Below are 144,179 nucleotides of genomic sequence, written 5' to 3' on the forward strand. Positions count from 1 at the left end.
GAGATCTTGCTGACTAGAAAATTCCCCTCATCCAGAGCATCCCTTATATCCTTTTGTTCTTTCTTTAGTTCAGATCGGAGCTCATTCAACTTCTTCACTAGAGCTATATTAAGAGCTTTTTGATTCTCCTTTTTGACATTTGCCTCTGCTACCTCTTCTAGGCTCTGCACCTAATCATCCACTACTATGCATAGGAGCTTAAGTTTAGCTAGTGATGAATCGGTGTTGGGAAGATTTGTACTGGGTATCAAACCTGTAAGAGTGTCCATAGCCGCTTCAATTACATCCTGCTCCTTCTTCCTTTGAATGATTTCAAGGCACTCTTGAGCAACCTTGATGCTCTGCATTAGCTCTATTTCACTTGCAGACTGGAGATCGATAGAACTGGTGAGATCAGCCAGTTTGGCTTGACTCTTGGTTGCCTTCAAAGTTTCCATCTGGGTGCTCTTCTCCACTTCTCCTACCCTATCCTCTTCCACTTTCTTTTTCTCCACTTCTCTCCTCTTCTCCACTTCCTTGTCCTCCTCAGCCTTTTTCTTTTCTTCTTCCTTCTTCTTCTCTTGTTCCTTATCTTCCTCTTCTTTCTTCTTCCTCTCTGCTTCCTTCTTTTTCTCATGTTCCTTATCTTCCTCTTCCTTCTTTTTCCTCTCTGCTTCCTCTTGCTTCTTTTTCTCTTCTTCATCTTTCTTCTTCTTCTCCTCTTCATCCTTTTTCTTTTTCTCTTCTTCATCCTTTTTCTTCTTCTCTTCTTCTTTCTTTTTTTGCTTCTCTTCTTCATCATTTTTCCTCTGCTTGACCTCTTCCTTTGCTGCTTCCTGTCTATCCTTAGCTTGCTTATCAACTTGTTTAGCCTATTGCTCCTATCCTATTGCCTCAGATGGCGTTTCCTGAGTAACATCCTCTATGTCCAGAGCATCGACATCAATGGTGTTGATTGGTTCAACAATCGAATTTCCTTCATCATCAAATACTTCATCCAGTTTGGATATAATTGGTTCTTTTTTAGCTTGTCGATTGGCTAGATGTGCTTTGTGAGACTCGACAATAGTTGTCATATAGTGATGAGTGTCTTTTTCGACATCATCAACTCTACCTTCTAACAGCCAGAGTCTTCTTCTTCTAGTGAAGAAGAGTCCTTTATTTTGGTCAATAATATCAAATAATTTAGAATTTGACAGGTCGAGAAATTATTGTGCAAACACTTTCTCCCTAATTTCCTTTTCCTTTTCTATGGCAATGTGCCATCTATTATCTAATTACATATATAAAGAATCAAGTGTCTGAGATTTAATCTCAGAGGGTGACTAGTCATTAACACATAAATACTAAATTATTTCCTTTTCAACCACTTCCTTTTCATCATCATTAAAGTCATCAAAACACTCAATTAAGTCTTGTAGCACTTTTCTCCTAATATTCTTTATTGTTCTTTGACAATGTGTCAAAGGTTTATAGGAAGAGATATCTATATTTATCGGTGTAGATGATGTCGGTTCATTCTTTGTCTTTCTCTTTGCTTGACGTGTTTTCTTTGGCTTTTCCTCAGACACATTTTCTTCTGAGTCTGGAGAGGTATTCCTTGTTTTCCTCTTTCTCTCGAACACTTTAGTTGGTTTTGCTTCCAGTTTCTTCTTGTCGAGTGACTGCTTGGTCACTTTTGGAGCTGCAGTAGTAACAGGTGCTGATGCTGCAGGCACTGCCTTTCCCTTCTTCACTGCAGGTTCTTTTCCTTTCTTTATAGAGGGTTCCTCGACCGATGTAACCCTTTCCATATAGGTTCCGGTCCTCTTTGCCTTAGGATCAAGAGGTGAGGCAATAAGGGTAGAGGCACTACCCTTCCATCATATCGTACATCACCTCATAGCCCATTGGCTCCACTTCTTCCTGTCTAGGCTCAACAGCCTCCATTATGCATTGATCCACCTTGATGGTGAAATAGATATTGTCCTCATATTTCTTGACAATGTCACCAGATATTCTCATTCTTTCGCTCATTTTTCATCTAAACTCATCAAAATACTTGTTTAGAACATCAAGGTAACTGGTTCCAATTGCTTCAATGCTTTCCTTGATTTGCTTGGTCACTGGTTGGTCAACAGACCACTAGACATATCCTACTCCTGGAAAGTAGCCTTGGAAATAGAAGAACAAGCCAACCAGTAGTTGCCCAAACTTGAACCTTAGTGCATTATCCTGTTTGATCGACTTCAGATTCAATAGGATTTGTCTCTGCATACTAGTGCATAGATCAAATGATGCATCCTCCTTTATCATCCGGTAAGCGGTATTTACTGCTGCAGCAGATATAGAGTTAATTCTGCTGGCTGAGAATGTCCTATATCCAATCACCATACATGCATACTTCACCAGATCATCCTTGATAGAATTGACTGTCATGCCTCATGAGTCGCTCATTGAACCGGTGAGCTTGGACATTTTAGTTTTGCTTACCGTCCTTAGGGCTAGCACTTCCCCTATGTTGTAGAATCCAGTGACTGTATGAATTGCCTGCGGTGTGATATCATGTGTTCTCTCCAGGTACATCTTGTCACCATGGACTTTGCTCAGAATGATCCTTATATGATCCTCTGTGAAGTCCTCCAGGAAGTAAATAGCATTGTGGAGCTTCTTCTTCTCCAAAATATCATACTCCAGTTTTATCTTCTTATCCTTTCCACAAAATAAACCTAAATGGGAGTGGATGGTTAGAGACCCTAGGTCTTCAATCTTGCAATCTATGTAGTTAGAAATTCCCTCTTCTACTATCACACCAGCTAGAACTTGTGATAACGCATTATATTTAGACTTGCGTTGAATAAAACTTGTAGACTCGACAGATGCACTAGAACTGGTATGAGATGCAGAAGCCATGATAGAAATTTCAAAAACTCGAGAAATACCTTTTGAAACATGTGAATTTAGGGCTTGCTGAGTCTCCTTCACTTCACACTTCGTCGGTTGCTGAATCATCGCTTTGTGTTCTCCACTTGACTGTTTGCAATTTGAATTTGAATCTCCTTTGTGGTTTCTCAATTTCTCAAAATCTCAGCTCAAATCGCCTTTTCATCACTCTGCTCTTTGAAAAACTTTTCTTTGCTCGAAAAATGATAGTGAGAAATGATTTGAAAAATCCTTTTAAGTATGTTTCTCACCTACCGTCATTAATGCTCCTCCATTAGGGTGTGAACCCTAATTTTCCTTTTTACCATTTTTGGTCTTCTACCAAATGACAGGTATTACATACTGATTAAAGTCTTTTACCGGTGTAAACTGGGGGTTCGAAACATTTTGCCATTTACTCCCCCTAAGCTTTTCTGAAGCTTAGTTTTCCACACTAGGTGCAGAAACTGATTCCTCTTGTAACACCGCTGGTTTCTTCTTCCAGGTTTTGTTCATGTCTACTTGAATAGTGTCAACATCAATGTGTCCTTCCGGAGTGACCGATATACCATCAGATATGTCCTTTCTTGATCTACAGAATCCGGCAATGTGACCCAGTTTGTTGTAGTGATAGAAGACCAATCCAGGTGCTTGTTGGTATTTTGGTATGGTTTTGTCATTGATGACAACACCTACTTTGAAGATCTAGCAACATTCACTGGCAAGCAAGTAAACTGTGCAACAGTTATTGGTATCACCGGTAGGATATATTGTTCACCGGTACCTGGAATGATATGGAAGACACTTGGTAATGTCGAAGACATCGTGTGGACACTTTGTTTTGAAGAAATAATCATTGGTATATTCATATTTGCATATTTGCTTTTACTGGCAAATAGGTCCAGGTTATCTAGGGTTACACCGGCAGGTTTATCTTTTCCAGATCAGCATGGCACGCTATGGAGATGATTTATTATTGTTGTAAATGCATTAAGCCGACATGTTTAATTGGTTATTGCATCGGATATTATATTGTTTGTAAAATGTTTTATTGTAATATCATGTAGAGCTGACCTACTAAAATTGGTCTTAGGGTATGGTATAAATGTAAGATCTTATTTGTAAGATCAAGTGTGGAATGCGAAAAAGAATTGAGTGAAGGTATATGCGAGATCAAGTAGGGATATACATGAAGACATCATTTGAAGGTGAAGCTAGGTTTTTGTATAAGCATATTAGCATTATACTGGTACTGAATCTAGCATATGAAGATGCTATTTTGTACAGTACATTCTTATTGGATTTAACCATCCAACTGTAGTCAGTGTGACTCCCATTTTGTGATTGAGCAATGAGCTCTAGGCTGTTGGCCTTTCTGCATGTGCAGACCCCATTTATGTACACTTACTATCTGTAGTAGTATCATCTAATTGTGGGTAAGGTTTCCCACCATGGTTTTTCCCCTTACAGGGTTTCCACATACAAATATTGGTGTCATGTGTTGTGGATGACTTTATGTTTATGTTTCATGTATTAATCCTTACCAGTATAACAATTTACTGTTAACATTGTCTACCGGCATACTTAACTGGTTTACCAGTATTAAGCATTAAGTTGGTTAATAATTTTTTGGTTTGAATTTATTAGACAGCTGATTCATCCCCCCCTCTTAGTTGTCTCTGGGACCTAACAATTGGTATCAGAGCTTAGTCCTCTTTTGCAGAAGTTTAACAACTTGAGGAGATCCAATGTCTACTAATTATTTTAGGAAGGACAGTCCTAAACTTGATGGAACCAACTATGGGATATGGAAGATCAGAATGGAGACACATTTGAATTGCATTGGTAAAGACATCTAGGAAGTTACTAAGAATGGTTATACTGCTGTTGTAGCTAGTCAGACTGCTCCAACTACCTTAGCTAAAGATGAAGAAAATGATTGCAAAGCAAGAGAAGCACTTTTGAACGCATTATCAGATCAACAAATCATGGGATTATCAGATAGGTCTACTGCTAAAGATATTTGGGATCACTTGGAAACACTGAATGAAGGAGATTCCACAGTCAAAATTGCAAAACTTGAAAGCTTCTGAGTTAGGTATGAACATCTGAAAATGGAAGAAGATGAAAGGATTTCTGCTTTTATGGAAAGAGTAAATGAAATTGCTTTGGGTATTAAATGTTGTAGAGGAACCTTGAGTGAGGATGAAATTGTTTCAAAAATCTTAAGAGGTTTTCCACTGGCATATAAAATGAAGGCTACTACTATAAATGAGTTGAGAACAATGCCTAATACATTAGTAACTAGGGATACATTAATTGGAAAACTTTCAGCCTTTGAAATTGAGGAATTTGGTCCTATTGCTACTATAAAGACTGATTTGGCCTTTAAAGCATCAACATCATCTGCTCCATCATTTGACAAATCAGACTAGAGAGCCTTTTATGCAAGAGAACTTGAAGAATCTAGAAAGGAGAATAAAGAGCTTGAAGAACTTGAAGCACTATTTGCAAGGAAAATGCCAAAAGGTCCAATTGGAAGTAAATATGAAGGTAAAGCACCCTTTAAATGTTTTAACTACAATAAGATTGGTCATATGGCTTCAAGATGCCCTGGTAGACATGCTAGACTAAGAGAAGAAGATAGAAGAACATACAAGCCTAATCCTGAATATCAGAGATACAGATTTAAAAAGAACAAAGATAAATCTTGTTACATTGCTGATGAAGGTGTGACTGATGATTCTGATGAGAATCCAACAGAGAATGGACGAGTTTTTGTTGCTATAACAGAAGATCAACTGGCACCTACTGCTCAACCAATAGAACAAGCCCTAGCAGCTAAAGTTGAAGGAAAGGATGAATGGATTATTGACTCAGGATGCTAACATCATATGACTGGAGACAAAGGTAAATTCTTGAACTTTGAAGAATACAATGGAGGTTTAGTAAGATTTGGAGATGACAAAGCATGTTCAATCAAAGGTAAGGGTTCAATATCTCTTAATGGTAAGCATAACATTGACAATGTCTACTATGTTGAAGGATTAAAGCATAATCTTTTAAGTGTTGGTCAATTAGTTGAGAAGAAATTTTAGTTACAATTTAAAAATAGAAAATGCAAAATCATGAATAGAACTGGTTTGGAAATTGCAACCGATAATCAGACTAGAGGCCATATCTTTCATTTGAATAACATTGAAAAGGCATGCTTAATTGCACATATAGATGAAAGTTGGTTATGGCATAAGAGACTATGTCATGTAAACTTTGATTGCATGGTAAAAATCAGTACTTCTAAGGCAGTTAGAGATCTACCTAAAATTGTGAAACCTCATAATACAATTTGTAAGGAATGTCAATTTGGAAAACAAGTTAGAGCTAGTTTCAAAAGTATTCCAGACAAATCCAATAATGCTCTTGATTTAATGCACACTGATTTATGTGGTCCAGCTAGAACTAGAAGCTTACAAGTTGATAGATATTTCATGCTAATTATTGATGATTATTCTAGAATGTGTTGGGTTCCTTTTCTCAGGGAGAAATCAGAAGCACTTGGAAAGTTCAAACTATTCAAAGCAATGGTTGAAAATGAAACTGGTAAGAAAATCAAATGTTTAAGATTAGATCAAGGAGGAGAATTCACATCTAAGGACTTTAATACATTCTGTGAAGTAAATGGAATCAGAAGACAGTTATCAGCACCTCGGACACCACAACAAAATGGAGTTGTTGAAAGGACAAACAAAACTATCTTGGATGCAGCTAGAGGTATGTTATCAGAAGCAAATCTACCACATGTGTATTGGAGAGAGGCAGTTAGCACTGCTGTCTATACATTCAACAAAGTTCACATCAAAGGTGAAATCAGTAAGACCCCTCATGAACTATGGTTTGGTAATACTCCTACTCTTAAATATTTCAGAATTTTTGGAAGTAAATGTTATATTAGAAGAGATGAGTATATTGACAAATTTGATCCTAGTAGTGATGAAGGAATATTTCTTGGTTATTCATCTAAGAGCAAGGTATATAGATGTTTTAATAAAAGATTGCAGAAAATTGTTGAGAGTACAAATGTGAAGATTGATGAACAATTCAGAGGAACTTCAAGGTATATAGACTCTGAACCGGCAATAGAAATTTTGACAAATGAACCTATACTGAATCCACTGGTACAGAATGAAGATCCTGTTACCCCAGTATCATCAAAAGATTCCACAATATTTGAAGAACAACAGCAAACTAAGACACCTTGGTATGTAAGATTGAATCATTCTGAAGCTTAGATAATTGGAAACAAATTCAAGGGAGTTATGACAAGAGGAAGATTGGCAAATGAAGAGGTATGTCTTATTTCTCAAATTGAACCATCATCTATTAATGAGGAATGTGAAGATAAATTTTGGAATAAAGCTATGGAAGAAGAATTAGGACAAATTGAGAAAAATAATACTTGGACATTAGTTCCCCGGCCTAAAGATAAAAATGTAATTGGAACTAAATGGGTATATAGAAACAAACTTAATGAAGATGGTAAGGTTGTCAGAAATAAAGCAAGACTAGTGTGTAAGGGATATTCTCAAAAATAAGGAGTTGATTACAATGAAACCTTTGCACCGGTAGCCAGAATTGAGGCAGTTAGATTATTCTTGGCTTTTGCAGCTCACAAGGACTACAAAGTCTATCAAATGGATATTAAATGTGCATTTTTGAATGGAGATCTTGAAGAAGAAGTATATATTGAACAACCTGATGGATTTTCTTTGACAGATGACAATGATATGGTTTGCAGGTTAAGAAAAGCTCTGTATGGATTGAAACAAGCCCCAAGAGCTTGGTATGCAAGGCTGGATAAGTATCTTTTGAAGATTGGTTTTACTAAAGGAAATGCAGATAGCAATTTATATTACAAAATAACTAATGATGAAATCTTGATTATTGAAGTATTTGTTGATGATATAATCTTTGGAGGAGAAGATGGATTATGTAAGGAATTTTCACTTGAAATGCAACAAGAATTTGAAATGTCTATGATTGGAGATATAAAATTCTTTTTAGGTTTGCAGATTTCTCAGACTGATAAAGGTATATTTTTGAGTCAATACAAGTACTTAAAAGAATTACTAAAGAAATTTGGGATGGAGAACTCTAAACCGGTAAGCACACCTATGACTACAAATGACAAATTATCTCAAAGGGATGAATCTACACCTGTTAATCCAACTAGATACAAATCTATGATAGGAGGTTTACTGTATTTGACACAAACCAAGCCTGATATTATGAATGCAGTATGTATTGTTTCTAGATTTCAGAGTAATCCTAGGGAAAATCATGAATCAGCAGTAAAAAGGATTTTTCGGTACTTACAAGGCACATCAAATCTTGGATTATGGTATCCTAAAGATGAAAATTTTGATCTATGTGCATACACAGATGAAAATTGGCCAGGAGATGTAGATGATAGAAAGAGCATCACTGGAGGAGCATTCTTTCTTGGAAAGAGATTAGTTTCTTGGTTAAGCAAGAAACAGAGTTGTACATCTTTATCAACAACAAAATCAGAATATGTTGCAGCAGCAACTAAGTGTACATAGGTATTATGGCTTAAGCAAATGTTGAAAGATATAAAGGTAAAATGAAAGGAACCTATTACTATATACTGTGATAACACTGCAGCAATTGATATATCTAAGAATCTAATATTACATTCTAAAACAAAACATGTTTCTATCAAACTGAATTTTCTAAGGGAAAAAGTTGAAGAAAAAGAGATAAAATTGGTTTATGTGAATACTAAATAACAGCTTGTAGATATTTTCACAAAACCTTTGCCTAAGGAGACTTTTGAATATCTCAGAGATCAGCTTGGAGTCATACCACCATCGGTAGAGATTTAGACAATTGATGATTGTCATCAACAGACAGAATTAAAAAGACAAATCTTTTACTCTGGTATTTGATGAGGAAGCTACTTCTCAGGGGGAGTAGTTGGTATATTGAATTGGTTGGTATTTTGTATGAACTTGACTTTTTGTGACTTTGGCATTTGATGTCAAAGGGGGAGAGATATCTATGGAAAAACACATTATCCTTTTAGGGAGAGATTTTGAAAAACACATTTAAGGAGATTGGTATGAGAAATTGGTATGAGAGATTGGTATTGAAAATAAATCTTTGGATAAACACATCTTACTCCCAGGGGGAGAAGTAGAGATTGTTGCTTTTTGTATTTGGCATTTCTATTTTGGCACTTTGATGGTTTTTCCATCTTGTGTTGCCATCAATGCCAAAGGGGGAGATTATTGGTATTTTGGTATGGTTTTGTCATTGATGTCAACACCTACTTTGAAGATCCAGCAACAGTCACCGGCAAGCAAGTAAACTATGCAACAATTACTGGTATATGGTTCATCGGCAGGATTTATTGTTCACCAGTACCTGGAATGATATGGAAGACACTTGGTAATGTCAAAGACATCATGTGGACACTTTGTTTTGAAGAAATAATCATTGGTATATTCATATTTGCATATTTGCTTTTATCGGCAAATAGGTCCAGGTTATCTGGGGTTACACCGGTAGGTTTATCTTTTCCAGATCAGCATGGCATGCTATGGAGATGATTTATTATTGTTGTAAATGCATTAAGCTGACATGTTTAATCGGTTATTGCATCAGATATTATATTGTTTGTAAAATGTTTTATTGTAATATCTTGTAGAGTCGACCTACTAAAATTGGTCTTAGGGTATGGTATAAATGTAAGATCTTATTTGTAAGATCAAGTGTGGAATGCGAAAAAGAATTGAGTGAAGGTATATGCAAGATCAAGTAGGGATATACACAAAGACATCATTTGAAGGTGAAGCTAGGTTTTTGTATAAGCATATCAGCATTACATCGGTACTGAATCCAGCATATGAAGATGCTATTTTGTACAGTACATTCTTATTGGATTTAACCATCCAACTGTAGTCAATGTGACTCCCATTTTGTGATTGAGCAGTGAACTCTAGGTTGTTGGCCTTTTTGCATGTCCAGACCCCATTTATGTACACTTACTATGCACAGTAGTATCATCTGATTGTGGGTAAGGTTTCCCACCATGGTTTTTCCCCTTATAGGGTTTCCACGTACAAATATTGGTTTCATGTGTTGTGGATGACTTTATGTTTATGTTTCATGCATTAATCCTTACCGGTATAGAAATTTACTATTAACACTGTCTACTGGCATACTTAACTAGTTTACCGGTATTAAGCATTAAGTTGGTTAATAAGTTTTTGGTTTGAATTTATTAGACAACTGATTCACCCTCCCTCTCTGTTGTCTCCGAGACCTAACAGTGCTCTCCAAGGTCCATTGTTCATGTTTCCATTCTTCCTTCTGCATGTTGCAGTAGTGTGACCATGACCATGACATACCATATAGTTTGCTCTCCATCTAGTTGCCGCTTGATAGCCACCGCTTCTTTGTTGATTATTGAAGGCATTAAACTAGTTGTGATTCTGGTTCACAAAAGGTTCAGGACCAACTCCTTGGGTCCTTTGAGGATATCTTCCAGTGTTATTCATAATAGACCTGCATTCAGATGCTTTATGCCCATACTTGTTGCATTCATAACAGTTACCATCAAATCTATAGGATCTAGGCTTATCATTTAGGAAATAAGGAAAATTGTTGTAAGCCCTACTCCTACACACATTTGCAGTATGTCCTTCTTTTAGACAGTTAAAGCAAATGGGTTTAAACTTTTTCTTACCTTTATCCTTTGATGTCATTTGTTTCTTTGATGTTCCAGCATTTGTACCAAAGGTTTCACCTTCCTCATGATCGGAATAACCAATTCCATTGGTATTCTTGACCGGTTTGGCAGATTCAATCTTTTGCTCTATCTTGATAGTGCTCTTATTGAACTTAGCAAGTATTTCCTTTGACTCAGAGAGTTCTTTGGAAATAGCAGCATTTGTTTCCAACAGGTTTTCATTCTCAGAGATGGCAATGTTCAATTCTCCTTACATGTCTTCCTTTTCCACTTTGCTTGCATGGAGTTGAGTAGTTAGGGCACTGATCTCTTGTTTCAGCTTGGAGATCTCATGATCTCTTTCTTTCACTAGATCTTTAGCTTTCCTCCAGTTCTCAATCTCTTGACACATCCAGATAGTCAGTCCTTCCAATTCCTTTCTTAGGTTGGAGTTTGACTCATTCAACTTATTTACTTCTGCAATTAGGGCTTCCATGTTTGCTTCATCTGAAGAACTATTTTCAGATAGCTCCATCAGCTTTTTTGCATGTTCTCTCCTTTTTGCTTGAGATGCCTTGTATTTGACCATAAGATCATCATAGGTTTGCTCAGACTGAGTGAGCCAATGAGTAAGTTCCCTTATAGAGTATTCCCCCATATCTCTTTCCAAGTGGTTAAACTTATAGAAAGGTAGGCTCTAATACCGATTGATGAATACTAAGAGGGGGGATGAATTAGTATGCCAAAAATGTTTGCACTTAAACACTTTACAAGACTGACAGTAAACCAGTAAAATAGTTTAGCAGACAATCCAGTTAGCACACATGCAAACCAAATAGAAAATAATGCATTCACCCACAGAAGCACAAACACCATAACACATAAGATTTTGATGTGGAAACCCAAATGGGAAAAACCATGGTGAGATGGAACTCACAAGTAACTATCTACAGAATAGGAACCAGACCAGTTTAGGTTAGACCAGTTAAGATCTTACAATGTTCTTTACCAAAACCAATCCTGTTGGGAATCTAAATCTTTGTTAGGAGATAAGTCCGATTAAAGACTACCTTGCTAGAGGATTTTAGATCCACAGATGTGAACCACCTTGTTAGAGGATTTACAAAAGGCTTTTGGGCCTACCTAGTTAAGGGCTATAGACTTGTCAAACATGTGAGTAATGAACAAGTGTTTCATCTAGCTAGTAGCACAGACTGCTTGGTTAGATCCTTGGTAGCTCGTTCCTAATGCACTCTAGCATTACTTCGGTCTTCTACACATTTATATTCTCTCCAACTCCTCAATCACCTTAAACCCTAGCAACAACATAAACTTTCAATATATCCACATCACCAACCTAAAACCCTAGACATGATGTCCTTATAAAGGAATCTAATTTCATGTCAGTCCAATAGGATTACATAAAAATTTCCTAGGTTCAATGAACCTGGACATACTTGGTACCACAACACAAAAAAGCATCATTAAATTGTCGGCACCATCAAACAATCGGTGGATGGTAACTCATCACAAAATGTCGGTTGGTAACTCGTCACAGAGTATTACCAGTTCATACAAAATGTCGGTTGCTAGTTTGACAAAAATGAAGACTGGTAAAAATGTGTTATGTCACTTTAGTCCCTCGTACCACTTGGTATCCACGAACCGCTTGGGGTCAACATGCCGCTTCAGACCGGGAAACACATTCTGTGAGACACCAATAGTCTAAAGACTATAATACAACATACCGGTTGGAACAAATACCAGTTGTGCTCAAACTCATACATATAAAGGAGATCTCAATGCAAGTGTGTGTCCATCAATGACAATCACAACATAAACATCAAAAAATGCCAACACTAATGTCTCTCTACATCTATAAATTTTCCTTGCCCTTTCATCAATAAAATTATCTTTCTTGCCTTTATTTGATTCTAGCAATCTATGTAAGTGTTTACCTCTTTGCTTGAATTCTTTCTCCTTTGGTTTTTTGTAGCTTAAGTGACTGTGTTGATTCCCAACCTCCACTCACACTTAGATGGCTAAGTAGAATAGAATTTTGTGCATCCTTGGGTAGTTTTCATTAATGTTTTGTGTAGCTATAGGCAGGGATGGATCATTATTTTAGTCTGGGTGCAAACCCTTTCTCCCTTCTTTCCTGCAACCCTTTCCTTTGTCCCTTTTCCTTGTTAAACCAAAGATTAGTTTTATCAGTGTTGGATTGGTCCAACACTTTGCATTCAGATTGAAGAGGAAGTCAACCTTCTCTTGAGATTCAACCTCCCAACAGTGCAAGGTCCCACACTTGAGAGGTTGATTCAATGTTTCACAAGGTTGGTGGTCAAGCCTGATCACCAGGGGTGCAAAATTTTGTGTTAACAATTTTTGGCATGCCTGGTGGGATAGATCTTTAAAGCATTCAAGAAGAAATCTAGTTCCATTCCAAGACACCGGCCATACCATAGTTTTTGGCACGCCCAGTGGGATAGATTGAACCAGCTTTGGTTCAAGCTTCTTACCATTTTTTTGATGGTTGGTGTGTCCATCAGCAAATTCAGCCTTTGGAGGTAGCATCCTACACACCTGGCGACTCTACAACAATTTTTATTGGTGAAGCAGTTCCATGCTCAAAACACCTAAAGACTTGGTGTGCTCTTTAGTATCTTGCCTTTGGAGGTAGTCACATCAGCACCTGGTGACTCTGAGGATCAGATCTAGGCTCTTGTTCAGGATCAACAACCATTTCACATCAAATAGCCAAACAAGAGCTCCTTCTAGAGGTATTTTTCTCTGATAATATGAACTTTCAGATTCTAAAAGTAGAGGGAGTAGCATAAAAATATGGCTATCCCTAGAATGCATACTTTTGTCACATTTAATGGTGGCAGCCCCTTAGCTCTATCCCAAAAAGAATATCATCCCGGTTGTAGCCTTTAAGGTTGTACCATTTCTTACTCGGGAGACCTCTATCACCCCAGCTGAGCATATTCAAGATGCAGTAGGTATCTACTTTATCTTTGACATTACAAAGGATAACATAGAAGGGAGGCTTCTTGCCTCTTCTTTCAAGGGAAAATCCCTACAGTGGTTTAGGGATCTTCCCTCTAGTTCAATTCATAGTTGGGATGAGCTGGGGGAGAAATTGTGCAAGGAGTTTGAAGACAAAAGTGACCCTTTGTCACTAGTTGAACAACTAGCAACCATAAAGAGAGCCCCTTATGACTTTATGGTAGGTTTTAATTACAAGTTCCAGAACACTTGGGATAGGATCCCTGCTTTGGTTAGGCCATCTACTAATTGGTCATTTTTATACTTCCTAAGAGCTATTAATAGTGACATAGTTGTGATGATCGAGTCATTGGGAGGGTATAACCTTCCAAAGGCTTATGACACTACCATCAAGGAAGAAATTTTTTTAATTCAAGTAGGGAAGCTTCCTCCTAGGCCTTCAATTCCCTTACTCCCAATGGCTCTTTCAGGTTGAGAACATGTACCTACACCTTTGCCACCTTCAGAGATTAAGGGGCCTAACAATGAGTTGGTTTTAATCATAAGGCAACAATCTTAGGACAACAAAACTTATCAAAAACAAAGTCAAGGCTATCAGCATCAGAGCAATCTTGTTCAAGGGACAAATTGGAGTAATCATGTTGCGCAAGACACTTGCAGAAATGAGAGTACCCCTTAGGCCTTAGTTCCGTATAGAGAATTTTTATTTTCAAATTGGCAGGAGGATGAGGAAGAGGATGCTCCTACGAGGAGGCTGCCACATAAGTTTCAACAGACTAATGTTGAGGTGGCCGTAGGTAATTTTCCTTCTACAGAACATAACATGATAGAGGTTTCTTGCCAAGAGCCCAAGGTTGTTGTAGTTTGTTGCCAAGAAGAAGAAAGAATAGAAACAAAGAGACAATTTGAAGATTTTAAGTCTTCTTGTGAAGTGTCTCATGAGCTTGAGATATGTGTTGATGAACCAAATATCGACACATGTGATTGCGATGTATGTCGGTTCTCCCATGTCCCTAAATGTAATGATGTTGAATATGAGGGCCTTCATTTAGTGTGAAGATGTTTCATTCGGCATGAGGGATCAGGTGCTTGAGCTTGAATCTTTTACTTGGGGCCAACATACCAAGTTTAATGTGGTTGAGAAACAACATGTTGATCATGTAGATAGTCTCTTGGTTGCTCAACCTGACAGTGCACCTAAGCTTCAAAGTTTCCAATTTGATATGTCTAAGGAGCCTCCTCATTCAGATCAAGACAAAGATATGGTATACTTATCATCCTCGTGTGAGTTTGAGTCCTTATCCTTTGGTTTCGACTCATACCAGGAGTAGGGCAGTTGTGATAGAAATGACTCTCTCTTGCATTAATTGATTTCTTCCTCTTTTACAAGGGTTAATTCTTCTGATACTGGCCTCCTCCTTGAATACTCTTCCCTTGTTGTTGAATGCGCATTTGATATGCCTCCATGTGCTTCAGATGCTTATCTCATGTGGATCCCCTTCAACAACAAGGTAAATGGTGAGATTTCTTTTCACCACATCAGCGGCTTGTATGCTCTATTGTATGCATGCAAAATACTTCAATTGTTGCAGTTGGCTGATGAATACAACCATGAACTAAGGGAGATTAGCTCCTTCAAAAGTACCATTTTTGATAAAGGAAAAAACTTTCATTCACCTCTTATTGTAACAATGTAAATATTAGTTAGTTTTTCCCAACTTTCCAAGAAGTGCGCGTGCACATGCTATTCTTCAGAATGGCAAAATTTTGACTTTTGCTGGGGTAGAGATTATCTTTTTGCTTCAGGTTTTTAATCTAAATCCAATGGACATCTAAGGCCACTAATCAATGTGCCAAGAAGGCTTGTCATCCCCTACGAGTCGCCATAAATGTTGGCAATTTTTATGCCAACCTTGCAGAGATTAATTCTAGGAATTTAGTGTAGCTAACATTTCGTGTTAGTCAATACCAGTAACATGTCATTTTATCAGTCTCAGTGGAGTTAGCTACTTCTTCATAGTTTTTAAAAGTCATATAACACAAGGGTTATATGATGTGTCAATAATAGGTCGTGTTATTGACCACCGACTAGAGGGGCTCTTGCTCATAAGCAGGCTCCAGTTCTTTTTTTTTACCAGGTCAATCGGCCAACTCACTTAGGTTCAACTGGTTGGAGGGGTTCCTAGTCATCAGCGAGCTATTTTCCCACTTCCTCTTATCGGTCACAAGATTTTTAGATGCAACAAGCAGAGGTTGTGAGATAAGAATTTTCAAAGGTGAGGAAGTATTCCTCCTTATCCCATGGAGTGGAACGATGACAATAGATGGGTTGCAAGATAAGAAGCCAAAGAAAAAGGATTTCTTCTTATCCCATGAGGTTAGAACAAGACATAGCTAATGTCGTAGGATAAGATACAAGGGGAATAAAGGACCCTTATCCCGCAAAGGAAAATGAATACAAGAGAGATCCTGTGGGATAAGGAGCAAATAGAAACTACAAAGCATTTTCCTTATCCTGTGGGGTAAATTTAAGGCATCAAAGGTCCCATGGGGTAAGAAAACAAGAGTAAATCAAAGAAACTCTTATCCCCCAAGAGGAAACAAAGACACAAGTGGTCCCATGGGATAACAAAAGCAAAGCAGAATCAAAGAAAAATTCTTATCTCACGAGGTTAAAAGGGACCTATAGAGATGCTACGGGGTAAGAATACAATGCAATTAGTGGTCAACATAGCCAAGGAAGCATGGACCTGAGGTGCCATGTCAGCCACCCATAGCAGTTGGATCTTCATAGAGCCCAATCCAACGATGATGTTTTAATCTTCGATTGGGATTTTGAGTGCGCTTGAATGGCGAGATCTCACATGTCCATCTGTGTGCAAGATCTCAGATCAATGACCGATTTTCAAACTTGTAATTGTCATTGGCATGTAAACTCTTTTGTAGGCGGTGGTTGTCGACTTGATGGTTGAGGTCATTTTTTGCTCAATCAATGTCCAATTTTGGACCCGATCTCACAGCAACCACCAAATTTTGATGCCATAATGCCAAACATGATGCCTGCTTATGATTCCAAATACAACCCATGCCTCTTAAATGTGGTTTAAAGATATTTTTGTGCCTACAGATGCCATCTAGTACACATAGATGCATCCAGATGTAGGATTTTCCTTGATTTGTGGAATTTTTTCTCTTCTAGGGGCAGAGGACATTCCCAAAGCTAGCTATAGTACGACATCAGATCTCAGATCTAATCTCTCATTCTCCTCTAATATTTTTGTAACTTAACCTAGGCAAGGTTAGAGTTTTCTCAAATGTAACCATCTAAGTTATGTCTAATCTATAAAGGCAATTTTGTAACATTTGGTTTGTATCTTCTCCCTTCTTTTCTCATGAAGAATTATTATGTCTCTCTACATCTATAAATTTTCCTTTCTCTTTCATCAATAAAATTATCTTTCTTTCCTTTATTTGAATCTTCCATTCTGTGTAAAAGTTTACCTCTTTGTTTGAATGCTTTCTCCTTTGGTTTTCTGCATTGTAGGTGACCGTGTTGATTCCCAGCCTTCACTCACACTTAGAAGGCTAAGTAAAATATAATTATTTCCATCCTTGGGTAGTTTTAATTAATTATTTGTGTAGCTATAGGAAGGGATGGATCATTATTTTATTCTGGGTACAAACCCTTTTCCCTTCATTCCTGCAACCCTTCCCTTTCTCCCTTTTCCCTATCAAACCATAATATTTATTGTATTAGTGTTGGGTTGATCCAAAAATCTGCATTAAGATTAAAGAGGAAGCCAACCTTCTTTGGAGATTCAACTATTAGACAGTTTAAATAACTGAAAGACAACTGAGAGGGGGGTGGGGGTGAATTAGTTTTCAAAGATTACCAAAACATTTAGCAATTAAAACATTAATATTGAAACCCAAAACATTAATACCGAAATGCTTAAACAAAATACCAAAATAGAAGTTAAACCAATTAAGCATAAACAATAATCATAGAATAAATACCATCCACATGACACCAAGATTTATACATGGAAAACTCAGTAAAGGGAAAAACCATGGTGGGAAGCCTACCCATAGTCAGATAATACTTCTGCAGTAAGTATGTGAATTATAATTGAGGGGCTTGCACTTGCAAGAAGGCCAACAACCTAGAGCATACTAGTCATCACAAAAGGAGTCTCACTGACTACATATAAATCTAGACTACAATCTAGAAGAAGGAATGAACTACAAAGATAGCATCTCCTATGCTTGAGTATAGTTCAGGTTAAGCTCAATATCGAAGGACTAAATCCTCTTACATAAACCCAATTTGATCTCCAATGATCGACCAAATCCTCTACCTGAATGATATTACGTTATTCCCACATTACACATCCATATCCATTCCCTGACCTTATACCTATGGTCTAATTCCCATGTTGATCTACAATGAGATCTTACATCATATATATACAAACCCTTGAGCATAAATAATCAGGTCAACCACCAGACAATAAACCAATTACATAATTACAAAACATGTCTGCCTTAGACCAAACAAATAGTATCTAGTACATAAGACATCCCAGAAACACAGTGAGAGGTCTAATCCACATGTTACATTAAGCTAGTCCATAACCTAGATCAACCGGGACCCAATATAGGTCCACATTCTAAAGCAATGGTCTCCATCCACCAAGTCTCAAACATGATCACCAACAACATCCTGAATCTCTACCAGAAGATGCACCAACACCACTTATGCATATCATCAAAGTGTTAGATGTAATGATAGTCTCAAAGACACCGAGAGGGGGGATGAATCAGTGTCTAACTAGTTAATGGAATATTTAAAATTATTTATAACTTTGCAACTTAAATTAATGTACCGGTAAACAAGAAATAATGTAGTAAAGAGAAATAACAGAGATAGCATAAATGCACACCATAACACAAGATATTTTGGCAAGGAAACCCGATGTGGGAAAAACCTCGATGGGATTTGTGACCCACAATATTTAATCACTAGCCAATATGAATAAATATTACTTACAACATGGGCCTACACATGTAGGAAGGCCAACAACCTAGAGCTCACTGCTCAATAGAAGAGTCTCATTGACTACAAAATGGATAATTAAATCCAATACAATGTACTGCTCAAAATAGAATCTCTAATGCTTGGTTCAGTACCAGTTTAAGCTCAGTAAGATACCTTAACCAAAACCTTTCACTATATTTACATAATATCCTTCTATTTCATGCTATTACAAAAATGTCCATACATATATGAGTCTTTACAATACATCATGTTGGCTTAAAAATAATTAATTACATTTACAATACAATTCATATAAACAAAACTTTGTCTCATGTCAGGTTGAGAGATGATATACTTCATTGCCGGTGTAATCTGGATGCCGGTGAATGTGCCTTCCGGTGTCGGTTCCTGCCGGTGTATGATGTCTACGATGCTGGTGGACCTAATCAACCTATTACCGGTTGGTTGCCATCAATGACAACATCAACCATATTCTCATTGAGTGTAGAATTCCAACAATCTCCCCCTTTTGCATTTATGGCAACACTCATGAGAAAAATCCAAAACTATTATCCAAAAATGAAATCCAAAATCTTATCCCAAAAGGAGTGTGCTCCCCCTGAGCATGTGATCTCTTCTATGCATTTATTTTTCTCCATACTACTCCCCCTTTGACATCAATGGCAAAGGATGTCAAAAAGAATCAAAGAATACAAAAATGCTACCTCATAGCCAGTAACCGGTTCTGTACAAGTTGAAAAATGTCAGCCAAAATTAGATTCAGGCTTTGCATGATTTTTTTATTGTCAAAAAGAATTATTTCTGTTTGTTGGATCATGTCGGTCAGATAGTGCATCTGGTGCTCTGGTGACCATTCTCCTTGAATTGTTGCCTTAGATAGCTCAACCCATTAAGTAATAAGACTGTCCAATCTTGGACCAATTTTTCTTTTCAGTTCCTAAGCCTTTAACCTTATCCTTTCTTTCTCTTTCTCAAGTTTTTCTAACTTCTCCTAAAAAATTGCCATTTTCTATTCAAAAACTGAGATAAGTCATGAAGAACCTATCATATTATCCGCAATGTCATCTATCTCCTTTTGTGTCTTCTTAATTTCCTCATCATTATCTTCAGTCAGGTGGTGAGGCTTGCAAGCTTCTCTATACAGCTCCTTATATTCCAAAATTGTTGAGTTAAGTACCGGTAATAGTGAATCCATGTGCTCAATACAGTCTTTGATAGTTTTCTCAAAGAATTCACCTTTCTCTTTATCTACTCTTTCCTTTACAGTTTCCTTATTCACCTTATCTATGGTTAGAACATTTTTAGCAATAAATTTGGACAATGCATCCAATTTACCTAAAGAATCCTCAATGTAATCTATCTTATAGGTTGGTGCAATCACCTTCAAAATACGTAATGTGTCATCAATAGCCTTAAATGGTAAGGCATTGCAGTCTGTTATCCTTGTAGTAAAATCCAATAGAACATCTATTACATCAGTGGGTTTGAATTCTCCAGTAGATGTGCTTGGTTTTGCAATAGATTTCCTTTCAACATATACTTGCCCAATTGCCTTAAATATTTCTTCCTTATTTCCATCAATTGCTTCCTCTTTAGTTACATTTTCAGCTGGTTTCTCTATCTATGTTATTACCTCTGCTTCATTTGGTTTTTCAGTCTGTGTAAGTACCCTTGCAACTGTTAGTTTCTTTGTCTCTAGTTTCTCAGTGTTAGTTACCTTATCCTCTATTGGCTTCTTAGTCTCCGGTTTCTTAGCTTGTGTCGGTATTTCAATGTTCTGAGAGTCAACAGTATGTGTTGGTGACTCAGAGATCTCATTGTTCTTAGCATCAACTACCTTAACCTCTGCACTCTCTTTATCCACAACAATGTTAATATCTTATGTATCTACATTCATGGTGAAAAGAATTTCAGAATCTGGGTTAGTGTCATCATATGTAACTTCTTCAGTTGCCTTATCCGGTTGATTATCTGTATTTGCCAGTGTAGCTGAAGTTATTGGTGGAGTATCCTGTGTTGGTAGAGGAATGTTATCCGTGACCTTTATAATAGGTATACTTCCAATTTTTCTTTTACGTTTTTCCTTCTGGTATAACTTAGCAAAAGATTTGTCCATTGTTTTTCTCTCCCTTTCCTCTTTATTTTCTTTTTCAACAAAGAATATGTCCCATTTGTTTGCAATTTCATCAGCAATTTCTTTCATTGTCCTAGCCATTAGGCTAACCTGCTGGTGTCCACTCACAAAAATTGACCGGTTTGCTTCATAAATTAGTTCATCAATTTCCTCTTTAGAACTTACAGGATGTACTACTAATAATGCTTCAACTTTTAACTTTTTGTTTAATTCCATTACTGAAATTCTTTTATCTTCTAATATTAAATACAAGTCATTCAGTAGATCATCTACAACTTCAATCAAAACCTTCTCATAGATGTCGCAATGCAAAATAATAGTAGCCTCTATAGTGTCCTTGTCAGAATATTTGAATGAATGATACAATTTGTTTACATTGTGAAGATTACCATCTTGTGTTATCTCATTTACCAGTTCCTCTGGTGTAAGGGTATCTGATGTCTTAGGTTGTTTCTTCTTTGGGGTTAGTTTCTTCTTAGGCTCCCTTACAACCTGTTGCTTTTTCCTTAATGTCCTTTCCTTTTTAGGAGAAGGAGAAGGTATCGGTGAGGGTTTTCTCTTCTTCCTCTCTACTCTCTTGAACTCGGCAACTTTTCCACTATCTGTATCCGAAGAAGTGAGAACTGCTTAAAAATGAGCTTCTGGTTTTAGTCCTTCCAGTTCACTAGCAGATATACCACTCAAGTTCATTACATTTTCCTTAACCTCCTTATCCATCTTGGATGCATCTCTGATAAACTTCTGTCTTCTTTTTCTCTACTTCTGCATCGAAACAACACTCTCAATGGTTTCAACACTACCAAAAATTTCTTCAGATGGTTCCTTAGGTGCATCAAGAAGTGTCTTAGCATATGCTTCAAGAATATTCAGATCAACTTCATAACCCATTTATGTTATCCAAATAGTTCTAAGAGTAATAGCTTCCATCCATGTTTCATCTTGTTTTATTACAAGGTAGATTTGCTTATCATACTTATCTACTATGCTCTGTGGTAACCTTTCTCTAGCTTTCATCTTAGTTTGGAAATTTTGGAAGTAGTTTGCTATAATGTAATCACTGTTAGAGCCCATACTAGTGATAACTTCCATGATTTGTTTGCCTATCGAGATGTCATATCCAAAGTTCTTATGACCATTGTCGGGTATCTCTTTGGTGAAGTAAAGCATCAAACACACAAGTAGGTTGCCAAAATGAAATGTCCCCTTCTTGTCACCCTTAATCTTTTTCAGGTTATCTATCAATTCATCCTTAAGCCATTCACAGATATCAATCCTAGCATTGTTTTTGACCATCTCATATGCACTATGAATACATAAGCTGGAAACAAAGTTTAATCTATTTGTATGAGTTACTCTATAGCCAAGTACCATGCTCACATATCTCACATTTGTATTAGTAATTTCATTAACCCTAAGAGATATGTTGTCAGATGTAGCTCTAGTTAGGTCCATAGCACCCTTGTTAGGTATCTTCTTAGTTTTGTCGGGCCTACTATCAGTTGAGGGTAAACCAGTAACTGCCTTGATTGCTTCCTTTGATATTTTAAAAATAGAGTCAAGCCACATAAAATCTCCATGAACTCTTCTCAGTACAAGATGAATTACCTCCTTGAAATTCAGGTATGTTCAAAATTTCAACAAATCCTAGGTCTCCTATAATCTTGTGCTTCAGTTTAACCAAACCTTGTTCATCAGTAATAACATCATTGTACATGTTTTTCAAATCATGAGTCCCTAAATTTTCTTTGTTGCAGTGAATGTAAATTCTAGGGTCTTCAGCAAAAGCGACTCTCTTCAGAATTTTCAAAAAAGCTCCAATAGAATCATCTTGCTTGGCAATTTCAGGGATGATCTTAAACACAGGCCTAGGGAGCTTAATATTTTCTACCATAGTAGGGTTTCCAATAAACTCAGGTGCAGAAGATGAAGATGTCATTTCAAAAGATAAATACCTCTTGCTTGAAATCTTGAATTCTTGAAAATACATTGCTTCTTTGCCTTAGGATGCCTTTTCTCAACTTCGCGCTCTCTAAATGCTTGGATTCTTGGTGGATTGAAATGAGGGTTACATGGTGCTTTACAACCAAAAATTTCTTCAAAAACCACATTAAATACTTTTCAGTTAAGTGAAATCTTACCACATCTCCCGACAAAGAATAAATGTGTCTTCTTACCATCAACTGAGGGTAGAATGCATGATTTTTAACTCACTGCCATACCCCCTAAGAATTATACCTTAGTCAGATGAAGAATCTCCTACCGATGGAGGGTAACTTTGTTCTACTAGTGCAAAGTGTTAGGTCCTAGAGACAACTGAGAGGGGGGGGTGAATTAGTTGTCCAATAAATTCAAGCAAAATTAACTTAACCAAAAATTAATGCTTAATACCGGTAAACCAAACTTTATGTCAGTAGACAGTCTTAACAGTTAATTTTAATATCAGTAAAGATTAATGCATGAAACAGAAAGACAATAACATCCACAACACATAACACAAATATCTATACGTGGAAACCCTGTAAGGGGAAAAACCATAGTGGGAAGCCTTACCCACAATCAAATGATACTACTGCAGATAGTATATGTGTACAATATGGATTCTGCACATGCAGAAAGGCCAGCTGCCTAGTGCTCATTGCTCAATCACAAAATGAGAGTTACACTGACTACAATTAGATGGTTAAATCCAATGATAATGTACTGCACAAAATAGCATCTTCATATGCTGGATTTAGTACCGGTTTAGTTCTAATTGCCTTCACAAAATCCTTCCTTCAACCTTCAAATGATGTCAACATGTATAGCTTTGCTTATTTTTGCATATACCTTATTGCAATCCTTTTCACATTCACATATTAATCTCACAATTGAGATATTATATTTATACCATAACCTAAGACCAATTTGAATAGGTCGGCTCACTAAAAGATATTACAATAAAAGCAATTACAAATAAATCAATATCCAATGCATGATGTCGGCTAAATTCATTTATAATAATAATAAATCATCTCCATAATGTGTCATGCTAATCTGGAATAGGTATACCTACCGATGCATATCCTGGACCTATTTGTCGGTAACAACAAATATGCAAACTTGAATAAACAAATAACCAAATCGCCAAAACCAAGTGATCGAATAATGTCTTCGACATAAATAAGTAGTCTCCAAGTCATTCCAAGTGTCAGTGAACAATAAAATCTGCCAATGAACCAAATAATCTGATGGTGAACCAAATACCGGTGACTGTGCATAAGTCTCTGACTTGCCGGTGAACATAACCAAAGATCTCCAAGTGCTGATAAGTGTTGACAAGCAATGACAGGTGTTGACATCAATAACAAAACCATATCAACATATCTAAAATACCAACAATCTCCCCCTTTGGCATTGATGGAAACATAAGGTGGAAAAACCATCAAAGTGCCAAAACAAAAATGCCAGAAACTAAAAACCAACAATCTCCCAAAGAGATCATTAACCAGAAATCAAAATACATAATATCTCTCCCCCTAGGAATAATCTCTCCCCAAAAGAAAATGATAATGTGTTTTTCCATATCAATATCTCCCCCTTTGACATCAAATGCCAAAGAAATACAAAGCCAAATATAAAATACCAACTTATTATACCAACTACTGCCCCTGAGAAGTAGCTCTCCTCATCAAAAGCCAGAATAAAATATCTCTATTAATTCTGCCAGTTGATGACAAACATCAACTGTTTAAGTCTCTATCGGTGGGGGTAGGACTCCAAGTTTTTCTCTGAGATAATCAAATGTTTCCTTAGGCAAAGACTTTGTTAAAATATCTGCATTCTTCTCTTTAGTATTCACATAAACCAATTTCACTTCTTTTGCTTCAACATTCTCATTTAGAAAATTGAATTTGATAGAAACATGTTTAGTCTTAGAGTGAAATACTGGGTTCTTTGATATATCAATTGTTGTCGTATTATCACAGTAGACAGTTATAGGTTCCTTGCATTTTACCTTTATGTCCTTCAACATTTGTTTGATCCATAATACTTGTGTACAATTAGTTGTTGCTGCAACATATTCTGATTCTACTGTTAATAGACTTGTACAACTCTATTTCTTTCTCAACCATGAAATTAGTTTACTGCCAAGAAAAAATGCTCCGTCGGTGGTTCTTTTTCTGTCATCCACGTCTCCTGCCCAATTAGCATCTATGTATAAACATAAATCAAAATTTTCATCTCTAGGATACCATAAGCCAAGATTTGTAGTTCTTTGTAGGTACCAAAAAATCCTTTTCACTATTGATTCATGATTTTCTTTAGGATTACTCTAAGATCTTGAAACAATACATACTGCATTCATAATATCAAGTCTTGTTTGTGTTAAATACAATAAACCTCCTATCATATACTTCTATCTAGTCGGATGAACATGTGTAGATTCATCCTTCAAAGAATTTATCTCTTGTAGTCATAGGTGTGCTTACCAGTCTACAGTTTTCCATGCCAAATTTCTTTAGCCATTCTTTCAAGTACTTAGATTGACATAGGAATATACCTTTATCAGTCTATGAAATCTGCAATCCTAAAAAGAATTTTATCTCTCCAATCATAGACATTTCAAATTCTTGCTACATTTTGTTAGAAAAGTCTTTACACAAACCATATTCTCCTCCAAAGATTATATCATCAACAAAAACTTCAATAACCAAGATGTCATCATTAGTCACTTTATAGTATAGATTGTTGTCAGCATTACCAAGCTTCAAAAGATATTTATCCAATCTAGCATACCAAGCTCTAGGAGCTTGTTTCAATCCATATAAAGCTTTCCTAAACTGCAAACCATGTCTTTGTTATCTGTCAAAGAAAATCCATCAGGTTGTTCAATATAAACTTCTTCTTCAAGATCTCCATTCAGAAATGCACATTTAACATCCATTTGATATACTTTGTGTTCTTGTGTGCTGCAAAAGCCAATAAAAGTCTGACTGCCTCAATTCTAGCTACCGGTGCAAAGGTTTCATTGTAATCAAATCCTTCTTTCTGTGAATATCCCTTACACACTAATATTGCTTTGTTTCAAATTACCATACCATCTTCATTAAGTTTATTTCCAAAAACCCATTTAGTTCCAATTACATTTTTGTCTTTAGGTCGGGGAACTAATGACCAAGTGTTATTCCTTTCAATTTGTTCCAATTCATCTTCCATAGCTTTAATCTAATATTTATCTTCACATGCCTCATTAATTAATATAGGTTCAATTTGAGAAATAAGACATACCTCTTCATTTGCCAATCTTTCTCTAGTCAAAACTCCTTGAAATTTGTTTCCAATTATCTGATCTTCAAAATGATTCAGTCTTACATACCGGGGTGTTTTTACTTGTTGTTGTTCTTCAGTGACTGTTGAATCTCTAGATGATATCGTTGTCACTGGATCACCATTATGTACTAGTGTATTCATAATAGGTTCATTTGTGATTATCTCTATTGCCAGTTTAGAGTCTGTGTACCTTGAATTTCCTCTAAACTGTTCATCAATCTTCACATTTGCACTCTCAACATGTTTTTGTAATCTCTTGTTAAAACATCTATATGCCTTTCTCTTAGATGAATAACCAAGAAATATTCCTTCATCACATCTAGGATCAAATTTTCCAATATACTCATCTCTTCTAATATAACATTTACTTCCAAATATTCTGAAATATTTAAGAGTAGGAGTATTACCAAACCATAGTTCATGTGGGGTCTTATCGGTTTCACATCTAATGTGAACTCTGTTGAATATATAAACTGTTGTATTGACCACTTCTCTCCAGTATATATGAGGTAGATTTGTTTTAGATATCATACTTCTAGTTGCATCCAAGATAGTTCTGTTTTTCCTTTCTAGAACTCCATTCTGCTGGGGTGTCTGGGGTGCTGATAACTATCTTCTCATCCCATTCACTTCACAGAATGTATTAAATTCCTTAAATGTGAATTCACCTCCTTGATCTGATCTCAAACATTTGATTTTCTTGCTGGTTTCATTTTCTATCATCACCTTGAATAGTTTGAATTTCCCAAATGCTTTAGATTTTTCCTTGAGAAAAGTAACCCAACACATTCTAGAATAGTCATCAATGATTAGCATAAAATACCTATCTCCTTGTATACTTCTAGTTCTTGCTGGACCATATAAATCAGTATGAATTAAATCAAGAATGTTTAACAATCTTAGGTAAATCTCTAACTGCCTTAGTAGTATTGATTTTCACAATGCAATCAAAATTTACATGACAAAGTCTCTTATGCCATAACCAAATTTCATCAATATGTGCAATCAAACATGCTTTCCCATTGTTGTTCAAATGAAAGATATTACCTCTAGTCTGATTACCGGTTGCAATTTCCAAATCAACTCTATTTAAGATTTTGCATTTACCATTCTTGAATTGTAACTAAAATCCTTTCTCAACTAATTGACCAACACTCAAAATATTATGCTTCAAACCTTCAACATAGTAAACATTATTAGTATTGTTCTTACCATCAAAAGATATAGTACCTTTTCCTTTGATCAAACAAGCTTTATCATCTCCAAATCTTACTAGACCTCCATTGTATTCCTGAAAGGTTAAGAATTTACTCTTATCACCAGTCATATGATGTGAACATCCTGAATCAATAATCCATTCATCCTTATCTTCAACTTTAGCTACCAGGGCTTGCTCTACCAGTTGAATAGTAGATGTCGGTTGATCTTCTGTTATAGCAACAAAAGCCCATCCATTGTCTGTTGGATCCTCATCAAAATCATCAGCAACTCCTTCATCAACATAATAACAAGATTTATCTCTATTCTTCCTAAACTTGTATTTCTGATAGTCAAGGTTAGGCTTATATGTTCTTTTAGCTTCTTCTCTTAATCTTGCATGTCTATTAGGACATCTAGAAGCCATATGACCAATTTTATTACAATTAAAACATTTAAAGGGTGCTTTACCTTCATACTCTCTTCCAATTGGACCTTTAGGCATTTTCCTTGCAAATAGTGCTTCAAGTTCTTCAAGTTCTTCATTTTCTCTCCTGCTTTCTTCAAGTTCTCTTGCATAAAAGGCTTTCCAGTCAGATTTATCAGATAATGATGATGATTCTATAGTTGATGATGATGCCTTGAAAGATAAATCTATCTTGATAGTAGTAACAGGACCAAATTTCTCAAGCTCAAAAGCTAAAAATTTTCCAACCAATGTGTCTCTAGATACTGATGCATTAGGCATTGTTCTCAATTCATTTATAGTAGTAACTTTAATTTTATATGCTGGTGGAAAAGCTCTTAAAACTTTAGAAACAATCTCATCTTCACCTAAGGTTCCTCCACAACATTGTATACCCAAAACAATTTCATTTACTCTTTCCATAAAAGCATAAATTCTTTCTTCTTCTTCCATTTTCAGACTTTCATACCTGACCCAGAAGCATTCAAGTTTTGCAATTTTGACTGTGGAATCTCCTTCATTCAATGTTTCCAGTTTGTCCCAAATAAATTTAGCAGTAGATCTATCTGATAATCCCATGACTTGTTGATCAGACAATGTGCTCAAAAGTTCTTCTCTTGCTTTGCAATCATTTTCCTCATCTTTAGCCAAGTTAGGTGGATTAGGTTGACCTTGAGTAGGAGTAGTATAGCCATTCTTTGTAACATCCCATATGTCATTTCCAATACAATTCAAATGTGTCTCCATCCTGATATTCCATATGCCATAGTTAGTTCCATCAAGTTTTGGGACTGTCCATCCTGAAATAGTTAGAAGACATTGGATCTCCTCAAGTTGTTAAACTTCTGCAAAAAGAAGACTAAGCTTTGATACCAATTGTTAGGTCCCATAGACAACTAAGAGGGGGGTGAATGGGTTGTCCAATAAATTCAAGCAAAATTAACCTAACCAAAACTTTATGCTGGTAGACAGTCTTAACAGTTAATTATAGTATCGGTAAAGATTAATGCATGAAACAGAAAGACAATAACATCCACAACACATAACACAAATATTTGTATGTGGAAACCCTGTAAGGGGAAAAACCATGGTGGGAAGCCTTACCCAGAATCAAATGATACTAGTGCAGATAGTATATGTGTACAATATGGATTCTGCTCATGCAGAAAGGCCAGCTGCCTAGACTCACTGCTCAATCACAAAATGAGAGTCACACTAACTACAATTGGATGGTTAAATCCAATGATAAAGTACTGCACAAAATAGCATCTTCATATGTTGGATTCAATGTTGGTTTAGTTCTGATTGCCTTCACAAAATCCTTCCTTCAACCTTCAAATGATGTCTACGTGTATAGCTCTTCTTATTTTTGCATATACCTTATTGCAATCCTTTTTGCATTCACATATTCATCTCACAATTGAGATCTTACATCTATACCATAACCTAAGACCAATTTGAATAGGTCAGCTCACTAAAATATATTACAATAAAATCAATTGCGAATAAATCAATATCCGATGCATGATGTCGGCTAAATGCATTTAAAATAATAATAAATCATCTCCATAATGTGTCATGCTGATCTGGAATAGATATACCTGCCGGTGCATATCCTAGACCTATTTGCCAATAACAACAAATATGCAAACCCGAATAAACAAATAACCAAATCACCAAAACCAAGTGATTGAATAATGTCTTCGACATAACCAAGTAGTCTCCAAGTCATTCCAAGTGCCGGTGAACAATATAATCTACCGGTGAACCAAATAATCTATCAGTGAACCAAATACTGGTGACTATGCATATGTCTTTGACTTGTCGGCGAACATAACCAAAGATCTCCAAGTGTTGATAAGTGTTGACAAGCGATGACAAGTGTTGACATCAATGACAAAACCATATCAACATATCCAAAATACCAACACAAAGATAGATTCATCAACTCTCTGATCTCTCTTCTTAATCCATTATTTTGAAAATTCTTGCTTTGTTTCATTTATCTTTTCTTTTCCCTTCTCATTAGATCCTTTATTGTTCGCCGGTATAGTCTTGCTTCTACAAAATTTTGCAATATGCCCAATCTTGTTACATGCATAACAAGTTACATTATTCCTCTGGATAGCTTTTCCATATCCTTGACCGGTTTGTGTTCTACATTTATTAGATAAATGTCCAAATCTACCACAAACATAACATTTCACATTCATTCTACAATTTTCTAAATTGTGACCAACTTTATTGCATTTGGAACATTGACCGGTGGGTGAGTTTGTATTCTGATTATTTCTAAATCTGCATTGATTTTATCTATGACCAAATTTGTTGCAATTTAAATATTTCCCATTAAATTTATAAGCATTAGGTTGTCTTATTGGTTTACTGTGATCTTGATTTTTTGCAGTCCCGGAACTTTATCCATGTTCAAATCCAAGTCCAATTGTGTCTCCATCAAGTTTTTGTCTTTTCAGCATGTCATCAAGCTTTTCTAAACTTTTCTTGAATTTGTCTTTGTGTTCATTTGCAGTGATCAACTCATTTTCCAGAATGCCAATTTATCTCCTAAGCTCCTCTTTATCATGTTGCATGTGAATCAGATCTGCCTTTAGCATACCATTCTCATGAAAAATTCTCTGATTTTCATTTGCTCCATCATTGAGTCTCCTAGTAAAGTCTTCTTCATTCTTCTTTCTGTCTTCAATATCCTTATATAGCCTCATGGTTAAATCTTGCATTTTCTTCCCCATGTTAGCATTCTCTTGCCTCAACTTTTCTATAATATCACTAAGAGTTTCCTTTTCATCATCATGTTTCTGCAATTGCTCATGAATTTCCTTCCTCTTGTTTTGTGATATAACCAAGTTCTCCTGAAGCCCTTTAATGAAATCCTTAGCAGCCCTCAGATCATCTTCAATTTTGATATTCTTCAATTTTTTTGCATCAAAATCTTCAAGAGCTCCTTCCAACTATTTTCTCAAACTCTCCATCAGTACCGGTTTCAAAATCTTCCTCAAGCTATTAGGCTTTTGCAAATAGAGGACCAAGCTCTGATGCCAATTGTTAGATACAATGACAATCCTAAAGACACTGAGGGGAGGGGGGTGAATCAGTGTCTAACCAGTTAATGGAATATTTGAACTTATTTATAACTTTGCAACTTAAATTAATATACCGGTAAACAAGAAATAACGTAGTAAAGAGAAATAACAGAGACAACATAAATGCACACCATAACACAAGATATTTTGGCAATGAAACTTGGTGTGGGAAAAACCTCAGTGGGATTTGTGACCCACAATATTTACTCATTGGCCAATATGAATAAATATCACTTACAACATGGTCCTACACATGCAGGAAGGCCAACATCCTAGACCTCATTGCTTAATAGAAGAGTCTCGCTGACTACAAAATGGATAATTAAATCCAATACAATGTACTCCTCAAAATAGCATCTCTAATGCTTGGTTCAGTACCGATTTAAGATCAGTCAGATACCTTAACCAAAACCTTTCGTTGTCTTTACATAATATCCTTCTATTCCATTCTACAAAATAATCTATTAGATCTCATACATATGTGAGTCTTTACAATACATCATTTTGGCTTACAAATAATTAATTACATTAATAATACAATTCATATAAACAAAACTTTGTCTCATGTCAGCCTAAGAGCCGGTATACTTCATTGCCAGTGTAATCTGGATGCTCGTGAATGTGCTTGCCAGTGTATGATGTCTATGATGCCAGTGGACCTGGTCAACCTGTTACCAGTTGGTTGCCATCAATGACAACATCAACCATATTCTCATTGAGTGTAGAATACCAACACGAATATCTTCAACAAAAGCTTTTCCGGTGAAACCCTCGCCGAAACCACAAGCCAAGCTTCCAAGCAAACATGATAGCATCTGATTACCAGACCAAAACCAACTTATAGAATATGAACATGAATATCATGATTAATCCAATTCCATAACCAAACCATACCGGAGCCTACCGGATCATGTTGGATCAAAACCAACCAAAAACTACTCAACCTATTGGGACCAGAAGGGTGTTGGTAAAGCATCCAAAATAGCTAGTGTTGACATCAATGACAATACATCAACACATAATCAATTTCTCCAAATTGCCATCAATCTCCCCCTTTAGCATTGATGGCAACACTAGATGTGAAAAACATTTAAGTACCAAGAAATTCCAAACAAGTCTCCCCGAATGGAAGGCAACCAATAATCTTCTGTATAAAGATATAGCAATGAAGTTCTAAAACAAGGACCAAAATCCCCCTCTGAATGATATCTCTGTAAAGCTATGAATTACACATATATCTCTCCCCCTAATGTATTCAACTCCTTAAGTTTTTCTTTTTCATATTAATATCTCTCCTCCTTTGACATCAATGCCAAAAATCTAACAAAAATATCAAAGCAAAAATATAAACCACTGAATCACAAAGCTGACTACTCCCCCTAAGTACTAGCATCCCCTTATCAGTGCCATAATGAAAAATATCTCTGATAATTCATATCGGACTGATGCCAAAAAGCATCAATCAGTTCTCTATCGGAGGGGTAGAAACTCCTAACCTGTCTCTCAGGTACTCAAATGGTTCTTTAAGCAAAGGTTTAGTGAAAATATCTGCAATTTGCTCTTTAGTGTTCACATAAACCAATCTGACTTTATTTTCTTCTACCTTCTCCTTCAAAAGATTATGCTTGATAGATATTTTTTTTGTCTTAGAGTGAAATACTGGATTCTTTGATATGTCAATAGTAGCAAAATTATCACAGTGAATAACTACCGGTCCAGTGCAATGCAGTTTGATATCCTTCAACATTTGCTTCATCCATAAAACATGTGTACATTTAGTAGCAGCAACAACATACTCAGCTTCAATAGTAGATAAAGAAGTACATGACTATTTCTTGTTGATCCATGAAACCAACTTCTTTCCAAGAAAGAAAGCTCCATTGGAAGTACATTTATGGTCATTGTAGACATCTAAAAATGGTCAACGCTTGTGGAGTCATACTTTAACATTTGTGCATTGCCTTATTTTAGGGTTCTTGCATCGCATTAACATCTCTTCTATGTTGTGCACTTGGTCTTTATCATTTGCAAGCATCGAGTCCTTCTTCTGCATTCCTCATTTTTCTCGCTTTTGAATTAATTCTTGTTGATAGCAATCTTCAGTCATGATTTTGGTCGATCTTATCCTGTCGCATCATGGTGTGTGCTCATTTATCATCATTTTGGACATCGTCAATCCTAATTGATGATAGAATTAGGATTTTGTCCTCTTGTCAATCTTTCAATCATCTTTAGCTTGTTAGTAATCATTTGCGATTATCAACTTGTCAATCTTGTCATTTTGCGATCGATTCGTCATAGATCCTTGTCCTTGTTAGCCTTGTCATTTTGCGATCGATTCGTCATTCATCCTTGTCCTTGTCAACCTTGTCATTTTGTGATCGATTCGTCATTGATCCTTGTCCTTGTTAGCCTTGTCATTTTGCGATCAATTCATCATTGATCCTTGTCCTTTTCAATCTTGTCATTTTGCGATCGATTCATCATCAATCCTTGTCCTTGTCAATCTTGTCATTTTGCAATCGATTCTTCATCGATCCTTGTCCTTGTCAATCTTGTCATTTTGCGATCGATTTGTCATCGATCCTTGTTCTTTTCAATCATGTCAATTTGGATCGATTAGTCATCATTCCTCATCAATTGGCACCTATCAATTTGATCTCCTTGTCAATCTTGGTCAATTTGTCATTGATTTTTGTCAACCAATCTCAATCATTTATCAACATTGGTCCTTTGTCAATCAGAGTCATGATCGAACCTACATTAATTTCTTGTTGTCTTGACCTAATTCCTTGTCCTCTTATTTCTAGGGTTTTATGATTTGTTCATTTAATCCTTTTCTTCTTCTTTGTGGGTTAAATAAATCTATTTATTTAGTCCTAGGTCTCTTTCATGAATTAATTAATGGATGAAAACCTATTAATTAATTCACCTAATTTCTATTTCTCCTATTTTCTTTAATTTTTCTAATTTTTCCCCTAATTTCATTCCCTCATTTTCTCCTATGTTTATGCTTCCATTTGTTGCAATCATGGAGGCTATTTTCTCTCTTCCCTTTTATCATGGGAATGGCATTTCAATCTTGTCATAATTTGTCATAAATCTTGCATAGAAATTGTCATACATTTGTCATAATTTTGCCACTCTTGATTTGAATTTCCTTTCAAATCTCTTCATGCTAATCTTGTCCTCTCTCCAATTTGTTTATAAATTGGATGAGTTTCTTCAATAAAGGAATCGATCACATTTTCGAGTAACCTTATGCTACAAATTTCATCTTTCAACAACTTGCTTTCCACTTGCATTTTGCACTTGTAGGTGAGATCCACATCAAATTTGAAGGTGAAAGAAGAACAATGGAGCCACATGAAGGAGATATTTGTGTCGGTTTGCTTCAATTTCATTTGATTTGAATATCTTGTCTTTATGTCTTCATTGATTGGATTGGGATTGCTTTCATAGTAGCTTTAGGTTTTGTGGTTGTCCTAATTGCTATTATTGTTGATGATTTTCAATTTCCTGATCTACAGTCATCAACATCTCCATCCCAATCAGCATCTGTAAATGCGCATAAAGTAAAGTCATCATCCTTAGGGTACCACAAACCATATTCTCATGTACCTTGTAAGTATCTAAAAATCCTTTTCATGACACTCTCATGATTTTCTCTAGGATCACTCTGAAATCTAGATTCAATACAAACAACATTCATTATGTCAGGCCTAGTCTGAGTCAAATAAAGTAGACCTCCAATCATAGATTTGTATCTTGTAGGATTTATCATGCAGAAACATCTTTCCTTGTCAATTTCTCACTTGTAACCATAGGATTACTTACCGGTTTAGAATCTCCCATACCAAATTTCTTCAACAATTCCCTAGCATACTTAGTTTGATAGATGAAAATGCCTTTGTCAGTTTGAGTAATCTGCAAACCTAAGAAAAATCTCATTTCCCCAATCATAGAGATTTCAAATTCTTTCTCCATATTCTTAGAAAATTCCATGCACAACTTATCTTCACCTCCAAAAATAATTTCATCAACAAATACTTCAATAATTAGTATATTGTCATAAGTGATCTTATAATATAAATTACTGTCAGCATTACCCTTAGTAAAACGAAGCTTCAAATGATATTTATCCAGCCTTGCATACCAAGCTCTAGGTGCTTGTTTCAATCCATATAAAGCTTTCTTTAACCTACAAACCATGTTTGTATCATCTAATAGTGAAAAGCCATCAGGTTTCTCAATATTAACTTCCTCATCAAGATCCCCATTAAAAAATGCACACTTAACATCCATCTATTAAACCTTGTATTTTTTATGGGCAGCATAAGCAAGAAATAATCTTACAACTTCAATCCTAGCTACAGGTGCAAAATAATCTCCATAAACAATTCCTTCCTTCCGAGAATATCATTTACAAACCAATCTAGCCTTATTCCTTACAACCTGACCATCCTCATTCAATTTATTTCTAAAAAACCCATTTAGTTCCAATAACATTCTTATTTTTAAGTCGGAGAACCAAAGTCCATGTGTTATTCTTCTCAATCTGATCTAATTCTTCTTCCATAGCTTTCAACCAATATTCATCTTTACATGCCTCAATTACTGATACTGGTTCAACTTAAGAAATTAAACATACCTCATTAGTTGCTAGTCTTCTTCTTATCATCACTCCATTGTTCTTATCCCCAATGATCTGATCTTCTGAATGATTCAATCTCACATACCTAGGAGTCCTCTGACTCTCTGTTCCTCTTCTATGTTCTTCAATTATTATAAAATTTTCTAATACTATCAGAGTAATTGTTTCAACACTTTGTTTTGGTAAAGGTGCTACTGGTTCAGATATAATCATTTTCACCACTAGTTCCTTCTCATAAACTCTAATTTGACCTCTATTCAACTCATCCACCTTGACATTAGCACTCTCCAAAATTCTCTGCAATATCTTATTATAACATCTATATGACTTTCTTTCATTAGAATAACCAATAAATATGCCTTCATCACATTTAGGATCAAATTTTCCAATGATATCATCTCTCCCGATATAACATTTACTACCAAAGATTATGAAATACTTAACTGTAGGTGTATTGCCAAACTATAATATATAAGGTGTCTTACCGGTTTCTCCTTTGATATGTACTCTATTGAATGTATAAACTGCTATTCTCATTGCTTCTCTCTAGTAGATATGAGGTATACTAGCTTCCATCATCATTGTTCTAGCAACATCCAAGATAGTTATGTTCTTCCTTTTCACAACTCTATTCCGTTGAGGTGTCCAGGGAGCAGAAAATTGTCTTCTTATACCATGCTTCTCACAAAAGTTATTAAACTCACCAGATGTGAATTATCCACCGTGATATAACCTCAAACATTTAATCTTCAATCCCGTCTTAGTTTCCACTTTAGACTTAAATATTTTAAACTTTTCAAATGCCTCAGATTTCTCCCTTTGAAAAGTAACCCACATCATTCTAGAATAATCATCAATGATTAGCATGAAATATCTATCACCTTGAAAACTTTTAACTCTAGCAGGACCACACAAATCAGTATGAATAAGATCAAGAACATCATTAGATTTATCTTGTATACTCCTAAAAGAGGTTTTGACCTATTTATGCATTTGGAATTCTTTACATACCGGATTATAGGGCTTCACAATCTTAGGTATATCTCTAATTGCCTTAGTTGAACTAATCTTCACAATGGAATCAAAATTCACATGAAACAACCTTAATTGCCATAGACAACTCTCATCAATTTGTGCAATCAAACATGTCTTCTCACCATAATTCAAATTAAATATATTACATTTTTTTTGTGTACCAGTTGCAATCTCCAAACTAGATTTGTTAATGACTTTTCATTTTCCATCCTTGAACTGTAATTGAAATCCCTTATCCACCAATTGTCCTACACTCAAAATATTATGCCTCAAACCTTCAACATAATATAAATTATTACTATTGTTCTTACCATCCAATGATATAGTTACATTTCCTTTGATCATACATGCTTTCTCATCTCCAAATCTAACCAGACCACCATAAAATTCTTGCAAATATAGAAACTTCTCTTTATCTCTAGTCATATTATGTGAAAAAACACTGTCAATTACCCATTCATCCTTGCCTTCAATTTTAGCAGCAAGTGCCTTCTCTTTAGGTAGATTCTCTTCCAATGCCTAAACATCTTCCTTGATAGCCAATAACACCCATTCCTTCCCATTGTAGGAACCACTAGCAGATTCTTTTGTCGGTTCATCATCAGAATCAGTAATGCCTTCATCATCTGCTATATAGCATGATTTGTCTCTATTTTTCCTATAATTATACTTGTTCAGATATCCAGGGTTAGGCTTAAATGATCTTCTAACTCTTTTTTCAAATCTTGAAATCCTTTCAGGACATCTAGATGCAAAATAACCAATCTTATTACATGCAAAACATTTAAAAGGCGTTTTTCCTTCATACTTACTTCCTACCGGTCCTTTAGGTACTTTTCTAGCAAATAATGCTTCAAGTTGATCAAACTCATCATCTTCTCTCTTCATATCATCCAATTCCTTTACATATAAATCTTTCCAATCGTGCTTAGCGGTTGTTGATGTAGATGCATGAAAAGCAAGTTCATTCTTCATAGCTCCAAAAGGTCCAAGTTCTTCAAGCTAAAAAGCAGATAATTTCCCAACCAAGGTATCTCTATTGATAGATGTATTAGCCATTGTTCTCAACTCATTAATAGCAGTATCCTTCATCTTGTAAGCCAATGGTAGGGCTCTCAAAACTTTAGAAATAATTTCATCTTCACTCAGACTTCCACCAGAACATTGAATTCCCATAACAATCTCATTTACCCTTTCCATGAATGCAGTAATCCTTTAATATTCTTCCATCTTCAGGTTTTCATATCTCACCCCGTAACCATCAATTTTAGCAATCTTCACTGTAGGGTCACCTTCATTAAGATTCTCCAACTTATCCCATATAGCTTTTCCAAATCATTTGTCGGTTAATCCCATTATTTATTGATCAGAAAGGGCACAGAAGAGGGCTTCTCTTGCTCTACAATCATTCTCAAGCTCCTTATCCAAGTTTTCTGGAGGAGGATTTTGAGATACCAGATTATGAGGTGTAACACCATTCTATGTGATCTCCCAAATCTCCTTGCCAAGACATCTCAGATGAGTCTCCATCTGAATCTTCCATACAGTGTAATTTGTTCCATCAAGCCTAGGAATATCTCTCCAAAAGATAGCTCCAGATGAACTAGATGAACTTGAACTATTAGTCACCATAGGATCTTCCTCAAGTGGTTAAGCTTTCTGCAAAGAGGACCAAAGCTTCAATACCAATTGTTACACAATTCAAATAATCGGAAGACAACTGAGAGGGGGGGTGAAACAGTTGTGAAAGATTATCAGAACATTTAGCAATTAAAACTTTAATACCAGAACCCAAAACATTAATATCAGAATGCTTAAATCCAATACCAGAATAGAAGTTAAACCTATTAAGCATAAACAATAATAACAAAATAAATACCATCCACATGACACCAAGATTTATACTTGGAAAACCTAGTAAATGGAAAAACTACGGTGGGAAGCCTACCCATAGTCAAATAATACTTCTGCAGTAAGTATGTGAATTACAATTGAGGGGCTTGCACTTGCAGGAAGGCCAATAGCCTAGAGTGTACTGCTCATCATAAAAGGAGTCTTACTGACTACATAGAAATCTAGACTACAATCTGGAAGAAGGAATGAACTGCAAAGATAGCATCTCCTATGCCTGAGTATAGTTCTGGTTAAGCTTAATACTGGAGGACTAAATCCTCTTACATAAACCTAATTTCATCTCCAATGATCAACTAAATCCTCTTCTTGAATGATATTACATTATTTGCACATTACACATCCATATCCATTCCCTGACCTTATACCTATGATCTAATTCCCATGATGATATACAATGAGATCTTGCATCATATATATACAAACCCTCAACCATAAACAATCAGGTCAGCCACCAGATAATAAACCAATTACATAATTACAAAACATGTCGGCCTTAGACCAAAAAAATAATATCCAACACATAAGACATCCCAGAAACACATCGATTGGGACCCAATATAGGTTCACATGCTAAAGCAATGATCTCCATCTGCCAAGTCTCGAACATGATCACCAAAATTATCCCGAATCTCCACCAGAAGTTGCACCATCAGCACTTATGTATATCATCAAAGATCTTCAACAAAATCTCTACCAGTGAAATCCTCGTCGGAACCACAAGACAAGTTTCCAAGAAAACATGATAGCATCCGATCACCAGACCAAAACCAACTTACTAAATATAAACATGACTATCATGAATAAGACAATTCCTTAACCAAACCATACCATAGCCTACCAAATCATGCCAGATCAAAACCAACTAGTGTTGACATCAATGAAAAAACATCAACACGTAATCAATTTCTCCAAATGGCCAACATCAATCTGACAATAGCTCAAGGTCCCACACTTAAGAGGTCAATTCAATGTTTCGCAATGTTGGTGGTCAAGCCTAATCACCAGGGGTGTAAACTTTTGTGTTAACATTCACCTCTAGAGTAATTTCCCGATGGTTGAATGTAGAAAGGATCTGACTTCAAGGGTTGACTAAGAAAAACAAGTACCTCGATCATCAGGTTGACAACCACCTTCTGTAGAAGAATTGAATTCCAATGACCACCAAGAAAATTAAATTTCAGCCATTAGTTGAGAGATCTTGCATGTAGATGGACACACAAGCTCTCTCCATATAAGTGTCCAAAAGAGACCAATGAAGGATTAAAATGTAGTTGTCTGAAGGAATCATTATGAAGATCTGACAGTGGAGATCATGCTTGGAAGGTCAATCCCACCACATGAGTCACCCACAAGCATGTTGCCCTCTAGCTCACAAAATGGAAAAGGTATCGCTGGAAGAGTTTGTTGGGAAACGGGGAGGGAAAAAAAAATCCTTGCATGACCGCATAGACAAATAGAGAAACCAAAAGGACCATGCAGGGAGAGAATAACATGCCCCTTGCATGCTTGTGCCACATAACAAAGCAGCTGGAAGGAACTCGCGGGGAAGAGGGATCCAAAGAAACAAGCCTCCTGCATGCCCACACCATCATCCTGGAGCAGTTGTAAAACCATGCAAGGCCATAGGTAAACTAAAACGATAGCCCGTGGGCCCGCAACTAAAGATTGAAAGAGCAAAAGGACCCCGCACAGGAGTAGGAGCCATAGGCCACTTCCCGCTCGTGCACAAGACAAAAAGGAAGAAACAAAAAGGTCTGTGGGGGCACAAGAGCCATAACAAGCTGATCGCCAGCCAGTGGAAAACAAAGGGAAATTGGCCCGCATATGAATTGGAACCCTCCAAATAGCGGAAACTTAAGTGATTTGACTGGCTGGAGGAGGTCAACACAAAATTAGAATTAGATCCCAGAAAAGAAAAGTTTTCATTCTACAGAAAAATGTACATAACATGAAAGTTATGCAAAACTATTAGGCCAACAAAAAATGCATAACATGCAGGTTATGCAAAACTCTGGATTTCTCAAACAAGTTATCTTTAGGGTAAGTTGACAGAAAAAGGTCAACATTTTGGTGACTTAGTGGGGGCCCTAAGCCTTCTTAGGGAAAGACTAGATGTCCTTGTGTATATCCATTGGGCATGAGTCAAAAAAGGGGAAAAACAAAGAAGGAACCTCTCACTGCATCCTCCAAAATTTTCAGACTTTGTCATTTTGGAGGATTGACCTGTGCTCAAGCACTTCATGGAAAACTAAAAAATCTTACCAAAGGGTATTTAAAAATATTTACAAGGCTTAAAGTCACCCTAAGTACATGCTTTGAGGTGTATATTATTGACTGCAATTGGGAGGTCCTCACCATTTATCCTGGTTAGATTGAAAGAATTAGCCTCCTTACAACCTATAATCACATAGGGGCCACTCCATATGGCATCAAATGTTGAATTCCTTCTTGGTTTTTCTATGTTAGCATCCCATTTTAGGAAAATATATCCAAATTGGAAGGTCCTCAAAATGGCTTTCTTATCAAACTACCTCTTTACCTATCTCTAATGGACATTTGAGGTTTGCTTGGCTTTCTCTCTGACCTCGTCAAGCTTTATAAGTTCAGCACACCTCACTGATAAGGCATCATTTTCTAAGAGCTCCAACTGATGTGCTAGGTCTAGAGATGGAAACTCAAAGGATAAGGGAAGCCTTTCTTGCCTTCCATATACTAGCATGAAAGGTGAGTTTCCCAAATCTCTTTTGGGAGTAATTCTATCATCCCATAGGGTTATTCCCAATTTTAGGTGCCATGACCTCTGATTGTCTTCAAGAGTCCTCCTAATGATTCTAATGAGGTTTTTGCTAGAGAACTCAGCTAATCTGTTACCTTGGGGATAGTAACTTGATGATATTTTTAGAAAAACATCATGATAGACTACCCATAGACTGATCTGGGATCCCACAAAGGCCTTAGCATTGTTTGATATAATGGTGGAAGGAGCTCCAAATCTGGTTGCAATCCCCTCAAGGAATTGAAGCACTGAATTTTTAATTGAATCCTTCAAAGAATCTACCTCTTTCCACCTTGTGAAATAGTCCATGGTGGCCAAAATTAACTTGTGGCTCACACTTGATACTGGATTGATAGGGCCAATAAAATCGAGTCCCCATCATGAAAAGGGTTGATCAATAGAGATGTGATGAAGGGGTAAGTCTGCTAATCTTCATTTGCCTACAAAGAGTGCACACTCCTTGCACTTCCTAAACCACTTGTGGGCATCACTAAATAAGTAGGGCCAATAATAGCCTACCCTAATGATTTTCATGGTGGTGGTCCTTTCTAAGAAATGGCCACTTGAGGATCCATTATGAAATTCATTTAGCAACTTATTGGTCTAATCTCCATGGATACACCTTAGCAGGACACCATTTACGCCCCTTTTGAACAAAATCCCATCTATTGAAGCATAGGGGATAGACTGTGACCTAAGATGTATCCTTTTAGTTCTATCAAAGTGAGGAGGGTATCTACCATCCCTTAGGAAGGCGATCATATTCTGGAACTAGTTAGATTGCACATTTTCCTGGTTTTCAATTTGTTCTCCCCTTGTAGCAAAAGGGAGACCTCTAAATCTTTTCCAAAAGATTAATTTAAATTATCATGAAGTCTTCTTCCCCTCACTAACATTTTAATTTATATTTCAAGGTCATACTCCATGACCTTGATCCATCTTGCTCTTTTCTCACCTATGTCCTTATTGAGAAGGAAATCCTTAACATTGGCATGTGAAACTAGGAGCTAAATCTTGTTGTTTGAGAGCATGTGCCTAAATTTTTTTAATTCTCTCACCACTATGATGACTTGATTATCTACATAGTTGTACCTAAGTTTATATTCCTTTAGGCCTTCATTGAAAAAAGTTATGGGTTGCTCCAATCCTTCCCAATTGAACTATGTTAGGACAACAGATATACTTGCATCTCCTCTGAATGTATAAAGGATGAAATCCTTCTCATAGTCTGGATTTACTAAGGTAGGAGCCTAAGAAATGGCCTACTTGATCTAATCAAATCCCTCCTTCCCTTCATTGGTCCATCTGAAAGGAAGATCCTTCTTAAGCATGGTGGTGAGAGGCTTGACCAAGGCTCCAAGGTGTGAAATAAACCTTCTAACAAAGTTGATTCTTCCTAGATAACTTTGAAGGACTTTCTTGTGATATGGAAGTGGAAGAGACACAATAGCTTCTACTCTCTTTGGATCTATGGCTAGACCATCTTTGGATACAATGTGTCTAAGTAGTTTTCCCTGATCAATTGCAAATACACACTTGTTGGGGTTCAAAGACACACCATATTCTTTGCATTTTTTGAATACTTTCTCAAGGTGAGTAAAGTGGTCTATTGTATGCTTGGAGTATATAGTGATATCATCAGGATGTACTAGTACAAATTCTGTTAATACTCCCTTAAAGGTCATATCCATGGCTCTTTGAAAAGTTGCACTTGCATTTGTTAGTCTTAAATAGTAAATGTTGTCTTAAATTATTCTGATTCTTGGACTAGGATCTAATTATAGCCTGAGTATCCATCCAAGAATGAAAATATTTTTAAACAACTAACTTTGGCTAAAATTTGTTCCATAGAAGGGAGGAGATAATGATCTTTAAGAGAGTCTCTATTGTGGTCCCTAAAGTCTAAACACAATATGATTTCCCCATTCTTCTTCCTAACTGGAACAAGATTAGCTACCCAAGAAGAATGCTTGATTGGAAAAATAAAACTAGATTCTATAAGCTTGGATAGCTCTTTTCTCATCAAAGGATAAATTTTGGGGTTTATAGGTTTTTGTTTTTGTCCAATTGGCTTTGCATTAGGATCTAATTCTATGGTATGCTCAACTAAACTAGTGTCAAACCCTTTTAGATCCTCATATGTAAAAGAAAAAATATCATTATACTATTGACAAAGGTTGACAAAAGTATCTTGATCAGTTTGGGAACATACGTTTCCCAAGCTGAGAGCTCTCCCATCAGATATAAGGATTGATTTGTAGTCTCCTTTCTATGTGTCTAGGTTCATTGTTCTCCCTTTCATCTGTTCATCAATGTTGAAGATCCCCTCCAAGGTGATCAATCCCTTGGGAAGCTTGTTTGAGCTTAGCTGCATAATCTAGTCTCCATAGTGGTCTTGCAGCATGCTTTACTTCTTATGTGAGAACTCTGCTTCATCTTGTAGTAAGCTCACAATCTGTTGATCAGAGTCAAATCATGCTCTTTATTTGGAGTAGCCACCTTGTCAGGGGTCGTTGGCATTATAGTCTTCATGGAATCATGTGGAGTTTGAGTTATTATGGTAGAAGAAACAGTAGGGTTCATGGCCCTCTTTTTTTATCTTGTATTGTTGGCCACATTGTCCCCACTTGTTTGATTTATTCCATGAAAATTATCCTCCTGCCAATTCATAAAGGTTGTATCTCCTTGTGGATGACCTTAACAATCAACACATTATTGTTGTATTGATGTTGTTGGTTCATTTTGTGCTACTAAGGCCACAAAGAACTCACCATTCTAGCATGCACCCTGATTATGTGGCTGACTGCATCGGATACACCAATCTTGATCCTAAGAAAGATTATTCTGAATTGGCACTATAGGCTTTAAGGTACTTGCAACTGAGGGATTCAAGCTATTCAAGGGCCTAACATTACTCTATTCATTCTACCCTTGAAAATTGTATCTTTGATGCTGATAGTTTTGATTTTGCTACTAGTAACGCTTATTGTTTAGAAATTGTTGCCTCTTCAAGGTCACCAACTCATTGCTAAGTCCCTACATCAGAGTCTTAAGCTCTTACAACTCTAATGGTGATGGAATAGGTTCTGGTGTAAGTAGATGTCTTGTTGATGCCACTGGAATAGGAGCCAAAACATGCTGTTAGGTAGGAGCCTCTGGAAATAAGGGCATGGAGGCCTAGGAGACAACTTTCCTGCCTATATTAAGCAATTTTCTTCCCTTAAGGCAGTATCATATGCCCCTGGAAGATTATCTCCTCCCATGGACTGAATCATAGTAGCAATATCATTGTTTAAATCCTTAATAAAATATAGAAAGTGATGGTTTGATGAAGGCTTTACTTATGATGGGATTATATCCCATGTCTTTTGAAACCTATAGTTAAAATCACTGATGAATTCATGGGGTGCTCTTTTGATTGTAGTTAGCTGCTCCATAAGTGATAGTTTTGGAAACATGGTGTCTCAACCTTTCATTTGCATGAGGTTACTATTTATAGTAAGTTTTCATTTGAGAACAAAATGTTGTAACATTCTCCCTAGAGTTTCTAGTTGGCTAGATAATAATTTTGGTGAAGTTACATCACAAGATCACAACTAGTTGTGAAGATATTAAATATTTCATTTTGGAGGGGTCTAATGAAAGGTTTAAATTTGGTTTTGAGGACTTTATGTTGGCAATTGAAACTCAATTGGTTGGTTTCACTATGTTGTCATTGATGGCAACATGGCAGCTTATTCCGACTTTATATTTTGGGTTAGTTGTGTACCAGCAGGCACTTCACCAACACCGGCACCGACAAGATGAAAGGATTTCTTTGGTTACCGACAATGCAGGCCAACATGGTTTAAGTATTGGAGGCCGACATATTTTGGATCTGGCATCAGCAATTGTTTTTGATAGTCATGTATTTATGTTATCTAGTTGACATGTATATTCATATTGTAAATATCTTTGTAAGCCGACATAAGGCATTATAAGTTGTATAGGGTATATAGGTCAGTTGGATTATATCATTTTGATATGGTAATATAGAGAAGTGGATGTGATATGATGCAAATATGTATTAGGAAGGAGATGTGAAATATAATAGAGAGATTATATATGTGAGGAGATTTATGTAAGGGTTATTCTAGTAAAGGGTTTAGGGTTTTAGATCAGAACAAACAGAGCTTAACAGGAATTGTATTCAGGCATAGAAGATGCTATCTTTTGGAGTTCAACACTTCTCTGGATTGTAGTCTATATTTGTATGTAGTCAGTGAGGCTCCTTTTGTGATTGAGTAGTGTGCTCTAGGCTATAAGCCTTCCTGCAAGTGCAGGCCCCTATATTTTGTATGTATGTGAGGAGATTTATGTAAGGGTTATTCTGGTAAAGGGTTTAGGGTTTCAAACCGGAATAGATAGAGCTTAACTGGAACTGTATTCAAGCATAGGAGATGCTATCTTTTGCAGTTTAACACTTCTTCAAATTGTAGTCTGGATTTGTATGTAGTCAGTGAGGCTCCTTTTGTAATTGAGTAGTGTGCTCTAGGCCGTAAGCCTTCCTACAAGTGCAGGCCCCTATGTTTTGTAATATCTCTTCATATGGTCAATGAATTGATATTGTGGGTCACAAATCCCACTGTGGATTTTCTCTTTGAGGCTTTCCACATATAATTATATGTGTTATGGTATTCATTTATGTGATTGTCTTATTGGTTGCTTTACTTCTTTCAATTTTGTATGTATTGGTATATCGGTTGGTGTATGCATGTTTTAATAAGGCTAAAATTGATAATTCCAGTATAAAACTGATTCACTCCCCCCTCTTAGTGTTATTAGATTCCAACAATTGGTATCAAAGCCTAGTGCCTTGGAGGAAGTTTAATATCTTGAGGAGGATCCTGAATCCGGAATCCATTGATATGGGTTTGGAAAAGCAACTTGAGATGGCACTTGAAGAGCTTAAAGATACAAGATGAATTGAATTCTGCTAAGGAATTCATTCTTGTCCTACATGAGAGGTTGTCATCTATTCAAGCTAGGAGGAAGGAACTTTTGCGAAATTAGGATGATGAAGAGAAAGATGCACTTAAAGAACAGTGTCAGAAACTGAGTCAGGAGAACATGGTCATGAGAAATGAAATGCAAGCTATAACTATGAAAATGTCTAAGGATATTGAAGACCAAAAGAAAAATGAAGATAATCTTGTTGTATCTTTGAAGAACAAATTTGAAGAACGTGGTAGGTTGGTTAATGAGAATGATACGTTGAGAACTGATTTAGTACAATCCTAGAGTAATGAACAAGATATTGAGAGACAAATGATAATTCTAAGAGAATATCTGACTATTTCAAGTGAGTATAAAGAGAAATTCAAGATTAGTTTAGCACAGTTAGATGAGTTATTGAAGAGACAAAGGCATAATGGATATTCTAGTGGACTTGCATTTGACCAAGGATAGAGTTCCAGTCTTGCTAATGAAGATCAAAACCATAAGGCACTGGTAAGATGGTTTAATGCTTATAAATTTAATGGTAGATGTTTTGTTTGCAATAAATATGGTCACATGGCTAGACAATATAGAAATAGTGCAAATTAGAACCTTGATTCTGCTCTCGGTCAATGTTCTAAATGTAATAAGTATGGTCATAAGACAGAGGATTGCATAATTAATGTTAAATGTTATGCATGTGGAAAATTTGGAAATATGGCTAATCATTGTAGGTCAAGAAATTATACCGGTTTTAGCAAAGCAATTAGATAGAACAATGTTACATGCTATGCATGTAATGAGGTTGGACATATTTCTGAATTCTGTAGAAGCAGAAATCCACTAGTTGGTAATGGAGGATCAAATGAGAAAGGGAAAGAGAAGATTAATGAAATTCAGCAAGATCATACCCAGAGATGGGTCATGAAGACTGAAGATCGATCTATAGATGGGAATGCATTGATTACTTATCCAATAGAAGAGGTTGCTCCTGCACCAACAGGAAGCTCATTCGATAACTGAGGAAGATGCCTTAGTGGTAGGGACAATTCAATAAGATGTTGCATATGCCCCGGGAAGAGGTTTTGAAAGATGTTCCAGACATTGGAGATTCTTATCCGACATGGATATATTTTGTTCGAGATCCGGTATCTTTCACCAGAAGTCATTGATATCAATGAAAGATTAGGGCTTTACTTGGAGGATATAAGGTTGAATCTACTTCATTTTTTATCACCTTGCATTTAGAGCAATTCAACGCAATTAAAGGCGATTCAATGCGATCAAAAATCTTCTTGAGAGATTTCATTGATGATTGGAAGAAGTTTTTAGGGTTTTTCACCGGAATCTATTAATAGGTACTTATCTTTAATCATGGAAGTGGGATCATCATCTGTTCCCATCTCTGTTGAAAACCCAACTGTTGTTGAGCTCAAGGACCATCTCAGGCCAATTTTCAAGTGGCATCTGCATGTGGCTACCCTAGAAGATTTGGTTGGAGCATTTTCCTATATTTCAGAAGGAGTTGTATATGTCAAAGATGTTAGGGCATACATACACTATCACATTGAGGATTTGGGAACATCTAACATAAAAGGCATGTACATGAGTGAGCTAATGGGAGATTTTAGAAAGATCAAACCTGAATACAAGCACATTGAAGACTTAGGTTTTACTGACATTCTGGACATTCCAAAATTTGAAGATGAAATAGTTAGGTATGTTTTAAGTAGAGTACATGGGGAATTTATCTAGTTGGACAGACCTTACAAGATCACCAAGGAAGCCATCAGGGCACTCACCGGTTTACCACAGGATGGGCAACGTCTAGATAAGAAGGTTTCTAATGATTATGTAAATAAAATTACAGGTGCAACATCAGATAGGCAATCTATGAAAATAAGAACTATTACTAACACAGACATCAGATTTGGTAGCATGGTCATCGGTTATAAGGTAACTCAATCAAACCGACTGAATTTTATTTCTAGCTCCTGCATTTTTGCGGCTTATAAGATGATGAGAGAAAATGAGAAATTGGATCTATGTGGTTGGATGTTAGATAAATCACTGATAAACCTAGGAAAGATTAAAGGAGAAAAGAAAGGAACTTTCCAGTATGGAAACTTAATTGTCTTTTTAATGTTGTTTTTCATGAATGAGACTCCCAGTTTTGGGAAAAGGCAATAGGAATTTGATGTCCCAATAGGGAGACAATTAAAATAGTCAATTGCTACATTAGATAGTCAGAGAGATGACAAAGTATGGGGACATTTTAAAGCATTCTAGAAGGCTATGAAATCTAGAGAAAGGGTTCCTATGCACATTGTTGAGAAATACTCAACTAACATATGCTTCATGGTGAAGAAAAATGAAACACTCATGGAAGAGGTTGTTGGTATTATAGATGTGTTACTGTTGGTGTTAATAATTATTCATCTTGGATATTATTACACTTTACTTAAGTTTACTTAGGAAATGCATTTCATAGTAGTTTGGGTATGAGACACTTGGGTGTTTGTGCCACATTGGAATAGTGTGTGTAGGAGAAATTCCACCTTTTATGGTGTTGATCTTGTTATTACACTCCACATTCAGTGGATGATCCACCTCATGTGGACTATTATATTATTTCTCCTACCTACCCACACCTATTTCCTACCTACCCTTGTTTCTTATTGAGCCACATGTCATGTTTGTGTGCTCACATATCCCTAGCCTTTCCTATATAAGCAAGCTCATCTACATTGTTAATTGATTATTGATCATTTTCTATTGATGAGAATACAGCTTATTCTTGTCCTATATTGTGTCTCTATTTTGTACATTTCATTGATCTCTTGATCTTGGCAAAATCTCACATGGTATCAGAGCCATTGGGGCTTCATTTATTTGTCTTGAAGAGGCATTATTGCAATGTCAAGAGGTAGATCTGAGGAGTAGCATCTTTTGGAGGCATCCTAGACCAGATCCGACCCTGCCATTGCGTCCAGAAGGCCCTTTCCATGAATTTTGGTTATAAAGTCGGCCTATTTTGGTGAGAAAATTTTTTTCACCAATTTTGCTAATATTGTATGAATTTCGATATTGTTTTATTTTCCAAAAATAAAATTCGAAAAAAAATTTCGTCAAAAAAAAATAAAAAAAAATTTCGGAAAAATTGAAAAATCGAAAACAAAAAAATTAAAAAAAAAAAAAAAAAAAAGTGTTTGGGGGTTCGCAGACCCCCCCGTACCTGTAGTGGGTGTACTGCAAGTTGTAGGTGCCGCCATACCTATCAGAACCAAGACCCTGCCACGTATAGAGACCCGTGCCGCGTACAAGTCACCCGCCATCGCCGTCGTGCAGGTCCACGCGTCGCTGCCCGCTGCACTGTACCGTCCTCTTGGCTCCGCACCCCGCTGCCACCACGTCATGTATGCTCTGGCCATCCTTCTCCTGTGTCTCCCCGATAGCAGACTCCCTAGCGTAGATTTCCACAGCTCCTCCCGTCAACCGCTCCGGACGCCGCTCCTCCTCTCCGGCCAAAGACCCCACCACGCAGACACCCTGTCAGCAGGAAAACCGGTGAATCTGTGTCCGCCATGTGGCAGGCGGCCACTGGCCCGCAGGTACAACCCGTATAGCTCAGTCATCCGTACAGCTACCACATCATCAGTCAAATCAGCTTGCCACATCAAATTTCTATACGCCACCGTACAGTGTCACGTCAGCAGTCCGTACAGTATGGACGCCCAGTCAGTAGGGGCGAAGTTTTTGCGACGTTCATATGGCCGTCAAATTTAACACAGTGACTTGCAGACATTAGCGCCACATCATCATTTTTCAAAAAATTTGTAGGCCCCTCTCATTGAGCTTTTTGATTTTGCAGTTCAACTTCAAATGGCCATAACTTGCTCATTTTTGCTCTTTTTTGAGTGCAACGTTTTTTGAAATGGGCTAGAATTTCGTGCTCTCCACAGTGGTGAAGAAATTTTTTGATTTTGATGCACTGATTTTTCAAAAAATGCAGTTTTTGGTGACTGTACCTGAGTAATCCCAGTTTTTGCAACTTCAGAGGCTTCGTTTGGGGTCATACGACCTCCTTTTCAGGTGCCATTTTTTTTGAAAGTGCGTATTTTTTTGTCTACTTTCACATGATGCTATCAGATTGGCCATTTTTGGCTCTCTTGGTACTTGTATATTTGCTTGAATCTCAGTTAGATTCATTGCACTATTGATTGAAGTCTCTTGTATCTCATTTGAGAACTTGTAAAATTTGCATCATAAGTCCACTTTGCCTTGTTTTGCAAGTGGCTCATTGTAATCTCACTAAGTATAAAGTGCCAAAATCATCACTTTGGGGGGGGTACTTTGATTGAGTGAATTTGGGGGGGTGTCTCTTGTGCTTTTGTGCTCTTGTGTTCCTTTCTTTTTGCTGCTATGGGTTCTTCTAAGTTTCCTCTCTTAACTCCACATAATTATGCTACGATGCATGGAGTAAACTTATGGAAAAAGGACTCACTCATTACATTGATGGAACTATTGTTGCTCCCGCTGACCCTAAGGTTGATCCAATTGGTCACTTGGATTGGCTCACTAAAAATATCATGGCAATTGGTACCTTAAGAAAGTATGTATCAAAGGATCTCATTTTTCATATTGAGAAGTGTACTCTAATCAAGGATGCTTGGCAAAAGTTTCAAGACTTGTATGGTCAAGTTGATGAGATTAGGGGATATCAAATTGATAGTGATCTCACCATGTTAGATCCCAAGAACTTTGATACTATACAAGATTATGTCACTAAGGCAAATGAGTTGAGGGCACAACTCAAAGATTGTGGCATTGATAAGAAGGATACTCAATTGATATTCAACTTGATAGGCAAGCTTCCACAAGAATATGCAGCATTTGTTTCTAGTTTCCAAACCCATAGGATGACAATGGGTTCAAGCTACAAAATGCCTACATTTGATGCTTTCAATAAAATGTTGATGATGGAACAAACTAAGTTGATAAGCATGGGCATTCTTAAGGCTTCTAAGTCTCAAGCATTAGTAACAAATCAAGGGAACAAAGGAAATCAAGGAAAGGACAACTCAAACAAGAAGAAATGGCAATCAAAGCCTAAAGAAAAAGCACCATCTTCTCCACAACAAGGAGATTCATCCTCTTCCAAGAGAGATAATTCACCAAAGAGGGAAAGACCTACTTGTGCTTATTGTAAAAAGATTGGTCATGAGGAGCATCGTTGCCATTCTAAGAAGATTGATGAGCTCACAAATATCATCAAAAAGCATAACATTGATTTGCCTAAAGTCTACAAGAAGGATGATTCATCAACTTCCACTTCCTCACATTCAAAAGAAAAAGGGCAAGCATTCATGGCTTCTACAAGTGGAAAGACTCACTCTTTTGGAACAAGAAAAGGAAAAGCTCTATGTGCTACTATCAGTCATGATTCAGAGAGATGGCTTCTAGATTCAGGGGCTTCTCATCATATGGCATCTTCACAGTCTATGTTCTCTACATTTGAGCCTTACACCATGCCACAGATTTTGATGGGCAATCATACATTATGTTCTCTACATTTGAGCCTTACACCATGCCACAGATTTTGATGGGCAATCATACATACATGGATGTGATTGGGAAAGGATCTATTGACATTGGGGATAACTCCTTCAATGATGTGTTGTGTGTACCCCACTTGACAAACAATCTCCTTACTATCTATCAAATCACACATGGCACAACTAAGAGAGTTGTGGAGTTCACACCTGACTCAGTTTTCATTAGAGACTTGGAGACTAGAGCTATCATTGCGACTGGGGTGGTTGATCATACATCTCGGTTATACTCCTTTTCAGATTTTGTTGATGATGATGATTTCACATTTGATGATTCTACACATTATGATCACACTTCTTGTGATGGTTCAGATTTTGAGGAGAACTTTGGGCACTTGAACATGGGGATTCTCACATGTGACCCCGTTCTTGAGTCTTGTATTTCATCTCCTCATATTGATATCACATCACCTATTGCACCTGATGATGCGGATAGTGTGACATTTTTGCCTTCATGTGATTCAGTGCAGCAGGATATTCATTGTCTTCCAGCTTCAGATTCATGGGATGATTACTTGACAGATATTGTAGGTTTGTTTGTGGAATCCTACATTGCAGATTTGGGAGACATCATTGATGACATTCATCTTCTCTTTGATGAAGGTGATCCTTCTTCAATTGTTGCGAGGGCACACTCTAACCCTCTTGTTCATTCTCTACATGATCATTATTTTGAGGTTGACGTGATTGTGGATACTTATGTACAGCAGTTGGAGGAGGTCTCTTTATTTTTGGAGGAGACATGTGAGTCTTTGGGACATGTTCTACATCCATCTCCACTAGATCTTGGAGTGCCTTTTTCAGTAGTGTGGCACTTTTTACCACCTTTGGAGGGGGTATCTTTCAGCATCGACATGGGGACACTTGAGAAGTTTTCAGAGATTCCATTCATCATGAGTTTTCTTCATACATCTTCCCTTCATGATTGGGGAGACTTCATGGATACACCTTTGGTTTTGTTTCTTCCTAAGGGGAGGAATGTTGTTCGACGTTTGTGGAGCAGTTTCTTCATACATCGAGCTTCTATCATTGGTGTAGATTCCACATTGAGGGGGGGCTTTCTAGCTTCTCTTCTTCTCTCATATGGGGGGGACTTTTTCCTCACATGGGGTTTTGTCCTTCACATTCTTCTATGAGAGTTCTCTTGTATAGCTTTCATCTCTCTTTTGGGGGAGGTTTTTTTCCCATTGGGTTTTTCTCTCTTTCCCCACTTTGTGAGAGATTTTATTGCATTGGTTTGCATGCATTTGCATTTGGACATGGGTACCTAACATGGCCTCGTAGCCGGGACCCATCTTGCATTGCTTAGTTGCATTGTAGACTTAAGTGCATTCCCCTAAGTTGCACTTAAGGGGGGTTGTTGGTGTAAATAATTATTCATCTTGGATATTATTACACTTTACTTAAGTTTACTTAGGAAATGCATTTCATAGTAGTTTGGGTATGAGACACTTGGGTGTTTGTGCCACATTGGAATAGTGTGTGTAGGATAAATTCCACCTTTTATGGTGTTTATCTTGTTGTTACACTCCACATTCAGTGGGTGATCCACCTCATGTGGACTATTATATTATTTCTCCTACCTACCCACACCTATTTCCTACCTACCCTTGTTTCTTATTGAGCCACATGTCATGTTTGTGTGCTCACATATCCCTAGCCTTGCCTATATAAGCAAGCTCATCTACATTGTTAATTGATTATTGATCATTTTCTATTGATGAGAATACAGTTTATTCTTGTCCTATATTGTGTCTCTATTTTGTACATTTCATTGAGCTCTTGATCTTGGTAAAATCTCACAGTTACATTAGTTTTTGTCATTGATGTCAACACTTATCAACACTGAAGATCTTTGGTTATGTTCACCGACATGTTCAGTGACTTATGCACAATCACTGGTATTTGGTTCACCGACACTTTCGATGATCTGTTATCATCTAGAGATTACTTGACTATGTCAAAGATATCGTTTGGACACTTGGTTTTTGTGATCTAGTTATTGCTCTAATCAAGTTTTCATATTTGTTGTTACCGACAAATAGGTCTAGGTTATGGACCAGTAAGCGTTATCTATTCCAGATCAGCACGACACATTATGGAGATGTCTTATTGATTGGTTATTATTGTAAATTCATTGAGCTGACATGATGCATCACATATTGATTCATTTGTAATTGATTTAATTATAATATTCTTAGTGAGCCGACCTACACATTTGGTCTTAGGTTTTGGTATATATGTAAGATCTCATTTGTGAGATTATGAAGAAGGTGTGAAAGGAATGTAATAAGTTATTACAAGGTTATGATATTCAGTATAAGCAGAGCTATACAAACAGACATCATTTGAAGATTCAAGGAAGGTATGAAGAAGATAATTAGAGCTTAACCGGTACTGAATCCAACATATGAAGATGCTATTTTGAGCAATACATTATCATTGGGTCTAACCATCCAATTTTAGTCAGTGTGACTCCCATTTTGTGATTGAGTAGTGAGCTCTAGGCAGTTGGCCTTTTTGCATGTGCAAACCCCATTTGTACACACATACTATCTGTAGTAGTATCATCTGATTGTGTGTAAGGTTTCCCACTGTGGTTTTTCCCCTTACAGGGTTTCCACGTACAAATATCCATGTTATGTGTTGTGGATGTTATTTGTCTTTCTGTTTCATGCATTAAACTTTACTAGTACTGTTATTAACTATTAAACTGTCTACCAACATTAAGTTTGGTTTACTGGTATTATACATTAAGTTTGATTAAGCTATATTTGGGTTTAAATTAATAGACAACTGATTCACCCCCTCCCCCTCTCATTTGCCTCCAGGTCCTAACATAGGTCAAGCCTCGAAAGATCTAGATTGAGGAAATGGGCTATGAAGTTGATGGACAGATTTTAGATGCTTATGCAACAATGTTGATTGATGCGCCTATTGATGAGGCTAAGAAGCCCTATGGTACTGCAAAATAGAAGATGCAAGAGGTTGAAATAGAGTTCAACCGGAAGAAGAGAGAGAAGTAGGAAGTCAAGGAAAGTATGTTTGTGGAGAAGGTCTCATAGGACATTAAAGCATTGATTGATGTTGTCCCGGAGAAAGGCAGGAAGAGAAAAGAACCAAAAGTGTTCATTGAGTCTATTACAGTAGAGTCTACATCTGAGGATGACACACCCCTTACTTTCAAAAGGGTTATAAGGAAGAAAACATAGGAAACCAAGGTAGAGGCTAAAAAGAAACTAGTTAGGAAATTTACATTCAAGTTACCGGCACAGAAGCAAGAACCAAAAGTAACATCATCAGCTCCATCTGGTACTGCGAAAAGGAAGAAGAAGAATGACATTGATATGACAATTCAATCTAGTACTGTAAGTATCATTCCACCAGAAACTTGTGCAGAGTTAGTAGATAAAATAACTAAGGATGACATGTTAAATAATGCATAGGAAAATGTTGAGATACCGACAAATATAAAGAATGTAAAGGTTGATAATGTACATGATACTAATGTTGAGGATAACAGTCCTTCTAATATAGATGTATAGGATGAGGTTATAGTTCCTACAGAGGAATCGACAGTTATAGAGACTGCACCAAGTGGCGAAGCCACTGGTGCAAGTGAGGAAGCTATAAAGGATAAATCATCAGAGGAGAAGAAAGGGGAATCCAGTAGGGAACTGGTAGTAGGTCCATCATTGTTTTCAATTGACACCTCACAGGTTGAAAAGAAAAACGTGACTAAGATGAGTCCTACTAAACTCATGATGATGGCTACATAGAAATTGATGAAAGAGGGATCTATGGATAAAGGGATTATTGATCAGTCTATCACTATTTTGCATAGGCTACTCCTAGAGTGCAAGTTTGACAAAGAAGCGAGCCCATCTGGCAAGCTTAATACAATTACAGAGCACATTTCAAAGGATTTTCAATCCTTGTAGTAGATTTCAAATAGGCAAGCACTGGAGAGATTCACACAAGCTAAAAGAGTTGCATTTGATCAAATGGTTGAGTCCGAGAGAATGGAAATTGATGAGAAATTGAAATTGATAGACAATTCTATGAAGTAGTATACAAATATATACAGAGTATGTTGTAACATAGATGCTCTTACATTTAATCTGGATAAGAATATTAAGGAATTCTAGGAGAAAATTGCAAGTATAGCCAATTCTTTTGATGGATTGAATTCATTGATTACATCCATTGATGGTCAAATTTTGGTTTTCAAAGCTCAATGTTTTGCTCTTGAGAAAGAAAAAGACAAAATCATAAGAAGAGCTAGAAGTCTGAGAGGTTTGGTGAGTCCTCGGTTGGATTAACTCGGTGTATGTAAGGAGTGTATAGATTTGGTTGGAAAGCCCACATCGACAAAGCTAAAAGAGAAAGACTCCTTTGCCCATATGCTAAATGGACTCGTATCTATTTCCAACACTTTCCAATCTAGTTGGGATACTTACCTTGAGCTTTTGGAGAAGGCATACCCAAATATTTTCAAATATATTAAGCTCTGGTAAGATATTTTTGGGATATTCATTGTACAGTATCTTTCATTCTTTGTCCCAGTTTTGGATCTTTGGCATTCTTTTTGAAAATTTTGATGGCATTCATGTCAAAGGGGGAGTGATAAAGATGTGAAAAAGAAAGAAGGAATTGTATACATTAGGGGGAGCTATGAAGATATGGGAGTATGGAGTATTTTCAACTCAGGGGGAGTAGGTTTAGGATGAAATTGACATATGAAACCAAGACAATTTTTCACATGAGTGTTGCCATCAATGTCAAAGGAAGAGGTTGTTGGATATTGACACTCAATTGGTTGGTTTCCCTATGTTGTCATTGATGGCAACATGGCAGCTTATTCTGGCTTCATATTCTGGGTCAGTTGTGTACCTGCAGACACTTCACCGATAGGATGAAAGGATTATTTAGTTACTGGCAAAGTAGGCTGACATGGTTTTAAGTATTGGAGGTTGACATCGTTTGGATCCGGCATCAACAATTGTTTTTGATATTCATGTATTTATGTTATCTAACCGATATGTAAATTCATATTGTAAATATCTTTGTAAGCCGATATAGGTCATGATAAGTTGTATAGGGTATATAGGTCAATTGGATTAGATCATTTTGATATGGTAATATAGAGAAGTGGATGTGATATGATGAAAATATGTATTAGGAAGGAGATGTGAAATATATCAGAGAGCTTATGTATGTGAGGATATTTTTGTAAGAGATATTTTGGTAAAGTGTTTAGGCTTTCAAACTAGAATAGACAGAGCTTAACTGAAACTGTATTCAAGCATAAGAGATGATATCTTTTGTAGTTTAACACTTCTTCATATTTTATTCTAGATTTGTATGTAGTCAGTGAGGCTCCTTTTGTAATTGAGCAGTGTGCTCTAGGCTGTAAGCCTTCCTACAAGTGTAGGCCCCTATATTTTGTAATATCTCTTCATATGGTCAATGAATTGATATTGTGGGTCACAAATCCCACCATGGATTTTCCTCTTTAAGGTTTTCCATGTATAATTCTATGTGTTATGGTATTCATTTATGTGATTGGCTTATTGGTTGCTTTACTTCTTTCAATTCTATATGTATCGGTATACCGGTTGGTGTATGCATGTTTTAATAAGGCTAAAATTGATAATTCCAGTATAACACTGATTCACTCCCCCCTCTTAGTGTTATTGCATTCCAACAATTGGTATCAAAACCTAGTGCCTTGGAGGAAGTTTAATATCTTGAGGAGGATCGTGAATCTGGAATCCATTGATATGGGTTTGGAAAAGCAACTTGAGATGGCACTTGAAGAACTTAAAGATACAAGATGAATTGAATTCTGCTAAGGAATTCATTCTTGTCCTACAGGAGAGGCTATCATCTGTTCAAGCTAGGAGGAAGGAACTTTTGCAAAATCAAGATGATGAAGAGAAAGATGCACTTAAGGAATAGTGTTAGAAATTGAGTTAGGAGAACATGGTCATGAGAAATGAAATGCAAGCTATAACTATGAAAATGTGTAAGGATATTGAAGACCAAAAGAAAAAGGAAGAAAATCTTGTTGTATCTTTGAAGGATATTGAGGACTAAGGGACTCCCACCATTAAAGGTGACAAAGGTGTGTGCTCTAGGAACCACCATGGCAATTAGTGGCCTATTGATATGAATGGCAGGGCCTCTAGGCTTAAAAAACCTTATAACAGGAGGGGTAGAGAGAGAAATTAGGGGTGTGGATACTTTTCTTGGGTTCCCCTGACAGGTGACAAAGAACACCTATCCCTTGTACTCCTATAATTTGAAGGAAGTTGGATAAGTTGAAAATCACCTCTTGATGATGATCTGATTTGTCTTCTTGGCATAAAGTTGCAATTGGTAGCACCAAGAGTTTGAATTTGTCCTTAGAGTCACCAAGTGCTTGAATTAATTATCTCCAAAGGAAGGGATTCTAAGAGCAGCACTAAATCCTTACCATGAGTGTTGAAATGGATTTCTACTGGGTGTGCCAAAAAATAATATCATAAAAGTTGCACCTTGTGATGAAGAACCTTGATCATCAACCTTATGAAACATGGAAACAACCTCCCAAGTGTGGGACTTGCAAAAGTGAGGTTGAATCTCTAGAGAAGGTTGACTTCCTCTTCAATCTAATGAAATAGGACCTAATCTAATGATACTAACAGGGAAAAGGGAGAAAGAGGGAATACTTGAAAGAGGGGAGAAAGGTTCACACCTAGACTGAAATGATCTTCTTGCCTGTAACTGCACAAGACATGAATGAAAATCAACCAAGAATATGCACAACTTCCTATCCTAGTTAAGTTCCCAAAACATGAATGGAGGTTAGAATTCTTATGAAAATCAAAAGGAGTTGCACTTAGCTCACAAATGAAGTTCTAAGAAGGATAACCATAGTCACACATACTCAGAAAATAGACAAGAATGCATTCAGCCAAAAAGGTAAAAAAATATAACACAAGTTATCCAAACTGAAAGTAGATAAGATAACTAATTTCATTAGTGCAAAGGAAAGGCAAATTTTCATAAAATTATTGAAAAAAATAATTTTCTACCAATGAAAAGAGAGAAGAATATCCTTTTGAAAATTACAAAAATTTCCTTTATAGTTGAGGCATAACTCAAAAAGGAAAACTACAACAGGAAACCCTAACCCTCCTAGGGTTACGTTACAAAAAATCTACAAAATGGAGGAAGACCAGGTCAATTGATTTGATCGACAAAAGGGATCATATTGTGTGTTGAATGTCATCCCTTAAGATGTCCTTCAACTCTGGAATGAGGTAAAAAGGGGTGCAAGAGAAGATGTCTATGTGTGCAAGTGCATCATGATGCCTTGGCAGAGCCAAAAAGTCTTTAAAATGCATTAAAGAGGCATGGGGTGGCATTTGAGATCAACCTCAAGGTCACCTCTAGAGTAATGATGAAAATCTATGGTGGTTGAATTTAGAAAGGATCCAACTTGGAGTGCTAACTGAGAAAAATAAGGACCTTGAGCATCAGGTCAACAACCACCTTCTGCAGAAGAATTGAATTCCAACAACCATTAAGAATATTGAATTTCAGCCATCGATTAAGAGATCTCGCATGCAGATGGATGCATGAGATCTCTCCACATAAGCATCCAAAAGAGCCCAACAGACGATTAAAATGCAACCATTTGATGGAGTCATTATGAAGATCTAACAATGGAGATCATGCCCAGAAGGTCAAGCCCATTGCACGAGTTGCCCGCAAGCATGTTGCCCACAAACCCACAAAGGGGAAAAGACATCACAAAAAGAGTGCATGAGGAAGTGATGAGGGAAAAAAAGGCCCATGCATGCCCACAAAGACAAATGAAGCAACTAAAAGGACTGCATGGGGAAGCAAGGAAGGAATAACATGCCCCCCACATGCCCGCATCACATAACGGAGCAACCAAAAGGATCCCATGGGGAAGCGAGAGCCAAAGCAACAAGCCTCCTACATGCTCGTGCCATCATCCTAGAGCAGCTGAAAGACCATGCGGGGGCGCGGGTAAACCAAAACATCTGCCTGTAGGCCTGTAATAGAATATTGAAGGAGCAAAAGGATGCCACAAGGGAGTGGGGGCCATAGCCCACTACCCACTCACCCATGAGACAAAGTGGAAGAAACAAAAAGGTCTACGGGGGTGTGGGAGCCATAACAAGTTGATTGCCAATCGATGGAAAACAAAGGGAAACTGGTCCCTAGATGAATTCAAACCCTCCTGCCAATGGAAAATTAAGTGATTTGACTGGCTAGAGGAGGTCAACACAAAAATAGAATTAGAGCCTAGAAAAGAATTCCATAGAAAATTATCATAACACAAAAGTTATGCAAAACTATTAGGCCAACAAAAAAATGCATAACAACAAGGTTATGTAGAACTCTGGATTTCTTAGAACCGGTTATATTTAGGGTAAGTTGATAGAAAAAGGTCAACAATCAAAATTGTTAAATTTGTTGTCAATGGATTCATGCCCCCCTTAGTTTCCCAAATATTCAATAAATATAGTTGATGAGGAACAGGAAGAGAAATACGATGATGAATTATTGCTAGAAACTCCAAGAGAATTTCAAACTGAAAAGACACAAGGGTCCATTTCTTAGGTATCAGATCTTATTCCAACTACTACACCTCCACGGGTTTCTACCCCTAGGTTTGTGTCTTTCGAGTCTACTATTTCATATACTTCAATTTCTCCTAATGTGGTTACGTATAATATCCCTTCCTCTACCACTAGTGAGTCTACTCTAGACACTCCACAAGAAAATATTCAAAATTTATTTTCTTCTTTCCCAAATTTATCTGAAGTGTCTACTATAATGAGTGATGATTTTGACAAATTTATGTCAAAAAATGGACCCATTTTAAATGTGTCAACCATAGAGATTCCATCTACTATTTTAACTTTAAGTCCACCTATTGTAACCATTATTATACAAGGAAAGGAAACTTCTTCTCAAACATTGGTTGTAGGTGCTAAAGATAATTCTTCATTGCCACCTTGGCTATTTTCAAATACTCCCAAGTGGAAGAAATGGGTTGTCTCTCTAGACAAATTTGACTTCAGCCAACTTGTTCCTATTAAGACAAACACTGCAAAGAAGGATAAGACCATTTCAAGGGTTAAGGTGAACAAATCTAAGAATAAATATGTGGAGATCGTTGTGCCTCCTCCTAGAAAGAGAATAGATAATATTCAACCCACTAATTATACAATAAGAAAAATTGAATTGGGAAAATAGACTCATGAGAGTGCTAAGGAAGATGCTCAGGCAACCTTTGATGCCCTTGTGGCAAGGTATATTGAAGATACAATAAAAAAGGATAAGCTTAAGGCACAAGTGGAACAACTCACCACCATGCTAATTAAGATAACTAAATGTTCTGAGATAATTGAACCAATGACTTCATTAGTGGATGAGAAAGCCATAAAGAAAGCTAAGTTATTCACTTCTAGAGGAAAAGAATTTGGTGGATGGTTAGACATGATTCTTAGCCAAGGGACACATCTTTTGAGCTCTAGTGTCACATTAATCATCAATATATAAAGTGTGAAGTCTAAAGTGCATAAAAAACTAGATCTTCTTTCTCAAGAGTTGTAAACACAAGAAAAGGAATTTGATGCATGGTTGAAGTTGGAGGACTTTGAATTGAATGTTCTAGTTGACAATGGAGTACTTCCCACTTTAAAGATGTACATTGAACATCAGGAGACCTTGGAGCATAACATGAGTACTTTGGAAAGGCGCATCAAGGATATACAGAAAGAACAAAAGGAATGTAGTTATAAGGGAAAATATCATCAAAGAATCTAGTCTACTAGTAAGTGCAAAAGCTAACAAAGAGGATTTATCCATATTCTCAATTGACAAGCTAGTAGATTTTCTAGTAATTATTGATAATTTGGGATCTCTCCTGAAGGAAACATAAGAAATTCTATATTGGTTTGGAGGATTCAATTACTCGGGTTCAAGTCATTACCAATCATACCCAAGTACCTAATGAATCCCAAATGAAGATTGCATTGCCGAAGTTTGAAGAGATTTTGAAACAAGACGAAAATGGAAAAGAAGTGTCTGATGACACTTAGTCAATTTCATGATTTTTAGTTGTAGTTGTATTTTTGTAGTTTGCAATTGATATCTTAGATATCTTTTGGTATATACAATTTTACACATGGGATTGCACAAGTCCTAAGTTAAATAGAACTCTACTTTTGACTAGTCATAGTTAGGTGAACTTTTTCCTATTTTTTCTCATAGAACCTTTCCTATATATATGAGGGTGCTCATTGTAAATATTGATTTGTATGCATAGCAACAAAACTCTACCATTTAGTGTAGCATTTTTAGACTTTGAGCTTATTATGAAAATCAATTTCAATTTAAGAAAAAGAGCAATTGTGCATTCAATCTTTGAGTTGGAGCATTTTCTTATCTAATTTTGATAGTATTTGAGCTACAATATTGGGTTTAGATATAGTAATTAGTAATTTAGTTGAAGATAATTTGAAGTATTTGAGCTACAAATTATCTTATCTTTATAATTTTAAAGCTTTCAATATACATGTGAGTCTTTGTAATGTCATATATTGTAACTTTGTCATTTAGTCTTTAAAAGGGTTGTAGAAGTCTTTGAGCTTGTGCAAATTCCTTAATCATACTTTGCACTAGTGCTACACGGGGCTATTATTTTGTTTAATCTTGTGATATTAGTTATTATTGTTTATTACCATTCATAGTTGTAAGTCTTGAAAGAAGAAATTATTTAGAAACAAGAGAATAAGGAGAGCGTTAATCCTGAAATAAGAGGAATTAATAATGTAACATCCAGTTCATTAGTTTAGTTTTACTTCCTAATCAAGAGTTATTGGGTAACAAGAAATAAGAAGGAAGCCTCCCCTCTTAGAAGAGAGATTTAATCTCACACACTATGGCTGAAACTACAATTTTGTAAACCCTTCTAGTTTACAAAATTTTCACCCAACACCTTCAACTTGATAAGAACATAAAAAGATGAGGCAAGAGGACATCCCTAGAAAATGTACCAATGGATCCCAAAAGTTGTGGACTGGAAATAATTTATGGTGATGCACATAGGGGAATCCCTAAAAATCATTTGCAAATATTGAATAAATTTCATGTCAAAACCAAGAGCATCTAGCATGGCCAAAATAAACAGCCACTAAATGCGGTCATAGGCCTCGACAAAATCAATTTTTAGTAAAATGGCTTGTTTATTATAGAATCAAGCTCATTCCATACCATCCTAAACAACAATAATATTATCCAAAATGAATCTAGATTTAATGAAGATTTTTCATTCTAGATGAACAATCTATAGGAGCAAATGATAGATTTTTTGAGCCAAGGTATTGGATATAATTTTGTAGGATATATTGAGTAGCATGATTGGCTACTAGTTTCAAATGTCCTCTAGGTTGCTAATTTTGGGTATGAACTTTATGTTTCCTCTGTTAATAAATTTACCTAATGAATGGTTATAAAAAGATTCAAGATAGACCTTATGAAGGTCAAAACCCACATAAGGATAAAGAGCTTTGTAGAACTTGTACTGGAAACCATCACAACCAAGGTTCCTGTCATCTATCATGGAGTTGATAGCCTTTTTTAGGTCATCAAGGGTATAATTTTCTCACAAAAGGTATGTTGAGCTTCAAAGAGCCGACATAAAAAAAATCTAAGCAATCCTAGAGAGCTATTTCTTTCTCAAGGGACCCATCCTAAGCAGTGAAAAATTTCTCATGATGGCACACAAAATCTTGGAGAATATTTGGTAGCTCAAAGAAATTATATAGCCTTCATTATTTTTTTTTATGCTTGGAGAGGAGTGATGAGCACAAAGAGTCAAAAAAAACTCTTTAGAAGCTCAATCACAAAATTTCAACTAGTGTAACTTGGCTTTGATTTGATCCTCTATGAAAGCATAGCATTGGCAATTTTTATCTGATGATGTAATTGACCCACCTTGAATTGCAAAATTGGAGAGAAAGGATTAGTAGTAAGTGCTTCCTTATCACAACGAAGATCCAAGTTGGTAGCCTCATAAGACTGTTGATGAAAAATGGCAATTAGGTGCCCATATATACAAAGGAAGCATGGCATGCACTAGATAGCATAGTTCTACCAAGCAATCTACCTAGACTATAGAGTGGGATGGCATTCAAGGTTCTAAACTCACTTGATGTGGGTCAATGTAGTCTTGTTACTGAAGAAATAAGTATTTAATAAATAACATTTATAAGGTCATGCTATACCCACTTACTATTATATGCCAAACTTAATGGGATAGTGGTTTGAAAAGGTAAGCTTGAGGAGAGGCATAACTAGAATATCTTGATAGGAGGCAAAAGAAAAAATAGAGTGTGTCATAATCATGGCACAATCAACTTGTTTAGAGACTATCATTTTTTCCCAAAAACTACTCCACATATACCATACTATATGAGGATGGTGGTGATGTGAATTGGGGTCATAAAGATCCAATTTATTGCACATATAGAAACACACTTTCCATTCACCAACTATCCAATCAAAAGGAAATAGTCCTTCTTTGTTACATGCCACCTCAATCATTTTAAAATATCTACATAGAACCCAAATGGCAAGGGGAATTGAATCCAAAATCCATCACTAGAGGGTAGATCATTCAAAAAAATTATTAGGGGTACAAACATTAATGTTACCAAAAGAAAAGAAATTGATTGACATGAGCATACACAAACTAATAAGTGGGGTCATAACCATGATCCACCACACAAGATTGCAATTGTGGTGCAAGAAGGGTGACAACCCCACCATGACTAGCCTCATGTTTAGAGGCAAAAACTAAGCTAGTTAGCCAAATAACCCAACATCTTGCATAAAATATGAAAGAAATAATCATAATTTCTTGAAGACATAACACATAATTAATATGATATTTATTTTGAGTATCTTGCAGGAATTATTTCCTAGCGAGGTCAGTGAGACCTTGGACATTTCATAAGATAAAATTCATGATTGAAACTCTTGCATACCATCTTTGTCCTGAAGAGATGAAAACTTATTTTGCAAGAATTTTGAAGCCATCTAAAAACTAAGCAATCTATTCCTTCTTCTTTTTGTAACAATCTCCTCTTACTCCACATGCCTAGAAGGGTTGTGAGATGGTGTAAGTGATGAAAATAGGGTAGCCAATTGAGAGGGGGGGTGAATCAATTATCTCCAAAGCCTGTAACAACTTACTTTAATCTCAGATATGATAATTAACAGTGAAATCATAAATCAACAACACAACATGAACACACATAACACACAAATTTTTGATGTGGAAAACCTGGTCAAGGCAAAAACTATGATGGAAACCTACACACAATATGATGATACCCTAGTAGAAGTATATGAAATATTAAAATGGGGAATGCACATGCATTCAGACAAACTTCCTAGAGTTGACTGCTCAAAAACAACAAAGGGAAACAACCCTAGGAAGGCTCACTACCTTACAAATAGATTTAGATCACTTCTAGAAAATCATGAACTAAGAAATAGCATCCCCAATGTTAGTTACAGTTCTATTTAAGCACATAATATGTCCCACACTTCAACATACTTTTTCTCTGCTTCCAAATGATTAGTACATTATTCGCACACACACTCATCTATGACACACTCAATTACAAAGATGTTACATTTCTTTATACATGGCATCAACCTTGGATCAACATGATCAAGGTCAGCTCAATGCATATCTCCTAATTACAAAAATATAACCAGACACACTACAATATCACATGCAAACCAAAACAATGTCAACTAAGACATAGGATGGACCTAAATCACCACCTTTAATATGAAACACCTCCAATAATTATGCATCAAACATATACAATATGCTACAAGCATCATATCGGCCAAGAATATGAAGAACACCACTATATCAAATAAAATCATGAATAACATTCTCACCGATCAATGCAAACCACCAACACAAATAGAAAATGATCTAGAAACATCCACAAGAATCATGAATTACCACAACAACATCTGCACCAACTCACACAACTAAAATCATTGTTATCATCATACCGAACTTCAAGAACATTAACTGAACTAACTGTCAACCTGGAAAATCACTTGTAGAGATACAAACCATGAATAAATTGAATTGAGGACAAACATAAACATCCAAAACATAATTCCAAATCCACAAATCAAGATATTACAATGTGGAGTAATGTAGATCAAAATAATGAACATTGGAAATACTAAACAACACAAAAACTAGCTACAACACAAATACTCATAACTCACAACTTCATGCAGGCCACTGACGCTTACACTAAATCAACTAGAGATATCACTCTAGAAACCCTTTAATATGCAAACATTGATCATCAACATACAACATAAACCAACTAACTGAACTTCACTGCATCACTGCACTAGACAGAGAAAGTATGTTGACATCAATGGCAACACCTCTCAAATGCTCAAAGATATCTCATAAGCACATATTTTCAGCACTAATCCAACAATATCCTCATAAATCCAACAATATCCCCCTTTGGCATTGATGAAAACATACGATGTGAAAAACAATCAATGTCAAAGAAATCAACAACTCTCTCAGATAACTCTCTCCCACTACAAATATTATCATCCACATAAATCACTAGATAATTTTCACATGAATCTCTCCCCCTTTGATATCAATGACAAAGACAAATTTGTAAACACACAATCTCACAAATCTAAACATCTGACTACTCCCCTTGAGTAGCAGTCACCCTATAAATATGGATCACAAGAAATGGATGTGAAATGCATCAAAATGACGCATACCAATGCACCTTAGTTTTGATCAAGAGGGGAAATCACCCCTAACTTCTCTCTAAGATATCCAAAAATATCCTCAAGCAAAGGCTTCATGAAAATATCTACAATCTATTCCTTTGTGGATATATATTCCAATCTAATTTCTTTCTCATTTACTTTCTCTCTCAGAAAATAAAAATTGATAGATATATGCTTAGTCTTTGAATGCAACACCAAATTCTTAGAACTATTAATAACACTTGAATTATCATAGTAAATAGCAATAGGCTCATCATACGCAATTCTGATATCCTTCAACATCTGCTTCATCCAAACCACCTGAGTATAATTGTTAGAAGCAACAATATACTCTACCTGTACAGTAGATAAAGAAATGAAATTATGCTTCTTACTGAACCATGAAACCAATCTCTTGCCCAAGAAAAATGCACCACCACTAGTACTCTTCTGGTCATCAACATCTTCTACCTAATCAACATTATTAAAGGCATTCAAAGTAAAATCATTACCTTAAGGGTACCATAAACCAAAATCAACAGTTCCCTTCAGATATCTAAATATTCTTTTAACAACAACAACATGAGATTTCTTAGGATCATCTTGAAATCTAGAAACAAGACAAACAAAATTCATGATATCTGGCCAAGTCTAAGTCAAATATAACAATCCACCAATCATAGATTTGTACCTAGTCTAATTTTCTCTAGGGGAATAATCATCCTTAGTCAACATATGTCCGATCACCATAGGGGTACCAACTAGCTTTGAATCTTCTAATCCAAACTTCTTCAATAATGCCTTCGCATACTTTGACTGAGATACAAAGATACCTTTATCTAACTAAGTAATTTGCAATCCCCAAAAGCATTTCATCTCACCAATCATGGATATCTCAAATTCATTTTGCAATTCATCAGCAAATTTCTTGCACAAACTATTATTACCTCCAAAATTAATGTCATCAACAAAAACTTCAACATTCAAAATGTTATCATGATCAATCTTGAAATATAGATTACTATCAACAATACCTTTGTAGAATTCTAGCTTGAGCAGATACTTATCTAGTCTAGTATACCAAGCTTTGGGGGCTTTCCTCAATCCATACAAAGCTTTCTTCAGCTGAAAAACCATATCTTTTTCATTAGTCAATTCAATTCCATCTAGTTTCTCAATGTACACTTCCTCTTCCAACTCACCATTTAGAAATATTGACTTGACATCCATCCGATAGGCTTTTAAATCCCTGGCAGTAGCATAAGCAAGAAATAATCTTACAGTTTAAATTCTTTCCACCAGAGAAAAAGTCTCCATAAAATAAATTCCTTTGATCTGTGAATGTCCTTTACAAACAAGTCTTTCTTTATTCCTAACTTCACCTTCCTCATTCAATTTATTTCAAAAAACCCATTTAGTTCCAATTACATTTTTGTCTTTCGGCCTAGGTACCAGATTCCATGTATTCTTCTTTTCAATTCGATTCAATTCTTCTTCCATCACTTTCACCCAATTTTCATCTTTACATGCTTCACTCACATCCTTAGGTTCAATCTTAGAAATCAAACAATACTCAACTTTATCTTCAACAATTCTTCTTCTAGTATGAACAATTTTATTTTTATCTCCTATAATTTAATTTTCTGAATGATTTAATCTTACATACTTGAGAGTCTTAGGGTTTTCTTTATTTTTAGATTCTTGTGTTCTTTCTTCTGCACTTGCACCAGTTTCTTCATCTTGATTCACTGGATTCGTCGGAACAATCTAAACTTGCTTACCTTTATTAGAGCTATCATTCTGATCATTTGAATCATATCTAGAGGATGTTTATTGTCTCGCCATACCTTCATCAATTTTGACTATAGCACTCTCAACTATCCTCCTCAATCTGTTATTATAGCACCAGTAGGCCTTGCTTTTAGTAGAATAACCAAGAAATATTCCTTTATCACTTCTAGCATCAAAATTTCCTAAATCTTCATCCCTTTTGATATATCATTTACTTCCAAAAATTTTGAAATATTTAATAGTAGGTGTATGACTGAACCATAATTCATAAAGATTCTTACCAATATCACCTTTGATATGTACCCAGTTAAGAGTGTAAACAACAATACTCACAACTTCTCTCCAATAGACATGCAGAACATTTCCTTTAGTCTTTATTATTCTAGCAGCTTCCTGAATGGTTCTATTCTTCCTTTCCACAACTCCAATTTGTTGAGGGTTTAACAGAGTAGATAACTATCTCTTTATCCCATGCTCTTCATAAAATTTATTGAACTCACTAGAGATGAATTCACCACCTCTATCAAATTTTAGAGAGTTCAACTTCAATCCTGTCTCTATCTCAACCATAGCTTTCAAAATATTGAATTTCTCTAAAGCTTCAGAGTTTTCCCCTAAGAAAGAAACCCACATCATCCTTGAATAATCATCAATCAGGAACATGAAATATCTCTCTCCTTGCAACCTTTTGACTCTAAAGGGACCACATAAATCAATATCACAAGATCTAACAATCCATTAGAAAAAAAAAATTACTTTTGAAAGAAACTCTGGTTTGCTTCCCCAATTCAAATTCTTTGCATATAGAGTTAGTAGGCTTCATCAATTTAAGAAGATCTATTACTGCCTAAGTAGAACTTATCTTAATCATGCTATAAAAATTTACATGACACATCCTTCTATGCTATAACCAACTTTCATCAATCTGAGCAATCAAACAACTTTTACCAGCAACATTCAAGTGAAAGATATTACCTTTTGTCTTTGTACCTAATACAATCTCATTTTTGGAGCTACTCAAGATTCTACACTACCCATTGTTGAATTGAAGATCATATCCCTTGTCAACCATCTATCCAATACTCGAAAGATTATGCTTTAGGTCTTCTAAAAACAATATATCATTAGTATTATGCTTACCATCAAGATAAATAGAACCTCTACCATGAATTATACTAGCTTTGTCATCACCAAATCGAACAACACCACTATCATACTTTTCTAAGCTTAATTTTTTTTATTATCACTTGTCATATGATAAGAGAATCCATTGTCAATGATGATGGTATGATGAAAGAATAAGGATCCGGTTAACAACTAAGAGGGGGGGTGAATCGGTACATAGAAAAATGATATAAACTTCCACCAATCTCAAAATCAACCTCTCAAAGCAAACTCAGAACTGACTGGTTTCAACACTGAACTTCAAATGCAATATTACTGACAAGTTAAACCAGATGACTATCATAATAGATTAACAGTAAAACATATCTGAAAATCACAAAACCTTTTTACTAAAATATCCAAATACTTTACTGACATAAGTAAAAGCATATTTCAGATTGCTATCGGTTAACATAACATATCAAAGTGGATTTAGCAGTTAGGCAATTCAACCATAGTAAACATAACCACAAAAACATTCACCACTTGACACAATATTTTTGATGTGGAAACCCAAATGGGAAAAACCACGGTGGGGATGAATACCCACAAGTATTCTAAACTCTTCTAAAGTTCTCCCTGTTAGGAGCCTAGCCTGTTAAAGCATTACAAAAAGTCCTGTTAAGAATAGATCCTGTTAGGGACCACCCGGTTAAGCGATTGACTATAATGCCCTATTAGAAGCAATACCCTGTTAGGAGTAACCTCGGGAGAGGATTTGAAATCCAAGCTAGTGGACCACCTTGTTAGAGGATTTGAATAACACTAAGCTTGTTAAAGCTTACCCAGTTAGGGGATTTGATTGTTGTAATTGTTACAAAACAACAGGGGTTTGCTGATATGTTTGAATTGTTAGGTCCTAGAGACAACTGAGAGGGGGGGGTTGAATCAGTTGTCAAATAAATTCAAACCAAAAACAACTTAACCAACTTAATGCTTAATACCGGTAAACCAGTTAAGTATGCCGCTAGACAGTTTTAACAGTTAATTGCTATACCGGTAAAGATTAATGCATGAAACATAAACACAAAGTCATCCACAACACATGACACCAATATTTGTACGTGGAAACCATATAAGGGGAAAAAACATGGTGGGAACCTTACCCACAATTAGATGATACTACTACAAATAGTAAGTGTACATAAATGGGGTCTGCACATGCAGAAAGGCCAATAGCCTAGAGCTCACTGCTCAATCAGAAAATGGGAGTCACACTGACTACAGTCGGATGGTTAAATCCAATAAGAATGTACTGCACAAAATAGCATCTTTATATGCTAGATTCAGTACCAGTGTAATGCTGATATGCTTTCACAAAAACCTAGCTTCACCTTCAAATGATGTTTGTTTGTATTGCACTGCTTAATCGCACATATACCTTCACACAATTCTTTTTTGCATTCCACACATGATCTTACAAACAAGATCTTACCTTTATACCATAACCTAAGACCAATTTTAGTAGGTTGGCTCTACAAGATATTACAATAAAAACATTTTACAAATAATATAATATCTGATGCAATAACTGATTGAACATGTCATCTTAATGCATTTACAAAAATAATTAATCATCTCCAAAGTGTGCCATGCTGATCTGGAAAAGATAAACCTGTCAGTTTAACCCTAGGTAACCCTGGACCTATTTGCCGGTAAAAGCAAATATGAAAATATGAATATACCAATGATTAATTTATTAAGATAAGATGTCCACATAATGTCTTCAATATTACTAAGTGTTTTCCATATCATTTCAAGTACCGGTGATCATTATATCCTGCCGGTGAACCATATACCAGTAACTGTGCAATAGTTACTTGCTTGTCAGTGAATGCTGTTGGATCTCCAAAGTGCTAGTGTTTTAGTAGGTGTTGACATCAATGACAAAACCATACCAAAATACCAACATGAATAGTACTACACTTTCTTGTTCAGATCCTTTTCATGCTCCTATCTGCCTTTACACATATTGCAGATACATCATCTATTTCGGCAACCACACTCTCTTACTCTAAACTACAAATTGCCAACTCTACAACAAAACAACTCATCGACCTTATAAACAAATCATCAAGTCTGTAACCCATCACAAACCTAATTATCTCATAGAGATTACAAAAAAATCGGTTCAAGTATGACCGTTGGATTACATAATAATCACTACACATCATTCAAGATATCCTTGACCACTCCTTGATCACCACTTCATCGAAGTCTGTAACTCATCACGTAATTTACATTACATGCAATGAACTTTCTCACTCCCAATACAAAAACCGTTAACTGAACATGCTAAAAAAACATTTGAAACTCTTCTCATACAACATGTATATGTTTATTATCATTACCGCTCATCATTAGATCATAGACCAATACAACTGATTCACCAAACTTCATCAGTTAGGGTTTATCATATCAATAGGTAGGGTTTACCGGTTCCCTCCACAAATTCACCTACCCATTGTAGTTCCCTTCACTAGCTCTTCCTACCAGTTACAAAACAATATTATAACAACATCATTACCGGTTATAATTGATATCAATGACAACATAACATTTCATTGATGCAACCTTCATGCAAATGCGAACAATCTCCCTCTTTAGAATTAATGGAAATACAAGTATCAATACTCTTGATTGCTATGATTGTGAATAGGAATCCTTGTTTACATTTTACCATGTGCTCTCCTTATCTTTAGCTGGTAACTGGCTATAGACCTTCTATCTGTCAATCACACAATTCTTCTCATATAGTTCTTCTCCCCCATAATTGATGAATAATGATGAACAATGAATACTCTAAATGGTACTGAGAGGGGGCGGTGTGAATCAGTACATACAAAACTTCTCATCAACTTATCAAGTTAAAACAATGCTAACTGGTTGTCTTCATTACTGAACTTAACCATGGCAATACTGGTTAAACATAGTAAGACTTCAGACAACATAAATAGGTAAAAATGAATACTTAAAATACATTCAAATACTTGATAACTACTTCACCCATAAACATATGCATGTGGTATATCAGCAATACCATAACCATTGGCTTTGCATGCATAATCACTTAAAAAAAGAATACTTAATCATCACATGAAAATGCACAACTCATGACACACAATTTTTTTCACGTGGAAACCCAAATGGGAAAAACCACGATGGGGATGAATACCCACAAGCTTGTTTTGAAGTCTTTTGAAGCTTGCTCTATTAGGAGCCTAGTCTGGTTAAAGACTTTACAATAAGGTTCTTCTAGGAACCAATCTTGTTAAAGATCACCCGGTTAAGGGATGGCTATATACCCTCTTAAAGGTTGAAACCCTGTTAAAGGCTACCTTGCTAGAGGATTTAAAGAACTCAATGAACTTGAGTCACCTGGTTAGAGGATTTATAGTAAGAATGTTAAAGCTACTGAAGAAAGAGATTTTCCTTCTGTTGAAATGGTTAGAAGACAACAGGTAAAAATCTGATCTGATAACAACATTATATGCTAAGGTAGATCCTTTTTTGTTCCTCTACTCTGCAATCACACTCTGCAGTTTTCTCTCACTGGTCTGGCAAGTATCTCATCACTCAAATAGATACACAAATTTTTCCAATAACTTATAATAACAAACATCATCAACCTTATAGACAACAATTAGGTCAGTAGCATAAACCCTAAACCCTAAGCATTTAGGTTTACAATTACAGGTGGTCCAATCCTGACCATCCAAACACTTTTCATAGAATGAAACAATCTCAAACAGATCACAAGTCATTCTACATCGTCCATTCTTCACCGCACATAGAAATCAGTAACCCATCATGCTTTCTTCTCTTACCACTAAGAAGAATGTTCATTCCTGAGGTAGACATTTAATGCAGTCGATCTTCACATGCAAGATCCTTAAGGAAATCCTTCACATGCATAAAAATGACGTGGCATCTTGATCTCATCCTCATTTCTTAGCTAACTCATCACATAATATCATCGGTTGCATTGCACAAGCTAGATTGCCAAACCAAAATCCTTAGAGCTAAGACTACCAACTGGTAGTCACTCTTAGTGAAACCCTGACACTGATTCGCTACATCTCTTCATACCGGTTCTTCAACTTGATCATCAATAACAACTACTTCCAATCTTCATACCGGTTGACCTATACTTATTGACATCAATGACAACATACATTATTATCATATCATCATGTGCCAACATACCGGTTCATCAAATGCCAACAATAATCACATAGTTCTTCTCCCCCTTTAACAACAATTCCAAAGTGAAATTAAAACATGCAATGTCAAACTTCATGCTCCGCCTATGAAATAACTCCTCTACACAATTCCTGTTGTAAAATTATGCAAGTAGCTCAGGGATTGATGTACTCTATGTTGGTATTTTGGATATGTTGATATGGTTTTATCATTTATGTCAACACCTATTAACACTTATCAACTCTAGCACTTGGAGAATTGGAAATGTTCACTGGCAAGCAAGTGACTTATGCACAGTCACCGGTATCTAGTACACCAGCCGGATATATTGTTCATCGGCACTTGGAATGACATGGAAAATACTTGGTTATGTTGAAGACATCGTTTGGGAACTTTGTTTTGGATATTTGTTCATTGGTATATTCGTGTTTGCATATTTTTTGTTACTGACAAATAGGTCCAGGCTAAGCATCGACAGGCTTATCTATTTCAAATCAGCACGACACGCTATGGAGATGATTTATTAATGTTGTAAATGCATTAAGCCGACATGTTGAATCAGATATTGTATCAGTTATTGTTTTATTTGTAATTGATTTTATTATAATATCTTTTAGAGCCGACCTACTAAAATTGGTCTTGGGTTATGGTATAAATATAAAATCTCATTTGTGAGATCAGTATGCGAATGTGAGAAGGATTGTAATTTGGTATATGTGAATATAAGTAGAGCTATACACCCAGACATCATTTGAAGGTTGAAGGAAGGTTTCTATGAAGACATATCAAAACTGACCCAGTACTGAATCCAGCATATGAAGATTCTATTTTGAGCAGTACATCATTATTGGATTTAACCATCCAATTGTAGTCAGTGTGACTCCTATTTGTGTTTGAGAAGTGAGCTCTAGGCGCTTGGACTTTCTGCATGTGCAGACCCCATTTTTATACACATACTATCTGTAGTAGTATCATCTGATTGTGGGTAAGGTTTCCCACTATGGTTTTTCCCCTTACAGGGTTTCCACGTACAAATTTTGGTGTTATGTGTTGTGGATGTTATTGTCTTTCTGTTTCATACATTAATCTTTACCGGTACTCCAATTAACTGATAAACTGTCTACCGACATAAAGTTTGGTTCACCGGTATTAAGCATTAAGGTTGGTTAAGTAGTTTTTGGTTTGAGTTTATTTGACAACTAATTCACCCCGCCCTCTTAGTTGTCTCTAGGATCTAACAATTGGTATTAGAGCCTAGTCCTCTTTTTGCATAAGTTTAATAGCTTGAGGAGATCCAATGTCTTCTAACTATTTCAGGAAGGACAGTCCTAAAATTGATGGAACCAACTATGGCATATGGAAGATTAGGATGGAGACACATTTGAATTGCATTGGAAAGGACATCTAAGATGTTACAAAGAATGGCTATACTACTCCTACTCAAAGTCAACCTAATCCACCTAACTTGGCTAAAGATGAGGAAAATGATTGCAAAGAAAGGGAAGCACTTTTGAGCACATTATCAGATCAACAAATCATGGGATTATCTGATAGATCTACTGCTAAAGCTATTTGGGACCATTTGGAAACATTGAATGAAGGAGATTCCACCGTCAAAATTGCAAAACTTGAAAGATTTCGGGTCAGGTATGAAAATCTGAAAATGGAAGAAGATGAAAGGATTTCTGATTTTATGGAAAGAGTTAATGAAATTGTTTTGGGTATTAAATGTTGTGGAGGAACCTTAAGTGAAGATAAAAATATTTCAAAAGTTTTAAGAGGATTTCCATTGGCATACACAATCAAAGTTACTGCTATAAATGAGTTAAGAACAATGCTTAATACATCAATACCTAGGGACACATTGATTGGAAAACTTTCAACTTTTAAAATTGAGGAATTTGGTCTTGTTGCTACTATAAAGACAGATTTAACTTTTAAGGCATCAACATCATCTGCATCATCATTTGATAAATCTGATTGGAAAGCCTTTTATGCAAGAGAACTTGAAGAAAGCAGGAGAGAAAATGAAGAACTTGAAGGACTATTTGCAAGGAAAATGCCTAAAGGTCCAGTTGGAAGTAAGTATGAAGGTAAAGCACCCTTTAAGTGTTTCAACTATAATAAGATTGGTCATATGACTTCAAGATGCTCTAATAGACATGCAATATTGAGAGAAGAAGATAGAAGAAGATACAAACCTAACCCTGAATATCAGAGATACAAATTTAAGAAGAATAAAGACAAATCTTGTTATCTTGCTGATGAGGGAGTCACTGATGATTCTGATGAGGATCCGATAGACAACGGATGGGTTTTTGTTGCTATAACAGAAGATGAACTGACACCTACTGTTCAAACAGTAGAGCAAGCCTTGGCAGCTAAAGTTGAAGTTAAGGATGAATGGATCATTGATTCAGGATGTTCACATCATATGACTGGTGATAAAGGTAAATTCTTGACTTTTCAGGAATATAATGGAGGTCTAGTAAGATTTGGAGATGATAAAGATTGTTTGATCAAAGGAAAAGGTACTATATCTCTTGATGGTAAGTATAATACTAACAATTTCTACTATGTTGAAGGTTTAAAGCATAATCTTTTGAGTGTTGGTCAATTAGTTGAAAAAGGATTTCAGTTACAATTCAAGAATGAAAAATGCAAAATTATGAACAAAATTGGTTTGGAAATTGCAACCGGTAATCAAACTAGAGGTAATATCTTTCATTTGAATAACAATGAAAAGACATGCTTGATTGCACATATTGATGAAAGTTGGCTATGGCATAAGAGACTCTGTCATGTAAACTTTGATTGCATTGTGAAAATCAGTACAACTAAAGCAATTAGAGATTTACCTAAGATTGTTAAACCTCACAATCCGGCATGTAAGGAATGTCAATTTGGAAAATAAGTTAGAGCATCTTTTAAAAGTATTCCAGAAAAATCCAATAATGGTATTGACTTAATTCATACTGATTTATGTGGTCCAGCTAGAACTAAAAGCTTACAAGGTGATAGATATTTCATGCTAATCATTGATGACTATTCTAGAATGTGTTGGGTTACTTTTCTCAGAGAAAAATCAGAAGCACTTGGGAAATTCAAACTATTCAAGGGAATGGTAGAGAATGAAACTGGTAAGAAAATCAAATGTGTGAGATTAGATCAAGGAGGAGAATTCACATCTAAGGAATTTAATACATTCTGTGAAGTAAATGGAATCAAAAGACAATTATCAGCACCCCAGACACCACAATAGAATGGAGTTGTAGAAAGGAAAAATAGAACTATCTTGGATGCAGCTAGAAGTATGTAATCAGAAACAAATCTACCACATGTATATATTGGAGAGAGGCAGTAAGGACAACAGTCTATACATTCAACAAAGTTCACATCAAAGGAGAAACTGGTAAGACCCCTCATGAACTATGGTTTGGTATTACTCCTACTCTTAAATATTTCAGAATATTTGTAAGTAAATGCTATATTAGAAGAGATGAGTATATTGGAAAATTTGATCCTAGAAGTGATGAAGGAATATTTCTTGGTTATTCATCTAAGAGCAAGGCATATAGATGTTTTAACAAGAGATTGCAGAAAATTGTTGAGTACAAATGTGAAAATTGATGAACAGTTTAGAGGAACTTCAAGGTATATAGAATCTGAACCAGCAACAGAGATATTGACAAATGAATCTACATTGAACCCACTAGTATAGAATGAAGATCCAGTTACACCGGTATCATATGAAAATTCCACTGTAACTGAGGAGCAACAGCAAAAAAAGACACCCCGGTATGTAAGATTGAACTACTCTAAAAATCAAATAATTGAGAACAACTATCAAGGAGTTATGACAAGAGGAAGATTGAAAAATGAAGAGGTATGTCTTATTTCTCAAATTGAACCATCATCAATTAATGAGGCATGTTAAGATAAACACTGGATTAAAGCTATGGAAGAAGAATTAGAACAAATTCAAAAGAATAACACATGGACATTAGTTCCCCGGCCTAAAGACAAAAATGTAATTGGAACAAAATGGGTATTTAGAAACAAACTTAATGAAGATGGTAAGGTAATTAGAAATAAAGAAAGACTAGTGTGTAATGGATATTCTCAGAAAGAATGAATTGATTACAATGAAACCTTTGCACTGGTAGCTAGAATTGAGGCAGTCAAATTATTCTTAGCTTTTGCAGCACACAAGAACTACAAAGTATATCAAATGGATATTAAATGTGCATTTCTGAATGGAGATCTTGAAGAAGAAGTTTACATTGAGAAACCTAATGGATTTTCTTTAACAGATAACAAAGATATGGTTTTCAGGTTAAGGAAAGATTTGTATGGGTTGAAGAAAGCTCCAAGAGCTTGATATGCTAGATTGGATAAATATCTTTTGAAGATTGGTTTTTCTAAAGGTAATACTAACAACAATTTATACTATAAAGTGACTAATGATGACATCTTGGTTATAGAAGTTTTTATTGATGATATAATCTTTGGAGGAGAAGATGGATTATGTAAAGACTTTTCTATTGAAATGCAGCAAGAATTTGAAATGTCTATGATTGGAGAGATAAAATTCCTTTTAGGATTGCAGATTTCATAGACTGATAAAGGTATATTCTTGAGTCAATCTAAGTACTTGAAGGAGTTACTAAAGAAATTTAGGATGGAAAACTCTAAATCGATAAGCACACCTATGACTACAAATGACAAATTATCACTAAGGGATGAATCTACACCTGTTAATCCAACTAGGTACAAATCTATGATAGGAGGTTTACTATATTTAACTCAAACAATACTTGATATTATGAATGCAATATGTATTGTTTCAAGATTTCAAAGTAATCCTAGAGAAAATCATGAATCAACAGTAAAAAGGATTTTCCAGTACTTACAAGGCACTACAAATCTTGGCTTATGGTATCCTAGAGATGAAAACTTTTAATTATGTGCATACATAGATGCAAATTGGGCAGGAGATGTAGATGACAGAAAAAGCACCACCGGCGGAGAATTTTTTCTTGGAAGTAGATTAATTTCTTGGTTGATTAAGAAACAAAGTTGCACATCTTTATCAACAGTAGAATTAGAATATGTTGTAGCAACAACAAACTATACATAGGTATTATGGCTTAAGCAAATGTTGAAGGACAAAGATACAATGCAAAGAAGCTATAACTATCTATTGTGATAACAATGTAATAACTGATATATCTAAGAATCTGGTACTACATTCTAAAACTAAACATGTTTCTATCAAACTAAATTTTTTGAAAGAGAATGTTGAAGCAAAAGAAGTCAAACTGGTTTATGTAAATACTAAAGAGAAGATTGTAGATATTTTTACTAAACCTCTGCCTAAGGAGACTTTTGAATATCTTAGAGATCAGCTTGGGGTCATACCCCAACTAGTAGAGACTTAGATAGTTGATGTTTGTCATCAACCGACAGAACTAATAGAGAAATCTTTTATTCTGGCCTTAATGAGGAGAGCTACTTCTCAGGGGGAGTAGTTGGTATACTAAATAAGTTGGTATTTTGTATTTGAACTTGGTTTTTGTATTGCTTTGGCATTTGATGTCAAAGGGGGAGATATTGATATGGAAAAACACATGTTACTCCTAGGGGCAGTGATTGTTATTTTGGGAGAGATTGATTACTATTTGTACCTGAATTTTGATTTCTAGTTTTGATCTCTTTTTGGGAGATTGTTGGTTTTTGGTATTTGGCATTTCTGTTTTGGCACTTTGATGGTTTTTCCATCTTGTGTTTATATCAATGCCAAAGGGGGAGATTGTTGGTATTTTGGATATGTTGATATGGTTTTTTCATTGATGTCAACACCTATTAACACTTATCAACTCTGGCACTTGGAGAATTGGAAATCTTCACAGGCAAGCAAGTGACTTATGCATAGTCACCGGTATCTAGTACACTTGCAGGATATATTGTTCATCGGCACTTGGAATGATATGGAAAATACTTGGTTATGTCGAAGACATCATCTGGACACTTTGTCTTGGAGATTTGTTCATTAGTATATTCGTGTTTGCATATTTGTTGTTATTGGCAAATAGGTCCAAGATGTAATGCCCATACCCTAGTCGGACTTTTAAAACCCGTTTAACCTTGATTGACTTCCTATGTGGCATTCTTGAATGGTAGATTAACCGATATGCAATGTGTAGTTTAGATAATATAAATAAATTGTGCATACTTATTATTGTGCTTTTGCATCGATTCTCGTGTAAATGTAATTGTTTCCTAACCCTTGAGATAAATCTTGAGCTAACGCCTTTATTGAATATGTATATGTATATGCATGCTTGTATGAATTCATGGGTGCAGGAGAGTGCAGGTACAACACCGCTTAGGGCAAGGTTCATCTCCTTTGGAATTTGCAAGGTTGAGTATGCTCCTTCATCTTTTGAATTCGGATTTAGTGGTCATATAACGCTCGTCTTGCCTTAGCCATGGTCAGGTGAGCATCGTGTGTGGATTCGTGGGGCTTGATTTTCATTGGGATGCATGTCGAGAGGTTTGGAGGACTTCCTCGATTGGCGTGCCTTCCGCGAGGTAAGTGAGGTTGTTATCCTAAGTATTAAATTCAAAATTAATGAGTAGGCGTACACAATAGTGATATAGGAATTTAAATAGGTAGTTTCCTTTATATGATTAATCATTAATTTAAGAGATTGCCTTAAATTATTAATGTAGTAAGCTTAAGGTATTTAACTTGGGTTAGCGTGCTCATTTACACATTTGTAACATTTACGCATTTGTAGTTGAGAAATTAGAATAAATAAAACTCTTGCATTAGATTAGTCATTTATTTAAAAATGTCGCTTTATTATGTTATAGCGAGTTAATTTAATAGCTAATTTTAAAATAATGAATTTAATGAGTTATGCGTTTTTGGAAAGGAAAAATTTTAAGTCATTTGGGAGATAGAAATAAATTACGCATTTTCGCATTTGGAAGGAAAAGGGTAAATTATTATTATTTAAAAGAAATTATTTCTTCTTACTTGTATAGTTGATAAAATATAAAAGTTTGATTTTCAGAAAATTAAATTAATCAAAATATAACGTGCTGGCTAAAATGATATGAAGAAAATTTAAAAAAAAAAATTAGAGTTGAATAAGAGATGGAAGCTTTTAAATTTTAAAAGAAAAATGAGTAAGGAGGAAATGAATGACTCCCATTTGGATTTTCATTTATTTTATTTTAGAAATAAATGCCTAAATTCGAAATTTAAAATTAGGGCAAAATTAGGGTTTCTTTTTAACCTAGTTTTGTAAGCATTTTGGGGGTTCTTTTGTTTGGGAAGTTTGTTTGAAAAAAAAAAGGGGGAATTCGCATTGGAGCAACAGATTGGGGAAGCTCTTCATCAAGATTCATGCCCGGATTTGCATTATGAGGTAGGATTCGAATCCACTACCTTATTTAGTTGTTGAATACAAAAAAAAATATTCTTATCCATGAATGATTTGGGGTTTAGTTTCAGTTTACTTTCAATCTTGGTTGTTCTTGAATCAAACCCTCATTCTTGATGAATTTTGTGATTTTAAACTTGTTAAGAAAATTTTCTCCCATAATGGAGATTTTGGCATAAATCTGGAAATTCATGTTATGGCTGTGACTGTATTTGTTTTTCAAAAATGGGGTTTTTACATTCTTTTCCTTTGTCAACCCTTTTGATTTATTTCAATATTAAAAAAAAAAAAATCAAAGAAGAGATGTTGTTGGAAAATGGAGTTTTACAGACTGTATTTCATTTTTTTTGCTGTGTGACCCGTTTTTATTTGTGATAGCAGAAAAAAAAAAATTGTTGTTTTAAACGAAAAATTTCCAAAAAAAAAATATAAAACAAAACAAAAAAAAAATGCAGAAAACCCCATGGCGGGTTTCAACCCCCACCACGGGGTGTGTGGGTAGCGTCTGCTACCATGGTAGCGGACTGCTACCAAATGGTAGCAGCGCTGCCATGGCAGCCGCTTGCTACCCTTTGGTAGCAGCCGCTACCCATGGTAGCGTGAGCTGCCCTTGGGGGCCACGTGGAGTCCACGTGGAACCCCCACCCCAATGCTTTTTTTTAGTTTTTTTTTGGTGTTTGTTTTAAATTTATTTTAATTAAAAAAAATAAAAATAAATTAATTCCATGGTGTATTAAAATACTTAATTTGGGATTTATTAATAGTTTTTTTTTATAAAGTTTTTAAATAATAATTAATTAATATAGATAATTCATGTGGAGATTGTTACATGTATTAATAAATAATAAATTTGAAATTCGAATGTATTAAATAATATGATTAATATATATATATATATATATATATATATATATATTTGAAGGAAATTTTATATGTATATGTTGAATAGCGTTTTAACAATTGGTGACTTCACTTTTTAAAATATTCCGATATTCAGCAGCAACTTGAGATTTGATCTGGTCAATCTGTGAACTTAGAAATAGGAATCTAAATGTTAAAGTATTTTAAATTCATCATGAAAATTTTGAAGAACTCAACTGATACGCTAACGAGATCACCAGAAACTTAATAATGTGTCGATTTGAGGTTCGGAAGTAGATGATACCTTCTTTTAGTAAAACAAATAGTTTAGTCATTCCTCCCTCGGTGATGTGAAATATATAATGGTAAAGATGACAAGTTCATTTTATGTTTTTCGCTGGTGTTAAGTGTTGGCAAGTTCTTGCTAGGTTTGTTGTTGGACTCTGTCATTTGTTTACTTGTGTTGGTCATAGCCAGTTACGTTCCTAGTCAGAGTTTCGTCAGTCATTAGAACCTGTATTTGCTTGAATTGTCAGTTGGATCCGCTTTAGAAGGGACCAATTATGTATATCCTGATCGAAGTGTCTGTTGTATACTGATTGTATTTGCCTAAGTGGCAAGATGTAAAAGACTTATAAATCATGTATTCCTAACGATATAATACCAAAGGGGTCTTGCAGTTGAGCAGACCCGGAGATGTAGCCCATCCGGGGTGAACTCCGAGATCATATCTGTGTTATGCGATGTTTATAGCGTGCTTTGTTTTATGTTTTAAATTATCATGAATGATTGTAATCTTGCATGAGTGTATGGTGGAAGTTTAATGAATTCAAATTTAAGTGCATAATATTAAACATCTGGATAAATGTAGTTATTTAAGTTCATAAACATTGTGATCTACGATTATGGCAAAGTATTTAAAATATTGTAATTAAAGTTGTGAAAAAACAAAGTAATTTGATAATGTTAATTTAAATTGTAATAGTGGAAGAAATCTGGTTAGAATTACTTCATTGGATTAAATTGTTAATAAGTATGTTAATGGATTGAATGTAAAAGGGAAAAACAAAGTTAAAACTTATGTCACAATTCCCAGATTGAGATTAAAAGGTTGAACATCATATAAACATCTATCTTTTACCTTAGAAAATGAATCACGCCATGTCAATTATGTTTCATTGCATTGGACGAATTTGTTAAGTTATTTCACATTTTAATCTTAACAATAATCCTCACCAGATTAATTTGATAATCGTGTGGACTCAATTAGGTATTCATGTTGTATATTGGGTGGATATACTTAGTAATTTATGTGGTAATTACAATCAATAATCCTCACCGGATTAACTTTATAATTGGGTGAACTCAATTAGATATCCATATTTTAATCCCTTATAAAAGGAATCCCTCATGATTGCTAAAATTAATCTAAAATGGGAAAGTAATCGATTTGTTGTTTATACATTAAATCTTAGTAAAAGTATCTCTCGCATATTACTTTCATTTAACAAAAAAAAAGATATGCAATAAGATAATTGTATTTTAATCCTAATAGAAGGACGTCATTTTGATCTCATTACTCTAATCTTGAAATGATGAATGTCATCTAGTTAACGATACTTTAATTTAAAGGATGCTTCCGTTTGCCCTAATGCATATCCATCTTAATGAAGTTAGTCCATCTCTTTGCATTATTAAAACTTCAAATGAAATTCCATGACTACTCACATTATACCTTTCATAAAAGAACTTCAACTCATCAGTTGGCTATACATGAAATCAAATGAAGGGACCTCCCTCTATTAATTGTAGTTAATCCTTAAGGAGCGAATTTTTCTTATTAACCATACCTTTTTAATATTTAAAGAGAGATATCAAATGTGGGTGTATATTTTAAAATCAATGAAGGAATCCTCGTTTTGTTAATCGTAGTTTAACCTTAAATGAATGAATCTCATTAGGCATAGTTTTAAACATTAAAGGATGAAATCAATTGTGAATGGATACCACAAACCCAAGGAATGAACTTCAACATATTAAACGCATGAACCTTTTTGGAGACCTCTTAATGAAATTATGAATTTAAGTGCATTGAATAAATAACCTAGCAAAGGCCTCCTATTCACCTAAAGTAAATGAACGCCTCCTAAAATTTTAAGATGTCATATCTTGGAAACACATATGTAATTAAGATCTATGCATTATCCCGTAATTAAGATATCCAGATTAATGGATCTGATAACGCAAGTTGAGTTAGGTGTAAGGTTATGTAATCGCGTTAGGAAACTCCTTAGGATTGTTTGAGCCTTCCACTGTGATATCTAAGTTGACAGATAACTCCAATGTATTTTAATGTCGTGCCTAATTATGAATTGAGTTAAACTCAACTATCTTAATGTTGTAACTTTGCATTAACCCTCTTAATTATTATTTAAAAAAATAAAATAAAAATTTTGCACTCTAATTGAGTGTTTTTAACTTAAACCCTTAGGGGTTTCCTGGCGGGGCATTACACAAGATAAGCACTGACAGGCTTATCTATTTAAGATCGGCATGGCACGCTATGGAGATGATTTATTAATTTTGTAAATGCATTAAGTTGACATGTTGAATCGGATATTGCATTGGTTAGTGTTTTATTTGTAATTGATTTTATTGTAATATTTTTTAGAGTCGACCTACTAAAATTGGTCTTAGGTTATGGTATAAATGTAAAATCTCATTTTTGAGATCAGTATGTGAATGTGAGAAGGATTGTAATTCGGTATATGCGAATATAAGTAGAGCTATACACGCAAACATCATTTGAAGGTTGAAGGAAGCTTTATGTGAAGACATATCAAAATTGAACCAATACTGAATCTAGCATATGAAGATGCTATTTTGAGTAGTACATCATTATTGGATTTAACCATCCAATTGTAGTCAGTGTGACTCCTATTTGTGTTTGAGTAGTGAGTTCTAGGCACTTGGCCTTTCTGCATGTGCAGACCCCATTTGTATACACATACTATCTGTAGTAGTATCATCTGATTGTGGGTAAGGTTTCCCACCGTGGTTTCCCCCCTTACAGGGTTTCCACATACAAATATTGGTGTTATATGTTGTGGATGTTATTGCCTTTCTGTTTCATACATTAATCTTTATCGGTACTACAATTAACTAATAAACTGTCTACCGACATAAATTTTGGTTTACCAATATTAAGCATTAAGGTTGGTTAAGTAGTTTTTGGTTTGAATTTATTTGACAACTGATTCACCCCCCCCCCCTCTCAGTTGTCTCTGGGACCTAACACTCTACATCATGCTCAATTGACCTCATGTAGGGGTACAACCCCTAGCTGACTTCTAAGATACTCAAAAGTAGTCTTAGGTAGAGGTTTAGTATAGATATTTGCAAGCTGCTCCTTGGTACAAACATGCTCCAATATCACATCTTTACTCTACACTTTTTCTCTCAAGAAATGATACTTCAATTCAATATGCTTGGTTCTAGCATGCAAAATAGGGTTCTTTAAAATATTTATGGCACTCGTATTGTCACATATGATCTTTACTTGTTCTGTAAACTTCATCTTGAAACTTTCTAGAATGTGTCTCACCTAGATAGCCTGGGTACAATTCATATAAGTTGCAACATACTCAGCTTTAGTAGTGGACTGAGATATACAACTTTGCTTCTTGCTACTCCATAAAACAAGTCGTCCACCAAGAAAGAATGCTCCACCGGCTGTGCTTTTCCTATCATCAACATTACCTACCCAGTTTGCATCTGTATACACCTTCAAATCAAAGTTACCTGCATATGGATACCATAAACCATAGTCAATAGTACCTTTCAAATATCTAAATATCCTCTTGGTTGCTATCAGGTTTGTTTCCTTTGGATTCTTCTGAAATCTAGCAACTAGACCAATTGCATGAGCTATATCCAGTCTGATGTGAACAACATAGTGAAATTTCCCTATCATTGACCTGTACTTCTTTTCATCAACAGATGTAGCTTCATCCTCCTTAGATAATTTATAACCTGTAACCATTGGTGTTCTGATTGGTTTACAATCAATCATACCAAATGTCTTTAATACCTCTTTCACATACTTAGACTGTGTGATAAATATACCATTCTTTATTTGTTGTATTTGCAAGCCTATGAAATTTTTATCTCACCCACTAGAGACATTTCAAATTCACTTTTCATTTCACTTGCAAAGTCATTGTTCATGTCTTCATTTCATCCAAATATGATACCATCCACAAACACTTCACTAACCAGTATCTTATCTCCTTTAGATTTGAGATATATGTTGCTATCTTCATTGGTTCTATGAAAACCTATCTTCATTAGGCATGAATGTATCCTTTCATACCATGCTCTTTGTTCTTGCTTTAACCCATATAGTGCCTTGTGCAATTTGCATACCATGTCTTTTGCATCAGTCAAAGCATTACCATCTATCTGCTCAATGTATACTTCTTCTTCTAGTATTCCATTAAAAAATGCTGACTTCACATCCATCTGATTTTCTTTGAATCCCTTATGTGTTGTGAATGCAAGTAAAGTCCTGACACCTTCCAGTCTAGTAGTGGGTGCAAAAGTCTTTCCATAGTCTTCTCCTTCTTCCTATGCATAACCTTTGCAAACCAATCTATCTTTTTTTCGGACTACTACTCCATCTTCATTTAGTTTATTCCTGAATACCCACTTAGTACCTATCACATTTTTATTCATCGGTCTGGGTACTAGGGTCCATGTGTTATTCTTCTCAAATTGATCAAGCTCCTCCTCCATAGCTTTGATCCAATGATCATCTCCAAATGCTTCCTTAGTAGTTCTAGGCTCAATAGTGGAGATCATGCAAGAATTCTCTCTAATTCTTCTTTTGGTTAACACTCCAACATCCTTATCTCCAATAATCTAGTCTGGATTGTGATTGAGTCTCACATACCTTGAAATAACATGATCATTATCTTCAGGTTCTTCTTCTTCATTATCATCATCTTCTTCTAAATCTACCTGTTCCGGTTGAACTGGTACAACAACATTCTCTTTACCAGTTTTAGGTTTCACCAGTTTTCATTCCAAAAAAAATGCAAGGATCTTCTTCCTTTTTCTCCACATTGGTTTCCCCTGAGACTTCAGGATACTCATCCACTAGAACATCAACACTCTCAATGATTCTCTATTTTTGGTTGTTGTAACATTTGTAGGCATTACTCTTGGTGGACTAACCAAGAAATATGCCTTCATCACTTTTAGCCTCAGGCTTACTAACATAGTCACCTCTCTTAACAAAACATTTACTACCAAATATCTTAAAATAACTAACATTAGGTGATGTATCATTAAAGTATTCATAAGGAGTCTTATCCTTACCTCCCTTTACCAATATTCGGCTCATAGTGTAGATAATTATGCTGACAGCTTCTCTCCAGAGATTTTTTGCTACACCTCCTTGTATCAACATCATTTTAGCAGCTTCAACAACTAACCGATTTTTCCTCTCTACAATACCATTCTATTGTGGTGTCCTCAGTGCAGAAAGCTACCATTTGATACTATTTTCTTCACAATATCTAGTGAATTCCTCAGAAGTAAATTCACCACCTTGGTCAGTCCTTCGACACTTTATCTTCTTACCACTTTCCTTTTCAACTAAGGCCTTAAATGCCTTGAATTTACTAAAAGCTTATGTTTTATCCTTCAAGAATGTGACCCACATCATTCTTGAGCAATCATCAATGAAGATCATAAAATATCCATCACCTTGAATACTTTTAGTCCTTATGGGTCCACAAAGATCCGTATGAACCAAATCTAATGGATGTTCTTCTGAAAAATATTTTCTCTTAAAATTTGAGGATGTCATCTTTCCCAATTGACATTCCTTACATAGAGCATTAACCAGTTTGTCCAACTGAGGCAAACCTCTCATTGTCTTGGACTTACTCACTTTAACAATGTTATCAAAATTTATATGACAAAATCTCCTATGCCAAAGCCAACTATCATCTACTTTAGCAATTAAATAGTTGTTGACTTTAGGATTCAAGTGAAATAGGTTACATTTAGTCTGCTTGCCAGTTACAATCAGTTCACCTTTTCTCCCATAGATTTTGCACATTCCATTCTTAAATTCCAATGGATATCCTTTGTCATTGAGTTGAGAAACACTCAAAAGATTCTGATTTAATCCTTCAACCCAGTAGACATCATATGCACTGCTCTTTGCATTAAGAGAAATAGTTCCCTTACCTTTTACCATGCAAGGTGAGTCATTACCAAATCTCACAACTCTGCCATAAAATTATTTAAAAGAAATAAATTTACTCTAGTCACCGGTCATGTGATGTGAACAACCACTATCAATGATGCAATCATCAGAATTATCCATGCGACAAACTAATGCTTTCTGATCAGATGTCTCCTCTTTAATGGTTACAAAGATAATGTCTTCATTAGCATCACCCTCAGATTCCTCATCAGTGATATCACCATCAACTGCAATGAGGCAATCTCTTTTGCCTTTTCCCTTGTACTTCTTTGACTTATCATGCTTATGCTCATTGTCACCATTATGACAGTTAGGAGCAATGTGTCCAATCTTGTTGCATGCAAAACATTTCAATGGTAATTTACCTTTGTACTTACTAGTACCTCTGGGAAATTGCTTGGCCAACAATGCTTCAAGCTCAACCAAATTGTCTTCATCATCAACTTCTCTACTAGATCTAGATTCATAATTGTGATTGGCATCTCTACTTTTCCTCATAGATGGGTTAGAAACTAAAGCTATAAATGCAGATTTAGATTTTTGAACACTACCATCATAACCATTTAATTCAAAAGTAGTAATCTTACCAATGATGGATTCAAGGGTTACCTTAGATTTGTCAATTAACTTTAGCTCCTGAATGGCTGCAACTTGGATAGCATAGATCGGTAGAAGGGTTCTCAACACCTCACTAATTATTGTGGTGTCTTCCACTTTAGCACCAAAACTCTTGATCTCACCAACTATCTCTTTGATCCTCTAACCATACTATTGTATATTCTCACCTTCAGCCATCTACATGTCATCAAATTTTCCTCTTAGACTCTCTTCTTTGGTAATCTTCACATGCTCATCACCACTATAGATCTCTTCAGGTTTCTTCCATACCTTATAGGTAGTCCCTAGACCATGGACATCAACATACTCTGCATCGGACAAAGAACTGATAATAGCCTCCAATGCTTGATTGTTTTCTTGTTTCTCTTTCTTCTGATCATCAGTCATATCCCACTAGGTGCAACATATTGAGTACCAACATGTTTCCTAGTATTGACTTCCTAGACTCTTGATATAAATTTTCATTCTATCACTCCATATTATACAGTTCTCTCTATTAAACTTTGGACCTTCCTTCTTTATCATGTTCTACAAGATCTTTACCTCAAGTTGTTAGGCTTAGACCTTAGAGGACCTAAAATGCTCTGATACCAATTGATGGTATGATGAAAGAATAAGGATCCAGTTAACTACTAAGAGGGAGGGGGTGAATTAGTAGATAGAAAATTGATATAAACTTCCACCAATCTCAAAATCAACCTCTCAAAGCGAACTCAGAACTGACTAGTTTCAACACTGAACTTCAAATGCAATATTACTGACAAGTTAAACCAGTTGACTATTATAATAGATTAACAGTAAAAAATATTTGAAACTCACAAAACCTTTTAACTAAAACATCCAAATACTTTACTGACATAAGTAAAAGCATATTTCAGATTGTTGTTGGTTAACATAACATATCAAAGTGGATTTAGCAGTTAAGCAATTCAACCATAGAAAACATAACCACAAAAACATTCACCACTTGACACAATATTTTTAATGTGGAAACCCAAATGGGAAAAACCACAGTGGGGATGAATACCCACAAGTATTCTGAACTCTTATGAAGTTTTCCTTGTTAGGAGCCTGGCCTGTTAAAGCTTTACAAAAAGTCCTATTAAGAATAGATCCTGTTAGGAACCACCCAGTTAAGGGATTGACTATAATGCCCTATTAGAAGCAATACCCTATTAGGAGTAACCTCAGTAGAGAATTTACAATCCAAGCTAATGGACCACTTGGTTAGAGGATTTGAATAACACTAAGCTTGTTAGAGCTTACTTGGTTAGGGGATTTGACTGCTGTAATTGTTAGAAAACAACAGGGGTTTGTTGATCTATTTGAATAGAACTACACTTGCTTGTTCAAATCCTTTTCATGCTCCTACCTACTTTACACATACTGCAGATACATCATCTGGTTCGGCAACCACACTCTCTTACTCTCAACTACAAATTGCCAACTCTACAACAAAACAACTGATCGACCTTATAAACAAATCACCAGGTCGGTAACACGTCACAAACCTAATTATCTCATAGAGATTACAAACAAATATGTTCAGGTATGACCGTTGGATTACATAATAATCATTGCACATCATTCAAGATATCCTCGACCACTCCTTGATCACCACTTCATCAAACTCTGTAACTCATCACACGGTTTACATTACATGTAATGAACTTGCTTATTCCCAAGAAAAAAACCGTTAACTCAATGTGCCAAAATAACATTTGAAACTCTTCTCATACAACATGCATACATGTCATAATCATTACCGCTCATTATTAGATCATATTCCAATACAACCAATTCACCAAACTTCATCAGTTAGGGTTTATCATATCAATACCTTTAGGGTTTACCGGTTCATCTTTCCATTTCATAGCAATATCGGTTCCCTCCACAAATTGACCTACCGGTTGCAGTTCCCTTCACTAGCTCTGCCTACCGATTACAAAACAATATTATAACAACATCATTACCAGTTATAATTGACATCAATGACAACATAACATTTCATTAATGCAATCATCATGCAAATGCCCACAAATTAGCCATTCATATTTTTCTTCAACTTGTGCAGCCAAAGCTCTTTCCTCATTAATGCTACTAGTAGAATTAGTAGGCATTGGATCATCTTCCTTGATAGCAGTAAACACACATTCATTATCACTTGAATTTCCTTAATCAGATTCATCATATGTCACACCTTCATTAGCAACATAATAACATCTCTTCTGAAATTTAGGCTTATAGGTTTTCTTAGGAACTCTTTTTGGACAGCTTGAAGAAAAATTTCCTATCTTATTGCATGAAAATAATTTAAGAGGCAACCTTACTTCATACTTACCGGCTCCCTTGGGTAATCTCCTAGTAATCAACGCTTCAAGATCCTCAAGCTCTCTCTCTTCTTCTTCAATTTCCTTCATCTCTTTCTCATATCTAGATATCCTCCTTGAAGAACTTTCACCTAGACCAAATATTTGATTGTCCTTTCCAGAAATAGTGGTTTTGAATGCAGATTCTATGTTAGGAAGAGAATCACCAAAGTCACTTAGTTCAAAGGATAATAAATTACCAATCAACATGTCTATGGTCACATCAGTCATGGTCCAAATTTACTTAATAGCAACAACTTTATGTTTGTAGGATGCAAGTAAAGATCTGAGCACTTTGCAACTATCTCTGATTCATCAAACTTTCCATTGGTACAACTAATATTGTACACAAGTTCATTTACCTTCTGCATAAAAGAGGTAATGTTCTCATTTTCACCCATCCTCAACATCTCATACTTTCCTTTTAGGTTTTAGGCTTTGCAGTTTAGCAGTCTTCACATAATTGTCACCTTGATATAGGATTCCAACTTCTTCCAAATCTCATGAGTAGTCTGCAGTTCCATCGTATTTGTCATTTTTGAATTAGTCAGAGCACTCAAAAATGATTCCTTAGCCCTAATTTTGTATTATTCCTTATTCTCATCTGAAGTTGAAGGACCATTTACAGGAACATTATATTTGTCTTTAGTAACTTTCCAGTAATCTTCGCCAATGAATCTCAAGTGACACTTTGTTCGGTTCTCCCAAAGAGAATAATTTATTATATCAAATCTCAAACTCTCCTTCTTGTAAGTCATCATCTCAGATCACCTCAAGCTGTTAAAATTCTCTGGAGGAACTAGATTTGATACCAATTGATGAAAATAGAGTAGACAACTAACAGGGGGGAGGTGAATCATTTGTCTCTAAAACTTGCAACAACTTACTTTAATCTTAGATCTAATAATTAACAGTGAAAGCATAAATCAACAACACAACATGAACACACATAACACATAAATTTTTGATGTGGAAAACATTGTCAAGGGAAAAACCATAATGGGAACCTACCCACAATATGACGATACCCTATTAGAAGTATATGAAATATTACAATGGGGATTGTACATGCATTAAGGCACACTTCCTAGAGTTCACTTCTCAAAAACGATAAAGGGAAACAACCTTGGGAAGGCTCACTGCATTACAAACCAATTCGGATCACTTCCAAAAAATCATGAACTTAGAAATAGTATCCTTAATGCCTAGTTACAGTTCTAGTTAAGTACATAACATCTCCTACACTTCTCCACACTTCTTCTCTACTTTTGAATGATTAATACATTATTTCCACACACACTCATCCATGGAACACTCAATTAAAAAGATGTTACATTTATTTATACATGACATGAACCTTGGATCAATATAATCAAGGTCAGGTTAACACATATCTCCTAATAACAAAAATATAACCATACATGCTACAATATCACATACAGACCAAAACAGTGTCATCTAAGACACAACATGGACCTAAATCACCACCTTGAATATGAAACACCTCCAAGAATTATGCATCAAACACCCACAACACACTACAAGCACCATGTCATCCAAGAACATAAAGAACACCACCAGATCAATAAAAATCATCAATAACGTGGTTACCGATCAATGCAGACCACCAACATAGATATCACATGATCTAGAAACATCCACAAGCATCATGAATTACTACAACAACATCTGCACCAACTCAAATTACTAGAAGCATCATTATCATCATACCGAACTTCAAAAACATTAACTAAATTGACTGTCAACCTCTTAAAATCACTTGTGGAGCTCCAGACCATGAACCACTTGAATTGAGGACACACCTCAATGTCCCAAACATAATTCCAAATCTGCAAATCAAGATATTACAATGCAGATACAATACTGAACACTGGCAATACTGAACAACATAATAACTAGCCACAACATAGATACTCATAACTCACTCAAAAATTCATGGGAACCATTGACACTTATCATCATTATCATCATACCAAACTTCAAGAAAATTAGCTGAATTGACTGTCAACCTCTTAAAATCACTTGTGGATCTCCAAACCATGAACCACTTGAATTGAGGACACACATCAATGTCCCAAACATAATTCCAAATCTGCAAATCAAGATATCACAAAGCAAAACAATGCAGATAAAAATACTGAACACTGGCAATACTGAACAACAGAATAACTAGCCACAACATAGATACTCATAACTCACTCAAAAATTCATGCGAACCACTGACACTTGGACTGAATCAACTAGAGATATCACTCTAGAAACCCTTTGATCCACAAACACTGATCATCAACATAGAACATAAACCAACTAACTGAACTTCACTCCCATTGCACTAGACAGAGAAACTATGTTGACATCAATGACAACACCTGTCTCAAACACTGAAATATATCTCATAAGCACATATTTATAGCACTCATCCAACAATATCCTCATAAATCCAACAATCTTCCCCTTTGGAATTGATGGCAACATATGATGTGAAAAATAATCAATGTCAAAGAAATGAACAACTCTCTCAAATAACTCTCACACTACAAAAATTCTCACCCACAGAAATCATTACATAGTTTTTCTGATGAATCTCTCCCCCTTTGACATCAATAACAAAGACACATATTTGCAAACACAAAATCTCACAAATCTAAACATCTAACTACTCCCCTTGAGTAGTAGTCACCTCATTAATCCAAATCACAAGCTATGATTGTGAAATGCACCAGACTAATGCATACCAATGCACCTTAGTTCTAATAAAGAGGTGAAATTACCCCTAACTTCTCTCTGAGATACTCAAAAGTATCCATAGGAAAACTCTTCATGAAAATATCTACAATCTGTTTCTTTGTGGATACATATTCCAATCTGATTTCTTTATCATTTACCTTCTCTCTCACAAAATGAAATTTGATAGATATATGCTTAGTCTTTGAGTTCAACACAAGATTCTTAGAAATTTTAATAGCACTTGAATTATCACAGTAAATAACAATAGGCTAATCACACACAATTTTGATATCCTTCAATATTTTCTTCATCTAAACCACCCAAGTACAATGGTTAGTAGCAACAATATACTCTGCCTCTAAAGTAGATAAATAAATGCAATTCTAATTCTTACTCAACCATGAAACCAATTACCCAATAAAAATGCACCACCACTAGTACTCTTCTGGTCATCAACATCTCCTTCACAATCGACATTAGTAAAGGTACTCAAAGTAAAATCGTTATCTTTAGGGTACCATAAACCAAAATCAACAATTCCTTTTAGAAATCTGAGGATTCTTTTAATAGCAACAACATCAAATTCCTTAGGATCAACTTAAAATCTGATGAATACTAAGAGGGGGGGTGAATTAGTATGCCAAAAAACACTGCACTTAAACACTTTGCAAGACTAACAGTAAACCGGTAAAACAGTTTAGCAGATAAACCAATTAACACACATGCAAACCAAAATGCAAATAAGACATTCACCCACAGAAGCAATACCACCATAACACAAGATATTTGATGTGGAAACCCAAATGGGAAAAACCACAGTGAGATGAAACTCACAAGTAACTATTTGCAGAATAGGAACTAGTCTGGTTAAGGTCAGAGCGGTTAAGGTCTTACAATGTTCTTTACTAGAACAGATCCTGTTAGGAAACTCAATCTTTGTTAGGAGATAAGTTCGATTAAACCTTGCTACAGGATTTTAGATCTACAGATGTGAACCACCTTGTTAGAGGATTTACAAAAGGCTTTTGGGCCTACCCGATCAAGGGCTACAGACTTGTCGAAGATGTGAGTAATCAACAAGTGAGTGATCTAGTAAATAGCACATATTGCTTGGTTAGATCCTTGATAGCTCATTCCTAATGCATTACAACATTACTTCAGTCTTCTATACATTCATACTCTCTTTGACTCCTCAACCACCTTAAACCCTAGCAACAACATCAATCGCAATAACAGCAACAACAACAACCTAAAACCCTAGACATGATGTCCTTATAAAGGAATCTGATTTCATGTCAGTCCAATAGGTTTATAATCCAATTCCCTAGGTTCAATGAACCTAGACATACTTGGTAACATGACACAAAAAGAACTGTTAAAGTGTCGGCACCATCAAACAATCGGTGGATGTTAACTCATCACAAAATGCCGGTTGGTAACTCATCATAGAGTATTACCAGTTCATACAAAATATCGGTTCAAGCAAAATGTCGGTTGCCGGTTTGACAAAATGAAGACTGGGAAATATGTGTTCTGATGCTTTGATCCTTCGTACCACTTGAGATCCTCGAACTGCTTGGGGTTAACATATCACTTCAGATCGATAAACACTTTCTGCAAAATACTAATAGTCTAAGGACTATAATGCTTCATACCGGTTGGAACATGTATCGGTTGAGCTTTAACTAATACATACAAAATTGATCTCAATGCAAGTGTGTGTCCATCAATGACAATCACATCATAAACATAAAAAATACCAACAATCTCCCCCTTTAGCATTGATGGCGACACTTAGGAAAATAAATTTTTGACATCTAAGTGTTTTACAACAAAATCATGCCATTAGCAAAATTTCTCCCCCTAAGTATATGCACTATCCCTTTAACAATACAATGTATAACTATTTTGCACATAGATATATCAGAGAATACATGAAAATTTTAAATACCAGATACTTCTCCCCCTTAGAATACTTCTCCCCCTTTGCCAACAATGAAAAAGTATAGCTGAACAACCCCTATTTTCATTTCGTATTAAAATAATAAAAGTTTATGACAATAAGGAATAAAACTTGTCAAAAACAGATTTAAAGTCCTGGAAGAATTGTTTCATAGATAAAGACTAGGACTCAAGTAAGGAGGTGGCTACTTCTTTCTCTGTCTGCATCTGGGAGACCTGTTCTTCCATGGCACCAATTGTTCTCATCTCCTGTGTCACTATTAAGGCATCCAGATTTAGATAGCACTTCTAAAGAATTTGCAGACATGGGAGTAGAACCAGTTGTAGCTCCTGCAAATCTTGAGACCGACTGCTGATCTCATGCTCCATTTTTGTTGTCTGGATGTGAAACCAGTTAACAGTTTGCCCATAGGCTGTAAAGGAGTCATACGGTGGCTTGAGTGTGCTCATGTAGGACTGCAAGTTAGATTGAAGCTTTTGCTTCTATGGAAGCACATCATCATAGAATAGATGGGGTTGGCAAATCTTGCTGAGTAGAAGATTCCCCTAATCCAGAGCATCCCTTATATCCTTTTGTGCTTTTTGGAGTTTAGTCCGGAGCTCATTTAACTTCTTCACCAGAGCAATATTTAGAGCCTTTTGATGCTCTTTCTTGGCATTTTCCTCTACTACCTCCTCTAAGCTCTGCACTTGATCATCCACTATTGTGCATAGGAGCTTCAATTGGGCCAATGATGAGTCAGTACTGGGGAGGTTTTTACTAGGTAACAAACCGGTAAGAGTGTCCACCGCAGCTTGGATCACATCTTCTTCCTTCTTAACACCTCAAGGCATTCTTGAGCAACCTTGATGCTCTGCAGTAGCTCCATTTCACTTGTAGACTAGAGGTCAATGGGACTAGTGAGGTTAGCTAGTTTGGCTTGACTACCAGTTGCCTTAGGTGTCTCCATCTACGTTCTCTTTGCCGCTTCTCCTACCTTGTCCTCCTCTATTTTCTTCTTTGCCGCTTCTCTTCTCTTTTCCTCTTCCTTCTCTTGCTCTTCCTTCTTCCTTTTCTTTGTTTCCTTCTGCTTCTCCTCTTCCTTATCTTCTTCTTCTTTCTTCTTCTTTGCATCTTCTTGTTTCTTTTTCTCTTCATCTTCTTCTCTTCTTTTCTTCTCATCCTCTTTTCTCTTCTCTTCCTATTTTTGTTTCTCCTCATCTTCTTCCTTCTTCTTCTTGTCCTCTTCCTCCTTCTTCTTGTCCTCTTCATCCTTCTTCTTCTTCTCCTCTTCATCCTTCGTCTTCTTCTTTTCTTCTTCTTCTCCTCTTCATCCTTCTTCTTCTTCTCCTCTTCATCCTTCTTCTTCTTCTCTACTTCATCCTTTGCTTCCTCCTTTTTATCCTTAGTTTCCTTTTGCTTTATTTCCTGTTCTGCCTACTTCTCCTGTCCTGTTGCTTCTGATGGTGTACCCTGAGCAATATCCTCTCCATCCAGAGCATCAACATCAATAGTGTTGATCGGTTCAACAACCGGATTTCCTTCATCATCAAACACTTCATTCGATTTAGTTATTGTCGGTTCTTGCTCAACCTTCTTGTTGGCTTCGACCACTCGATGCATCTTCAAAACTTCTAGAGCAAGGGTGTGTGTATTATTGAGCACTTATTTACCCTTCCCTTCCAGTAAAAGGAGTCTTCTTCTTCTCATGAAGAAGAGGCCTTTGTATTTGTTCATTACTTCGAAAAGTTTTGAATTTGATACATCAGGAAAATGTTCAGTAAAAACTTTCTCTCTCATTTCCTGTTCCTGCTCTATGGCAATGTGCCATTTATTGTCTAAGGGTTTATACAAAGAATCTGGTGTCTCAGATCTAATTTTTGAAGGTGACCGGTCATTAACACATAAATACTGAATAATTTCTTTTTCAACTGCTTCCTTTTCATCATCATTAAAGTCATCAAAACAATCAATCAAATCATTTAGCACTTTTCTCCTAATGTTTTTGATAGTTCTTTGACAATGTGTCAAAGGTTTGTAGGAGAAGATGTCAATACTTATCAGTGCCGATGATGCCGGTTCATTCTTTGTCTTTTTCTTTGCTTGTTGTGTCTTCTTAGGTTTTTCCTCAGATACAGATTCTTTTGAGTCTGGTGAGGTATTCCTTGTCTTCCTCTTTCTCTCAAACACTTTAGTAGGTGCCGCTTCTAGTTTCTTTTTAGCCAGTGACCACTGGTCACTTTAGGATTGGCTTTAGTAGCCGGTGCCGATGCTGAAGGCACTACTTTTGCCTTCTTCACTGAAGGTTCTTTCCTTTCTTTGTTGAGGGTTCCTCAACTAGTGTTATCCTTTCTAGGTAGGTGCTAGTTCTTTTTTCCTTTGGATCAAGTGGTGAGGCATATCCTTCCAGCATATCATTCATTACCTCATAGCCCATAGGCTCCATGTCCTCCTGTCTGGGCTCAACATCCTCCATTATGCATTGATCCACTTTAATGGTGAAAAATATATCATCTTCATATTTCTTGACAATATCACCAGATATTCTCACCCTCCAACTCATTTTGCATCTGAACTCATCAAAGTACTTGTTCAAAAATTTAGGGTAACCAGTTCCAACTACTTGAAGGCTCTCCTTGATTTGCTTGGTTACCGGTTGGTCAGCAGACCACTGGACATCACCTACTCCTAGAAAGTAGCCTTGGAAGTAAAAGAACAACCCAACCAGTAGTTGTCCAAACTTGAACCTCAATGCATTATCCTGTTTGCTCAATTTAAGATTTAACATGAGTTGCCTTTGCATACTGGTGCATAGGTTGAATGATGTATCTTCCTTGATCATCCAGTAAGTGGCATTTACCACTGCAGTAGATACAGAGTTAATTTTGCTGGCTGAGAACGTCTGGTATCCAATCACCATGCACGCATATTTCATGAGGTCATCCTTGATGGAATTGATGGTCATACCTCGTGATTCACTCAGTGAACCAGTGAGCTTGGACATTTTAGTCTTGCTTACCGTCCTTAGGGCTGGCACTTCCCCTGTATTGCAGAAACCGGTGACAACATGAATTGCTTGTGGTGTAATATCATGCGTTCTTTCTAGGTACATCTTGTCACCATGAACTCTGCTCAGAATGATCCTAATGTGATCATCTGTGAAATCCTCTAGGAAATAAACAACATTGTGGAGCTTCTTTTTCTCCAAAATACTATACTCCAGTTTGATCTTTTTATCTTGTCCACAAAATAAACCTAGCTACGAGTGAATTGCTAGAGATCCTAGGTCTTCGATTTTACAATCTATGTATTCTGAGATTCCCTCTTCTACTATCACACCAACTGGAACTTGTGATAGGGAATTATATCTAGACTTGCATTGAATAAAGCTTGTTGAATCTACAGATGTACTAGAGCTAGTATGGGATACAAAAGCCATGATAGAAACTGAAAACTCAAAAAATACATTTCGAAAATCATGAATTTAGGGCTTTCAGATTCTTACCCACCTCACACTCCGTTGGTTGTAGAATCACTGCTTTGCTTTCTTCACTTGACCATTTACAATTTGAATTTGAATCTCCTTCAAGGTTTCTAAAATTCTCAGAATCGCAGCACAAATCACTTTTCTTTGCTCTGCACTTGAAAACCTTCTTCACTCAAAAATGGATAGTGAGAAATGATTTGAAAAATCCTTTTAAACATATTCATCACCTACCACAATTAATGCTCAACCATTAGGGCATAAACTCTAATTTGCCTTTCACCATTTCCAGTTTTCTACCAAATGACAGGTATCACATACCAGTTAAGGTCTTTTATCGGTGTAAACCGGGGGTTCGAAACATTTCACCATTTGCTCCCCCTAAGCTTTTCTGAAGCTTAGTTTGTCGATTCCGTGATTTCCACACTAGGTGTAGAAACTGGTTCCTCTTGTAACACTGCTAGTTTCTTCTTCCAGGTCTTGTTCATATCCACTTGAACAGTTTCAACATCAATCTTTCCTTCCAGAGTGACCGGTATGTCATCCAATATGTTCTTTCTTGATCTACAAAATCTAGCAACGTGACCCGGTTTGTTGCAGTGATAGCAGACCAATCTAGGTGCTCTCCAAGGTCCATTGTTCATGTTTCCATTCTTCCTTCTATATGTTACAGCAATGTGACCATGACCATGACAAATCCAACAGTTTGCTCTCCATCCAGTTGCCGCTTGATAGCCATTGCATCTTGGCTGATGATTGAAGGCATTAAACCGGTTGTGATTTCGGTTCACAAAAGGTTTAGGACCAACTCCTTGGGTCCTCTAAGGATATCTTCCAGTGTTATTCATAACAAACCTACATTCAGATGCTCTATGCCCAAACTTGTTGCATGCATAACAATTACCATTGAATTTATAGGATCTAGGCTTATCATTTAGAAAATAAGGAAAATTATTGTAAGCCTTACTCTTACACACATTGGCAGTATGTCCTTCTTTAAGACAGTTGAAGCAAATAGGTTTAAACTTTTGCTTACCTTTATCCTTTGATTCCGGTTGATTCTTTGATGTTCCAACATTTGTACCAGAGGTCTCACCTTCCTCATGACCGAAATAACCAAGTCCATTAGTATTCTTGACAGGTTTGGCAGATTCAATCTTTTGCTCTCGCTTGACAGTACTCTTGTTGAACTTAGCAAGTATTTACTTTGACTCAGAGAGTTCTTTGGAAATAGCAGCATTTGTTTCCATCAGGTTTTCATTCTTAGAGATGGCAATGTTCAGTTCTCCTTGCATGTCTTCCTTTTCCACTTTGCTCACATGGAGTTGAGCAGTTAGGGCACTGATCTCTTGCTTTAGCTTGGAGTTTTCATGATCCTTGTCTTTGACTAGATCTTCAGCTTTCCTCCACTTCTCAAGCTCTTGGCACATTCAAATAGTTAGTCCTTCCAATTCTTTTCTCAAGTTGGAATTGGATTCATTCAGCTTTTCTACTTCTTGAATCAGGGCTTCCATGCTCGCTTCATCAGAGGAACTATTTTCAGATAGCTCCATCAACTTTTTTGCATGTTCTCTCCTTTTTGCTTGAGATGCCTTGTATTGGACCATAAGATCATCATAGGCTTGTTCAGATTGAGTGAGCTAATGAGTAAGTTCCCTCAATGTGTATTCCCCCATATCTCTTTCCAAGTGGTTAAACTTATAGAAAGGTAGGCTTTGATACCAATTGATGAATACTAAGAGGGGGGGGGCTGAAATAGTATGCCAAAAAACACTACACTTAAACACTTTGCAAGACTAACAGTAAACCAGTAAAATAGTTTAGCAGACAAACCGGTTAACACACATGCAAACCAAAATGCAAATAAGACATTCACCCACAAAAGAAATACCACCATAACACAAGATATTTGATGTGGAAACCCAAATGGGAAAAACCACAGTGAGATGAAACTCACAAGTAACTATCTACAGAATAGGAACCAGACCGGTTAAGGTCTTACAATATTCTTTACCAGAATAGATCCTATTAGGAATCTCAATCTTTGTTAGGAGATAAGTCCGATTAAAAACTACCTTGCTAGAGGATTTAGATCCACAGATGTGAACCACCTTGTTAGAGGATTTACAAAAGGCTTTTGGGCCTACCTGGTCAAGGGCTATAGACTTGTCAAAGATGTGAGTAATCAACAAGTGAGTGATCTAGCAAATAGCATAGATTGCTTGGTTAGATCCTTGATAGCTCATTCTCAATGCATTATAACATTACTTCAGTCTTCTATACATTCATACTGTCTCTGAATCCTGAACCACCTTAAACCCTAGCAACAACATCAACTACAATAACAACAATAGCAACAACCTAAAACCCTAGACATGATGTCCTTATAAAGGAATCTGATTTCATGTCAATCCAATAGGTTTACAATCCAATTCTCTAGGTTCAATGAACCTGGACATACTTAGTAACATGACACAAAAGGCACCGTTAAAGTGTCGGCACCGTCAAACAATCGGTGGATGGTAACTCATCACAAAATGTCGATTGGTAACTCATCACAGAGTATTACTAGTTCATACAAAATACCAGTTCAAGCAAAATGCTGGTTGCTGGTTTGACAAAATGAAGACTAGGAAATATGTGTTCTTCCGCTTTGATCCTTCATACCGCTTGAGATCCTCAAACCGCTTGGGGTTAACATACCGCTTTAGATCGGTAAACACTTTCTGCAAAACACCAAAAGTCTAAGGACTATAATGCTTCATACCTAGTTGGAACATGTACCGATTGAGCTTTAACTAATACATACAAAAATGATCTCAATGCAAGTGTGTGTCCATCAATGACAATCACATCATAAACATAAAAAATGCCAACAAAATCTAGTAACAAGACAAGCAACATTCGTGATATTCGACCTAGTCTGAGTAAAATATAATAATCCACCAATCATAGATTTGTATTTGGTCTAATTATTTAGGGGAATCATCATCCTTAGTCAACTTGCATCAGGTCACCATAGGGGTACCAACTATCTTTGACTCTTCTAATCAAAACTTTTTCAACAATTCCTTCACATACTCTGACCAAGATATGAAGATACCTTTATCTAATTGAGTAATTTCCAATCCCAAAAATAATTTTATCTCACAAATCATGGACATCTCAAATTTATTCTACATTTTATTAGTTTACTTCTTGCACAAACTATCATTCCCTCCAAAAATAATGTCATCAACAAAAACTTCAACAATCAAAATGTTATCATGATCAATATTGAAATATAGATTACTATCAGTAGTACCAATGTTGAATTATAGCTTCAATAGATACTTATCCAATCTGGCATACCAAGCTTTGGGGGCTTTCCTCAATCCATACAAAGCTTTCCTCAGCCAAAAAACCATATCTTTTTCATCAGTAAATTGAAATCCATTTGGTTTCTCAATGTACACTGCCTCTTCCATCTCATCATTTAGATATGTTGAAATTACATCCATCTAATAGACTTTGAAATCCCTGTAAGAAGCATAAGCAAGAAATAATCTTATAGCTTCAATTCTTTCCACTGGAGAAAAAGTCTCCACAAAATCAATTCCTTCCATCCATGAATATCCTTTACAAACAATTCTTTCTTTATTCCTAACACCTTCACCTTCCTTGTTCAATTTATTTCAAAAACCCCACTTAGTTTCAATTACATTTATGTCTTTCGGACTAGTTACCAGAATCCATGTATTATTCTTTACAATCTGATTCAATTCTTCTTCCATCGCTTTCACCCAGCATTCATATTTACATGCTTCACTCACATCCTTAGGTTTAATCTTAGAAGTCAATCAATACTAACTTGATCTTCAACAATTCTTCTTTTTGTTTGAACACCTTTATTTTATCTCCTATAATCTAATTTTCTGAATGATTTAATCTTACATACCTAGGAGTCTTAGTGTTGTCTTGATTTTTCAGATTCTTGTGTTCTTTCTTCTATGCTTGCACTATTTTTTTCATCAATATTTATTGGATTCACCAGAACAATATGAACTTGGTTCTAGATCTGAACTTGCTTACCTTTATTAGAGTTGTAGGAGTATGATGAAACCATAATTCTAGCATCAAACTCCCCTAAATCTTCATGCTTATTGATATAGAATTTACTTCCAAAAATTCTGAAATATTTAGTAGTAGGAGTATGACCAAACCATAATTTATAAGGAGTCATACCAGTATCACCTTTGATATGTACCCGATTAAAGTATAAATAGCAGTACTCATAGCTTCTCTCTAATAGACATGCAAAACATTTCCTTCAATAATCATTGTTCTAGCAGCTTCTTGAATGGTTTTATTCTTCATTTTCACGACTCCATTTTGTTGAGGGGTTCTCACAGCAGAAAATTGTCTCTTTATCCCATTCTCTTCACATAATGTTTTGAACTCACCAGAGATGAATTCACCACCTCTATCAGATCTTAGACACTCCAGCTTCAATCCTATCTCTGTCTCAACCATAGTTTTGAAAATATTGAATTTCTCTAAAGCTTCAAAATTTTCCCCTAAGAAAGTAACCCACATCTTCCTTGAATAATCATCAATCAACAACATGAAATATCTCTCTCCTTGCAAACTTATGACTCTAGATGGACCACATAAATTAGTATGAACAAGATCCAATTATCCATTAGAAAAATACTTTTTACTTGTGAAAGAAACTCTGGTTTGCTTCCCCAATTGGCATTCTTTGCATATAGAGTTAGTAGACTTCATCAATTTAGTAAGATCTCAAACTACATGAGTATAACTTATCTTAATCATGCTATCAAAATTTGCATGAAACATCCTTCTACGTCATAACCAACTTTCATCAATCTAAGCAATCAAACAACTTTTACCAGCAACATTCAAGTGAAAGATATTACCTTTTGTCTTTGTACTTGATGCAATCTCATTTCTGGAACTTCTCAAGATAATTCACTTCCCATTCATGAATTGAAGATCATATCCCATGTCAACCATCTATTGAACACTCAAAAGATTAATCTTTAGACCTTCTACATACAAGACATCATCAATATTATTCTTACCATCAAGAGAAATAGAACCTCTACCATGAATTATACTAGGTAAATGGCTATTTAGCAAGGAGTGAGCTTAGACATGTTCTTGTGATTCAACCACATAATGTGGAGGAAGACATAAACTATCTCACTAATCATGCTTTGATTTACAATTTTATGGTGATTCGAGCCTCACTTCCATTTTTGAAATCATGGGCTCAATGCATGTGGAACCTAGAGGATGAAATGTAGGTAATGTTGGTTATGAATAGCTATTTCTTAGTGGTCTTTTTGAGTATTTCAAATAGAAATAAGGATTTTAAAGGTGGGCCTTATTTTTATAATCAAGTTGGTTTTTTCATTAAACCATGGCGTGCAGGTTTCAACCCTATAAAGGAGATTCCTTCAAGAGTTTTGGTGTGGGTATGACTCCTATATTTTTTGTTAGAATTCTAGAGACAAGGTATTTTTTATTCAATCATAATGTTCATTGGTAAACTACTAGGACTATCGCAACAAACTATGGACAAAAAGGTAATCACTTATACCTATATTTGTATTGAAATTGATTTAAGTAAGAATTTACTAGATTTTGTGGAAATTCGACTAGGATCCACCTCGTGAATTCATCAAATTGATTATGAAACCCTCCCCTTTAAATGTCAAATATGTCATGACCATGGTCATTTGTAGAGGATGTTTCCTAAATATAATCTTGCAAGACCTTCTAATTAAGTACCATCTTGACAACTACTTAAAAAAGATAAAGGGAAAGCCCCTATGGTGGAAGATAAAGAGGGTTTTATCCAATTCAAGGATAAAACTAAGGGAAGAGGATAGAAGTGAACTCTGAAGGATAGGAAGAATGATGAAATGTTTAATAGATTTGATGTACTGGGGGAGTTATATTAGTTTCATGAGTCCCTTGTTGATATGCTTATAGGATAGGAACTATTGAGTGTGGAACATTTAGCCGATGATAAGGGTAGAAATCTTCCAAATGACCCCAGGATGGAAGATTATATTTTTAGATGGTGTAATGCCTGCCAAAATACCCTAGAGAAAATAAAGCAAACTAAATTTTAATAGATGATTTTTTTTAAAGTAACATAGAATGCAACACATATCATCAAATATACAATATGGATTTAACACATAATATTTATTAACATGAAACATATCACATGCACTCATTAACCAATTACGCAAGAAGAATTAAACATAAAAAATCATTAATACCATCTCCCTGGGGTATCTCAACTCCATTACTTACTACCATAATAATCAATAACAATCTAACCATTTCCATTATTACTCTTGACATCCTTAATTGTTATTCATGCACATATGCAATACACTTAGTATTTATTATTCATTAACTATGCACATGCAACTCAATTACTTATATCCTTCATGGTATGCAACCTACTTACTTAATCATCTAATATGATATGCTACTCTTTTCAATGCAAGACCAATCCACTTTTTCCTTATGTTCATCTTATGCACCAAATCAAAATATGCCTAAAACCCTTTAATCATTTCTTATTAACATGATATCTACTCTCCTACAATGATAATGCATAGACATAATTTTCCTTTCTTATCCAATACTCCCATATCTACTCATGATTTCATAAATATAGCATTATCATTTTCCTTTACATGATTCCTAAGTGCTTAATGCAATAATAATAAAGTCCTTCTTTAACCAAACATCTTAAATTCTATACATGGTCTCTTGTTTCTTTCTAACACCACCATTAATATAAATGCCATTATCACACACACATTATCATTTATCAACTACAGTTCCTACACTACAACAATCCTATTTACATAGGTTCTTTTCACTTTTAATCTACAATCTCATCTAACAATCATAACATACACATAATGATAAATGCACACAACATATATAATTACATTATTTCCATTAACTAAGCAATATTCATTACTTTGAGATGCACTCATGTCTTAATCTACTACTCATGTCGTAACCTCATTCCACATTATCTAAAACAATCCTAATCATTTCCTTAAGGCTATCTATTTATCTTACCAACTACCCATCCATTCCTACAATCTAGAAGTATCCATTTATCAAGAATATAAACCTTTCAATAAGAACATTAATTCAATATTTGTATATACATTCATACTCAAAGATCATTCTATTACAACATAATAATTACAATCCATTACAATATTTAAACATTTCATCATATTACGAGTCCTAATACTTATATCCACTAAATGCAAGTAATATAGCTACATTTACATTAACATTTTATTTACCATATCATATTTCCTAATATTTTCTATCTTAAACATGAAAATGAATTCCTATTACATGATCCTGATATCAAAACTCATGAATCCCTTTTATGAACCATTACAAGACAATCTACAATATATCTATTAACATGAATTGAATTCCATTTCAAAGATAACTACATTTCAATACATCACAATATCCATCTTACAAATTTAGGCCCATTTCCTAAACATCATCTACTATATAATTATATGAACCTTTCAACAAGAGAATAGCTCTCCTAATTACATAGTCTCATATGCAACTTCTACATTATGATTTCATTACATAACCCATGATATTAATTACATTCATCCGCTACAGTATTTAACCATAAGCTGAAATGAAGAAGAATCCACATCCACACATAAGAATCCAATGAGAACATCCCAATGGTAGAAAAGTACCAACTACCCAACCATGTGGAACCAAAGGAATCACTCCCCATGCTAGGAGATGACACAAGGTCCCAACACACACTCTATACCTAAGATGACACCAAACTACCAAAGAGGCTCACAAATCAAGGATCACAACAACCAATAACATGGTAACCACAAACAAAAAGTCCTAGAGGAAAAACAAGAGTCAAGTAATTAGTACAACAAGTAAGGAAACATGTAGGAGTGGAGTGTTATCACATGATATCCTTCAAATATACATACAACCCTTCAAGTCATAACCCTAATAGATATGTGGAGCCATCTCAACCTATGAGAGAATCAAGGGAGATTGACTTACCACCACATCGACCTTTCTAAGATTATTCTAAAACATCCTCCCTAGGATTGAGTCTTGGGGTTCAACTATTAATTATCTTGAGTAGGTGAGTCCTAATTACCCAATCCATCCAATTCATTATTAATATTATCAATTGTTTATAATAAAAAAAACTTCCAATGTGTCCTAGAGATCTAGACGGGAGGCTTATCAACTCACTGCCTATCTCTCATAATCCCGATCATCACATGGAATCCCACTCCCCCTAGGATGTTCTAAAACAGCAATAATAACAAGGAGGCTTTAATACAACATTCAAGAATGATCCATAAACAACATCACATAATAATGAAGTATACATAGAAATCTAATGCTAACAACAACAATAAACCAATAATGAGCCTCATATCAAAATAGTTCTTCAAAAGCCATATCAAAATCAATAAAAATCTACCATAATCATGAAATGAATATCAGCAGTAAGGCACATCAACTTACTGGTCAAGAGAAACAAATCAATTTTAACAACATGGCTTATCAACATACCAAAGCTTAAAAATCATTGACTAACATCAAATTAGATAAATCACAAAGCTAGAAAACATAAACAGACCTCAATCAAAGCCTCTAGTACAAGGAAAAATTAAAAATAACCTCACAGGTTGACCTAACTAGACAAATATTAAAAAACACGGATTAGCACATTTGATCAGTAGAGTAGTGCATCTGACTCACCTTGCAGCGCATTTGATCTATTCTGCAACACATTTAACTTACTTTGAGACGCATTTATTCTATTCTGAAGAACATATGAGCGAAATAATTGTGCATATGATCAATCCTCTAGTGCATTTACTGACCTTTTTAGCGCATATGATCTCTGATTTAGTGCATTTACAACAGACTCAAAAATTGCACTTAAGGACTCAAATTACGACTCCAAATTAAAAATCACAAAAACATATCTAAGTCTCGAAATACATGACAATAGTGATGCCCAAAAAATACCAATTAAGGGGCATAAACAAATCAAAACAACATAAAACATAACCAAATATTTTCAATCCCAAGATTCACAACACTCACTCAATCATACAGGAAGAAACTCTCAAAAAATGCCTTTCTTGGAACAATAGCTCAAACCAAATGAAGTTACAACTCTCATAAGGTCATGAGAGATTTCATACTCCACCAAAAATGCACACACAAAAAGAAAAGGGAAGAATCTCTGAGAGAACTCCCTTATGGCATTGCCAGACCGAGAGCCTCATAGGGATAATCCCAACACCACCAAAACTCCAAAACTAAATCAATATTTCAAAAATGAAAATACTACATCTAAATCTCAAGGCAATAAAACAAAGTCCCACTTAGGAAATCCATAGAGCCATGTGCTCACGACAAAATCCATTTCTCCAAATATATTTTTCCCAACCCATAAAGTTGAACTTTATATTATAATTTATGCAACCAAATATTTCACTCCTAAACTATAGTCTAACTATAGAAAATAATATTTTTCCCCAAAAACACTCGCATACAGCCATTTCTACAGACATGGAGAAAACAAGTTTTGGAAATAAAAATACAAAGGAGAAGACCTCCAAACTGGATTAGAAGTGATGGAAAGGAAATATGAAGAAGTTCCCACAAAAATCCAAACAACTCCAAGCAAGAATCCAATATCCCAAAAATAAGTTGCAGAAGAAAAATCCTCAAGAATGGTAACCTGACATAATGCAAATGCTACCAAATAAAAAGGAAAAACCATTCAAACTCTAGCCTCAAAACTAGCCAATCAAAATAAACCAAAATAATATAAAACTTACCTACCCAAACTTATAATATAATTTTATTTCCCAAATGCATATACAACCAATAGCTTTTAAGGGTAGGTAAGTAATAACAATAAACTCATTTACCCTTGTAACAAGAGAAATGTAATAAAATATCATTAAGTATTATTTACCTATGCGCCAATAATAATAACCATTCCCTATTAAATATTATGGGCTAATAATTAAAATAAAGCCAAATAAAACAACTGAACAATTAAAGACAAATAGCCAAGGCTAATAAAATATAAACCAAATAAATAAATATAAAATAATTAAAGGCTATTAAATAAAGCCAATAAATAATCGAAGCCAATCAAATAAAATATCCAAAAGCTAATAAATAATAAATTGAATAAATAAATACTAAATAAACAATAAATCAACAATAGATGAATAGACATTAAATCTCAAATAAATGAATAGAAGCCATCAATAAAATATAAATCAACATTAAAATATAAAAGCACTATTAAACAATAAATAAATAATAATTAAATAATAAATATCAAATAAACAACAAACCAATAAATACCAATTAAACAATAAATCGATCAAATAATAATTAATCAAATTAAACTAATAATAATCCACCAATTAATTTAATCATCAATAAACTATATAAATCAAACATTAATTAATTAAATAAATAACCACATACTCACAATCCATCAAAAGACTACAACTCACTGGTTAACATGGTGAATCACGCCAAGACAATTGACGACCAAGGTAGAAAACTTAACCCTAGAGTATATGAACGAAACTCATGCCATCTTTGACAACTTGCCATTGGGATTTAAAGACACACTTGGACCTATGAAGCCAGGTGGATTCGATGTTTGGTACCTACAAACTTGCATCAATGCTTAACACAACATATACGATACATATATATCATAATGAACAGGCAAGTGGTAGAGAATCACAATGATATATCATGCTCGCAATGAGTGATATGACATCATCTCTACTCACGATAATAGTCACACAATAACTAGACACATCATAGCACCAACTCATCACATATAATCAGGAAGTAGAGTTAGCATAATCACAATGCTATCAAATCCATAATTCATATAATCCATCTAACATAGCAAGTACATATAGAGACCGTTAATATAAATCCATCATATCATGATCATCAATAACAAGTATCATCATAATAATATGAAATATAAATAGAGTTAGCACATAGTATAATACCATCGAATATTATCATAAAGTAAACTAAGCTATGCCAATAGGGTCTATAAATGTACAAGGAGAAGGATGAGTCAAGGTGGGGCACTATAGATGGACACATATATTTCCTTGCTAACCTTGGGTGAGGTGGATACAAGTGGGTACAAAGAGGTGATAGATGTTATAGGGGTAGCTAGTTCAGTGACTAATCTTGAGAAGGTTTCTCAAGATGTTGGTAAATGTAAGAAAGTCATGCTTGCATTGGGACTACAACAAAAAAATCTCAAAAAGGGTTCTTCATAGAATACTACTAAGGTGGGAAGGAAGAAGGATCAAGAAAAAGTGAAACTAATTAGTGAGACATTAGTGGAGTTTGATTCTATAAAAACCATTGATTCCTATCCCTCCCCATCTCAAAAATGATTGTTCTTTTATGGAATGATAGGGGTATGAATAACATCCCTAAAAATAAGGCCATTTAAGATTTGATCCATTTTCATTCTCTAGGAATTGTTTTCATCTAGGAAACTAAGATGTCAATGGAAGGTACCCTAAGATTAGCTTCTAGGATTTGGGTTAGAGGCTAGTTTAGTGCATTAGATATTATGGCAATTTAGGGGGTGTGGCTTGCCTTTAGGATTCATGCAAGGTTTTTTATTTTTTATTTTTATTTCTAGTAGATCTTCATTATATTTGGCTACTTTAAGTTTAGAATCTAGTGAGGTTAATATTTTCACCAATGTGTGTGCTTTGTTAGAGATCTTAGGAAAGTCTTTGCTTTGGTTGCATATTAGGATGGAAAGTGTTACTACTTATCAGATTGCCATTAGTTTTATGTCAAAGTTATACTATATACTCTAGTCGGTTATCTATTACCAAAATATTTAGTCGGTATGTACAGTCTAGTCGGTTACAGAAGAAAGCAGTCACAGAACGCAGTATACACCGAGCTATCTACCGAGTATATTTACATGTCTATCGAGTAGCAAAGATGACACACCGAGTGAAATGTGTTACCAGATTCATTGAACCTAGACATGCATATGAAAACGTGTTACAAGATCGAGGCACATCTAACCGTTATCGCATTGGAAATTGCACTTAAAGATTGTGTATGATTTTGAGGTTATCTAACCAATGAAATATTTTGCATGGTTATTCATTCAATAAATCGTGTTTGTAAGATTGAAGCAATGAATTGGATCGCCGTCATAAGAGATCTATTTATACAACATGAGTTAAAGAGTTAAAGGTGTGTGCATGAGTGTAAGAAGACTGTTACAGAGACACAAAGGTCACCGAGAAGGTTTTCAGAGAACAGTCGAAGAACAGAGTAAACAGAAGGGTTTACCAAGTTACTATATGGGTTACCAAGGTATGCTATAAGCAAGGTAATCTATTCTGAGCACATAGAATCTGCTATAACATTCCAAATGTAAAGTTGCAGATATTTGTAATAATTTTATTGTAATATTGTGAAGTTGTAAGAGAAACCTTTAATAGGGTAAAAGACTCTAATCAAGTCTATAAATTGTAAAGCCTCTAACCAGGTGGAGCATTTAGATGAAGTGTTGTAAAATCCTTTAGCAAGGTAGATCTAACAGATCTTGTTACTCCTAATAGGGTAAGCTATCAAAAATAGCTAAACATGCAGCTCTAACCGAGCACTCTTTATTATTGCAGTAGTGAAGTTGTGGGTGCCATCCCTACCACATTTTTTCTCTCTAACCAAGAGGCTTTCCATATTGGGCCTAACAGTAAGATCCCTTGCTCCATATCTACCTTAGATCCTTTTAGCGGACTTTAATGTTATGTTATGTATGGATGAAAAGATGGGTGGTGGTGGTAGGATTAAGTAGACTTCAAGGATCTTGAGGGATAATGTGGATCATTTGAATTTGGTGGATATAAAACCATGTAATGGTATGTTCACCTAGAATAATAGAAAAATGAGTACTAATACTATCTCTGAGAGGTGCGATAGGTTTCTTGTATCTAGGTATTGAGTTGGAGATACTTGGACTACTAACTCATAGATTCTTGATTGGAAAGATTTGGATCATTGGTTGGTAAAAATCTCAATTGCCTTCTTTAGAAACTCCAAAAATCCTTCATTCAAGTTTCAATTAATGTATTTGTGAGACTCTTCTTTACAAGAGTTTATAGAAAAATGGTGGTCCAAGGAGAAGCCAACATTTGGGACAACAATGTTCTCATTTACCAAGAAACTTCAATTTGTTAAGTATATGTTGAAAACATGGAATGTGTAGTGCTTTAGAAATGTTTTCTCAGCTAAGGTTGCAACCCAATCCTATGTGGATGATATCACGCCTCAAATTTGAGACCATGGTCTTACAAAGGATTTTTTTTGTCTTGAAGCGGAAGTTGTAAAAGAACTAGAGGAATGGGAATTAAGGGAGGAAATATTCCTGAAACAAAAGTTTCAAGTTGACTCGTTTCAAGAAGGAGAAAAAAATAGTGTTTTCTTTCATTACTTCTCTCGATTACTTCTCTCAATTCCTCTAAAGGGAATCATCTCTATTATTTTGGGATAATTTCAAGAGAGATCACTCACTATTATTCTAAATAATTTTCTGAAGATACATACCTCTTGAGCTGAGGAGGATGGGGCTCTTATTTTAGATTGTATTCCTTCATTGGTCTCTAATTAGATAAATGAATTGTTAATGAAAACTATCACCTTGGATTAATTAAAATAAATTAAGGGAAATCCCTTATAATTCATGGCTTTCCAATTGCATTTTATCAGGAATTTTGGGATATTGTTAAGTTGGATCTCTTGGAGGTGGTTCTAGAATCTAAAAAAAATAAATAGATATTGAAGGCCATGAATGATACTCTCCTTGCTCTCATTTCTAAAAGAGAAGGATAAAATTATTTGGACCTCTTTAGGCCTATAGTCTTGTGAAATTTGGTTTATAAAATTATTACTAATCTAATTGCTAAAAGACTCAAGCCATGGCTTAACATTCTTATTTTGAATGAACAAGGGGGTTTTTTATTGGAAGAAAAATTCTAGTTGGGGTTGTTGTTGCAATGGAGGCTATTCATTCCATGAAAACCTCAAAAGAGAAAGTCATGTTTATCAAGCTTGTCATGTCTAAGTATTATGATCAAGTCAAATGGACATTTTTTTCTAAATTTTTAGAATCCTTTGGGTTTGGAAAAGAGTGGATCAAATAGGCCATGAGTTGTGTTACCTCCTCCTCATTCTCAGTTATTATCAATAATGAGCCATTTGACCTATTTGGAGCTTCTCTAGGTCTTCATCAAGGTGGTCATCTATCCCCTTATCTCTTTATTTTAATGGTTGTAGGGTTTTGGGAGATTTATAAAATCTCGTATGAGGCAAGGTTTGATTTAGGGATGAAATTGGGGTGAGAGAATCCCTCCCCATTCATATTTGGAGTTTGTCGATGATATTACCTTGATGGGTCTAGCCAAACTTAATGAGGTAGTTAATTTTTTAAAGTCTTTGGATATTTATTTGGCAAACTTAGGGAAAAATATTAATATCGACAATTCCTCAATATTCTTTTTAAATACTCCTAAGCCTATCTAGATCAGGATTGCCAGAATTCTTAGATTCTAGATTGGTGCTCTTCCTTTTGTCTATTTCAAGTATTTCAATTGTCATACGTTGTTCTCCTAATAGGTTTTGGAGGGATATTTTAAATAAGTTTTGCAAGATAGTTACTCATTGGACAAACATGTGACTTTCTTCTATTGCTAGGGTTACTCTTCTTAAGTGTATGATTTAGGAACTCCTTTTGTACAAATTTTTTGTGCAAGCTGCCCTGCCAAAATTCATTCATAAGTTTGAATTTCTTCCTCATCATTTTTTATGGGCTGGAAATTTATTGTTGAAGAAATGGAGTTTGGTTAAATGGGTTTTGGTTTATAAACCAAAGTAGGAAGGGTGTCTTATTATTTGACAAAGAAGTCTTAATGGTAAATCTTTGGTGGCTAACCTCTATTGGAGGTGGTGTTGTCCTTAGGATTAGGATTTAGCCAGGATACTTACTTTAAAGTATCTAGATGGATTTGAGAGTAATGATGATCCTCAGTGTAGAATTGAGGGAAAGGGATCTCTGATTTGGAGCACCCTCAAAAGAGGAGCTAAATAAATTAAGGAAGGACTATTTTGGATATGTAATAGAGGCTCAATTGCTCTATTCTAGTTTGATTCCTATGATGGATTCTCTCCTATCATTTAGTTATATCCTCATCTGCAATCTTTGTGTAACATTTTTGTAGAGGATAGTTAGACTAAAGTGAAGGATTTTTAAACCTCCTAGTTGCTTGGCCAGGTTGAAGTGTTTGGATAAAAAGAACCTCATGAGTGGTATTTGGAAGGACCATCAAGAGATTAGAAATATAGAGCTTGTATTTCTTCGGAGAAAAAAGATACGCTTGCTTAGGGCCTTGACCTGAAAGGTAAATTATTTATTTCTTTAGGTTATCAAGAGCTAGATAGATAGATTCACATGAAAAATGGGGTTCCTTGGTGGAAAGAAATGTGGAGTAATTTTTCTCAGCCCAAATACACTTTTTCCATGTGGTTGGTTGTCCAAAATTAGTATGTCACGTAGGATAACTTGAGGAAGAGAATATTTTTGGGTCATTCTAATGTGCTTTTTATGAATCAATGTGAGGGGAGCTCATATAATATTTTCTTCTCATGCCCCTTCTCTAGGGAAATTTGATACTGTTGGTGGGGGTTTAGAATAAGGCATGCTTCCATGTTTCCTCCTTGGTTGAGTTTTGGGATGAGTGGGAAACACTGCTACTAAGACTCCTTTTCTCCATATTTCTTAGGCCATAGGCACTTTGTTTATTCTCTATAAAATTTTGTTAAGGAGGAACAAAAGGAATATCCAAGATAAAAAATACTAAGTTATCAACTTTGGATGTGCATAATCAGTGCCCTCTAGGAAATATTATTAAAAAAATGTGATTTTTTTGTCCATGTGAATCTAGGTGATTTAGTTTTTATTTAGAGGTTGGGTATGGAGGGATGTTGAGGGAGGCCTCCCTCTTCTAGGGGTGGTTGTTGGGTTCAGAGCAAGGTTCGATGGGATGGTTGTTGGTCACCACCTCCTTTTGATGTGTTGACTATAAATAGCAATGGTTCATTTAGAGGTAATTTACACATGCTAGAATTAGAAGAGTTAGTAGAGATAGTTATAGAGAAGTTTAGTTCTCTTTGTATAAAGGTCACCACACTAATAAATTTATGAATGTAATTGTTATCATTTATGCTTTGGAGAGAGTTGTGCCCTAGGATGGAGAAAAATAATCTTTGAATCTGATTTATAGATTTTTGTTGATATGCTAAATTGATAGAAGTTGGCGGGAGTGAACTAGAAATTGGCCTTGGTGGTTAGTCATATTACAAGAATTTGTAGGTCTTTAGACTTAGTTACCTTTTTCTGCATTCCTCGAGAATGGAACAAGGTGTTTGATTGGTTGGTGAGATGGCCTTCTAAGAAAATGGGAAGGTAGAGTGTTTCAGATTGAGGGTAGTTTCCCTTAGAGTTGTTGGAGTTTTGTCGTCGATGAAGGAGAATGTTGTGCTAGTTACCAGTTGTCATTGTTGTCAACATACTTTTGTTGACTTGCTTTGTTGTCGCTTTGGTATTTTGGTGATTCTGTCCATCATGTTTTTCTTTGCTATTACAAATATAGGTTTGTGCTTTGCATTGTACACTCATGTATATTAGACATACCTATATTCTTGATTGTATGTGTTTTGGATATTTATAAGGTGAGATACATGGTTTGACAATTCATTCTGTTAGTTGCTTTCTTTCTTCAGAACAAAATAGTTTGTCTTGACATCTGCATTTCTTTAATTGATTATTTTTTATAAAGTGCAATTTTGGGACATGGTTAAGCATTGTGGATAACATGTGTATTCTATTTGGCATTAACTTTTGTTATATCCTTGGCCGACCTATATAAATGAAATATATGAACTACAAATATAGAAAAATATAGAAGAGACAAGAAATAGAGAAACATAGAAATATCGAGACAAAAGTGTGACATACTAATCAAATGTGATATGTGATTGAAATAGATAGTTGAAGAGCGAATGAAATGTGTGAATTCTATCTACTAATCTTAATTATAATCGTGTTTCATTCATATGTTGTTGGAAACAATGCACCAAATTGAGAGGGGGGTGAATCAGTTTGCTCACAAACTCTACACAACTAAAACTTAAATTCAGATTTGATAATAAATAATAAATGCATAAATCAACATCACATCAATAACACACATAACACCAAGATTTTTCATGTGGACAACCTGGTAAAGGGAAAAACCATGATGGGAACCTAACCACAATGAGATAATACCCTCTTAGGAGTAAGTGTAAATATTACAATGGGGAATGCACATGCATTCAGGCACATTGCCTAGAGCTCACTGCTCAAAAACAACAACAACAAGGGCTACAACCCTGGGGAAGGGTCACTGCCTTACAAAAATAATTTGGATTCTATCCAGAGAATCATGAACTAATGAAATAGCATCTTCCCATGTCTAGTTATAGTTTTGGTTAAGCACATATACTTAAACTCTGTTCTTCACACTTCTCCTCTACTACTGAAAGATTAAATCGATATTTGCACATGAAGATACCAAGCAGATACATCTGCAACATATATTTATACAAATCATCAACCTATATTTCAAGGTCGACTAAACCCTCAACACAAATTACAAAAGAATAACTTCACAAGAAAACACGCAACCCCTCAAACATTCACAACATACAATAATCATCATGAATGTTGCAGAACATGAAGAACACCACCGGATCAAGAAAATGATCAATAATGTGTACAACGATCAATGCGAACCATCAACATGGATAGAACATGATCTAGAAACATCCACAAGCAATGTGAATCACACTAGAAAAAAGTACAACACCACCAACTAGAATCTTCATCATCAATATTCTAAACCTCAACAACACAATCTGAACTTACTGTCAAAATGAAAGATTCACTTGCGGACTACCAAATCACGATCCATCTTAATTCAGGACACATATGAACATCCTAGACACTCTGCCAAATCTGTGAACCAAGATATAACAATTTCAGAGCAATGCAAAGCATAAACCAGAATACTGAATAACATGAACAACTGAATAATCAACCTCAATACTGGATCTCACAACTCAATCAAATAACCATGCAAACCTTTGACACTTCTACTAAATCAACTAGAGATAAGTATCTCTAAACCCATTAAACCGCAATAGCTCAACTACAACACATTGACCAAACCAGCTCATCCAATCTGACTGCAACACTAAAATACACAAAAGAATATATTGACATCAATGACAACACATCATTCCAGAAAACTTCATAGAAATATCCAACAATCTCCCCCTTTGGAATTGATGGCAACATATGAATGTGAAAAACAATAAATTAAATAAAAGATTAACCATCAACAATTTCCCATAACTCTCAACAATCTCCCCCTAAGATCGGCATATGATATAACAGTTTTTCACATGCTTCTCTCCCCCTTTGAAATCAATGCAAAAGGCATATACAACACAAATCTTGATTCTCTTCCCCTTAACTAGATAATCTCTCCCCTTAGATAAGCACACAAATCTGAACAACTGAACAATACACACTGTCTAGTCCCCTTGAGTAGTTGACTCACTCATCAATCTAGATCACAAGACATCTTTATGAAGTCCACCAGACTGATGCAACTCTATGCATCTTAGTTCTCATCAGGAGGAGAAATCACCCCTAGCTTCTCTCTGAGATACTCAAATGTGTCCTTAGGCAAAGGCTTCATGAAGATATCTGCAATTTGTTCCTTTGTAGATACATACTCCAATCTAACTTATAGTGTCCACCCTTGATTTGACCTATCTTGACTAGAGTTGACTCTTATATTATGCTTGATAGACTTATCTAGACTATATTTGATGATTTGGATGATGATTACTCATGTGCTTTAGTTACTTATAATTGATGTTAGACACTATTGGACATATGCTTTTTTGATGATCTATATGGATGTTGGTACTGTCATTATTGATCATGTGATTCGATGATATATGTACTTGATGGATTTAATATGATCACTATGTGATGGATTATTGATAGATTGGAATTATTATGGTTTTGATGATGATTATGATTATGCTAACCCTACTTCGTGATTACATTTGATGAGATTTTATGTTTGACTATTGTTTGACTGTCTTTGCAATAGAGGCGATTCCACATCACTCATTGTGAGCGGGATGTGTCGTTGTGATTCTCTATCACTTGCTTGTTCTATATATGTATATGTATATGTTGTATTGTCATTTTGTGGTTGCAGAATTTTGCAGGTACCAGACATTGACTTTACCTCGCTTCACAGGTCTGAGCGTGTCTTTAGTTCCAATGGCTTATATGGTTCGAAGATGACATGAGTTCCCATCACATACTCTAGGTCTAAGTTGTTCACCGTGAGTAGTCAACGTCTTGGCATAATCCACCATGTCAGTTAATTAGCTTGGTCTTCTTGGTGTTGTAAGTTCGGTTTATGTCAGTTGATTTTCTTGATTATGTTAGAGTAATTATGTGGCTCTTAATGTGTGGTTGTATATCTAGTAATGTTTATTTTAATGTATTTAAGTTATTAGTTTTGAATATTTAATTATTTGATATTTATATTTATTTGATAATTAACAATTTTATGATTATTTAATATTTGGTAAGCCTTATTGTTGTTTAATATTTATTTTATATTTTTGATTTAACCTTTAATTGTATTTGATTGTTTAATTATTTATTTGATTTTCTATGGTTTAGTATTTATTTGATATCTTATATTTATTTGATTCTTTAATTTATTCTATTAGCTTTTGGTTTATTTAATTTTAATCCCCATTTGGATTATTTATTTATAGCTTATGTTTATTTAATAGTTTGACTTTTATTTCCTAAGTGGGGTGTATGAACACATTAAATTAAAATAATAATAAAATATTCCACTTTGCTGGATAGTTGTATTTTATATTTACTATACCTACCCTTTACTCTCATTGGCTAAATTCAAAATGGGAGAATAGATTATAATATATGGTGGGTTGGTAAAATATATTCTAAAATGGAATATTTTGATTGGCCTTGATTGAGGCTAGGGTTTTTTATTATTGTTTCTTTTTATTTTCATTATCGTGATGATTTTTCGGGTTGGCTATTCTCTAGAAATTTTTCTAGCAAGCATTCTTCCCTGGTTTTGGATTTCTTTTACTCTTGGTTTTGGCTAGAGCTTGGTTGGATTTTGGTTCGGCTTTGTGGGGGCTCTTCTTTAGCTTCATTCCATCACTTTAGGTTGCAGGTTGGAGTTCTTTTACTCTTGCATTTTAATTTTAATGGTTTCTCTATGTATGCATTGTGTCGGCAAGTGTATTGGGCTTGAGTTGAAATATTATGATATTCTATAGTTTTAATATTGTTTGGAGATTGATATTTGGGGAAGAAACCTTATATTATTTGGAATTTTATATATTTGCTGGGAATAATTTTCTGGTTGTCTAGGAATGCCATTTCACAGCTGTGTTAAATTTATGTATGAGCTTGGGTTGTTGAATCATTTGTTTTTGTATGGGAGTCTGAATGGATATTTTTCCCCTTTGTGAATCTTTTAGTCTGAAAGTGTTTGGATTTGGTTTCATTGATTGTTTTGTGATTTTGAAGTGATTTCGTATGCATTTTGTTGTAAAGAAATTTTCGTTGAACCTTGATTTATAGTATGAATTGATTTACCTTGTTTATACCTATGTATTCCTTGTTTCCGGGTGTATCTATTCATGTGTTTTTTGATCCCCTTTGTTTAAGTTTGGAATTTATTTTTCTGCCGTAAGTTTTCTGAGTTTTCTGTGTGAAATATGTAAATGCATTGTTTCAATGAAAGTGTTGTCTGAATATGTAAATGCATTGTTCTATATTGTGTTTGCACTATTCTGCATAGCATAAGCATTGTCTCAGAAGGCATAAGCGCGAATCTAGGAATGCATGCACTGTCTTAGAAGATGTATGCACGATTCAAGAAATGTTTACGTTGTCCTATGGGATGAAAGTGTTGTTCTATCTGACATAAGAGTTGTTCTACGGGATAAAAGTGCTAAATTCTCTGTGTTTTATATTTTCTCAGTTTTAGTCATTTTTGAGGTATTGTCCCGAGTTGGTTTTTGTACCAGAGGCTTATTTGAAGTCTACTAATATTTTCCAATTTTGGGCTTGATTAGTTTTGATGTATTTTGATGGTTTTAAGTATATTTATTTCTCTATGTCTTGTGGATATTTTAGACTCTCTCCATCATGATAAGCCATGGTTATTTGAGATGATTATAATACTATTTTGGACCAGTAAGTGAGTTGGCCTTGCTTTGATGTTATCTTTTACTTGATGGCAGATTTTGATGGCTTGATATGTCTTTGTTTATTGTTGGCCAAGAGGCTCATTTTTCTATATTGATGTTGTTGTAGCCTTGCATATGTTGTGAGAGTATGTGTGGAAGTTATTGGCTGCATATGAGTTTTATTTTTATGTTTTATTTTGGATAGAGCCTCTTTTGATTTATTGTTGGGCCATTTTAGGGGGAGTGGGCTTCCTTGTGATGATTGGGGTCACGATAGATAGGCTTGCATGAGGTTCCTTGTAAGGTTGCATGAAGTCTAGACCACCAGGTCATATTTGAGTTTTCCATGATTTTTAAATAAGTGATAACCTAATAATTGATGGGTTGGGTAGCTAGATTAATTAATAAGATGATAAATTGATTTGATCCTCATGACTTAGTCCTAGGGAGGATGTTTTAGGATAAGCATGAGAAGGTTGTTAAGACAGTAAGCTAATCTCCCTTAGTCTCTCATAGGTTGAGATGGCTCCACGTGTCCATCAGGCTAGTGCCTTATGTTATTATGTTTTGAGGATGGCATGTGATGACACTCCACTCCTACATTTGTTTCCCCTTTATGACTTATGATTATGCTTATTGGATGCATTTACGTCTTGATGAGTTATTTGCCTCTGGGAGTTCATTATGTTGTATTGTGTGAGTTCTTGCATGAGAGTTCTTGTGTGGTTAGTCTCTTTGGTTAGGGTGATAACTTAGGTGTAGAGAAAGTGTTGGGACCTTGTATCATCTCCTAGCGTGGGGGGTGGTTCCTTTGGTTCCACATGGTCGGGTGGTTGGTGCTTTTTAGCCATTGGGATGTTATCTTGGATTCTTCTTGTGTGGATGTGGACTCTTCTTCATGATGGACTATGGATGTACCTTGTAGCATATTTATGTAATGAATAAGATGGAATGCATGTAATGTAATATTCTTGTATATAGTAGATGGATTCTTGTAGTAGAAAGAGCTATGATCATGATGTATTTAATGTACTTGTATTTGTAAGATGAATGGTAGTTGGAATAGAAATGGATTTGCATTATGGTTCAATTATATTATTTCATTGAATGTTTAGAGGCAAGTTAGAAAGTAAAATAATCTTGAAAGAGGAAAATTTGTAGATTAATAAATGAATATGTTAGAAGGTGTTAATTAGATCTAGTGAAGATGAATGATTCATACAGATGCATTGGTAGAGAGGAAAATTGTGCATATCATGAGGAATAAGTAATGTTATAGGTTGCATATCTTATGGGTAGAGAATTAAAATATGATGCATTAAAGAAAGATGAAATATGCCCATCATGTGTGTAGGATGTTGTTATGGTGATAAATGAAGTAATGATGTTGAAGTACCCTAGGGAAAGGTTAATGATATAATTTTTTTTTCGCTTGTGTTATCTGATGAAATGAGCAATGATGTATGTTCATATTGGTTAATTGGTTAATGAATGTAAATAGATGGAGATGTTATGTGTTGCATTAGTTGTTATTATATGTTAATTAAGAAATTTTTTATCTCCATTTTCTTGTTATTGTTTAGTTTCTCTAGGGTAGTTTGGTGGGCATTACATAACTTCCTTCTCATTCACCTTTTCTCTCAAGAAATGAAACTTGATTGATATATGATTAGTCTTTGAATGCAATACAAGATTCTTATAAATGTTAATAGCACTTGAATTGTCATAGTATATAGTAGTAGGCCTAACAAAAATAAATCTAATATCCTTCAACACCCGCTTTATCCAAATCACATGAGTACAATTTCTAGTAGCAACAATGTATTCAACTTCTGCAATAGACAAAGATATAGCATTCTGCTTCTTTCTCATCCATGAAATGAATATCTTACCCAAGAAAAATGCACCACCACTAGTACTCTTTATGTCATCAATATCACCTGCCCAATCAACATCAATAAAAGAACTCAAAGTGAAATCATCATCTCTAGAATATCACAAACCAAAATCAACTGTCCTTTTCAAATATCTAAAAATTCTCTTAACAACAGTGTTCAACATGAGATTTCTTAGAATTAGCTTGAAATCTAGCAACAAGACATATAGAATTCATAATATCAAGTCTAGTTTGAGTCAAATACAACAAACCACCAATCATAAATCTATATCTAGTCTAATTTTCTTTTCAAGAATCATCATCCTTTATCAACTTACATTAGGTCACCATAGGTGTAACAATAGGCTTTGCATCATCCAAACAAAACTTCTTCAACAATTACTTCACATACTTAGATTGAGATATAAAAATACATTTATCCAACTGAGTAATTTGCAATCCCAAAAATAATTTCATCTCACCAATCATAGACATCTCAAACTCATTCTGCATATCATTAGTAAACTTCCTGCACAAACCATCATTTTCACCAAAAAAATGTTGATAATTTAAAAAATTTGGGTTGGTTTTCTATTTTTGTTCTTGTGTCTGTGATGGCTGTTTGTTGGCTTTTTGTTGTCTTGGTTGGCCAGGTGGTCCTTTTTGTTTCTATCTGCTCTCTCTCAGCCCTTTGGGGTTTTGTCTGATGGTTTTGTTCTGTTATGAGTGTTGAAGGATATATCTTATGTAATTTTGATGTAAAGGGTTTTGGGTCCCTTCAAAACCTTTTTTTCCGTAATAAAAAACAAATACCTCAACAATCAATATATTATCATTATCAATCTTTAAGTATAGATTACTATCAGCAGTACCTTTATTGAATTCAAGCTTCATCAAATACTTATCCAATCTAGCATACTTGTTAGATTCTGTGAGAAGCGAGAACCGAGCTAGGATCTAATGTCAGTCGTAGATCACATGCAACTCCCCAAGCAACAGATGATCAAAGATCAAAGTAGCTAAATGAAGATAATTCTAATATACACTAAGCTATCACTGAACTAGTGAAGGTGAGAGTATAGTTCTTATTATATAGAAAAATAATAGCATATACATCTAAGGGGTGCATTAACTCCTATTCCCCATAAAAGTGGGAGGTTTTACCTTCTTGGTAAATGCAAAAACATGTGGCATAACCTCCTTACATGAAGACAAGAAAGGAGTTGAGAAAGTTGACACATAAGGCCAAAAGAGGGTGAGAAACCCAACTACCCCATAAATCACTTAGGAAATGACAAAATAGAGGTTATGAGAGGTGGAACAACAAGCCAAAAGAGGGTGTGTAACTTAAATACCTATGTAAGGTGGAGAGTTACACATGTAGCTGAAGTATTTTGCCACATGTCCTCATATTACCACTCCTAATAATCTAAGCAAGCTTAATTAATGTGTAGGAAAAAATAAATACCCCCTAACATAAGGAAAATAAAAAACCTACACTAATAAAACCAAACCCTTGGAGCTTGCTTCAATCCATACAATGCTTTCTTCAACCTACAAACCATATCTTTCTTCTCTATCAACTAAAAACCATATGGTTGCTCAATATAGACTTCTTCTTCTAGCTCACCATTAAGAAAAGCTATCTTGACATCCATCTAATAAACTTTGAAATCTTTGTAAGCAGCTTAAGCAAGAAATAATCTAACAACTTCAATTCTAGCTACAGGAGAAAAAGTCTCCTCAACATCAATGCCTTCCATCTGAGAATAACCCTTACAAACAAGTCTTTCTTTATTCCTAACAAATTCACCTTGCTCATTAAATTTATTTCAAAACACCAATTTAGTTTTGTATACACCTAAAAAATGGTCTTAAGATAATTAATTAAATACACAGTTATTTAATTAATCCCCCTTCCTAATTAATTAAATTCACAAGCAATTTGATTAATTTCCCTATTCATCTACTAGTAAATAAATCTACATGATTTATTTATATATTTAATTTCATATACCCTTTTGATTAATTAATATAAATTAATTAATCCTCCCCCCATTTAAATTCATTCTTCTAATCTCATAATTAGTTAAAACAAATCAAATCATGATTTGTTGAAATTAATTATCTTTTTCTAAATATTTTAATTTCTAAATTCAAATGAGCACATGGCTCCTAACTTTTAACCACCTAGCCTACCCCTCCCCCCCCTAACCTAACCGATTCCATCTAATCCTAGGTTTAACTAACTGTATCCTATCTTGCACATCGTAACCTCTTATGGGTTGAATATTCTCCCCTTGAGACACATGGCACTTTTGCCACATGTCTCCTCCCTTGGACATTTACCCTCTCATGAGCAAGATTCATTGACACTTGTCACCATAGAGATGACAAGTGTCCCTTCCTCCAACCTCTTCTCCAACTTCCTCAATCTTGGCCCTTGGTATCTTCAGATCGAATCTCGACCATCGATTCCTACCACCTCAGCTTTGGGCTTGGGATTCTTACAAATACCCCTCATTTTGGAGTAGTAAAAAATCCCTTGCATCTTATATTTTAGCATCATTACTATAGGCATTTTTATTTCAATCATGTACTATAGTTAGCATTTTGGATTAATCATGCATTTCATATCATTCGCATAATCATGAAGTAGCTACTCAACTCTTGAGTTGCCACTTTGGAGGTCATTGCTCCACTGAGAGCCAACAATCCAATACCTTCAAGGTCCTCAATAATAGAGGAAGATGGGACATCTCAAAGGAGCTTTTGGTTTGCTTTCAATTTGCTTCATAATTTCATTATATTGTCTCATCTATGTGTATGTTTTCTTTCATTGAACCATATTTTTAGCATCACATTAATTGGTGCCCCCCGTGGGGCCTAGCCCCTTTAATCTTTAACAAGTTTTCTAGCAGGAAATCTCATTGACAAGTTGATTAGCTCTTTTCATGCACAGATTAGCTCTCTTGAGTTCTAGATTCACATTCTTGGTCTCCATTGTAGCATTCTCATACCTCAAATGGCATGTATGGGAGATTTATCAACTCTATTTTTATGTTTTTCTATACTTTAGCATTTTTAGTCTCTATCTTAGCATTTCTAGTCTATTTGGTAGCATTTCTGGTTAGTTTGGCAGCATTCTTAGTTAGTTTGACAATGTTCTCAATCAATTTGAGAGCATTCTCGATCAATTCGGCAGCATTCTTGGTGTTCAGAATAGCATTCTGTGTCAATTTGATAGCGTTCTTGGTCAATTTGATAGCCTTCTTGGTCAGTTTGATAGTGTTCTTGGTCAGTTTACTAGTGTTCTCAGTTTTTCATTGATTTTTCCATTATTGTATTCTACAATTCTCATTTCTACATCTGGACTATCATTTTCCCAAACCTAATTTGTAGTTTGTTGGACTTGCAGGTACTTATTTCATTGTGAAAGACTGGAGTTATAAACCATTTTTTCGTCAAAGATTGCAATATAAACTACTAACTTTGTTTGCAATCATGGGATTTTGCACTTGTTTTTTATAAATTAGGCACATTGACTAATTACAATGGAAATGAACAAACATGTCTTATGTGTTTTTGATGATAGGCGAGTATGCTCTCACCTTTCTTAGGTGACCAAAAAGATAGACTCATCTTTTCTTTTTAATAGTGCATATCTTTAGTGGGCCTGCCCTCCTGAGGAGCCTATAAGGCCAAAGCCATTAAGGTCGGTGAGAGGGGAATGACCCAAGTGGGAATGGATAATTCCAAGTACTCCAACCCACTATAAAATAAACATGATTTGATAAAAATCAAGTCAACAATATTTCTTGAGAATAGCTCTCCTTCGTACCTTTGGGTATATCAAACCTTGGTTTTCAAGGCTGGGAGACCTCTTAATTGAGTTTATACCCCGATGCGCTGAATAGATCCCTTACTAGTTCCAATTAAAATTAGAAGCTACCTAGTTTACCTCTGTAGCATCCTAAAATTGCGACACTTGCAATTTCGATTGCATTTCGGTCTTCACGATGGCGACGCAACACGCAACCTGAATGGAGACCCCAAAACTTCCTCGCGACACTGAAAACTGCATTTTTCAAGCACCCTGGCCTGAACCTCCTTGCACCCTGCCGTCTCGGGAGGTGGGACCAGAGCGCCCAGTGCCCTGGTCCCCAGGACCATGGCACCCAGCGCCCTGGTCCCTGGGTCCTATTTTGGGCCCGGTCTCCTAAGGGGCTCGGGTCTTTTTGTTTGCAATTTGGAAATTACATTTCCTGGTCGGCCTAAGGTCGGGAAAATCAGTCTATCAGCCCTAAATGACAAGTATAAACACTACATTTTCCTCTCTCATTTAGGTAGATGAAAAAAAGGCGGAATCAAGATTCAAACATTCAAACATTCAAGCATTCAAGCATTCAAGCATTCAAGCATTCCTTCTAAGTCTCCATTCAAGGCTAAGTGTTGCATTCAAGACAAGGATTCAACCATTGAAGAGGAGATCACATACTACATGCTACAACATACAACATACCACATCTATACCTTCGCACATAAGGATACAAACATCCTTAGAACAAGGTATTAGTACTTGTTTTACAGTCATTTACATTTACAACTCTTGCTCATTTCTTGGTTAATTCCAAAACTGGGGTTTGACCTAAAGGCAAACCCCTAATCCCTAACCCCCCAATCGTCTTCGCTTTTCTGTGTGTAGGTTGCAGGTACGCAGCTGAAATTGAAGATCTGGAATCCTTGTGCAAAGACAAACCGATCCCCCTTCGTTTGACGGATTTTTCGGAGGACCGTGGCGTCGGGCGCCATCGTCCCGACAACTTTTGCTCAAATTTGCAGGACAGCACCGTATCGACATTTTACTGCTAATTCCAGGTCCGCAGCTTCATACTATATTCCTATCTCAGTTTATAAGCGAATCTTTGTCACTTTCTATGTATTCCTAGCTTAATTCTTCTATGCACATTCTTTACAAAAGAGGGTAGCCTTGCTTTCTTAACCCTTGAAACACATTTAGCGTCCAATCTTGCATTGCGTGGGATTAGATCTTGTGGGTTTCAACCCCTCTTTTGAATGTAAAGTCTCTCCCCTAAGTGAAAACCATCGAATCCTAGTGAACCTCCCTTCTCTCTCCTCGGAGTTGGAAGAGGGGAGAACAACTAGGGTTCGATCGCGATTTTCCGCTTTACATTTTGGTGAACCTGACGTGAACATCCTTTCTGATTTTTCATGCTTAGATCTGAAAAAATTGATTACATTTCCATGTTTGATCTTTTGCAAAATTTTAGAGGTGATTGCATAAAAACCCTAAATTTTCTTTTTAGTAATTGAACTTGCGAAATGTCTAAATGTTAATGCTTGTTTCAGATCTGCCCCTCTATTGCAAAATTTCAATTCATATCTGTGCTTTAATTTTGAAAATTAAGTGGTTAAATGTCAAAACCCTAATTTTTGAAACCCTCTTAATTCAACCTTTGTCTGACAATTTGACCAATCAAAACATCTCCAAATTAGCTGTAACTTTGGATTCTGCAATAAAATCACAATATCCTTCATCCCTGAAAATTTGGAAAAAAGTTGCGAGGACCGTGTTGCACTCCGAGCGCCATCGTCCCCGACATTTTTTCCAAAATTTCGGGAGTGAGATCTTGCTGTATTTTCCTGCTAAAATCCAGAATTTTGGCTGATTTTGTCAATTATAACACTTTCAAAATTACAGTCAAAGTTGGTCTTGCGATTGCTTGGTCTAAGGCTTCTAATCATTCAAAAATTGTTGAAATTGAAATTTTGTGTCAAAATTGTGTTCTTACTGTCCTAAATCTGAAAATTGTGTTTGCATTCATTCGAAATTTTAGTGCTTTATTCAAATTCTTGCATTTTGTGACTTTTGAAATTAAGTGCTTAATTACAACAACTTTGATTTCCGCTTTCAAAATTGAATTTTGCATGAAATTGAGTCAATTTTCAAATTTCAAAATTTGCATTGCTCTTGACATTCCCTCTAAAATCATAAAATTCAAAATTTCAGTTTCCCTCTCTTTTTCAAAATTCAAAATTTTGCATTTTTCGACAATCTTGATAGGGTTCAATTTTGAGATTGCAACTTTAATTTGGCCTATCTACAGATCGTAAAATCACTCAATTTTTTCAGATTAGCTTTAAAATCATCATACCTTTCATCCCTGCAAATTTTGAAAAAAGTTGCAAGGACCGTGTTGCACTTCGAGCGCCACGGTCCCGGACATTTTTTCCAAAATTTCGAGAGACTGTTGTGATTGCATTTAACAGCTTAAATCCAGAAGATTGGCTGATTTTACTGAAAATTGCTACCTCTAAATTCAAAATCTTCTCTCTCTTTCTAGTGCATGAGTTTTACAACAATAAGCCCTACTTACACTATTCCCGTTAGACGAAGCCATAGAATTAAGTCTTTCCGAGGTTTAGCTATCGAGGAGATGGAACCTAATTTGAATAGCCTTTTTAACGAGGACATGGGTAATTCCTCTAATCCTCCTAATGATGAAGAAGCTCTCCATGAGGTTTCTGTAGAACAACTTTCGAAATTGGATAACCAATTTGACAATTTTCGACAATGGATGTCTCAAGAATACCCTGATAGTCAAGCTCTTCCTTTAATTGAGGGTCTAAAACGTATGCTTCAAAGTGATAAGAATGGAATTGATATTTTGCGCGGTATTGCACACATTGTGGATTCAAATGTGATGCCTATGAAGAGTTGTGCTGAAACTTTAGGTTATACACAACCTCCTACTCAAGACAATCATTCTATTCCTTTGATGACTTCTATTGCTAGCATACCAACCTTTACATCAAACATAATGGCTACTTCTACACAAGACATTCCTCCTATGATCACCAGTCATGGGGGCAACCCTTCTTCTTCAATTAACCCTCTTCCTTCATTCAATCTGACTTCTTCATTCATTCCTCCAATGAGTGTTCCTATTACATCTCCACAAATGAACATGACGCAAGGGGGCAATTTGTTTAACCATTCCATCCCTCCTTGTAGTGTTCCTCCTGTCCAATCATCTCCTATGACTAATTATCATAGAGTCCCGCCACCTTACTCTTTACCTTCTTTCAATAACATAACACCTCCATCTCAATCTAACACATCCAATATGAATTCTTCGACTGAAGCGACCATTAACAATCTAGCACAAACTGTCTCTTCTTTACAGCAACAAATTGCCTCTATGAATCAATCTAAGTTTAGTGTGCCCACATTTGATGTTGCGATCCCACTTTCTCTTGACATTGTTTGAGCTATCCCTCCTAAACATGTTGAAATCCCGCATTTGGAGCTTTATAATGGTAAAGGAGATCCTCTAACACATGTTAAGACTTTTCAAACAATTTGTACTGATTTTGCTTATGACCAAAGGTTGCTTGCAAAACTGTTTACTAGAACATTAAGAGACAAAGCCCTACAATGGTATTGCTCGTTGCCTTCCTATTCTATTACTTCTTTCGAACAACTTGCAAATGCTTTCATTCAACAATTTCAAAACAATATAAGTCCTAAAGTTACTTTGATTGATTTAATGCATTGTAAACAAGGTGTTAAAGAAAAAGTGACTGATTTCATTGGTAGATATAAGCATTTGTATGCTCAAATTTCTTTTCCAGTGCCTGACAATGATATTCAAAGAATCTTTATTTCTAATTTACAAAAAGATATTCGAGACAAACTTCTGTTTTCTGAGTTTACTTCTTTCGAACAGTTGTGTGCAACTCTTCACAATTATCAACTGACTGTGAGTCAAATGGAACAATCACATCCTATGGCTCCGAGTGATAAGGGTGATAGCAGTCAACAACCATTTGGGAAGTTTAAACTGAACAGAGATTCCATCAAATTTAATGAAAACATCATCAACAACAATGTGAATGCAGCATCAGGTGTGCCTCCTATTTCTAAGTTTTTCAAGAAAGAAAGAAAGTATACTCCTTTGAATGAATCATTGCATAGTATTATGAATAAGTTATTGGAACAAAATGTGCTTACTCTTCCTCCTATAAGACAAATTGATCCTGCAAAGATTACTTCACCTTATTTTGATAACAAATCTTTTTGTCAATTTCATCGTCAGCCTGGTCATGATACTGAAAAATGTTTTTCTTTAAAGGGTAAAATTCAAGATTTGATTGATAATAATACTATTTCTGTTTCTAGAGTGAATGATAAAGGCAACACATCTGTAGCTCCTCCTAACCAAAATCTTCAGATTTTCACTGATCCATTACCTTCTCATACCTCTAATGCAATTGAGGCTAATGATTCCTCTCTTTCATCTGATGGTCTTGTGTCTATGACCCCGAATGTGATTAACTTTGTAGAGCAGCAAGAAATCCCTGAAGAACCTTCCATCACATTTGATTCTAGTGAAACCATTAGGGCACCTGATGGTCCTTTATACATAGTTGCAAAAGTCAAGAATATGCCTTGCCGTGGAGTGCTTATTGATCCTTCGTGCATGATTAATGTTATTACTGAAGAATTTCTTTTTACTTTGCAATTGAATCAAGTGATCTATGAAAAAATAGATGTGATTGTGAAACTATTTGATGCATTTTCTTCTCCTGCAATTGGTTCTATTACATTGCCTATTGAGGTCCATAACAAATCTCTTGATGTGAACTTTGCTATTATTCCATCTTCTGAACAATTTCGTGTGAAGCTTGGCTATCCTTGGCTATCTTCCATGAAAGCTATTGCTTCTCCTATTCACAAGTGTTTGAAATTTCCCTATAATGGTGAAGTTGTTACTGTCAATCATAGTCTCTTTAAACCAGCTGAAAGAACTTCTAGCGTGCCTATTGATTACTTTTGGCCTAAACAATTCCAATCTCTTCCCCCGCAAAGTGATCATCTTTTCAAATCTTATCAAAAGTGGAAAACATATATGATCTTATCTCTAAGTGAACCTAGAACACCTAAGCTTGACATTCCTATCATTCTTGAGAAGGAAGTTCTTCCTTTGAAAGATAAAACTAATGTCTTTCCTCAAGAAGATTCCCAACCCATCCCTATGGATGTGACTATGTCTATGCCTAATAAACCTTCTAAAAGTAGACCTATACCTCCTCATCATGATGGACTTGGTCTTCTCCCTAAACCAAATATTCTTCCTTTATATGGAGGAGTTCCTCCTCCTTCTTTTTATAGAGAGAAGAGACCTTCTCCTTCTCCTATTATCCAGCCTAAGAGACCACAACCTAAACACCCAAGTGCTAAGGATGAGAACATTCCTCCTCCTCAATCTTCTCAACTTCCTACTAAGACTAGACGTAATCGTTCTGCACGTGAACGCCGACGAAAACGTAGTCTTAGGGCTCAAGCTGCCGCTTCTCCAAATTTACAAACTCCAAAAACACCTTCAACAAGCATTATTCCATTTTCTCCTCAGCCGGACATTGAGCCTAAATCTCCTAAACATAAGATGCATGATGATCTTGATCCTGTGCGAGTTAAAGATCCTATTTTTTTAAATCTTGATGATGATATAGATGAAAATGTTATGCATGATGAAAATGTTACTCCTCTTGCTTCTGATAGTGAATATGAACTTGTTGATGTTGATAACCATTTATCTAATGAATTTTCTAAAGCACTTATCCTAGCTCCTAGACAAGAACAATGTGGCTCGGAACATGAACATAGCCCTTGTTTGGATCTTGTGATAGCTCCATCTGCTGTGTTGGATGTTCCTCCTCTAGCGTGTTCCCTACCTTCCCGAAACATTGATCAGCAAGATCAGGGGGTAGATGACGTGCTAGACTAGTTACATTAGCATAGCAAATTCTCTCCCCCTCTCTTTTATTACTTCTTCTATATGTTATTCTCATTCTTCTATTTGTTGTCCTTGGTGTTGTCTACTTGAGGACGATGCAAAGCATTGAGATCTCTCGATCTCTCTCATGTTGACTCAAAAGACACATGTGTTCCCTTCTTCTAGGTGACCTTCCTTGATTGGGGAATGAAGAACAATTATGCATACATACATATGATATATATACAGCATACTGACCCCGAGGAAAGTGAAGTCACCTCGTGCTTTATGTTTTGTGTCTATTATCCTTGGGTTTTTCTCACACTTGGGGGCTAAATCCTTGCGATAACGTGTCCCTTTCTCATTTTCTTGTGTGTATCACTACGTTAAAACAATCACCCCCGGTGAGGCGTGTGCGATCGCTTTAACGTAGGGGGGCATACATCCCGTTCATATCTTTTCAAGATACTTGAAAATTTCTTGGCAAATTTAACCTTGCCTTGAAAATTTTTGATATCTTTCTTGCATGACTCATAGTGAGGGAACCTTACTACTGACAGTCATGGTTCTCCCTCGTGATCTTCCCTTTTAATTTGTCAATCGAATTCGTAAGATCCTTAGTCCACTGGGGGCTTGGTGTATCTTGCCTCCTTGACGTGGTGAAAGTCTTTCAATATTGTTTCCTTGTACTTTACCGGAAGTATGAGCATACATACTCCCGCTAAAGTGGGGGCTAAATGTAGCATCCTAAAATTGCGACACTTGCAATTTTGACTGCATTTCGGTCTTCACGATGGCGACGCAACATGCAACCTGAATGGAGACCCCAAAACTTGCTCGCGACGCTGAAAACTGCATTTTTCAAGCACCCTAGCGTGAACCTGCTTGCACCCTGCCGTCCCGGGAGGTGGGACCAGAGCGCCCAGCGCCCTGGTCCCTCAGGACTAGGGCGCCCAGCGCCCTGGTCCCCAGGACCATGGCGCCTAGCGCCCTGGTCCCTGGGTCCTATTTTGGGCCCGGTCTCCTAAGGGGCTCGGGTCTTTTTGTTTGCAATTTGGAAATTACATTTCCTGGTCAGCCTAAGGTCAGGAAAATCAGTCTATCAGCCCTAAATGAAAAGTATATAAACTACATTTTCCTCTCTCATTTAGGTAGATGAAAAAAAGGCGGAAGCAAGATTCAAACATTCAAACATTCAAGCATTCAAGCATTCAAGCATTCCTTCTAAGTCTCCATTCAAGGCTAAGTGTTGCATTCAAGATAAGGATTCAACCATTGAAGAGGAGATCACATACTACATGCTACAACATACAACATACCACATCTATACCTTCGCACATAAGGATACAAACATCCTTAGAACAAGGTATTAGTACTTGTTTTACAGTCATTTACATTTACAGCTCTTTCTCATTTCTTGGTTAATTCCAAAACTGGGGTTTGACCTAAAGGCAAACCCCTAATCCCTAACCCCCCAATCGTCTTCGCTTTTCTATGTGTAGGTTGCAGGTACGTGGCTGAAATTGAAGATCTGGAATCCTTGTGCAGAGACGAACCGATCCCCCTTCGTTTGACGGATTTTTCGGAGGACCGTGGCGCCGGGCGCCATCGTCCCGACAACTTTTGCTCAAATTTGTAGGACAGCGCCGTATCGACATTTTACTACTAATTTCAGGTCCGCAGCTTCATACTATATTCCTATCTCAGTTTATAAGCGAATCTTTGTCACTTTCTATGTATTCCTAGCTTAATTCTTCTATGCACATTCTTTACAAAAGAGGGTAGCCTTGCTTTCTTAACCCTTGAAACACATTTAGCATCCAATCTTGCATTGCGTGGGATTGGATCTTGTGGGTTTCAACCCCTCTTTTGAATGTAAAGTCTCTCCCCTAAGTGAAAACCATCGAATCCTAGCGAACCTCCCTTCTCTCTCCTCGGAGTTGGAAGAGGGGAGAACAACTAGGGTTCGATCGCGATTTTCCGCTTTACAACCTCCTAACATTATTAAATTATTAGTGCATGGATGGGGAAGAATATCTTCTTAAGATACTCACCATATGTCCCTTTTGAGACCTTATTGCTAGGCTCATAACAGGACTCCACTAACTCTCACAAAGGCAAAAATTGTTGGCCATTTGGAGGAATTGATTATGTGTTGCATTGATGTTTTATCATTGATGTCAACACTAGCTATTTTGGTTGTTTTACCGATATCCTTCTGGTCCTAGTAGGTTGTTTGGTTTCTAGTTGGATTAGATCATGATGATCCGGTATGCTCCCATATGTCTTGGCTTTAGGAATTGGCGTATTCATGCTACTCATATTCATGTTCATTCATTTGGTTTTGATTTGGTGATTGGATGCTATCTTGTATGCTGGAAAACTTGGTTTGTTGATTCGGTGAGGGTTTCACCGGCAAAGGTTTGTTAAAGAAACTTGATGTTATGCATAAGTGGTATTGGTGCGGCTTCTAGTACAGATTCAGCATCCTGATGGTGATCATGTTTGAGACTTGGTTGGGGTCATTACTTTAGCGTGTGTGGACCTAAATTGGGTTCGGTATTATCTAGGTTATGGACCAACTTAATGTAATGTGTTGATTGGACTTCTCGATGTGTTTCTGGGATGTCTTATGGGTTGGATATTATTTTTTTGGTCTCAGGCCGTCATGTTTTATAATTATATAATTGATTTATTGTCCGGTGGTTGACCTTATTGTTTGTGGTCAAGGGTTTGTATATATATGATGTAAGATCTCATTGTAGAACATATAGGAATGTGATATGGCTACGTATAGGAGTGAATAATGTAAAATCATTCATGCAAAGGATTTGGTTGATCATTGGTGATCAAGTTGGGTTTATGTAAGAGGATTTAGTCCTTTGGTATTGAGCTTAACCAAAATTGTATTCAGGCATAGGAGATGTTATCATTGCAGTTCATTCCTTCTTCTAGATTGTAGTCTGGATTTTTATGTAGTCAGTGAGACTCGTTTTATAATTAGCAGTGTGTTCTAGGATGTTGGCCTTCTTGCAAGGGCAAGCTCCTCAATTGTAATCACATACTTATTGTAGAAGTATTATTTGACTGTGGGTAGGCTTCCCACCATGATTGTTCCCTTTACCCGATTTTCAATGTACAAATCTTGGTGTCATGTGGATGGTATTTATTCTCTAATTGTTTCTTGTGCTTAATTGGTATATCTGCTATTTCAGTAATTGGTTTATGCATTCCGGTATTGATCTTTTGGGTTCTAGTATTAAAATTTAATTTCTTAAGGTTTTGGTAATCTAGTGACAACTGATTCACCCCTCCCTCCCAGTTGTCTTTCGGTTATTTGAACTGTTTAACAATTGGTATCAGATCTCTGGTCCTCTCTACAAAAGCTTAACCACTTGAGGAAGATCCTATGGTGACTAATATTTCTAGTTCATCTACTACTATTTTTTGGAGAGACATTCCTAGGCTTGATGGAACAAATTACAGAGTATGGAAGACTCAGATGGAGACTCATCTGAGATGTCTTGGTAAGGAAATTTTTTAAATCATAAAGAATGGTGCTACTCCTTTTAATTCAGCATCTGGAAATCCTCCTTCGACAAACTTGGATAAGGAGGTTGAGAATGATTGTAGAGCAAGAGAAGCCCTTTTGTGTGTACTTTTTGATCAACAAATAATGGGATTAACTGACAAATCATCAGCAAAGGCTATATGGGACAAGTTGGAGACTCTTAATGAAGGTGACCCTACTATTAAGATTGCTAAACTTTATGGTTATTGGGTGAGATATGAAAACTTAAAGATGGAAGAAGATGAAAGGATTACTGCATTCATGGAAAGGGTAAATAAAATTGTTATTGGAATTCAATGTCGTGGTGGATCTCTAAGTGAAGATTAAATTATTTCTAAAGTTCTGAGAGCTTTGCTACCAGCTTATAAGATCAAGGCTACTGCAATTAGTGAATTGAGAAAAATGGCTAATACTTCTGTCAATAGAGATACCTTGGTTGGGAAATTATCTACTTTTGAGCTTGAAGAATTTGGACCTTCTAGAGCTGTGAAGTCTCAACCTTCTTTTCATGCATTTACATCATCAACTGACAAACAAGATTGGAAAGCTTTGTATGAAAAATAATTGGATGATATGAAAAGTTAAGATGAATAATTTGAGAAACTTGAAGCCCTATTTGCTAGAAGAGTACCTAAAGGACTAGTAGGAAGTAAGTATGAAGGAAAAGTACCTTTAAAATGTTTTACATGTAATTTATAGGATATATCTCATGGAAAACCCTTTCGGGTAAAAAACCACATGTTGTTCTCAAATTATGATTCCCTTCTCTCCTCCCTATTAGGAATACAATAAACTATGTTTTCATATGAAGAGGACACCAAGAAAAGAACAAAACTCTAGAAAAATATATAACAAGGTTTTAACAAAACCTTCTACACTTCGAACTTATCCAAAGTTCATGTGGGTATACCTTTTGTGAAAAATCACACTTTTAAAATTTGAGATCCATAGTAAACCAATGCTAGAAACCTATGGACTTCATCACCTTAATAGAACTGAAACATTAAAAGAAAAGCTTATACTCATTTTCAGTATTGATCTCCAAGAGAAATAGAAAGAAAACCACAACTAGATACCAGTGCCTTATTTGGGCTACATAGTCACCCAAATTAAATTAGAACTCCAAAACTGAACAATCTCATACATTTCACCACCTCTCCCTTAGTTAACCCCATACATGCCTAACATATACATGAGTTTTATCCTCTTAGAACTAAAACCGTTCATCAAATTTAAGATGAGCAAACAATTGATTTACTGATAGAGATATTTCATGCATATTTAATTCCTCTCCCTTGAAGAGAAAAGCTAGAAACATATCCATATGACTGCCTTAAAATCCATGTTCAATCAAATAACCCTAGACTATTCAAATGAAACTAGCAAATTAATAAGTTCACACCAGAAGACAACACAGATTTAGGCCTGAAAAGTGTTGATCTGTATCTTTATATTTATTTTGAAAAATAATCTTACATGATTCAAAGTATTCTCTGTGATAGCTAGAAAAACCCAATATATTTCTATAGAGTTTCTTTACAAAAAATCTTGTGATCCCTTTTCTATTAGTCTTGGTATTCATTTATAACATTATGGACGCATACAAGCTTTGGACATTCCTAAGAATGATTAGTTACAACCATAACTCCTTTCAAAGAAAACAGTTACAAGTCCTCTTCGGTCTCTGTGGCCTTTTTGGTTTGTTGCTCCTCTGTAGAATCTTCTAATTGTTCTGGGATTTCTTCTTCTTGCACTGCATATTTCTAGGTCCACTCTTGGAACACGTCATCGATAGGCCATGAGTAGCCAACAATTTTCTCCTTCAACTTGAGTAACCTTCTCCAAGAGTTTCTTACTTTCCTCACCTCTGATTCCAAAAAATCGTAGTGTGACTTTATCTTTTCTATTTCTTCAATTGTTTTAACAAATAGAGATGTGTCATCTTTGTTGATGATTTCATTCACCCTTAAAGACAAATTAGCTCCCAGCTCATCAAGCCATACCTGTTTGTCCTTCAATTGATTTTGGTTAACAAAACTCCTAGGAAACAATTCAAATTTATGCTCAGTATATTCTTTCCTGTACAAGTTAGCTTTCCTCTCCACATTGGCTCTTCCTTCTGCTAACTTGGTCAGACCTTTTGCTAACTCACATGTGGATTTAATAATAGCATCAGATCCTGCTTCATCATAGGAAGCACACATAAGTTCTAAATCCACTTCTCTTGGCATCCACTTATTCCAAATAGGCTCTAAAATAGCCTTGTCCTCATTTAGCTCACACAAGGTGTCCAAAATTCTTTTCTTATTAGTGTACATAGTGGGGGCCTCTACTAAATTAGCAAAACTCAAAATGGTGGCCTTTACCTTCTCTTCATATTTACTTGCAAACAGGGCTTGATCTTGTTTCAACTTTTCCAACTCATGTTGAATGGTCTCAGCTGGTTGAAAACCAAAGGGCATAGGAGAAGGGGGAAATTCTATAATAGGACTGGTAGGTGGAGGTCTTGCTGGAGAAGATGCAATCATCAGGGTAGAGGACTCACCTCCTTGGTGTTGTCCTGCCAATTGACTCTGAAGTATAGCAATAGTAGTATCCCTATTGGCTACCTCCCTTTTGGCTTCATTATAAGCCTTTAGAATTTTTTCTAATTTCACTTGGAGATTGGCTCTCTCCTTTTCTTCTTTCTCTGCCACTGCCACACTGAACTTTTCAATTTCTAAAACAGTGTTGGCAGCTTCTACCACCCCTATATCCTAGACTCTTTTTACTATCATACCTCCTAGAAAACTAGAGCCTGAGGTATCCTTCCTTCTTTTACTTTCATCCCTCTTTAGGGACCACATAACCAGAGCAACATTATCTTTGTTGAATGTCACTCCCTCCATAGGTTTGGTTTCTTTTCTAATTGCTTCAAGTACCAATGCATCTACTATATCCCATTCAGGGAGGATTAAAAAACCAGCCTTTGACACCATTCCTGTTCTAGCTTTAGGAGTGATGGCTTTGAATTGAGCCATCATTTCTTGTTTAACTTCTTCCTCCACTAAGGTTGTATCTTTATGAGGCTTCTCACTCATTCTCTTTTCACATCTTGCCTTGAATTGTTCAATGTTTTATTTCCATACAAATTGCATGAAGGCCCCTATTGTGACAAAATTGTTGTCAGCTAGGAACTCTTCACTAGCTTGCTTGACAGCCAGGTCTAACTCTTTACCTTTGAACTCATCTTCAGTTAAGTTCATCTCAGCACTAGGTGGCGCTTTTGGCATTCCCTCTTGTGTCTCTTCATAGGTATAAGTAATCTCTCTGAGGCTTCCTAACTACAACAATTGTTCTGCTACTGCATGTTCATCTCCTATATGGATAGGGGATTGAGATGGAGAGTATAGAGGTCCACCTATTTGCACTTCTTTCCCCACCCTTTTCCTTTTAGGGGATTCTTAGATGTCAATGAAATCTTCAATTTTTCTCTTCCCTCTTGAAGTGGAGGGCTCACCTGTTACTGACATCAATACACTATATTTTGACTTTTTGTGCATCACATAATCACCAAGAGGGATGGCTTTAGCAAAGGCAGGCTTAGCTAGAACTAACTTAGCCTTGTCAGGGTTATCTCTTATTATAGCTTCCCTCTTTTCTTTCAGAGTTTGTATTAAATCTTCAAAGTAAATAATTAAGAATTTGATCTTTTCCTCAAAGGGATTAAAGCTAGACAAAGGGTCATAACTACTATCAAACTGATGAATGAAATCCAAACCCTTTTTGTATGCCACCCACTTTTCTTTCCTCAAGTCTTGCTCATCCAAACTGAATTCATTTCTAATTAGGTCCTCAAGGAAATGAAATTGGTGTGGCCTACCTTTGCATACTACTCTTCTCCTAAACATGCCATTGAAAAAATCCTCAGGGTCAACAAACCTGGTTACTGCAGTAGACAGCCTATATAGTTGAAAAAATTCATCAAAGAATTTCTAACCACCTTTGGTGATCATGAATTGATGGGCCATGGTAACAGTTGGGAAAATAGTCCCTTTACCCCTATTTGTCAGCTTTGCCTCTTGCACACCTCCAATTTGCCTTAAGACCTCTACAATTCCTATCTTCAATTGGACTTTATAAGGCAATAACTATGGAGTGCCTTTGAAACCATAAACTTGTTGGCAAATGCACACTACAATGTGAAATTGTAGGTGATTGAAGGTTTTGTCATTGATGGCAACCTTGCAATCATATGATACCGGCAAGACAAATATACCGGCATCGACAGACTCTACACCGGCACACAAGACACCAACAGTGAAAGGAAGGATACCGACACCTTGGCCGACTTCAATTTTGTTTAAAATATATTTTGTAATTAATTATAAAATCATTGTAAGCCGACATGGTGAGTTGTAATATGACTCATATATGTATGAGATCATTTTGTAATAGGAAAGGTGTGAAATAGGATGTGAGATAAGCAGACCTAATATGCAAAATATTGGTTAAGGATTTATGTTGTAGCAGAGCTTAAACCAGTACTAAATCTGGCATATCAGATGCTAATATGAAGTAGTACAAGACATTGGATTAGTATAATCCATTTTTGTAAGTCAGTGTGACTTCTTTTGTAATTGAGCAGTGAGCTCTAGGCACTTGGCCTTCCTGCATGTGTAGGCCCCTATTGTAAGAGTAATATTCCCTTATTGGCTAGTAAGTGAATATTGTGGGTCACAATTCCAACTAAGATTTTTCCCTTACTAGGTTTCCTCGTTAAAATGTTGTGTTATGGTGTGCTTCTCATGTGGTTGTTATTCTTGCTTACTGCATTATTTCTAGTTTACCGGTACACAATTTTAATATGTTTTATGTTTTTCATGTTTTAAGTCAAGTAAATTTATATACTGGTTAGCGCCCCCCCCCTCTTAGTATCTTTGGGAATCCTAAAAATTGGTATCAAAGCCTGGTCCTCTATTTTCAAAAGCCTAATAGCTTGAGGAAAATCTTGTCACCGGTAGAGATGGAAAACTTGAGAAAACAATTGGAAACAACTCTTACAGACTATGATGCAGAAAAAGTGAAGAATATCAAACTTGAGGATCATCTAAAGGCTTCTCAGGATATTATTCAAGCACTTCAAGAAAATTTTACTATTGCAAGGAAAAAGAGAAGAGAACTTTGTGAAAAAATGCAGAATGAGGAAAATGAAAAGGAAACTCTTAATGATCTGGTAAACAAGCTAAGACAAGAAATCAATACAACAAAGAATGAGATGCAAGATATAACTCTGAGATTTTGTAAAGAAATTGAAGATAGAAAGAAGAATGAAGAAGACTAAATGATGCTGGAAATGAAAACACAAGACTAAGTCATGAAAATGATATGTTGAAGACAGATCTTATGCACACACAAAATGACACAATTGAACTCATAAGACAGAAAATGAATCTTGGAGAGTGACCTGACTACTACAAATCAACATAAGGAGAAATTCAAGAAAAGTTCAGAAGAACTTGGTGACATGCTGAAGAATCAAAAACCTAATGGTGATACAAATGGCCTTGGCTTTGAAATTGGTGAAAGCTCTGGTACTGCAAACAATCATGATCATAACAAACCGGTAAGACAACCTACTGCTTACAAATTTAATGGCAAATGCTTTAACTGTAACAAGTATGGTCATAGAGAAAATCAGTGTAGATCTAGAAATTATCAGAACACTAATACACCCACTGATCAATGTTCCAAATGCAACAAAGTTGGTCATAATTCAAAAAATTGCAGAATGAATGTGAGATGTTATGTTTGTGGAAGATTTGGGCACTTATCTAATAAATGTAGAACACATACCAGCATAGGTTATGGGAAAGCTATTCAAAAATAATAATGTGACTTGTTATGCCTATAACAAGATTGGACATATTGCCAAATTCTGTAGAAGCAAGTCCTCACCAGTAAATAACAAAGGTTTGAGTTTGAAAGGTAAAGAAAAAGTTGAAGAGGTGAAGCAAGAATTCTCAAAACAATAGATCAAAAACTCAGATCAGAATATTAACGGGAATACTCCTCCACCGATAGGAGAATCTTCATCTAACTAAAGAAAAATCTTTTGGGGGTTTAGCAACAAAATGAAAAACATGCTATTATTCCCTCGGTTGATGGTAAGAAGTTGAAATTACTTCTATACCGGCAGATGAGTTAAGTTGTGACTTAACTTACAAACATTAAATGTTGTAGTTGGCAAAAATAACATTATAAAGCAAGTGTTTTGGCTCCCTTTTCATTCACCAAGCATTCAAATCTTTGAGAGCGCGAAAATTCCCGAGCAAAGGCATTCTAAGAGAAGCAGTGAAGCAATCCATCCTTAAGGCAGATTGAGATATTTATAGCTATGGCATCTTCATCCACTCCTGAATTTATTGCAAACCCTACTATTGTTGAAGTTGTTAAGTGACCTAGACTAGTATTTCAGCTAGTTCCCAAAATCACAAAGAAAGATGATAGCATAGATGCATTTTCTCAAATCCCTAAAGGAGTAGTATATGCTGAAGACCCTAGGATGTATACACATTGTCATATTGATGAATTAGGTGATGATGAGATTAAGAACATGTTTAAAACTATGATTTGTGATGAATCCAGAAATGCCAAACCTGAACATAAGATAGTAGAAACCCTGGGTTTCACTGAAATTCTTAGTATCCCAGATTTTCCCAAGGATATCATAAGGATTGTGTTAAGCAGAGTACAAGGTGAATTTTTCTGGTTAGACTCTATTCATAAAATCACAAAAGAAGTAGTAAAAGTTGTAACAGGGTTACCCTCCACCGGTAACAGACCGGACAAAACAAAGAAGGTCTCAAATGACACAGTAATAAACCTAACTGGTGCAACATTTGATAAGAGATCTCTAAGGGTAAACGATGTGAAAGATATAAATGTCAGATTTATCAATATGATCTTAGGTTATAAGGCTACACATGCAAATAGGTTAAACTCAATTTCTAGCCTATGTATCAAGAGTACCTATGATATGGTCAATGATAATGCAAGCATAGACATATGTGAATGGCTTAAAGATGAGTTGTTAGACAATTTGGGAAAGATCAAAAGAGATAAGAAAGGAACATTTAGATTTGGAAACTTACTTGTTTGTCTGATGTTGTACATAACCAAACAAGTACCCAGTATTGGTGCTAGGGATTTTGGTTTTGACATACCGATAGGAAAACAACTGTTAGATCTATTGAACAATATGGGAGAAAACAAGGAGAAAAACCTAAATGAGTATTTTCAAGCATTGAAGGCTTGAATGAAGACTAGAATAAGATTGTCGCAAGCTATTGTGGATAAGTATCAAAAGTAAATCTGTTTTGTGATCAAGAAAGATGAAATTTGGATGGAAGCAGTTGTCCCTCAAACTATTTGGGTAATTGAAATGGGCTATGAAACAGATGACAACATCATAGAAACATATGCAAAATCCCTCCTTCAAGCTCCAAAGGAACTGGAAGAGGAAGTTTTTGTAAATGCTGAAACAATAGAAAGTGGAATTCATTCAAGAAAAAAGGTTAAGAAGGTTGAAGCAACCGTAAGGAAAGGAACCCGACAGGCAAAGGCAATCAAGGAAGATGTTCTGAGACAAATTGGTATAAGTGAAAGTGAGTTGGAAGCACCTCAACCAGAAACTCATCTTTCACCAGTTGGAACTTCTTCTGAAAGTGATATACCTGCTATATTTA

Source organism: Cryptomeria japonica, chromosome 2, assembly GCF_030272615.1.
Source record: "Cryptomeria japonica chromosome 2, Sugi_1.0, whole genome shotgun sequence".
In the NCBI taxonomy this organism is placed as follows: domain Eukaryota; kingdom Viridiplantae; phylum Streptophyta; class Pinopsida; order Cupressales; family Cupressaceae; genus Cryptomeria; species Cryptomeria japonica.